The sequence below is a fragment of the Narcine bancroftii genome, chromosome 3, assembly GCF_036971445.1.
Source record: "Narcine bancroftii isolate sNarBan1 chromosome 3, sNarBan1.hap1, whole genome shotgun sequence".
In the NCBI taxonomy this organism is placed as follows: Eukaryota; Metazoa; Chordata; class Chondrichthyes; order Torpediniformes; family Narcinidae; genus Narcine; species Narcine bancroftii.
This window is the reverse complement of record NC_091471.1, coordinates 722,191-841,238: the sequence shown is the minus strand read 5'-3', so window position 1 is coordinate 841,238 and position 119,048 is coordinate 722,191. Positions and strand designations below refer to the sequence as shown.

Here is a 119,048-nt window from a genome sequence, read left to right as displayed (position 1 = left end):
TTTCCCATCTCTCCTTTCCCATTCCCTCCTCCTCACCTCAATAGGTAATAACAAATGCTCGGACCGGAGCCCATTAGAAGGTTTAACAAGAAAATCAGCATTGAGTTTTGTCCTGGTAGTTGTATTTTTTTTATTATTTACTACACGGTAACAGGCCCATTCAGCCTATGTGTCCATATCAACCAATCACACCCAATTAAACTCCACCCGGTACATTTCAAGTGGTGGGAGGAAACCAGTCCCGCTGGGGAAAACCCACACAGACACAGGGAGAATGTTTAAACTCATTCCAGACACTCGTACCTCGGTCCCAAACGCTGGCGCTGTAAAGGCATAGAGTGAACCACGACGCCAACCGCACTGTCCTGTTTTTGTGGTTATAATTACTATAGGAATATTTTTAAAACAATAATATATTTCTGCTGAAACACTGCAGAAATATTTTGTACGCTCATTTTGTGTCACCTGGTGCGGTCCGCACCCCGAGTGTGGGGATCCTGCCGTCTACTGCCTTCCACAGATGCTGCCTGACCTGCTGAGTTCCTCCAGCATTTTGTGTGTTGCTGCTGAGGTGAGTGTGGCGGTGACCTCTGACCTGGTGCATGCGTGGCTGGGCTTTTGTGACAAGAGATCATAAACCAGCCAGGAGACGCCAGTGTCGGTCACTGCTGGACAAGACTTCGCTGTGCAAGTTCCCCTTTGGTGGAAATGGAATGAAGCTTGAAACTCAGGGGGAGGGGGCATGCATCAGGAGGGAAGAAGGAGCTGGGCATGGATTGGGGGAGGGGATCCGGGCATGGATCAGTGGGGGGAGGGGGAACAGATCAGGGGAAGAGCCAGCACGGATTGGGGGAGAGGGTGGCACAGATCTGGGGGGAGGGGGCATAGATCTGGGAGGGGGAGGGGACACGAATCTGGGGGGGAGGGGGCACGGATCAAGGAGGGGGGCATGGATAGGGGAGGTGGGGGCCACAGATTGGGGGGTCGGAGCCGGGCATGGATTGGGGAAGGGGAGCTGGAAACCGATTGGGGGGAGGCAGGCATGGATCGGGGAGGGGGAGGCAGGCATGGATCGGGGAGGGGGAGCCAGGCATAGATCGGGGAGGGAGAGGAGTGGGAGCTGGGAACTGATCAGGGGGAGCCAGGCATGGATCTGGGGGGAGGGGGGAGTTGAGAACCGATCAGGGGGGGGGGGAGCTGGGCACTGATCAGGGGTGGGGGGGGAGCTAAGAACCGATCGGGAGGGGAGGAGGGGGGAGCTGGGAACCGATCGGTAGGACCATGCAAGAGGGACTTGGCGCTGCTGGGCAGAAGGGACCACTTTTGAAAAATATGCTCGGGGGAGTGGTCTTCCTCACACCACCAGCTACGCCACAGGAGGGAAGCCCAGAACGTGGGGGTGGGAAGAAGAGGGGATGTGGGGACAGGTGGGCCAGTGGGCTATGATTTTAAGGGGCTACTCCCCCTGGTAGAGACAGATGGGGGTCGCTTTACAATAAAAATATTCGGGGGGGGTGACCCTTTGCTTTGGTAAAGATTGGTTCTGGGTCAGTAATTCTGTGACCACGTACATTTCTCAATTTTATCACCCAGTGGTCAGTGGGTGGAAGAAGCAGAATTACTGATCCTACATAAATCATACGTACTTAGCACTGATTACAATACTCGAGGAGCAGTTGGTCTGTGTTTTTGTTTCTTTCTCTGTCTGACTGTCAGCAAAATATTGACCCAACATGTGGGTTGGTCACGTCACCAAGAAACCTTAAAAGGAATATAGACTTAAAGGTGTGTAAAATAAAAGGTTTTGCTAGGTCGTAAAATAGTCTGGCACCAGCTCTGCCTGATTAAGCTGATTAACAATTATTTATGGTCTATAGTGTCTCAGGAACAGTTTGTGGATTTAGCTGGTGAAGTTATAGGGAGGTGGCGAAAGCCACAGCCAGGTTTAACTCTCATTTACAACCTTAAGGCTGCAGCTCAAATCTGCAGGAGAAAGACACACCCACCAGGTGAGTGGATTCCACATTGAGTTTCTTCAGTGGCTGCTCTGCCTTCTGTATTCAGCTCGGCCGCGTCACCACCGGGGCGTGGCTTGAGTAGGCCTTACCTCGGATGCCCGGGCCCCAATTGGGCCCCCAGCGATACACCAGCTGTGATTGGCCAGTTTCACCGCTCTGCTGGCAGCCTATGGAAACAGGCATTTCAGCCCGCACAAAGATTTGCCGGTCACCACGTTCAAAGCTATTTCTTGTGTCGGCCACGACACAACTCCCCCACCCCCCTCCCCCCAGAACCGGTGATCGGGGCACTGCTTTTAGGGGGCCAACCCCTGCTCCATGTCAAAGTCCAAGTAAGCCAGTTTCAACTGGTCGAGTGTGAAAGTCTCTTTCCTGCCGCCAATGTCCAAAACACAGCTGGAGCAGTTGTGTCTGACGACACTGTGCAGCCTCTCATAAGGTCTTGGTAAAGGTGGCCGGTGAGCCCCACACCAAACAAACATGTATTTACAGTCAGTAAAATTCTTGGGATGTAAGTCCAGGGTTGACCGTGGGGTCTAGGTTTAGTGGAGGCCAGGGTGTCTTGGCCTTTGTGTAATCCGGTCAATGTGGTCACCAGCGGCTCCCCTAAGTCCTCAAAGCCGTCGCGAATTCACTCGGTATAACTAGGGGTGCGCCGTAAACTAACTCAGCAGAGGATTCCTCGAGGTCCTCCTTGGGTGCGGTGCAGATGCCTAACAGGACCCAAGGGAGTTCATCGGCTCAGTTAGGGCCAGTAAGCTGTGCCATTAAGAGTGTCTTAAGGTGTCTGTGGAACGTCTCCACCAACCTGTTGGCCTGTAGGTGATACGCTGTGATGTGGTGGATTTGGGTCTCCAGGGCATGGGCTAAGGCAGTCCACAGACTGGAAGTGAATTGGGCCCCCCTGTCTGATGTAAGGTGTTCGGGGACCCTGAGACGCACTACCCAAGTGTTGAGTGCTGCTTCTGTGGAAGCATCTGATAGTGGTACCGTCCTTGGCCATCTGGTCATCCAGTCGACCGTTGTGAGAACGTAGCATGTGTCTCTGGATACGGGTAGGGGCCCCACAATGTCAATGTTCACATGGCAGAAATGGCGATGTGCTGGCTTGAATCTGTGGTGGAGCTTTAATATGAGTCTGGAGTTTGGATGAATGGCACTGAGTACAAGTCCTGGCCCATAGGGAAACCTCTTTTTTTAAATTTTTTTTTATTTTTCACACCATAAACCACATCAACCATGATACATATTTTTTCCTTTTCAAATATATACAGTGCCATTTTCTCCGCCCCCCTCCCCCCTCCCATCCCACCCTCCCTACATCCCTCCTCCCGTCCATTTAAAGTACAAAATCTAGGATACATTAAACCAGTCAAACAATGTTGTCATTCAATAAAAATAAACAAGAAATTCCACTGAGTCAATTCTTTTCATTTCCTTCTCCTTTCGTTAATTTAGGTAGTGAATGTCCCCAGTAGGTTTTCGCTATTGTGTTTCATGTAAGGCTCCCATATTTGTTCAAATATTTCAATCTTATTTCTTAAACTATATGTTATTTTTTCTAATGGAATACATTTATTCATTTCTATATACCATTGTTGTATTTTCAAATTATCTTCCGATTTCCAGGTTGACATAATACATTTTTTTGCTATGGCTAGAGCTATCTTAACAAATCTTTTTTGTGCACCATCCAAATCAATTCCAAATTCTTTGTTTTTTATGTTACTTAGGAGGAAGATCTCTGGATTCTTTGGTATATTGTTTTCTGTAATTTTATTTAATATCTGGTTTAGATCTTCCCAAAATTTTTCTACTTTCTCACATGTCCAGATTGCATTAATTGTTGTTCCCATTTCTTTTTTACATCGAAAACATCTGTCAGATACTGTTGGGTCCCATTTATTTAACTTTTGAGGTGTAATGTATAGCCTGTGTATCCAGTTATATTGTATCATACGTAACCTCGTATTTATTGTATTTCTCATCGTTGCAGAACATAACTTCTCCCATGTTTCCTTTTTTATCTTTATATTTAAATCTTGTTCCCATTTTTGTTTAGTTTTACCATTTGTTTCCTCATTCTCCTTTTCTTGCAGTTTAATATACATATTTGTTATAAATCTTTTGATTATCATTGTATCTGTAATCACATATTCAAAGTTACTTCCCTCTGGTAACCTCAGACTGCTTCCCAATTTGTCCTTCAAGTAGGATCTCAATTGGTAATATGCCAGCACTGTATCTTGAGTTATATTGTATTTATCTTTCATTTGTTCAAAGGATAATAATCTATTTCCTGAAAAACAATTTTCTATTCTTTTGATCCCCTTTTTCTCCCATTCTCTAAAGGAAAGGTTATCTATTGTAAAAGGGAGTAACTTGTTTTGCATCAATATTAGTTTTGGTAATTGATAATTTGTTTTATTTCTTTCTACATGAATCTTCTTCCAAATATTGAGTAGATGATGTAATACTGGAGAACTTCTATGTTGTACCAATTTTTCATCCCATTTATATAATATGTGTTCAGGTATCTTTTCCCCTATTTTATTTAATTCTAATCTAGTCCAGTCTGGCTTTTCCCTTGTTTGATAAAAATCTGATAGGTATCTTAATTGTGTGGCTCTATAATAATTTTTAAAGTTTGGCTGTTGTAAGCTTCCTTGTTTATACTATTCTGTTAATTTATCTAGTGCTATCCTTGGTTTCCCCCCTTTCCATAAAAATTTCCTTATTATTTTCTTTAACTCCTTGAAGAATTTCTCTGTCAGGTGTATTGGCAATGCCTGAAATAGGTATAATATCCTTGGAAAAATGTTCATTTTAATACAGTTTATCCTTCCTATTAGTGTTAGTGGTAAATCTTTCCAATGCTCTAAATCGTCCTGTAATTTTTTTTATTAGTGGATAATAATTGAGTTTATATAGTTGGCACAGATTTTTATTTATTTGTATACCTTGGTATCTTATTGCTTGCATTTGCCATCTGAATGGTGATTCCTTCTTAAATTTTGAGAAATCCGCATTATTCATAGGCATTGCTTCACTTTTATTTACGTTAATCTTGTAACCCGACACTTCTCCATGTTCCTTCAATTTCTTATATAATTCTTTTATTGATAGTTCTGGTTCTGTTAAGTATACTATAACATCATCCGCAAATAAACTGATTTTATATTCCTTGTCTTTTATTTTTATCCCTTTCACATTATTTTCTGTTCTTATCAATTCTGCTAGTGGTTCTATCTTTTCTTCTTTGGCTTGGCTTCGCGGATGAAGATTTATGGAGGGGGTAAAAAGTCCACGTCAGCTGCAGGCTCGTTTGTGGCTGACAAGTCCGATGCGGGACAGGCAGACACGATTGCAGCGGTTGCAGGGGAAAATTGGTGGGTTGGGGTTGGGTGTTGGGTTTTTCCTCCTCTGCCTTTTGTCAGTGAGGTAGGCTCTGCGGTCTTCTTCAAAGGAGGTTGCTGCCCGCCAAACTGTGAGGCGCCAAGATGCACGGTTTGAGGCGATATCAGCCCACTGGCGGTGGTCAATGTGGCAGGCACCAAGAGATTTCTTTAGGCAGTCCTTGTACCTTTTCTTTGGTGCACCTCTGTCACGGTGGCCAGTGGAGAGCTCGCCATATAACACGATCTTGGGAAGGCGATGGTCCTCCATTCTGGAGACGTGACCCATCCAGCGCAGCTGGATCTTCAGCAGCGTGGACTCGATGCTGTCGACCTCTGCCATCTCGAGTACTTCGACGTTAGGGATGTGATAGTGGGCATCCCTGCCATGTTGACCTGCTTAAGTTAAATTGCTTTGATACATATCCATTTACTGTCACTTTCGCCAATGGCCCCTTATATAATGCTTTAATCCAATTAATATACTTCTCTGGTAAACTGAATTTTTGCAATACTTTGAATAAATAATTCCATTCTACTCTGTCAAAGGCCTTCTCTGCGTCTAAAGCAACTGCTACTGTTGGCGCTTTACTCCCTTCTACTGCATGAATTAAGTTAATAAATTTACAAATATTATCTGTTGTGCGTCTTTATTTAATAAAACCAGTTTGGTCTAGATTTACCATTTTTGGTACATACTCTGCTAATCTGTTTGCTAATAGTTTAGCTATTATCTTATAATCTGTGTTAAGTAAAGATATTGGTCTATATGATGCTGGTGCGAGTGGATCTTTCCCTTGCTTTAGTATTACTGTAATTATTGCTGTTTTGCATGAATCTGGTAAGCTTTGTGTTTTATCAATCTGGTTGATTACTTCCAGGAGGGGAGGAATTAATAAATCTTTAAATGTTTTATAGAATTCTATTGGGAATCCATCCTCTCCTGGTGTCTTATTATTTGGGAATTTTTTTTATTATCTCTTGTATTTCTACTATTCCAAATGGTTAATATAACATAACATAACAATTACAGCACGGAAAAAGGCCATTAGGCCCTTCTAGTCCGCACCGAACAAAACACCCCTTTCTAGTCACACCTCCCTGCACAATGCCCATAACCCTCCATCTTCTTCTCATCCATATACCTGTCCAACCTTTTCTTAAATAATACAATTGACTCCACCGCCACTATTTCTCCCGGAAAATCATTCCACACGGCTACCACTCTCTGAGTAAAGAAGTTCCCCCTCATGTTACCTCTAAACCTCTGCCCCTTAATTCTTAACACATGTCCTCTTGTTTTAATCTTTCCTCCTCTTAATGGAAATAGTCTATCCACATCCACTCTGTCTATCCCTTTCATAATCTTAAATACTTCTATCAAATCCCCTCTCAACGTTCTACGCTCCAAAGAATAAAGACCTAATCTGTCCAATCTCTCCCTATACTCTAGATGCTTAAACCCAGGTAACATTCTGGTAAACCTTCTCTGCACTCTCTCCACTCTGTTTATATCCTTCCTATAATTAGGCAACCAGAACTGCACACAGAACTCCAAATTAGGCCGCACCAACGTCTTATACAATCTCAACATCACCTCCCAACTCCTATATTCCATGCAATGATTGATAAAGGCCAGCATACTAAAAGCCTTCTTCACCACCCTATTCACGTGAGTTTCTACCTTCAGGGAACGATGTACCATTACTCCTAAATCTTTCTGCTCTTCTGTATTCATCAATGCTCTCCCATTTACCACGTATGTCCTGTTCTGATTCTTCTTACAAAAATGAAGCACCTCACACTTATCAGCATTAAATTCCATCTGCCATTTTTCAGCCCACTTTTCTAAGCAGCCCAAATCCCTCTGCAATCCTTGAAAACCTTCTTCATTATCCACTATTCCACCTAACTTAGTATCGTCTGCATATTTACTAATCCAATTCACCACCCCATCATCTAGATCATTAATGTATATAACGAACAACAATGGGCCCAATACAGATCCTTGAGGCACACCACTGGTCACCGGCCTCCAACCTGACAGACAATCATCCACTATCACTCTCTGGCCTCTCCCTTTCAGCCAATGTTCAATCCATTTGACTATCTCAAAATTTATACCTAAAGACTGCACCTTCCTTACTAACCTTCCATGTGGTACCTTATCGAAGGCCTTACTGAAGTCCATATAGACAACATCCACTGCGCTACACCTCTTCAAAAAATTCAATCAGATTGGTCAAACATGACCTTCCTCCCACAAATCCTTGTTGAGTGCTCTTGATCAGACCCTGTCTATCCAGATCCCTGTAAGTACTATCTCTAAGAATTTTCTCCATTAATTTACCTACCACAGACGTCAAACTTACATGCCGATAGTTGCCAGGCTTCCTCCTTGAACCCTTTTTAAATAACGGAACCACATGCGCAATGCGCCAATCCTCCAGCACTATCCCCATATCTAATGACATTTGGAAAATTTATTTTATTCCTCTATTTGTAGTTTTGGTAGTTCAATTTTAGTTAGAAATTCATCTATTTTCCCTTCTTTCCTTTCGTTTTCAGTTTGGTATAATTGTTCATAGAATTCTCTAAAGTTTTCCTTGATCTCCTTTGGATTATATATGATTCGTTTGTCTTTTTTCCTTGATGCCAATACCATTTTCTTAGCTTGTTCCGTCTTAAGCTGCCATGCTAGGATTTTGTGCGTTTTTTCCCCTAGTTCATAATATTTCTGTTTTGTCTTCATTATATTCTTCTCCACCTTATATGTTTGTAGTGTTTCACATTTTATTTTTTTATCTGCCAATTCTCTTCTTTTAGTTGTATCTTCCTTCATTCCTAATTCTTTTTCTATATTTACTATTTCCCTTTCCAACTGCTCTGTTTCCTGATTATAGTCCTTCTTCATCTTGGTTACATAACTTATTCTTCTTTTCTTTCTTTGGCTTGGCTTCGCGGACGAAGATTTATGGAGGGGGTAAAAAGTCCACGTCAGCTGCAGGCTCGTTTGTGGCTGACCAGTCCGATGCGGGACAGGCAGACACGATTGCAGCGGTTGCAAGGGAAAATTGGTTGGTTGGGGTTGGGTGTTGGGTTTTTCCTCCTTTGCCTTTTGTCAGTGAGGTGGGCTCTGCGGTCTTCTTCAAAGGAGGCTGCTGCCCGCCAAACTGTGAGGCGCCAAGATGCACGGTTTGAGGCGTTATCAGCCCACTGGCGGTGGTCAATGTGGCAGGCACCAAGAGATTTCTTTAGGCAGTCCTTGTACCTTTTCTTTGGTGCACCTCTGTCACGGTGGCCAGTGGAGAGCTCGCCATATAATACGATCTTGGGAAGGCGATGGTCCTCCATTCTGGAGACGTGACCCATCCAGCGCAGCTGGATCTTCAGCAGCGTGGACTCGATGCTGTCGACCTCTGCCATCTCGAGTACCTCGACGTTAGGGGTGTGAGCGCTCCAATGGATGTTGAGGATGGAGCGGAGACAACGCTGGTGGAAGCGTTCTAGGAGCCGTAGGTGGTGCCGGTAGAGGACCCATGATTCGGAGCCGAACAGGAGTGTGGGTATGACAACGGCTCTGTATACGCTTATCTTTGTGAGGTTTTTCAGTTGGTTGTTTTTCCAGACTCTTTTGTGTAGTCTTCCAAAGGCGCTATTTGCCTTGGCGAGTCTGTTGTCTATCTCATTGTCGATCCTTGCATCTGATGAAATGGTGCAGCCGAGATAGGTAAACTGGTTGACCGTTTTGAGTTTTGTGTGCCCGATGGAGATGTGGGGGGGCTGGTAGTCATGGTGGGGAGCTGGCTGATGGAGGACCTCAGTATTCAAATAACTTATTATTTGCCCTCTAATGAACGCTTTCATTGCATCCCATAGTATAAACTTATCTTTCACTGATTCCGTGTTTATTTCAAAATACATTTTAATTTGTCTTTCAATGAATTCTCTAAAATCCTGCCTTTTGAGTAACATGGAGTTTAATCTCCATCTATACATTCTTGGAGGGATGTCCTCTAACTTTATTGTCAATATTAAGGGTGAATGGTCCAATAATATTCTAGCTTTATATTCTGTTTTTCTTACTCTATCTTGCATACGAGCTGATAACAAAAATAGGTCTATTCTTGAGTATGTTTTATGTCTAGCCGAGTAATATGAATATTCCTTTTCCTTTGGGTGTTGTTTCCTCCATATATCCAAAAGTTGCATTTCTTCCATTGATTTAATTATAAATTTGGTTACTTTGTTCTTTCTGTTAATTTTTTTCCCAGTTTTGTCCATATTTGAATCCAAATTCAGGTTGAAATCCCCTCCTATTAATATGTTCCCTTGCGTATCTGCTATCTTCAAAAAAATATCTTGCATAAACTTTTGATCTTTTTCGTTAGGTGAATATACATTGAGTAGATTCCAAAACTCCGAATATATCTGACATTTTATCATTACATATCTCCCTGCTGGATCTATTATTTCCTCTTCTATTTTAATTGGCACATTTTTACTAATTAATATAGCTACTCCTCTTGCTTTTGAATTATACGACGCTGCTGTTACGTGTCCTACCCAATCTCTCTTTAATTTCTTGTGCTCCAATTCAGTTAAATGTGTTTCTTGCACAAATGCTATATCAATTTTTTCTTTTTTCAGTAAATTTAGCAGTTTCTTCCTTTTAATTTGGTTATGTATTCCGTTAATATTTAAAGTCATATAGTTCAGCATAGCCATTTTATACTTTGTTTATCTTCCCTTTCTGTTTCTCCATCATTACCTTTCCTTCTTATCCATTTCTGCTTTCTTGTTTTGAACACTTTATAATCTCTTTCTTTGGCTTGGCTTCGCGGACGAAGATTTATGGAGGGGGTAAAAAGTCCATGTCAGCTGCAGGCTCGTTTGTGGCTGACCAGTCCGATGCGGGACAGGCAGACACGATTGCAGCGGTTGCAAGGGAAAATTGGTTGGTTGGGGTTGGGTGTTGGGTTTTTCCTCCTTTGCCTTTTGTCAGTGAGGTGGGCTCTGCGGTCTTCTTCAAAGGAGGCTGCTGCCCGCCAAACTGTGAGGCGCCAAGATGCACGGTTTGAGGCGTTATCAGCCCACTGGCGGTGGTCAATGTGGCAGGCACCAAGAGATTTCTTTAGGCAGTCCTTGTACCTTTTCTTTGGTGCACCTCTGTCACGGTGGCCAGTGGAGAGCTCGCCATATAATACGATCTTGGGAAGGCGATGGTCCTCCATTCTGGAGACGTGACCCATCCAGCGCAGCTGGATCTTCAGCAGCGTGGACTCGATGCTGTCGACCTCTGCCATCTCGAGTACCTCGACGTTAGGGGTGTGAGCGCTCCAATGGATGTTGAGGATGGAGCGGAGACAACGCTGGTGGAAGCGTTCTGGGAGCCGTAGGTGGTGCCGGTAGAGGACCCATGATTCGGAGCCGAACAGGAGTGTGGGTATGACAACGGCTCTGTATACGCTTATCTTTGTGAGGTTTTTCAGTTGGTTGTTTTTCCAGACTCTTTTGTGTAGTCTTCCAAAGGCGCTATTTGCCTTGGCGAGTCTGTTGTCTATCTCATTGTCGATCCTTGCATCTGATGAAATGGTGCAGCCGAGATAGGTAAACTGGTTGACCGTTTTGAGTTTTGTGTGCCCGATGGAGATGTGGGGGGGCTGGTAGTCATGGTGGGGAGCTGGCTGATGGAGGACCTCAGTTTTCTTCAGGCTGACTTCCAGGCCAAACATTTTGGCAGTTTCCGCAAAGCAGGACGTCAAGCGCTGAAGAGCTGGCTCTGAATGGGCAACTAAAGCGGCATCATCTGCAAAGAGTAGTTCACGGACAAGTTTCTCTTGTGTCTTGGTGTGAGCTTGCAGGCGCCTCAGATTGAAGAGACTGCCATCCGTGCGGTACCGGATGTAAACAGCGTCTTCATTGTTGGGGTCTTTCATGGCTTGGTAATACAACATTTCTAAAATATCAAACATTTTCCCTATTCTCCTATTTAAAACTTCTTTAACCCCAATCTCCCCTCCCCCTCCTGAGTTGTCCTTTATCCCTTGTCGGACAACCACATCTCCCCTCTCCATTTGGATTTGCGAATTCACTCGCAAACGTCAGCTGATTTTGCAGTGACCATAACTCCTCCCCACCCAGCCCCCCCCAGAAAATATTTAAATTTTCATATGTAAGAAAGGTCACTCTTTTAATTCCCTCCTTATTCCCTCCATTCCATTTCCCTCCCTTATTAATTCTTGTCTATACTCTATATATTTTCCTCTAAATACGGATACATTCATGTTTTTTCTTCTTTGGCTTGGCTTCGCGGACGAAGATTTATGGAGGGGGTAAAAGTCCACGTCAGCTGCAGGCTCGTTTGTGGCTGACAAGTCCGATGCGGGACAGGCAGACACGGTCGCAGCGGCTGCAGGGGAAAATTGGTTGGTTGGGGTTGGGTGTTGGGTTTTTCCTCCTTTGCCTTTTGTCAGTGAGGTGGGCTCTGCGGTCTTCTTCAAAGGAGGTTGCTGCCCGCCAAACTGTGAGGCACAAAGATGCACGGTTTGAGGCGATATTAGCCCACTGGCGGTGGTCAATGTGGCAGGCACCAAGAGATTTCTTTAGGCAGTCCTTGTACCTTTTCTTTGGTGCACCTCTGTCACGGTGGCCAGTGGAGAGCTCGCCATATAACACGATCTTGGGAAGGCGATGGTTCTCCATTCTGGAGATGTGACCCACCCAGCGCAGCTGGATCTTTAGCAGCGTGGACTCGATGCTGTTGACCTCTGCCATCTCGAGTACTTTGACGTTAGGGATGAAAGCGCTCCAATGGATGTTGAGGATGGAGCGGAGACAACGCTGGTGGAAGCGTTCTAGGAGCCGTAGGTGATGCCGGTAGAGGACCCATGATTCGGAACCGAACAGGAGTGTGGGTATGACAACGGCTCTGTATACGCTTATCTTTGTGAGGTTTTTCAGTTGGTTGTTTTTCCAGACTCTTTTGTGTAGTCTTCCAAAGGCACTATTTGCCTTGGCGAGTCTGTTATCTATCTCATTGTCGATCCTTGCATCTGATGAAATGGTGCAGCCGAGATAGGTAAACTGGTTGACCGTTTTGAGTTTTGTGTGCCCGATGGAGATGTGGGGGGGCTGGTAGTCATGGTGGGGAGCTGGCTGATGGAGGACCTCAGTTTTCTTCAGGCTGACTTCCAGGCCAAACATGTTGGCAGTTTCCGTAAAGCAGGACGTCAAGCGCTGAAGAGCTGGCTCTGAATGGGCAACTAAAGCGGCATTGTCTGCAAAGAGTAGTTCACGGACAAGTTTCTCTTGTGTCTTGGTGTGAGCTTGCAGGTGCCTCAGATAGTGTGCATATATATGCACACTATATTCTTTGGCTTGGCTTCGCGGACGAAGATTTAAGGAGGGGGTAAAAGTCCACGTCAGCTGCAGGCTCGTTTGTGGCTGACAATTCCGATGCGGGACAGGCAGACACGGTTGCAGCGGCTGCAGGGGAAAATTGGTTGGTTGGGGTTGGGTGTTGGGTTTTACCTCCTTTGCCTTTTGTCAGTGAGGTGGGCTCTGCGGTCTTCTTCAAAGGAGGTTGCTGCCCGCCAAACTGTGAGGCGCCAAGATGCACGGTTTGAGGCGATATCAGCCCACTGGCGGTGGTCAATGTGGCAGGCACCAAGAGATTTCTTTAGGCAGTCCTTGTACCTTTTCTTTGGTGCACCTCTGTCACGGTGGCCAGTGGAGAGCTCGCCATATAACACGATCTTGGGAAGGCAATGGTCCTCCATTCTGGAGACGTGACCCATCCAGCGCAGCTGGATCTTCAGCAGCGTGGACTCGATGCTGTCAACCTCTGCCATCTCGAGTACTTCGACGTTAGGGGTATAAGCGCTCCAATGGATGTTGAGGATGGAGCGGAGACAACGCTGGTGGAAGCGTTCTAGGAGCCCTAACCCTAACCCTAACCCTAACCCTAACCTACGACACTATATATACACTGTATATATACACACATATACCCCTTTACACACATACATATAGATCGTGGTCATTTTTACTCTTATTACATGTCTTCATCTCTCTGCTTGTTTTGTAGTTGTTCTGCAAATTTCCTTGCTTCCTCTGGATCCGATAATAGTCTGTTTTGTTGCCCTGGAATAATTATTTTAAGTACCGCTGGGTACCTTAACATAAATTTATATCCTTTTTTCCATAAGATCGTCTTTGCTGTATTGAACTCCTTCCTCTTCTTCATGAGTTCAAAACTTATGTCTGCATAGAAAAAAATGTTTTGACCTTTATATTCCAATGGCTTTTTGTCCTCTCTTACTTTCTTCATTGCTTTCTCCAATATATTTTCTCTTGTTGTCTATCTTAAGAATTTTACTAAAATGGATCTTGGTTTTTGCTGCGGTTGTGGTTTCGGGGCTAAAGTTCTATGTGCCCTCTCTATTTCCATTTCTTCCTGTAATTCTGGTCTTCCTAGGACCCTGGGGATCCAATCTTTTATAAATTCTCTCATATTCTTGCCTTCTTCATCTTCCTTAAGGCCCACTATCTTTATATTATTTCTTCTATTATAGTTTTCCATTATATCTATCTTCTGAGCTAACAGCTCCTGTGCTTCTTTAGCTTTTTTATTAGATTCCTCTAATTTCTCATTTAAGTCTTTTACTTCCATATCTACAAATGTTGCTCGTTTTTCCATATTTTCCACTCTTTTTGCCAATTCTGATATGGCCACTTCCATTTTATTCATTCTTTCTTCTGCATTCTTAATTCTTCTTTTTATCTCATCAAATTCTTGTAATTGCCATTCTTTCACTGATTCCATATATTCTTTAAAAAAAGCTACATCCATTGTCTTGCTTTTCTCTTCTTCTTCCACTTCTTTCTGTTCTTCTTCTTCTTCCTCTGGATTGACCATCTGTTGTTTCCTTGTTTTCTTTTTACCCTCTTCTTTCTTGTTCTCGTTATTGTCTGTGTTCTGCACCTGCTGCTGTGCTGCAGGTTTCTCTCTCAGCTGTGGAGATCGACTCCGCAGCTGTTCCCCCCTCCCGTCACTGTGTTTTTTTTCATGCGCATCGCTCATGCGCGAGGAGTCGCGCATGCGCGGTTGTGCACTTTTACTCGGCTCTGCAAGCCATTTTTGTAGTCCCGAGACCGGGACCTCCACTGACCTCTGGGAGCGGGCCTCTCTCTCCGCGGCGGGCCTCTTCGGACAGGTAAGGCCTTCACCTTCTTCTTCCGACATCTTTCCTTCTTCTTTTCTTCCCGTTGTTTTTGGTTTTTCTTTCTTCGCTGCCATTTTCTTCACACTTTTACTTTCACTTTGTTTTGGTTTTTAAGTTTGTGCCTTTGTTTTTCTCTATCTTTTTTTAACTTTTCTGGAGAGGGCTGGAGTTCCCCGGCCACTACTCCATCACGTGACTCCCCCCCCCCACCTCCCCGAGACAAAGACTGAGGGGAAATATAGGCTTTATTATGCAAGAGATTGCTGGCCCGGGTCAAGGCCAGGGAAAAGGAGGAGAGGAAGAGGGGACTCGACCTACATGGCCTGGGTTACATGGGGAGGAGTCCAGGAGAGGATGTCATCAGGAGGGAGGGCCAGCCTGTACATCCAACCATATCATTACAGTTGGTATAACATCAAAAACTGGCCAACTGATTCAGAGGGTTGTGGAAAGTGTGAGCCTGGTCGGTGGGCACCAATAGCCCTGAGCGGAAAGATCTGCAAAACATCCCAATAACATCACTGCCATCGAAGAGCAGCAGCGATCATCAAAGACCCACCCCACCCAGCACACGCTCTGTTCTCGCTGCTGCCATCAGGAAAGTGGGGTCGGAGCCACAAGATCTGCAACAGCAAATTCAGACCCGCCTCTGATGGACAGCTCGCCCCGCCCCGCCTCCTCTGATGGACAGCTCACCCGCCCCGCCTCCTCTGATGGACAGCTCGCCCCGCCCCGCCTCCTCTGATGGACAGCTCACCCGCCCCGCCTCCTCTGATGGACAGCTCACCTGCCCCGCCTCCTCTGATGGACAGCTCACCCGCCCCGCCTCCTCTGATGGACAGCTCACCCGCCCCGCCTCCTCTGATGGACAGCTCGCCCCGCCCCGCCTCCTCTGATGGACAGCTCACCCGCCCCGCCTCCTCTGATGGACAGCTCACCCGCCCCGCCTCCTCTGATGGACAGCTCGCCCCGCCCCGCCTCCTCTGATGGACAGCTCACCCGCCCCGCCTCCTCTGATGGACAGCTCACCCGCCCCGCCTCATCTGGTGGACAGCTCACCCGCCCCGCCTCCTCTGATGGACAGCTCGCTTAGCCACTCCTCCCAGGATACAGCCGTCGCAACATGTGCAGTACGTGCTGACGTCACGAAGACGTTTCGCGTCCTGAACGTCTTCTCCTCAGTGACGGGCTGGGCCTGCTGAGGTGCTGGGATCCCGGACGTGGAGGTGAGATTTGTCAGGGGCTCAGCGGCTCCGGAGCGGCCTGGGGGGGGGGTCCTCGTTGTGGGGGGGGTCCCTCGTGGTGGGGGGGAGGGGGTCCCTCGTTGTGGGGGGGGAATGGGGTCCCTCGATGTGGGGGGGGAAGGGAGTCCCTCGATGTGGGGGGGGAAGGGAGAGGGGCTCACTCATTGTGGGGGGGGAGAGGGGGTCCCTCATTGTGGGGGGGGAGAGGGGGTCCCTCATTGTGGGGGGGGAGAGGGGGTCCCTCGTTGTGGGGGGGGGGAGGGAGAGGGGGTCCCTCGTTGTGGAGGGGGAGGAGAGGGGGTACTGCAATGTGGGGGGGGGGGAGATGGGAGTCCCGTGTGCTGGCGAACAGGTCGGACCCGCGTACTCTGGGGGGGAGAGGGGGTCCACTGTGCTGAAGGGGAAGGGCATGTCCGTGTTCTTTGGTGTGAGGAGAGTGACTCCGTGTCCCTGAGGAGAGTGAGTCAGTTTCCCGGGGGGTGGGGGAGCGGCGGCGAGTCAGTGTCCCCAGAGGGGAAAGGTGGGCTAGTCCATGTCCCCGAGGTGGAGGGGTGCGAATCTGTGTCATGGGGGTGGGGGGGGAGAGTGTCTGTGTCCTGGGCGCACTGGTCTTTCCCTTGTTTGAGCTGACTGTTCTGTGGTGGAAGTGCGACCTTTGGCATTCAACGACTTCAGGGAGGAGAATGAGGGGCAGAAAGGTCCAGATGTGCGTGGGTCTGTGACGGAGAAGAACATCAGGGTAAGTGGGCAGCAGAGGCAGTGAGAAGTGAAGCAGCAACCAAGATGTGATGACCCAAAATGCACGGAACTGAACAGCATGTTGACATATCCTGGTCAGGTCACTGGGAGGGACTACGTGGAGTGGCACATCTTTCCCTGAACTGTTGGAGGGTAATGGAGACCTTCACGGGTTAAAATGAACCAAGTGAAGGAGAATGACATTTTCCCCAGTGTTGGGGAGATCATGGACAACCAAGGGGAAACTGTTATCCACAGAGGGTGGTGAGGATCTGGAAGGAGTTGCCAGGGGAAGATGCAAAGTGGGTACAATTATGGCCAATAGGAGATATTTAAACAGGCAAACAGATGGGAAAGGTTCAGAGGCTTTTGGTCCAAACACAGACAACTGGGACAGGCTCAGATTGGCAGTTTAATTGGAATTAATTTTGTCGAGGGGCTGGTTTCTGAGCTGTTTATCTCTGCGACTCCACCACTATGAAGGGAGACACTGGTGGGAAAGAAGGCTGTCAGATCCTCCCCTTCGTTGATGGGGCAGAGAAAACCAGCGAGGTTCTGGTGATTGGATCACAGCTATCCTGGAATGAAGTGTTGGATCTGGTCCTCATCTCAGCCTGAGGATGAAGAAGCATGGGGTTTATATTCCACCCTGGGATCTGATTGCATCGACTGGGAAGGGGAACCATTGACTCGACTCCAGCTGAACTGGAAGGGTTAATTTCGAGAAACTATTCCCTCCAGTTGATGATTCCAAGACCAACTGACATGGACTCAAATGTAGAGATAGAAGCAGAACATTTTGGAAACACTCAGCGCAGGTCACACAGCATTTCCAGTTTCAGATATGTGTCTCAACTCTCCACAGACTGAAGATTTCCAGCAGTTTCTGACTTTATTTCAGACTTCCAGCAACTGCAGGTTTTTTTATATACATATATTGCAGCCTGAGGTCAAGGCCTGAACTGAAGTGGGGTTGGCCTGTACTTGCTGGAGTTGAGAAGGATGAGAGGTGATCTAATTGGCTTCTCTTGTGGTTTGCCCAGCAGACAGGAGGAGCAGACACTGAGCTCCACAGTGGAGGAGACCAAGGACCAGTACATTTAGAACAATCGCCACCGTCTCCATCTCTCCACATCCATGTGAACAGTAAGTATGCCGTCACTCCTCCAGCTCCCTGCCTCAGTATTAGCATTCTCATGCTGGTGTTCAAATCCTGCCTTGGCCCTCACCCCCTCAACCTCCTCTAGTCTTGTGACCCTCTGAAATCTCTCTTGTGACCCCAGTTTGCATCCCAATCATTTCTCCTTTTGGATTGGAGCCCGAGACCAGTTGTGTTCTGCAGGGATCAGTGCTGGGTCCTCTATTGAAACATTATGTCTTCCATGAGAATGTAGGCAGCAGGATCAGCAAGTTTGCAGAGGACAGTGAGTAAGTTTGTCTGAGGTGACAACAGGATAGAAATTTACTGAGAAAGTGGGCAAAGGAATGACAGATGGAATTTAATGGAGACAAGGGTAAAATGGTGCCTGTTGGGAAATTGAACCAGAGCTGGGGTGTTGTGGACAGAGAGACCTTGGGAAGCAAGTCCCCTGCTCCCTGAAAGTGGTGGACACAAGGGACGGGGTGAGTGGGGAAGAAGGTGAATGGCATGATTGCCTTCATTGGCTGAATCATTGCATGCAGAATTTGTGATCTTCCAGTTTTATAAAATACTGATGCCACTTGGTGCTGCTGGAGGAGGGAGAAGCATCTGGAACTATATCAAGGGATGATGGATCGTCAATGTTGCTCCTTGGTGCTCCTGGGTGTGCCCCCAATAGCATAGTACAGTTCAAACTATGGCCAGTCCAATCGCCTCCTGCCACCCCGGCCGCGGTGGTCTTTTACCACTTCTGACACAGACGTTTAAGCTTCCTAATCAGCTGGGATGTGATTAAGCCCCCTCTTTCTAATTTTTAATGCTACCTGATCTACTATTGGTCCGTCCCTCACCTTGCCCATTACATGGTGGTTTATTTCATTCTCTGCACGGATGGTGAAGAGCTCATGGATCTCAGAAACACTCCAGTAGGCAGACATCATGGTCATTAGATGCTGTGAATTGACTGTTGGCTGTCCGATGCTGATAATTGGCTGTTGGTTTTAAATGTTCAAATCTCGCGCTGAAACATCGCACATTTTACGCATCATCAAGAGTCATTGCATCGTCATATTAATTAGCTGAGTTAGTCCTAGAATGCTTGAAATGAAGTTTGCAATGCAGGCGTTCAGGGAATTTTACAAGGCCCCTTTGTGGCAAAAAGACAGGACTGGAATGACATCCCCATTCCATTTCTGTGCTTTTTACACAGCACATATTCTGGAAAAAAGGAGAAAATGTCCCTGAACAAAGTGGCTATGTAAAAAGCATAGTTGTCTAGTGGTGGGATCACATGATAGGTAGTGGGAAGGGGTTCTCTCACTCCTCCACCCTGCGGAGTAGGATGTGTTGCACATGGAGGCTGGTGGTGGGATATGTGGACAAGGGGAATCCTGTTCTTGTTGCATGTGGGGGCGGAGGCACCCAGGGCAGATATGAAGGTAATGGAGGATGTGCGGGTGAGTGCTGAGTGGATGGTGGTAGAGGTGATTGACACTTGAATGGTGACAGGTCTCCAATGTGACTTTTGGTGGTTCAGGTGGTTGCGATGGGTTGGAAGCTGCCAATACTTTGATGTCACATTGGAAACCTCCAAAACAAAAGCTACCAAATAAAAATGTGGACCAATTTCTGCACTCTCCCTCAGATCGTCATGTGTTTACTAAAGTATGATTTGCAGAAATAGTCCCCATGTGTGTTTGTGTGTTTGTTCCCTCTTCTCCTTTCCATTAAAAACAAATTACGCTTGTTTCTCTGTGCTAAATTTCACCCACATGTGTCTACATGTCCGTACTGATCCTCCTCACAGTTCAGGACACTCCACGGTTTGTCACGTTACTGGCCGTGCCTCCAAATTGTCGTCCTGGAACATTGGCTGCAGAGAATGCCTTGCTCCCTCTCACTCCTCCATCTTCTCTCCACAGGGTTAAGAAAGTGGTGCATTTCCAGGCAGGAAGCTTCAGACAATGCCACATGTGGTCTAACTCTCCGACTGGATTCCTCAGGACCGTAGAATTGGCCAGTACGGGGATCACTACGGAGAATCCCTACACCTGTTGAGTGCGTAAAATTGTTTTCAGCTGATTGGCTGAAATGGAGGGTCAGGTGACCAGTGATACGGCAGATAAAACACTCCAAAGTGAAGCGTGTGGTGAGGAGGGGCTTCCTGTGGACTTGCTGGAATCACATCCCTGCGCTCACCCTGGGGACCCACCGTTGCCCTGTTCCGAGTGTGGGGAGGGATTTGCCAGCTCTGACGCACTGCTGCAACACCAGAGCATTCACTCCAGGGAGAGAAGCTTTAAATGCTGCACGTGTGGGAAGGGGTTCTCTCAATCCTTTAACTTACGGGAACACCAGCGGGTTCACACTGGGGAGAAACCGTTCACCTGTCCCCTGTGTGGGAAGGGGTTCTCTCACTCCTCCACCCTGCTGAGGCACCAGAGAATTCACACAGGGGAGAAACCGTTCACTTGCTCTCTGTGTGGGAAGGGGTTCTCTCGATCATCCGGTCTGCATGCACACCAGCGGGTTCACACTGGGGAGAAACCGTTCACGTGCTCTCTGTGTGGTAAGGGGTTCTCTCAGTCGTCCGGTCTGCATGCACACCAGCGGGTTCACTCAGGGGAGAAACCATTCACCTGCTTCCTGTGTGGGAAGGGGTTCTCTCAGTCATCCGGTCTGCATGCACACCAGCGGGTTCACACTGGGGAGAAACCATTCACCTGCTCCCTGTGCGGGAAGGGGTTCTCTCACTCCTATGACCTGCAGGTGCACCAGCGGGTTCACAGTGGAGAGAAACCATTCACCTGCTCCCTGTGTGGGAAGGGGTTCTCTCGGTCATCCGGTTTGCATGCACACCAGCGGGTTCACACTGGGGAGAAACCATTCACCTGCTCCCTGTGCGGGAAGGGGTTTTCTCAGCTCTCCACGCTGCTAAGACACCAGATAATTCATACTGGGAAAAAACCATTCACCTGTTCCCTATGCGGGAAGGGGTTCTCTCAGCCCTCTGGCCTGCAGGTACATCAGCGGGTTCACAGTGGAGAGAAACCATTTGCTTGCTCCCTGTGTGGGAAGGGGTTCTCTCACTCTTCCACCCTGCTGAGGCACCAGAGAATTCACACTGGGGAGAAACCATTCACCTGCTCCTTGTGTGGGAAGGGGTTCGCTCGACCCTCCATCCTGCTGAGGCACCAGAGAGTTCACGCCGGGGAGAAACCTTTCACCTGTTCGCTATGTAGGAAGCAGTTCTCTCGACCCTCCTACCTGCGAGATCACCAGCGGGTTCACACTCGGGAATGACTGTTCACTTGCTGTCTGTGTGCCATTGGATTCATTCAGCACTCTGGCTTGCAGGGACACAAGTGTGTTTACGCCAGGGAGAAACCTGTTCAGTCTGTTGGATTCTCAGCTCCTGCCACCTCTGAGACTCAGGAGAGTCCACACTGGGGAGAAACCATTCACCTGCTCGCTATGTGGGATGGGATTTGTTAAAACAACCAAGCTGCTGAGGCACCATTGAGTTCACACCCTTTTCACTGCTCTCTGTGCAGGTCAGGTTTCTCTCGCTCCTCTAGTCAGCAGGGACAACTGTGGGTTAACACCAGGGAGAGACTGTTTTCTGGCAGAAAATGTGGGAATGGACTGGCTGATTCCTCTTCTCTGTAGAATTCACACCAGGAGAGACCATTCACGGGAAGGAATTCGCTCAGGTGTCTGGTCTGTGGGGATACCAGTGAGTTTACATGGGTAGAGAGTGTTCACCATGGACAGTCAGCAACTTTCCCCTCTAGTAAAAGTGTCACATGCCAAAGGACATGTGTTTCAGGCAGTGGTTTGCAACCTTTTTCCACTCACGTAATCCTTTACTGACCACAGAATACCTATGTCATGTGAGTGGGGAGAAAAGGTTGAGAACCACTGGTTTTAAGTTGAGGGGGGAGGAAGCTGAAAGATGGAGGAAATATGAATTCGAGGAAGAAAATCTGATTTGGAAAAGATTGAAAGAAACAGACAGTTTCAATTACAGAAGTTAAAAATTGAAATGGAGGGAAGTAAGAGAATTGAGACTAACTACTGGGGAGAGGTTGGCTAGTATTGAGGTAAATCTAGTGACTCTTTGATGAAGGAGATATAGATATATATTTTCAGCTTTTTGAAAAGGTTACTGAGAGCTCAAGATGGACTAAAATGGCCTCTTGTGTTCCAAAGTGTATTGAGAGGAAAAATACAAATTGCATCCTCTAGCTTGACTGCAGAACAAGTGGCAAATTATGATACTGTTAAACAAACAGTACTGAAAGCTTGAGTGGTTCCAGAAGCATATAGACAAAAATTTAGGAGTTTGGAGAAAACATGGAATCGATCTTGTATTGATTTTGCTCTGAAGAATCTGTATGGTTTGACCATTGGTGCACCTCAAAAGGAATAAATAATGATTTTGACAGATTGAGAGAATTGATATAAATTGAGGAAATTAAAAGGTGTGTCCCAAATGCGATTAAATTATACCTGCGAGGGATGTGGCGGCAAACAGCTCGATTAGCGAACAAATGTACCCTAATTCACAAAAATACATTTCAGACCTGTAGGCATTTTTCAGAGAGTTCATGTGGAATGGATTATAAGCCTGTTCAGAAGGTTAATATGGAGCAGGATAGTAAATCTGAAATTAAGTCTGGAGAGAATGTGAAGAGAAAAGATGAAGGTAAGGTGGGAAAGGACATAACTTCTGGATTAGTATGTCATTTTTGTAAGAAACCTGGTTATGTCATTGCAAATTGTCTAGTATTGAAAAAGAGATGAGTAAAGGAGGTTTTACCAGAAGCATCACAAGACAAAGGAAAAGAACCAAGCCACTAGGCACATCGAGTCTGTTCTGTTAATCTACACTAAACTACACTAGTTCCAATTTCCAGCCTTTGCCCCATATCCCTTGATGCCCTCACTAATGAGATACTTGTCTATTTCTTGCTTCCACTGCTATTTGTGACAGTGTGTTCCACAGATCCACGACCCTCTGGCTACCGAAATTCTTCCTAATCTCGGTTTTATATGGATAACCTCTAATTTTCAGACTATGATTCCTTGTCCTCTATTCACCCACCAAGGCCAGCATCTTACCCGCATCCACTATATCTAAACCTTTCAAAATACGAAATGCCTCTATGAGATCTCCTCTCATTCTCCTATACTCCAGTGAATACAACCCAAGAGCTGCCAAACGCTCCTCGTACATTAGCCCTTGCATTCTGGGAATCGTCCTAGTAAATCTCCTCTGCACCCTCTCCAACAACAGCACATCCTTACTAAGATGTGGCCTAAAACTGCACAAAGTTCTCCAAATGAGGCTTCACCAGTGCCCCACGGAGCCTCATCAACACCTCTTCACTCTTGTACGCTATTCCTCTTGAAATGATGCCAACATAGCATTCGCTTTTCTTCGCTACCAATCCCACCTGGTCATTAATTTTTAGGTTTCCCTGCACGAGGACACCCAGGTCCCTTTGCATATCCAAGGTCTGAATTTTCACCCCATCCAAAGAGTATTCTGCCTGTTTGTTTCTGTCTTTGGTAAACTTGTACCTCTCACTTTGTTCGTTTTAGATTGGTCACAGTGTTTGAGCTACCGAAAGAAAACAGAGACACACACCGAGAGCAGTTCAGTCTACACAAATGTTTATTACAAATTCAAAGCAGGTTTCAAACTACAATATGCAAGCCCTGCCTAATCATACTTAACAACGCCTGGACTGGTCCCAACTGCCGAAGCGAGGCAATGACGGCACACTTGTAGTAGGTTGCCGGGGCGCCGGTAGCAGCTTCTTCACCTCCCCCGACCGGGACGTTGCTCAGACCCTGGCTATTCTTCCTTCTTGACAAGGGATGTTCCCATCCCTCGGAGAGTCTAAACTTCAGCAGCAGGACCACAGGCTTATATACCCCAAAAACAATTAATCATGCACCCACTCCCTCTAACATTTGTCAGTCAAAATCAAAGCTGAGCATACTATTCTACAGTTTAGAAGATTAATTATTATGGAACCAGGATGCTATGATATCCTGGTTTATCTCATGGATGCAAAGACTTATTGAAACTTCTAAGGCTTTGCAATACCATGCTATCCTACATTTAGGAAAGAACAATTAGTCATGCGCCTACTGCTTCAAACATTTGTCAGTCAAAATCAAAGCTGAGCATACTATCCAACAATTTAGAAGATTGATTATTTAGGAACCAGGATGCTATGATTTCCTGGTTTATTTCGTAGATACTTCTTGAGCAAGACAGGTTGTGACCAATTCGTCAATTTCAGAGTGTCGTATTTGACAACTGCTTTCCCTGGGCCTCACAGTGGAATTCCATTTCAAAGTGTATCTTCAGATAAATCCCCATGGCTGAGTTTAATTACATCTGCTAATTCTGAAAGTAAGGTGACCTGAGTGTGGCCCCAGTGTCGTCAGTTTCACATAAGCAAACAAGCATCTGAGCACATGGTTTTAATCCTCCATTACAGTTTCCACTGCCAAAATATACAAATATACATTTCTCAATGTTAAATCTCCTCAGCTATAATTTTGCCCAGTCTCCAAATCTGTCGATATCCTTCTGCAACTTTATGGTTTCTACTACACTTCCTACTTCACCACCTAACTTGGTGTCATCTGCAAATTTGGCCACAAAACCATTCATTTCACAATCAAAATCATAAATAATTTGTAAACAGCAGTGACCCCAATACCGACCCCTGCAGAACATCACTAGTTACAGGCAGCCATCTAGAAGGGGAACCCTTAAGTTCAACCCTTTGTTTCCTGCCTATCAGCCACTTCTCTATCTAGTTTAATAACTTCCCTGTAATTCCATGGGCCCTCATCTTATTTAGCAGCCTAATATATGGCACCTTATTGAAAGCCTTTTGCAAATCTTAATAGATAACACCCACAGCCTCCCCTTTGTCTATCCTTGAGATTTCTTCCAAAAACTCTTAATAGGCTGGTCAGGCAGTACCTTCAAAAAACCATGCTGACTTGGACCTATCCTGTCATGCATCTTGAGATATTTCATCACCTCATTCTTGTCATCCAACCACCGATGTCAGACCAATCGTCCTATAGTTTCCTTTTTTCTGTCTCCCACCTTTCTTAAACAGCGAAACCACATCTGCGACCTCTGGAATCATCTGGAATCTCTCTAGAGTCTATCGATTTCTGGAAAATCATCGTCAATGGATCTACAATCTCTAAAGTCACCTCTTTCAAAATCCGTGGATGCACCTCATCTGGCCCAGAAGATTTATCAATCTTTAATCCATTTAGTTTGCCTAGCACAATTTCTCTAGTAACCGTAACTGAATCTAACTCTACTCCATGAAGCCTCTGACTGTCCAGAATATTACTAATGTCTTCCATGGTAAAGACAGATGTAAAATATTAAGTTCCTCTGCCATCTCTTTATAACCATTACAATTTCTCCAGTTGAATTTAAGAAGAGTAGGTGTTCCAAACCTGGTAAAGATGTCATGGATATTTTCAAACCTTTATGTGTCAGAGTGTTTTGTTTCAGTAGTGAGAATCACTGGTTCCAATTAAAATTCTTAGAGATACTGGGGCTGCACAGTCACTGTTGTTAGGAAGTCTTTTAACTCTTGATCAAAGGACTGACACAGGGGAGACAACTTTGATTAAAGGTGTTGGAGGTGAGGTGGACTCAATATCTCTTCACAACATAGTGTTCAATTCAGAATTAAAGGACCTGTTGTAGTAGGAGTTATTTCAACTGGCCACCGTGACAGAGGTGCACCAAAGAAAAGGTACAAGGACTGCCTAAAGAAATCTCTTGGTGCCTGCCACATTGACCACCGCCAGTGGGCTGATAACGCCTCAAACCGTGCATCTTGGCGCCTCACAGTTTGGCGGGCAGCAACCTCCTTTGAAGAAGACCGCAGAGCCCACCTCACTGACAAAAGGCAAAGGAGGAAAAACCCAACACCCAACCCCAACCAACCAATTTTCCCTTGCAACCGCTGCAATCGTGTCTGCCTGTCCCGCATCGGACTTGTCAGCCACAAACGAGCCTGCAGCTGACGTGGACTTTTTACCCCCTCCATAAATCTTCGTCCGCGAAGCCAAGCCAAAGAAGAAGAAAGACCCATGGAAGGAGTCTCATTTTTATTAGGGTGTTGTGCACATCCTCATGGTGAACCGGCCCTGCTTGTATCGCCACCTGGCAGGACAGCCATGGGTAAATGGTGTCGTCAGACGTTTCTCTCTGACTCCAGCCTCCCTTCCAGCGCCCACCCTGGGCAGCGATCATGACGTCACAATGTACCAGATAACTGAGCTCCTGCTGCCCTTCAAGGGGGAGGCGCTGAATTTGAATAAAAACCATAGTGTGGTTGCAGTGATTTCCTTCAGCTCCTGCAAGGGCCGCAGGGGTGACCTCGATGAGCCCAGACGTTTATCTGGACCCAGCAAACGATGGATGCAGCCGACGTGAATGCTGTTGCCCAAAAAATTACCCCCCCTTCTGGCCCCATTGCCCATGGACATGGTTTGGGCAGGCGGAGGCACAATCCACCTCCACAAAATCTCAGCTGACGCCATAAATTTTTACCACGTCGTGGGTGCACTGGAGCAGGACACGGTGGCAAGGGTGAACAACATCATTCACCAGCCACCAGCAGTGGGCAAGTATACTGACCTCAAAAATCTACTGGGGAAGTTTGGCCGCACTCCCCAGCAATGTGCTTCCGGGCTCTTACACCTGGGTGGGTTGGAGAATTGCAGCCACTCAGCCCTCATGGACAAAATGCTGGCCCTGGCGGAGGATCATGAACTGTGTTTCCTCTTCTGGGAGATATTCCTTGAACAAATGCCAAAAGAGATCCGGCTTCATCTGTCTGATGAAATAGATATAGATGAAATAGATATAGATATAGATGAAATAGATATAGATTTTTTTTTGTCTTAAGGGATAAAGCAGAAGGTGAACAGGAGATTGAAGAAATGGCTTTTGGATATTGCTTGAAGGGTGAATTGTTAACATATAACATAATAACATAACAATTACAGCACGGAAACAGGCCATTAGGCCCTTCTAGTCCGCACCGAACCAAACACCCCTTTCTAATCCCACCTCCCTGCACAATGCCCATAACCCTCCATCTTCCTCACATCCATATACCTGTCCAACCTTTTCTTAAATAATACAATTGACTCCGCCGCCACTATTTCTCCCGGAAGATCATTCCACACAGCTACCACTCTCTGAGTAAAGAAGTTCCCCCTCATGTTACCTCTAAACCTCTGCCCCTTAATTCTTAACTCATGTCCTCTTGTTTTAATCTTTCCTCCTCTTAACGGAAATAGTCTATCCACATCCACTCTGTCTATCCCTTTCATAATCTTAAATACTTCTATCAAATCCCCTCTCAACCTTCTACGCTCCAAAGAATAAAGACCCAATCTGTCCAATCTCTCCCCATACTCCAGATGCTTAAACCCTGGCAACATTCTGGTAAACCTTCTCTGCACTCTCTCCACTCTGTTTATATCCTTCCTATAATTAGGCGACCAGAACTGCACACAGAACTCCAAATTAGGCCGCACCAACGTCTTATACAATCTCAACATCACCTCCCAACTCCTATATTCCATGCAATGATTGATAAAGGCCAGCATACTAAAAGCCTTCTTCACCACCCTATTCACGTGAGTTTCTACCTTCAGGGAACGATGTACCGTCACTCCTAAATCTTTCTGCTCTTCTGTATTCCTCAATGCTCTCCCATTTACCACATATGTCCTATTCTGATTCTTCTTACCAAAATGAAGCACCTCACACTTATCAGCATTAAATTCCATCTGCCATTTTTCAGCCCACTTTTCTAAGCAGCCCAAATCCCTCTGCAATCCTAGAAAACCTTCTTCATTATCCACTATTCCACCTATCTTAGTATCGTCTGCATATTTACTAATCCAATTCACCACCCCATCATCTAGATCATTAATGTATATAACGAACAACAATGGGCCCAATACAGATCCTTGAGGCACACCACTGGTCACCGGCCTCCAACCTGACAGACAATTATCCACTACCACTTTCTGGCCTCTCCCTTTCAGCCAATGTTCAATCCATTTGACTATCTCAAAATTTATACCTAAAGACTGCACCTTCCTAACTAACCTTCCATGTGGTACCTTATCGAAGGCCTTACTGAAGTCCATATAGACAACATCCACTGCGCTACCCTCATCCACATTCCTAGTCACCTCTTCAAAAAATTCAATCAGATTGGTCAAACATGACCTTCCTCCCACAAATCCATGTTGAGTGCTCCTGATCAGACCCTGTCTATCCAGATGTTTATAAGTACTATCTCTAAGAATTTTCTCCATTAATTTACCTACCACAGACGTCAAACTTACAGGCCGATAGTTGCCAGGCTTCCTCCTTGAACCCTTTTTAAATAACGGAACCACATGCGCAATGCGCCAATCCTCCGGCACTATCCCCATATCTAATGACATTCGAAAAATTACCGCCAGAGCCTCTGCTATTTCCTCCTTCACTTCTCTCAATGTCCTGGGGAAGATCCCGTCTGGTCCCGGAGACTTATCCACCTTTATATTCTTCAAAAGCCTTAAAACTACACCTTTTGTAATCTCTATATTCCCCATATTTACCCAATTTGCTTTTTTTATCCCACATCTCCCAATATCCTTCTCCTTAGTGAATACCGAAGAAAAGAAACTGTTCAATATCTCCCCCATTTCTCTAGGTTCCACACACAGTTTTCCACTCTGATTTTCTAAGGGACCAATTTTGTCTCTAGCTTTCCTCTTACCATTAACATATTTGTAGAACTCTTTTGGATTAGTTTTCACCCTGCTTGCCATAGTTGATGAGAAAATGGAAACCACTTGATATTCCTGAAGAGTTTGGGGGAGGGGTTGATATATCAGGTGATTTTTCCTAAAAATTACTGAAATATAATTTTAAATCACAGTTCACTTTTGGGTGGTCATCTTGGTGTAAAGAAAACCATGAATTTTTCTGGCCTGGTTTGAGGAAGGATGTTGTGAATTGGTTCTGGACATATCACTTTTGCCAGGTTGTGGGGAAACCTAACCAGGCTTCTGCAGTAGCTCCATTACCACCTATTTCTGTTGTTGGGGATCCTTTCACTAGGGTTATTGTGGATTGTGTTGGTCCCTTGCCGAAAACTAAGTCTGGGAATAAGTACATTAACAATTATCTGTACAGCATCAAGATTTCCAGAGGCTATACCATTAAGGAATATTAATGCCAAAACGGTGGTAAAGGCTCTGGAAAAATTTTTCAGATTTTGGATTACCTAAGGAGAACAAGAGTGATCAAGGATCTAATTTTATGTCTGGGCTGTTTCAACAATTAATTTATGATTTGAGAATAAAACAGATCACTTCATCTGCATATCATCCTGAAACTCAGGGAGCTTCAGAAAGATTTCATTCTACTCTTAAAAAAATGAGGATTTATTGTTTGGAGAATGGAAAAGATTGGGATGAAGGGATTCATTTATTGTAATTTGCAGCAAGGGAGGCTGTGCCGGAGTCATTAGGGTTCAGCCCTTTTGAAATTGTGTTTGGACATCAGGTTAGAGGACCTTTGATGTTGATAAAAGAACAGTGGGTTAATGAGGATGTGCAGTTGGACTTGCTGGATTATGTTTCTAAATTTAAGGATCGGCGACAAAAAGTGTGGACTTTGGCTCAAGAGAATTTAGAAACGGCTCAGGGTAAAATGAAGCATTTATTTGACAGGAAAGGTCAAGTGAGGAATTTTAAGACAGGAAGTCAAGTTTTGATTTTGTTTCCAACACATGACAATCCTTTGAAAGCTAGATTTTCTGGACCGTACGTAGTTAAATCAAACCTGAATGATGTTAATTATGTTGTTAACACTCCAGGTCGAAGGAATTAAACTTGGGTTTCTCATAAATATGTTGAAACCTTATCGTGAGAATAAGGGTAGTGGAGAACAATCTGTATCAGAGGTGTTGATTGTTGACAGGGTTGAGGAAGTTATGGATCATAAGATTATGGAAACAATCTTGAGGGTAACCTTAAAGAAACCATGGTTCCTGTGCACCCCTGCTGGTTCATTGACTTGGGCGTCGCTTTAGTGATCTATGTCTGCGTCTGCTGCCTCGCGATGTGCCGGTCTGATCTCTGCAATTGCAGGCCGCCACAAGACCTCTGATTGGAGTTCTCCTTTTATTCTGGTACTGAAACCAGAACTGTTAGGTTCTGTACAGATTAGAGGAAGGTTAATTCAGTAACTAAAACAGATGCTTATCCTATTCCAAGAATAGATGACTGTATTGATAACATTTGAAAGCTAAATTTCTTACTAAGTTGGATTAGTTGAAGGGTTACTGTCTCTTACTGAGAGAGGAAATAATATTTTGGCTTTTGTAACTCCATCTGGTTAATGTGAGTATAATGTTTTACCTTTTGGCATGAAAAATCCCCCTGGAACATTCCAGAAGATGATTAATTCAATTAACCAAGGGTTAACACACACAGATGCTTATATTGATGACTTGGTCACAAAAAGTGACACATGGGAAGAACATCTAAGGGAACTTGGCAAATTTGCAAGATTATCCAAAGCAAACTTAACTGTTAATTTAGCAGAGTCAATTTGCAAATGCACCTGTAACATACTTGGGTCCTGTAGTTGGTCATGGCAAAGTTGCACCTATTCAAGCTAAGGTGAATGCAATTTCTGAGTTTCCTATTCCCAATGGCAAGAAAGCAGCGAGAAGGTTTTTAACGATGGCAGGATATTATCAGAAAAATTTCAGAAATTTTGCTGAGCTTGCTCTTCCTTTAACCAATCTTTTGAAGAAAGGGGAGAAATTTGTGTGGACTAAAGTTTGTCAGACAGCTTTGGAAAATTTAAAGGAGGTTCTATGCCATTATCCTGTGTTAAAATCTCCTGATTTTGACGGACTATTTTCTTTGGCAGTGGATGCCAGTGAAGGAGCAGCAGGTGTAGTTTTATTGCAAAAATATGGTTTACCATCCAGTTGCCTACTTTTCAAAAACATTCAATGTTCATCAAAGGAACTATTCCACTATTGAAGAAGAACTGTTATCTATAATATTTGCTTTGCAGAATTTTGATGTATATCTCGGTACCTCTCATGAACCAATTGTGAGAGATGGGAAAATTGATCTAAAATTATGAACATGGAAGAAACTAAAGTTCATCAGTAAAATGGCTGTAACCAGTTCAAACAGGATAAGCTTGGGGCTTAGGATGCAGGAAAGCAGAGTCAGCACGATTAACATAAGAATCTTCTAGTCTTTGTGACAAGACCATAGGACTAAGATAAGGAATGGTAAGGTACAATAGAATGTAGGAAGTTGAGGTAGTCTGGATCAGATAAGGGTCTCCTAGCCCTGGACAGAAGTACCAAGTCATACATTTCTAATTAGCTAACCATACACAGATTTATACATATGAAATTAGCCAACCCTAGTAGAATGAGTCAACTCTGCATATCAAGAGACTGTAGCCCAGAGAATCAGGAAGGTGTGAATAAGGACAATGACATGATGGGGCACCCACAGGATACCCCCTGGTCCTCCAAGTGTACTGAAACTGCACGTAGGCAGGAAGGATTACCTATGCCAAACCCATCCAGGGGGCAGAAGAATGTAAGGGGGAGGGCATTCTGATACTGAAATTGACTGTATAAAAGTTGGGTGAGCCCCAGTATGTGTGTGTATTCCCAGGGTAAGGGGAAGCACCCAACTTTGCATTGTTGTAGTAATAAATGTTCTTTGTTCTCAATTTTTGTCTCGAGCAATTTCTTTAAAGGTACTTTAATTTCTAACACAATTGTGATATTTACTGACCACAACCCTATGGTGTTTTTTATTAAAATGAAGAATAAAAACAGAAGATTGTTAAACTGGAATTTAATATTACAAGGATATAATCTGCAAATTAATAATATCAAAGGTACAAATAATGCGATAGCAGATTGTCAAGATGTTAATATTGATCGTGTATAGAAAAATATACTCTCAACATTGGGTATTGTAACATGTTATATATTGTGTATTGTTATCTCTAGTGATTTTAAAAACATTAGTTATAATTGAATTTAAACTCGAGGTAAAATTCCTTGAAAGGGGGAAAGTGTGACAGAGTATATAGATATGTTTTTGGGAGATAGATTGGGAAAGGTGTGGGTCACATACTAACACTCTAAAACACATTTTATTTAAAATACTGGAGCTCTGCCCCATGCTGGACATGTTGAGGCCAACAGTCATTGCAAGAGCTTTGGAGTGTGCCCAAGGGACTTCACTAATGGATTGTTGTTTACAAAAAGGCAACAGATGAAAGAGTGTGTCGGAGCTGCTTTCTGTCTGGAGGGGACCTTGCTGTTTTAAGAGGGTCATGTGGTTTTGCAATCAGTGTCAAACAGGCTTTCTGTGTGTGTGTGTCTGTGTGTGTGTGTGTGTGTGTGTGTGTAAGAGAGAGAGAGAGAGACAGAAGTCACTTCTACAGTGTTGCAGCAGCAACAGCAGCTGGGACTGGAACAGGACGAGCTGACAGGCTTGTGGAAAACCCCATTTGAATGAAAGCCCCATGTCAATGATATGTGACTTCTCTATAAAAGAGCTGGTCACCATTGGAGATCGATTTAGGCAAAAGATGGGAGAAACTCTGGCGGCCTGGCTCCTGCATGTCTGGGAACAAGGAGGGGTAATGTATATTTAACCTCTGAGGAATTGTTGGGATTAGGAACATTGACTACTGATATCTGGGTCACTGCTGAGCTACGTGGTAGAAGGAGAGGGGTGGATTACTTACTTGCCACTCTAGGGGATGCCCTGTTACGAGTATACCCATCACCAGTATATCCGTCACCAGTAGATTGGGATTTATATTTGCAGAACAATTAGGGCACCCCAGAGAAGGGTATAGCAGTAATTCAACAGGTCCTGGCCTCTGCCTTGTATGCAGGGTGTTTGAGGCTGTGGGTACATGGGGGGAGCCCTGATGAAGAGATGTCCACGGCCGGAATGCATACCTGATTGGTTCGTTCCGCCCAACCCACTGTACAGGGACTGGTTCTGTCTGTAACTAGTCTGCTAATTGGGCACCCTGTGTCTGAGGCGGTGCACGCCTTATCTGGGTTTCGAGAATTAAAGTTGGGAGGTAAAATCCACTCATGTACGGCCCAAGTTAAATCAGACAAGCAGGATGAAAAGAGAGGGGGTGCTGCTAGTAACGGACCGACAAGAAAGGACCTTTTTCTAACCTTTTTAAAGTTAGGCGTACCTAAAAGTGATATATTTTTTCAATATTTTTTTTATTTTTAACACTATGAACCATTCTGACCAAACTACACATAAACATTTCCCTCTTGAATATACACACTGTCATTTTCTACCTTTTCCCCCCCCTCCTTTCCCTCCCTCCTTCACCCCCCCCTCCCCACCCACTCAACATTCAACATATATGATAGGAACATAGGAAGTAGGAACAGGAGTAGGCCAAAAATGGCCCATTGAGCCTGCTCTGCCATTCAATACGATCATGCTGATCTAATTTATGACCTAACTCCACCTACCTGCCTTCTCCCCATATCCCCTAATTCCTCTATCATGTAAAAATTTATCTAACCAAATTTTAAATATGTTTAATGAGCCAGCCTCAACCACTTCCCTGGTTAGAGAATTCCAAACATTCACTACTCTCTGGGAAAAACTATTTTTCCTCATCTCTGTCCTAAATCTACTCCCCCGAATCTTGAGACTGTGTCCTCTCATTTTAGTTTCCCTGGCCAGCTCAAAAAACCTTCCTACATCTATCCTATCCATACCCTTCATAATCCTATATGTTTCTATAAGATCTCCTCTCATTCTTTTGAACTCGAGCGAATACAATCCTAGACGATTTAATCTTTCAACATAAGTCAACCCCTTCATCCCAGGGATCAACCTAGTAAACCTCCTCTGGACCGTCTCCAAAGTCAGTATATCCTTCCTCAAATATGGAGACCAGAACTGGACACAGTACTCCAGGTGCGGTCTCACCAGTACCTTGTACAGTTGCCATATTACCTCCCTACTCCTGGATTCAATTCTTCTAGTGATGAAGGCCAACATTCCATTTGCCTTCTTAATAACCTGCTGAACCTGCAACCTAACCTTTTGCGATTCATGCACAAGCCCTCCCAAGTCCCGCTGCACAACAGCATGTTGTAGTTTTTCACCCTTTAAATAATATTCAGCTCTTTTATTTTTCTTGCCAAAGTGGATAACCTCACACTTACTAACATTGTACTCCATCTGCCAGACCTTTGCCCACTCATCCAGCTTAACTCTATCCCTCTGCAGACTCTCCACATCCTCATTACAATTTGCTCTTCCACTCAATTTGGTGTCATCCGCAAACTTGGCTACACCACATCTTGTCTCCTCCTCCAAGTCATCAATGTAAATTATGAACAGTTGTGGGCCTAACACTGACCCCTGCGGCACCCCACTTACCACTCTCTGCCAACCTGAAAACTCCCATTAAACCCATTAAACAATGTCATCACACAATGAAAATAAACAAGAAATCCATATTTTCTACTTTTACATATTGGGTCAGTTCATTTCATCTTCTCCTTCTGTCATTTTAGGGGGTGAAGGTCCGTGGTAGGACTTCTCTGTTGTGTTCCATGTATGGTTCCCAAATTTGTTCGAATACTGTGATGTTATTTCTTAAATTATGTTATTTTTTTCCAGTGGAATACATTTATTCATTTCTATGTACCATTGCTGTATTCTCAGGCTCTCTTCTAATTTCCAGGTTGACATAATACATTTTTTTTGCTACAGCTAAGGCTATCATAATAAATCTTTTTTGTGCTCCATCCAAATTGAGTCCAAGTTCTTTACTTATATTACTTAGAAGAAAGATCTCTGGATTTTTTGGTATGTTGCTTTTTGTGATTTTATTTAATGCCTGGTTTAGATCTTCCCAAAACTTTTCCATTTTCTCACATGCTCAAATTGCATGTATTGTTGTTCCCGTTTCCTTCTTACAGTGAAAACATCTGTCTGATACTGTTGGGTCCCATTTATTTAACTTTTAGGGTGTGGTGTATACCCTGTGTAACCAATTATATTGTATCATGTGTAACCTCGTGTTTATTGTATTTCTCATAGTTCTGGAGCATAACTTTTCCCATGTTTCATTCTTTATCTTTATGTTTAGATCTTGTTCCCATTTTTGTTTGGGTTTGGAACTTGAACTTGAACTGGAGGGAGACCAATATCCTGGCAAGCAGATTCGCTAGAGCTGTGGGGGAGGGTTTAAACTAGTTTGGCAGGGAGTGGGGAGCAGAGTTTGCGAGCAGTGTCTAGGCTGCATGGCCACCTAGTTAAGAATGATGAAGTTAACAAAGGAAGGATGGAGGTTAAGGTAAAAGGTAGATTAGGGAATATATGTGAGGGTCATTCTCTGAAATGCATGTACTTTAATGCAAGAAGCATAGTGAACAAGGTAGATGAGCTTAGAGGATGGATTGGCACTTGGAATCATGATGTTGTGGCAATTAGTGAGACCTGGTTACAGGAGGGACAGGACTGGCAACTAAATATTCCAGAATACAAATGTTTTAGATGTGATAGAACAGGGGGTTAAAAAAAGGGGGAGGAGTTGCTCTGCTTGTTAATGAGGACATTACTGCCGTGAGGTGGCAGGATGGTTTGGAGGGATCATCCAGTGAGGCTGTTTGGGTGGAATTGAGGGGTGGAGGAGGCATGAGGGCACTAATGGGAGTGTATTATAGACCACCAAATGGGCCAAGAAAATTGGAAGAACAAATTTGTAAGGAGATAGACAATAGGAGCTGGATTAGGCCCTTCGGCCCGTTGAGCCAGCACCGCCATTTTACAGATCATGGCTGATCACTACCATCAGTACCCCTTTCCAGCCTTATCCCCATAACCCTTAACTCCTTCGCCCACTAGAGTCTTATCTAACTCTCTTTTGAACATAATCAGCGAATCTGCCTCTACCACCCTCTGTGGCAGAGCATTCCACAGATTCACACTTCTCTGGGTAAAAAAATGTTTTCTCATCTCCGTCCTAAAGGGCCTACCCTGTATTCTTAAACTATGCCCTCTAGTCCTCGTCTCCCCCATCATTGGGAACAAGTAATCCGACTTCACCCTGTCTATCCCCCTGATGATTTTGTGTACCTCAATCATGTCCCCCCTCATCCTTCTAAACTCCATCGGATACAAGTCCAGTTTTTCTAGCCTTTCAGCATATGTCAACCCCGCTATCGCTGGAACTAACCTTGTAAATCTGCGCTGCACACCCTCTATAGCTAGTATGTCCTTCCTCAAAATTGGAGACCAGAACTGGACGCAATACTCCAGGTGGGGTCTCACCAGGGCCCTGTACAACTGCAGAAGGGCGTCTCTGTTCCTATACTCCAATCCCCTCTTTATGAAAGCCAACATGCCATTTGCCTCTTCACAGCTTTCTGAACCTGCATGTTAGCCTTCAGTGACCGGTGAACAAGTACACCCAGATCCATTTGCACCTCCCCACTCCCTAGCTTGTCTCCATTTAAATAATACTCAGCTTTCCTATTATTGCCCCCAAAATGGATAACCTCACATTTGCTCACATTGAACGTCATCTTCCATTCAGACCACTCCCCCAACCTGTCCAAGTCCCTCTGCATTTTCCTGACATCCTCCTCACACCCCACACCGCCACCCAGTTTAGTGTCATCTGCAAATTTGCTCATGTTATTAATAATCCCCTCATCCAAATCATTTACATAAATTACAAACAACTGAGGACCCAATACCGATCCCTGCGGCACTCCACTCGTCACATCCTGCCATCCTGAAAAAGATCCGCTTACCCCAACCCTTTGTTTCCTATTTCTTAACCAATTTCCTATCCATGTCAGCACCTTACCTCCAATACCATTCTCCCTGATCTTGCCCACTAATCTCCCGTGCGGTACCTTATCAAAGGCTTTCTGGAAGTCCAAATACACCACATCCACTGGCTCTCCCAAGTCCACCCTCTTTGTCACATCCTCGAAAAATTCCAGAAAGTTAGTCAAGCATGACTTACCCTTAAGGAATCCATGCTGACTAGCCCTTATACTATTATTTCTGCCTAAGTGCTCTGCCATTACTCCTTTTATGATAGATTCCAATATCTTCCCCACCACTGACGTCAGGCTGACCAGTCTATAATTTCCCGTTTTCTCCCTCCCTCCCTTCTTAAAAATTGGCACCACATCAGCCACTCTCCAATCCTCAGGGACCTCCCCCAAATCTATGGAACTTTGGAAAATGTCGACCAGTGCCTCCACAATTTCCATAGCAACTTCTTTAAGCACCCTGGGATGCAGCCCATCAGGCCCTGGGGATTTATCAGCCATCAGTCCCAACAATTTACTCACAACCTCCTGTTTCTGGATCTGGATATCCATTAGATCCCCTACTTCCCCAGGAAAGTTCCCCAAGTCTCTTTATACCGCATGACCACTACCCCCTAACTGACCATAACCTATATCCTCTTTGGTGAAGACAGTTGCAAAGTATTTGTTAAATTCCTCAGCCATCTCCTTGTTTCCGGTAATAATTCCACCCTTTTCCATTCTTAATGGACCAATTTTAGACCGAACCAATTTCTCCCTCTTCACATATTTAAAAAAACTTTTGCTATCCTCCATTATATTATTTGCTAATTTCCTCTCGTACTTCATTTTCCCCTCTCTTATGACTTTCTTAGTTACCCTCTGATGCTCTTTGAAGGTTTCCCAATCCTCTAACTTCCCACTCCGCTTCGCTATCTTATACTTACTCCCTTTGGATTTGATAGTGCACTTGATTTCATTAGTTAGCCACGGCTGCCATTTGCATCTCCTAGAGCCTTTCCTCCACTTTGGAATAAATTTGTCCTGAATCCTGTAAAAAATGTCCAAAAATACCTGCCATTTTTCCCCAGTTGTCCTCCCAGCTAGTGTATCTTTCCATTTTATTTTGGCTAGGTCCTCCCTCATAGCTGCATAATCCCCTTTATTTAACTGCAGTACAGATGCTTCCGACTTCCTTTCTTTTTCCCTTTCTAATTGCAGCTCAAAAGTAACCATACCATGGTCACTATTCCCTAATGGCTCCCCTACATCGAGGTCACTTATTAACTCTGCATCGCTGCACAGCACCAAGTCCAGAATCGACTTCCCCCTGGTAGGTTCCTCCACTAGCTTCTCCAAAAAGTATCTCGAAGACATTCAATAAACTCACTCTCTTGTGTTCCTGCCCCCGTCTGATTATCCCAGTCCACCTTCATATTGAAGTCCCCCATAACTACCGTATTGCTACCACTTTGACATGCCACTCTTAATTCCTCATTTATACTTCTACCGATATCTGAGCTACTTTTCAGAGGCCTGTAAATGATCCCCATTATGGTCCTCATGCCTTAACAATTTCTTAATTCTATCCAAACAGACTCTACCCCACCTGTTTCAATGTCTTTCCTTTCAAACACCTGAATTTCATTTCTTACCAACAGAGCTACCCCACCTCCTCTTCCTAACTTTCTGTCTTTTCTATAGGATGTGTACCCTGGAACATTTATTTCCCAATCCTGCCCTTCCCGCAGCCATGTCTCCGTTACTCCGACAATGTCATAACCTCCCATTGCCATTTGCGCCTCAAGCTCATCCATTTTATTCCTTACACTCTGTGCATTCATACACAATACCTTGTGTATGAATACCATATCTCCTTTCTCCCTCCACCTTTATTCTCGATGTACTTACCCCTACTCTGCTATCACTTTTAGTTCCCTTTTTCCTTATTGTTTCACCGTCTAACGGAACCACCGCTATATTCACTCTCCTATCTGCTTCCCTATGAGTCCTGTTCCCTTCCCCCTGCCAAATTAGTTTAAATCAAATCCGACAGCATTATTAAACCTAACTGCCAGTATATTGGCCCCCGTTGCATTCAGGTGTAAACCATCCCTCTTGTAGAGGTCTTGTCTTCCCCAGAAGAAATCCCAATGGTCAATGAACCTGAATCCCTGCACTCTGCACCATTCCTCCAGCCACACATTTAACCTCCTGATTTTATTATTTTTGCCCCCACCCACACACAGCACAGGTAGCAGCCCCGAGATTACAATCCTGGAGGTCCTGCTTCTTAACCTCCTTCTGAACTCACGGTAGTCCCTCTTCAGGATCTCCTCCTTCATCTTATCCACGTCATTTGTACCCACGTGTATCAGGACTTCTGGCCGTTCACCTCCCCCCCCCCCAGGATACTCTGAACCCTATCCGAGACGTCTCGCACCCTGGCTCCTGGGAGGCAACACACCATACAGGAACACTTGTCAGGTTCACAGAATCTTTTGTCTGTTCCCCTGACGATGGAGTCCCCAATGACCACCTTGTTCCCCTTCCTTCCTTTCCGCACCACCGGTTCCCTTGGTGCAACCTCTGGCAGGCTTTCTTCCCCAACTACATCCAATACACTATATTTGTTGCTAAGAGCAGTAGCCACCAGCGTGCTCACCACAGAGCTGGCAACTTTCCCCTTTTAGGGTGTGGTTTATACCCTGTGTAACCAATTATATTGTATCATGCGTAACCTCATGTTTATTGTATTTCTCATGGTTCCGGAGCATAGCTTTTCCCATGTTTCATTCTTTATCTTTATGTTTAGATCTTGTTCCCATTTTTGTTTGGGTTTACAGTTTGTTTTCTCGTTCTCCTTATCTTGCAGTTTGATGTACATGTTTGTTACAAATTTTTAAATTATCATTGTGTCTGTAATCACATATTCAAAATTTCTTCCTTCTGGTAACCTCAGACTGTTTCCCAATTTGTCCTTCTGTTGATGGTATGCAAACATTGTATCGTGAGTTATATTATATTTGTCCTTCATTTGTTCAAAAGATAATAATTTATTTCCTGAAAAACAATTTTCTATTCTTTTGATCCCTTTTCTCTCGCATTCTCTGAAGGAAAGGTTATTTATTATGAAAGGGATTAGTTGATTTTGTGTCAATATTAATTTTAGTAGTTGATAATTTATTTTATTCCTTTCTACGTGAATCTTCTTCCAAATGTTGAGCAGATGGTGCAATACTGGTGAATTCCTACATTGCACCAATTTTTCATCCTTCATTGGCTTGGCTTCATGGACAAAGATTTATGGAGGGGTAAAATTCCTTGGATTCTTGGCAGGTCTCGGCAGACTGGAAGACAGCAAATGTCACGCCACTTTTTAAGAAGGGATGTAGGCAGAAGACTGGAAATTATCGGCCAATTAGCTTGACGTCTGTGGTTGGAAAAATGCTTGAAGCCGTCATTAAAGATGAAATAGTGAAACTTTTGGAACGTAAGGGTTCAATCAGGCAGACGCAGCATGGTTTTGGAAAGGGAAGATCTTGTTTGACAAACTTGTTAGGATTCTTTGAGGATATAATGGGTGTGGTGGATAGAGGGGAACAGGTTGATGTTGTCTATTTGGATTTCCAGAAAGCATTTCATAAGGTGCCACACAAGAGACTTCTCAGTAAGTTACAGGAAAGTGGAGTCTGGGGAAGTCTATTGGCCTGGATTGAAAATTGGTTGTCTGACAGGAGGCAGAGAGTCGGGATAAATGGGAGTTTTTCAGGTTGGCAGAGAATGGTAAGTGGGGTGCCGCAGGGGTCGGTGTTAGGCCCACAACTGTTCATCATTTACATTGATGACTTGGAGGAGGGGACAAAATGTGGTGTAGCCAAGTTTGCGGATGACACTAAATTGAGTGGAAGAGCAAATTGTAATGAGGATGTGGAGAGTCTGCAGAGGGATAGAGTTAAGCTGGATGAGTGGGCAAAGGTCTGGCAGATAGAGTACAATGTTAGTAAGTGAGGTTATCCACTTTGGCAAGAAAAATAAGAGCTGAATATTATTTAAAGGGTGAAAAACTACAGCATGCTGTTGTGCAGAGGGACTTGGGAGGGCTTGTGCATGAATCGCAAAAAGTTAGGTTGCAGGTGCAGCAGGTTATTAAGAAGGCAAATGAAATGTTGGCCTTCATCGCTAGAGGAATTGAATTCAGGAGTAGGGAGGTCATGTTGCAAATGTACAAGGTACTGGTGAGACCGCACCTGGAGTACTGAGTCCAGTTCTGGTCTCCATATTTGAGGAAGGATATACTGGCTTTGGAGACGGTCCAGAGGAGGTTTACTAGGTTGATCCCTGGGATGAAGGGGTTGACTTACGATGACCCACTACTGCAACACCAGTGTGTCCCCACAAGGGGGAGCCCATCCCACTGCTCTGATTGTGGGAAATGTTTTCAAACCTCCAAGGACCTGGAGGGGCACGGGTGTGTTCCCCCTGAGTATGGTCCATTCACCTGCCGTGTGTGTGTGGAAAGGGGTGTGTTCCCCCTCGAGAGAGTTCATTCACCCAGTCCTCCAGCCTCCTGCAGCACCAGAATATTCACTCTGGGGAGAGAGGCTTTAAATGCTGTGTGTGTGGGAAGGGGTTCTCTCGATCCTGCTACCTGCTGCAACACCAGAGAATTCACACTGGGGAGAAACCATTCACATGCTCACTGTGCGGGAAGGGGTTCTCTCAACCCTCCGGCCTGCAGGACCACCAGTGGATTCACATTGGGGAGAAACCGTTCATCTGCTCACTGTGTGGGAAGGGGTTCTCTCGGTCCTCTGACCTGTTGAGGCACCAGAGAATTCACACAGGGGAGAAACCGTTCTCCTGCTCACTGTGTGGGAAGGGGTTCTCTCGGTCCTCCGGTCTGCATGCACACCAGCGGGTTCACACTGGGGAGAAACCATTCACCTGCTCCCTGTGTGGGAAGGGATTCTCTCACTCCTTCACCCTGCTGAGGCACCAGAGAGTTCACGCTGGGAAGAAACCATTCACCTGTTCGCTCTGCAGGAAGCGGTTCTCTCGACCCTCCTACCTGCGAGATCACCAGCGGGTTCATACTCGGGAATGACTGTTCACTTGCTCTCTGTGGCATTGGATTCATTCAGCATTCTGGCCTGCAGGGACACAAATGAGTTCAGACCAGGGAGAAACTTCTTCGGTCTGTTGGATTCTCAGCTCCTGCCACCTATGAGACACCGGAGAGTCCACACTGGGGAGAAACCATTCACCTGCTCGCTATATGGGATGGGATTTGTTAAAACATCCAAGCTGCTGAGGCACCATTGAGTTCACACCCAGGAGTAGCCTTTTCACTGCTCTCTGTGCAGGTCAGGTTTCTCTCGCTCCTCCAGTCAGCAGGGACAACTGTGGGTTAACACCAGGGAGAGACTGTTTTCTGGCAGAAAATGTGGGAAGGGACTGGCTGATTCCTCTTCTCTTTCAGGAAGGAGTTCACTCAGCTGTCTGGTCTGTGGGCATATCAGTGAGTTTACACGGATAGAGAGTGTTCACCATGGGTAGTCAGCAACTTTTCCCTCTGGTAAAAGCGTCACATGCCAAAGGATGTGTGTTTCAGGCAATGGTTTGCAACCTTTTTCGACTCACGTAATCCTTTACTGATCACAGAACACCTATGCCATGTGAGTGGGGAGAAAAGGTTAAGAACCACTGGTTTAAGTTGAGGGGAAAGGGAGGAAGGTTAAGGAGGCTGTTTGGGGCAAATATTTTACCCAGACAGAGGTAAGCACCTGGAACAGGCTACCGTGTTGTTGATTCTTGACATGAGGTGGATCAATTTAGTTTAACTTGGGCATGGGCCAAAGGGTTAATGTTTCAAAGGCCACAGGTTTGTGTTGATGGGGATTTTCCCTGTTGCCTGAGCTCCTCCCTTCCCCATCTCGTTCGCGCCCCCCTCTTTCCCTTACACACTTAAAATGTGCGCTTTGAATTAGAAGGAGGTTAAGTTAAGTTAGTTAAGTCAATAGTGATAAGTTATTCATAACATTCCTGTAATGTAAGATTCTAACCTTTTTTTTAAACTTGCAGCTCTGGGTTCTGCAAGGCTGAGAACCTGCTTGTGTTTTAGAATCAGCAGACATCAGCTAAATTCCACCAATGCTGTTATCTGAAGAAAGGACATCTGTGTACCAAGAACATTTAATCTTCCTGCTTGTTTTGGTCACAGACTGTCAGAGGCCTAGCCTTCATGCAAAATAAACCATTGCATTCAAAGTGATAAGCTGAAAATTACATTATTCGATAGAAGCCTAGCGTGCTAGCTTGCTTGCTTATCTTTCTTGCTGCGCTGGGAATAGGTGCTTGGGTAAGCAGTTCTTGGGTAATGGTCCCGCTGCTGAAGTTTGAGACTCTACGAGAGGTGGCAACATCTCTCAGCAAGAAGAACTTCTGGAGTCCAGCCAACGTCCTGGTCAGGGGAGATGGAGAAGCTGCTACCGGTGCCCTGACAAGCTACAATAAGTGTGCAGTCATTGCCTCGCTTCAGCAGTTGGGACCAGTCCAAGCGTTGATTAGTATAGTTGGGAAGGGCTTGCATATTGTAGTGTGAAATCAGCTTTTGAATTTGTAATAAACATTTGTATAATCTGACCTGCTCTCGATGTGTGTGTCTATTTTCTTTTGGTAGCTCAAACACTGTGGCCAATCTAAAATGAACAAAATGAGAGGTATAAATTGACCCAAGACAATTGGTGCTGCGAGCAGGGTTGGTCTCAAGATGTTTCGCCGAAAGAAAGAGGTGAGCCCTGAGCAGTTCTTAATTCCAGGATGGACTTCCAAAGACGAAGGGTTTGGCATGTTGGCCAATACCCTGTCTTTGTTGGGACCACTCATTAGTTGAGATGAGAAGTTAGACCCATCAAGTGCACCTCTGGGAGAGCGGGTTGCCACTCTCCTTCGAGAAAGAAAATTTCCTGATAAAAGGGGACGCTGATGGATGGTTTTTGGCTGCTGGCCACAGGCTTACGCCACTCCATTCAGCGTGAAGCAGAATCAGTTCAAAGAGAAGTAGAATCTCAGCGCAAGAGAAAGCAATTAGAGGAGGAGCTAGAAGCCCTGTGACAATGCTGTTCCATGATGAGTGAGATTGTTCGCACCAGTCAGGACTGAGCCAAAGAATGGGAAGATAAGCATGTCCAAACGATCTGCCGTAATATTAAACTCCGGCAGCAGCTTTGTGCAGATAAGGAAAGGCAAGGAGTAGAATCTGATCCACATCGTATTCGTGCCATGATAATGAATGGTGACATAGAAACATAGAAGATAGGAGCAGGAGTAGGTCATTCGACCCTTCAAGTCTGCTCCGCCATTCAACGAGATCATGGCTGATCTTAAAGTTCAGTACCCCGTCCCCACCTTCTCTCCGCAACCTTTAATACCCTTATACTGAAGAAATAGATCTAATTCCGTCTTAAATAGATTTAATGAACCTGCCTCTACTGCCCTCTGTGGCAATGAATTCCACAGATTCACCACCCTCTGGGTAAAGAAATTCTTCCTCATCTCGGTCCTAAATGGTTTGCCTATTATCCTCAAACCATGGCCCCGGGTTCTGGATTTTCCCATCCTTGGAAACATCCCATCTGCATCCATTCTGTCCAGTCCTGGCAGAATTTTATATGTCTCTATGAGATCCCCTCTCAATCTTCTAAACTCCAGGGAGTACAATCCCAATTTGCGCAATCTTTCCTCATAAGTAATTCCTGCCATTCCAGGTATCAGCCTGGTGAATCGCCTCTGCACTCCCTCCATTGCAAGAACATCCTTCCTTAGATAAGGTGACCAAAACTGCACACAATACTCCAGGTGGGGTCTCACCAAGGCCCTGTACAGCTGCAGTAAGGTATCCTTGTTCCTAGACTCAAACCCTCTTGATATGAAGGCCAACATACCATTTGCCTTTTTAACCGCCTGCTGTACCTGCATGCTCGCCTTCAGAGACTGGTGTACAAGTACCCCTAGGTCTCTCTGCACTTTCCCATCTCTTAATCTATTGCCATTCAAATAGTAATCTGCCCTCTGGTTTGTATTACCAAAGTGGATAACCTCACATTTATCCACATTGTAGTGCATTTGCCATGTATCTGCCCAGTCCCTCAATTTATCCAAATCACACTGGAGCTTCCTGACCCCCTCTTCTGTGCACACAACCCCTCCTAGCTTAGTGTCATCTGCAAATTTGGAGATATTACATCCAATCCCCTCATCCAGATCATTAATGTAAATTGTGAACAGCTGGGGTCCCAGTACAGATCCCTGTGGCACCCCACTGGTCACCGCATGCCACTCAGAAAATGAGCCATTTATCCCAACTCTCTGTCTTCTACCTGCCAGCCAGTTCTCAATCCACATCAATACTTTGCCCCCAATCCCATGAGCCTTGATTTTGGAAGCCAGTCGTTTATGCAGGACCTTATCGAAGGCCTTTTGGAAGTCCAGGTACACCACATCCACTGGCTCTCCCCCATTTATTTTACCTGTCACCATCTCAAAGAATTCCAATAGATTTGTCAAGCACGATTTACCTTTTGTAAATCCATGTTGACTCCGTCCGATCCCTTCTCTGCTAGTCATATGCTCCGCTAGTACATCCTTAATAATGGATTCCATCATTTTGCCCACTACTGATGTAAGGCTCACCGGCCGATAATTCCCCGCTTTTTCTCTACCCCCCTTTTTAAATAGTGGGGTAACATTAGCTACCCTCAATCCATGGGTACTGATCCTGAGTCTATCGAGTTCTGGAAAATAATTCTTAAAGCATCTGCTATCTGAATGGCCACTTCCTTGAGTACCCTAGGCTGTAGATTATCAGGCCCTTGGGATTTATCTGCCTTCAATCCCATCAATTTCCCCAAGACCATGTCCTTAGAGATACTGATTTCTTTCAGTTCCTCCCTTGCATTAGTCTCTATGTTTCCCAACATCCTTGGGAGGTTATTTGTATCCTCTCTTGTAAAAACAGAACTAAAGTAAGAATTTAATTGGTCTGCCATTTCTTTATTCCCCATTATATATTCCCCTGATTCCGACTGCAAAGGACCTACTCTGGATTTCACCAATCTTTTCCTCTTGACATATTTATAAAAGCTTTTTCAGTCGGTTTTTATATTTGCCGCAAGCTTACTTTCGTAATTTATTTTTGCTCTCTTGATTAATCCCTTTGTCCTCCTTTGGTGCATCTTGAACTGCTCCCAGTCTTCGGTTGTGGTACTTTTTTTTGGCCAATTGATATGCTCTCTCTTTGGACCTAATGCTGTCTCTAATTTCCCTTGTTATCCACGGTTGAGTCACCTTTTTTGGTTTATTTTTATGCCAAACCGGTATAAACGATTTTTGCAATTTCTCCATTAGATCTGTGAATGCTTTCCATTGTCTATCCACAGTCGACTCCCCCATAAACACCACCCAATCAATCTTACTCAACTCCCGTCTCATACCATCATAATTCCCTTTATTTAAATTCAGACCTTAGTCTTGGTTCACGCCTGCCCATAAGGCAGCAGACTTCCCAAACAGACAGAAGTGGGGATGATGTAAGGGTAGAGATGGAAGGGATAGATACCCCGGTCTCCCAAGTGGACCCAGGGGAAAATACCCAAACCCCTGCTAATGCTCTATGGCCTACTCCCTCTACGGGATGGCCTCGACCTCCTCCCCTAGACTGGGCCAAAGTGGGAACAGGGGTCGGAAGGAGTCAACGATACGTGACTTCTCTGTAAAACAGCTGGCTGCCATTGGAGATCGATTTAGGCAAAAGGAAGGAGAAACTCTGGCAGCCTGGCTCTTGCATGTCTGGGAACAAGGAGGGGTTAATGTATTTTTAATCCCTGAGGAATTGTTGGGATTAGGAACATTATCTACTGATATCCGGGTCACAGCTGAGCTGCGGGGTAGAGGGAGAGAGGTGGATTACTTACTTACTACTCTAGGGGATGCCCTGCTACGAATATACCCATCACCAGTAGATTGGGATTTACATTTGCAGAACAACTGGAGAACCCCAGAGGAGGGCATAGCAGTTATTCATCAACAGGCCCTGGCCTGAGGAGTCACGTGATGGAGTAGTGGCCGGTTAAGGAATTCCAGCCCTCTCCCGAAAAGTTAAAAAAAAACGCACAAAACACAAAGATACAAGATTAAAATTTAAAACAAACTAAAAATAAAGGTGAGAAGAAAATGGCAGCCAAGAGAGAAAAGTCGAAAACAACGGGAAGAAGAGAAGAAGAAAGAACGTCGGAAGAAGGTGAAGGCCTTACCTGTCCGAGGAGGCCCGCTGCAGAGAGAGAAGCCTGCTCCCTCAGGTCAGTGGAAGTCCCGGGCTCGGGACTACAAAAATGGCTCACAGAGCCAAGTAAAAATGCGCAACCGTGTATGCGCAAGGAGTCGCGCATGCGTGATGCGCATGAAAAAAAGCACACTGACGGGAGGGGAGAACAACTGTGGAGTCGATCTCCACAGCTGAGAGAGACACCTGCAACACAGCAGCTGGTGCAGAACACAGAAAATAATGACAACAAGAAAGAAGAGGGTAAAAATAAAACAAGGAAACAACAGATGGTCAACCCACAGGAAGAAGAAGAAGAAGAACAGAAAGAAATGGAAGAAGAAGAGAAAAGCAAGACAATGGATGTAGCTTTTTTTAAAGAATATATGGAATCAGTGAAAGAATGGCAATTACAAGAATTTAATGAGATAAAAAGAAGAATTAAGAATGCAGAAGAAAAAATGAATAAAATAGAAATGGTCAAATAAATAATATTAGAAATGGAAGTAGAGGACTTAAAAGAGAAATTAGAAGAATCTAATAAAAAAGTTAAAGAGACACAAGAGCTGTTAGCTCAGAAGATAGATATAATGGAAAACTATAATAGAAGAAATAATATAAAGATAGTGGGCCTTAAGGAAGATGAAGAAGGCAAGAATATGAGAGAATTTATAAAAGATTGGATCCCCAGGGTCCTAGGAAGACCAGAATTACAGGAAGAAATGGAAATAGAGAGGGCACATAGAACATTAGCTCCAAAACCACAACTGCAGCAAAAACCAAGATCCATTTTAGTAAAATTCTTAAGATATACAACAAGAGAAAATATATTGGAGAAAGCGATGAAGAAAATAAAAGAAGACAAAAAGCCACTGGAATACAAAGGTCAAAAAAATTTTTTCTATCCAGACATAAGTTTTGAACTCCTGAAGAAGAGGAAGGAGTTCAATACAGCAAAAACTATCTTATGGAAAAAAGGATATAAATTTATGTTAAAGTACCCAGCGGTACTTAAAATAGTTATTCCAGGGCAACAAAACAGACTATTCTCGGATCCAGAGGAAGCACGAAAATTTGCAGAACTACAAAACAAGCAGAGAGATGAAGACATGTAATGAGAGTAAAAATGACCACGAATTATATGTATGTGTGTATATGGGTATATGTGTGTGTGTATACAATATATATATATATATATATATATATATATATATGTCTCCGCTCCATCCTCAACATCCATTGGAGCGCTTTCATCCCTAACGTCGAAGTACTCGAGATGGCAGAGGTCGACAGCATCGAGTCCACGCTGCTGAAGATCCAGCTGCGCTGGATGGGTCACGTCTCCAGAATGGAGGACCATCGCCTTCCCAAGATCGTGTTATATGGCGAGCTCTCCACTGGCCACCATGACAGAGGTGCACCAAAGAAAAGGTACAAGGACTGCCTAAAGAAATCTCTTGGTGCCTGCCACATTGACCACCGCCAGTGGGCTGATAACGCCTCAAACCGTGCATCTTGGCGCCTCACAGTTTGGCGGGCAGCAACCTCCTTTGAAGAAGACCGCAGAGCCCACCTCACTGACAAAAGGCAAAGGAGGAAAAACCCAACACCCAACCCCAACCAACCAATTTTCCCCTGCAACCGCTGCAACCGTGTCTGCCTGTCCCGCACAAACGAGCCTGCAGCTGACATGGACGTTTTACCCCCTCCATAAATCTTCGTCCACGAAGCCAAGCCAAAGAAGAAGAAGGAGAAGATATATATATATATATATATATATATATATGTAGATGTGTATGTATGTGTGTGTATACATGAATGTATCCATATTTAGAGGAAAATGTATAGAGTATAGATAAGAATTAATAAGGAAGGGAAAGGGAATAGAGGGAATAAGGAGGGAATTAAAAGAGTGACCTTCGTTACATATGAAAATTGAAATCTTTTCCAGTGAGGGGCTGGGTAGGGAGGAGTTACAGTCACTGCAAAATCAGTTGACGTTTGCGAGTGATTTCGCAAATCCAAATGGAGAGGGGAGATGTGGTTGCCCGACAAGGGATAAAGGGCAACTCAGGAGGGGGAGGGGAGAATGGGGTTAAAGAAGTTTTAATTAGGAGAATAAGGAAAATGTTTGATGTTTTAGAAATGTTGTCTTATAAAGTGTTCAAAACAAGAAAGCAGAAATGGATAAGAAGGAAAGGTGATGATGGAGAAACGGAAAGGGAAGATAAACAAAGTATGAAATGGCTACGTTGAACTATGTGACTTCAAATATTAACGGAATACATAACCAAATCAAAAGGAAGAAACTGCTAAATTTACTGTAAAAAGAAAAAATTGATATAGCATTTGTGCAAGAAACACATTTAACTGAATTGGAGCACAAGAAATTAAAGAGAGATTGGGTAGGACATGTAACAGCAGCGTCGTATAATTCAAAAGCAAGAGGAGTAGTTATATTAATTAGTAAAAATGTGCCAATTAAAATAGAAGAGGAAATTATAGATCCAGCAGGGAGATATGTAATGATAAAATGTAAGATATATTCGGAGTTTTGGAATCTACTCAATGTATATTCACCTAACGAAGAAGATCAAAAGTTTATGCAAGATATTTTTTTGAAGGTAGCAGATACGCAAGGGAACATATTAATAGGAGGGGATTTCAACCTGAATTTGGATTCAAATATGGACAAAACTGGGAAAAAAATTAACAGAAAGAACAAAGTAACCAAATTTATAATTAAATCGATGCAAGAAATGCAACTTTTGGATATGTGGAGGAAACAACACCCAAAGGAAAAGGAATATTCATATTATTCGGGTAGACATAAAACATACTCAAGAATAGACCTATTTTTGTTATCAGCTCGTATGCAAGATAGAGTAAGAAAAACAGAATATAAAGCAAGAATATTATCGGACCATTCACCCTTGATATTGACAATAGAGTTAGAGGACATCCCTCCAAGAATGTATAAATGGAGATTAAACTCCATGCTACTTAAAAGGCAGGATTTTAGAGAATTCATTGAAAGACAAATTAAAATGTATTTTGAAATAAATACGGAATCAGTGAAAGATAAGTTTATACTATGGGATGCGATGAAAGCGTTCATTGGAGGGCAAATAATAAGTTATGTAACCAAGATGGAGAAGGACTATAATCAGGAAACAGAGCAGTTGGAAAGGGAAATAGTAAATATAGAAAAAGAATTAGCAATGAAGGAAGATATAACTAAAAGAAGAGAATTGGCAGATAAAAAAATAAACTATGAAACACTACAAACATATAAGGTGGAGAAGAACATAATGAAGACAAAACAGAAATATTATGAACTCGGGGAAAAAACACACAAAATTCTAGCATGGCAGCTTAAGACAGAACAAACTAAGAGAATGGTATTGGCATCAAGGAAAAAAGACAAACAAATCACATATAATCCAACAGAGATCAATGAAAACTTTAGAGAATTCTATGAACAATTATACCAAACTGAAAACGAAGGGAAAGAAAGCAAAATAGATGAATTTTTAACTAAAATTGAACTACCAAAACTACAAATAGAGGAACAAAATAAATTAACAGAACCATTTGAAATAGTAGAAATACAAGAGATAATAAAAAAATTAGCAAATAATAAAACACCAGGAGAGGATGGATTCCCAATAGAATTCTATAAAACATTTAAAGATTTATTAATTCCTCCCCTCTTGGAAGTAATCAACCAGATTGACAAAACACAAAGCTTACCAGATTCATGTAAAACAGCAATAATTACAGTAATACGAAAGCAAGGGAAAGATCCACTTGCACCAGCTGTAAAAAAGAAATGGGAACAACAATTCATGCAATCTGGACATGTGAGAAAGTAGAAAAATTTTGGGAAGATCTAAACCAGATATTAAATAAAATTACAGAAAACAATATACCAAAAAACCCAGAGATCTTCCTCCTAGGTAACATAAAAAACAAAGAATTTGGAATTGATTTGGATGGTGCTCAAAAAAGATTTGTTAAGATAGCTCTAGCCGTAGCAAAAAAATGTATTATGTCAACCTGGAAATTGGACGATAATTTGAAAATACAACAATGGTATATAGAAATGAATAAATGTATTCCATTAGAAAAAATAACATATAGTTTAAGAAATAATATTGAAATATTTGAACAAATATGGGAGCCATACATGAAACACAATAGAGAAAACCTACCAGGGACATTCACCACCTAAATTAACGAAAGGAGAAGGAAATGAAAAGAATTGACTCAGTGGAATTTCTTGTTTATTTTTATTGAGTGACAACATTGTTTGACGGGTTTAATGTATCCTAGATTTTGTACTTTAAATGAATGGGGGGAGGTAGGGAGGGTGGGATGGGTGGAGGGAGGGGGGGAGAAAATGACACTGTATATATTTGAAAAGGAAAATGCATGTATCATGGTCAATGTGGTTTATGGTGTGAAAAATATTTTAAAAAAAACAGGCCCTGGCCTCTGCCTTGTATGCAGGGCGTTTGAGGCTGTGGGTACACAGGGGGAGCCCTGATGAAGAGATATTCACAGCCGGAATGCATACCAGATTGGTTCGTTACACCCAACCCACTACACGGGGGTTGGTTCTGTCCGTAACTAGTCCGTTAATTGGGCACCCTGTGTCTGAGGCAGTGCACGCCTTATCTGGGCTTCGAGAATTAGAGTTGGGAGGTAAAATCCACTCACGTTCAGCCCAGGTTAAATCAGACAAGCAGGATGAAAAGAGAGGGACTGCTGCTAGTAACGGACCGACAAGAAAGGACCTTTTTCTAACCTTGTTAAAGTTAGGCGTACCTAAAAGTGATATTGATGGGAAACCTACTGCAGTCCTTTATGCCCTTTATAAGAGAAAAGCAGGGGAACATCATCCCCAGCTGCTGAGCCCTCCTGGCCCAGCTGTGCCCTCTGTTCCCCCTGCTGCTTCTATCAAGCAGACTTCTCCTGGTCCAGTTACCCGTGATTAGGTACAACAAATGGTTAACAAGGCTCTTATGGATAATAGTGGCATGTGGGCCTGGAAGCCCTCGAACCCTACTAAAGCATGAAGGTGTGGGCAGGGTTCCCGTGTCTACATAATTGAGATACAGCGGATACACGGGGACCCACGGGCCTACATACTGTTAACAATCCATTGGGGTGGGGGTAATAACCGCCAATATTTGGTCTTGGTCGATACCGGTGCGGAGCACTCGGTGATTCCGGGTAACTCCGACCTCTGGACTGGACCGACCTTTTGAATAGAGGGGTTGGGAGGAGCGGTCACCCTGGCAAAGGAAATAAAAGTCCATGCCACGGTGGGTGATAGCCCTTCCCCTATCTGGTTAAATGCCCTGGTGGCTGCTACTGACGAGTGTATCCTGGGTATTAATATGTTGGCCGGTACGGCCCTTAATATTAGCCAAGGGGGATTGGCATTTGGAATTCGGACTATTACAAAAAAACTAGTAGTGGGTCAGGCTAAGTGGGATCCTGTGATGGTGCCACCCCCCATGAAACCAGTATGCATTCCACAATATCGCCTCCCTGGAGGGCAAGAAGAGATTAGTGCCACCATCGATGCTTTGCAAGAAGAAGGGGTAGTGAGGCCCGCAAAATTGCCCTTTAGTAGCTCTGTTTGGCCGGTCCAGAAGCCGGACGGCTCCTGGAGAATGACAGTTGATTATCGCTTTTTGAACAAACATGCTCCACCACTTGCTTCGGCAGTTCCGGACATTGTTACCCTTATTGAAAATATTGCTACTGGGAACTCAGGAACATGGTATGCTGTCATTGATCTCGCTAACGCCTTCTTCGGTATTCTTATAGCTGAGGTCTCACAGGATCAGTTCGCTTTTACCTGGAAGGGGCGCCAGTATATCTTCACTCGCCTCCCTCAGGGTTATGTACACTCTCCCACTATTTGCCACAGCCTAATTGCCCGTGACCTGGAGACGGAGCCAGTATCGCCTTCCCTCTCAATTCACCATTATATTGATGATGTGATGATCCAAGGGGCCACAGAAGAGATGGTACAGGAAGGTTTGGAGAGTGTCCAAGATACCCTGATGCAAAGAGGGTGGGCCATTAATCCCGCCAAGGTACAGGGCCCGTCCCAGTTATTTGCCTTGGAATTCAGTGGCATGCTGGAGAACAAGTGGTTCCCGATAAAGTTCACAATAAAATCGCAGACTTGGCCACTCCTACTAACAAAAAAGAGACCCAGCGTTTCCTGGGGTTATTGGGATATTGGCGACGCCATATTCCACACTTGGCATTGCTTTTACGTCCTCTGTATAAGGTTACCCGAAAGAAAACAGACTTTGTATGGGGTGACGATCAGGAAAGGGCGCTCCAGTCCGCCAAGCAGGCTATTCTTCAGGCCTTGCCCATTGTTCCCCGCATCCCAGATATCCCCTACAAACTACAGGTCTCCGTTACTGATGATGTGGCCTGCTGGAGCCTCTGGCAGAAACAAGAGGGTCGCCGAGTCCCGCTGGGATTCTGGTCACGTACCATGCCTGAGGCTGCCACTCGTTATTCTGCTTTTGAACAACAGTTACTAGCCTGTTACTGGGCCCTGCTGGAGACTGAAAGAATGACAGATGATGCAGATGTTCAATTGAGACCTGCACTTCCAATAATGAATTGGGTCCTGGCTAATAATGCTAATCTAAAGATCGGGCGGGCGCAGTAGTCTTCTATTGTTAAATGGAAGTGGTATATTCAGAGTCGTGCAACCAGAGGGCCTGAAGGGGTGGGCCGCATACACGAACAGGTGGCTGATCTTCTGTCTCGTCATGAGGACGTTGAACCTGCCTAGCCCCCTCCTTTACTCCCCTTCACCAGTTCAGTGGGGTAAACCATATGATTTGCTCACTCCAGCAGAACAAGAGGATGTCTGGTTTACTGATGGTAGCAGCCGGTGGGTGCAAGGAAAGCAAAAGTGGAAGGTGGTGGCTTACCATCCCAAGTCAGAAACTCACTTATCAGAGGAGGGGGATGGTGGCTCCAGTCAGTGTGCTGAGTTGAAGGCAGTCACTTTAACACTAGATCCCCATGATCACCCTCTTCGCCTGTTTACTGATTCCTGGGCTGTGGCTAATGGACTTGTGGTATGGATGCCTGATTGGCAAAAGAATGACTGGATGATACATGACCACCCAGTGTGGGGAAAAGAGTTGTGGCAGCTGTTGTGGGATGCTTCCCACCACCGTGAGATAACTGTGTATCACATTGATGCCCATACTAATATGGCGACTAACATGGCACAACATAATGCAGTTGCAGATCAGCTTGCCACCATCAGCCGTGCTGATACCGTCCCCCTGGCTCGATGGGCACATGAACAGAGTGGTCATTTGGGGGAGAAGGGATCAGCTATGTGGGCCCGAACACATGCTTTACCCGTCCATCAGGATGATGTCCGCATGGTCGTGCGTACATGCCCAGAATGTCAACTTGTGAAGTCCCATGTCGTTCCTCCTGGTCCTCATGGCCGAATAAAACGGGGTGCTCGCCCAGCTGCGGTTTGGCAAATTAATTACTATGTGGTCAATTACTCGACTGGCTGTCTCTCCCCGCGATGCGGCCGTTACCTCAGGTGGACTCAGGCAGGAACTCGGGGCCCCCCCGGGCGGCAGCAGCAATAGGACCTCAGGGCCCCTGGGCGGCCGCAGGACCTCGAGCCTCTGGCGGCGGCAGCAACAGGACCTCGAGCCCCCCAGGCGGCAACAGGACCTCGGGTTTATGAAAGACATTATTACTACTTACAATTTTTCAAGCCTCCATTGCTTGTAGGTAGTGGGAGTCCAGTCACAAGGGACACCAAACAAAGCGGGTAAGTGAAAGTACACACTATCGCGAAGAATACCCTCCATAACATTCCCCACCCCCGAAGTCAAATTTACTGGCCGATAATTACTTGGCCTTCACCTACAGCTTTTTTTGAACAATGGAACTAAATTTGCAACCCTCCAATCCTGTGGTACCACCCCCTCCTCCACTGATCTTTGAAAAATCACCATCAGTGCCCCCGCTATTTGTTCCCTGACCTCCCTTAAAGTCCTGGGAAAAATCCCATCAGGACCAGGAGACTTATGCACCCTAATTTACCCTAGAAGTTCCAAAACTCGCGCTTTACTAATCCCTATCCTTTCCATGACTAAGCCCTTTGCCTCTCTTATCTCGTATAGCCCAATGTCCCTTTCCCTCGTGAATACAGACGAGAAAAAATTGTTCAATATTTCTCCCATCTCATACGGTTCCTGACGTAGTCCACCGTTCCCATCATCCAGTGGACCTAGTCTATTCTTAACCCACCTTTTACTGTTCACATACCTGTAAAAACCCTTACGATTCCTTCGCCTTATTAGCTATGGACTCCTCATACCTTCTTTTTGCCTTTATAATTTCCCTCTTAAGGTTCTTCCTGCAATCTAAGTAACCAACTCTGCAATCTCCTTATTCCCTTGTTTTTCATATTTGGTATAGGCCTCCCTCTTGTCCCGGACCAACTTCTTAATTTCACCAGAAAACCACAGCTCCCCTTCAGCCTGACTGGAACATAAAGATCCTGTACTCTCAAAATCTCACCCCTAAATGCCCCCCAAATTTTGTCTACATCCTTTCCAGCAAAAAGACCAGCCTACACAACTTTCTGCAAATCCCTTCTCATTTCTCCAAATCTGGCCTTCCCCCACTTGAAGACCTTCAACCTCAGACCCGACCTATCCCTTTCCATCATTAAGCTAAAGCTAATGGACCCATGATCACTGGATCCGAAGTTCTTTCCAATGCTTACCTCTGTCACCTGCCCCATTGCATTCCCAAACAACAGATTTAACACCGCTACCCCTCTAGTTGACATCTCAACATTTTGCTGCAAAATGCAATCCTGAACACAATGCATAAATACTAAGCCATCCTACCCTTTTACTGACTGTGTTTCCCAATCTTTGGGAAACACCACCCTGTTTCTCCTGCACATCTCACCTATTTCCTTGCACACTTGCTCTTCTAGTTCCCTTTCCCCATTTGGAGGCCTATAATAGTAACCTCCATAATAGTAACCTCACCCTTCTTATTTTTCAGTTCTACCCACACTGCCTCCCTTGACGAGCCCTCCAGTCTATCTTGCCTCAGCACTGCTGTAATATCCTCCCTGACATGTAATGCCACACCTCCCCCTCTTACTCCACCAACTCTGTCACATCTAAAGCAGCAAAATCCTGGAACATTCAACTGCCAGTCACAACCTTCCTTCAACCACGTTTCGCTAATGGCCACAACATCATAATGCCACATGTCAATCCACACCTTTAGCTCATCCAGCTTCCTTACTACATTCCTCGCATTAAAATAAATACATCTCAGGGATCTCCTACATCCTACCTTCTGCATATCCTCCTCTCTTCCATTCTCACAATTTTCACTATAACATCTTTTTACTACTTTCTGCTTTTCCTCCCTCAAATTATTCAAACTTGTCTCTTTCCTTAGCCTACAAACCCTCAGCTTGCTGTCCTCCCTAACTTGAAACCCTGTCCCCAATCATACTTGGAGGGATGAGAAGTCTGATTGGACTGAGAATTAAAGAACTTTTCTGAACTTACATACACGTGCACTTGGAATTCGAAGGGGGTTAAGTTAGGTTAGTTAAGTCAATAGTGGTAAGTTAAAGTTTGATTCTGTTTTCATTTTTAAAGATAATTAAAAGCAACTTTTGTTTAAGTAACCATTTGTCTTGGTGAATATCTTATTGCTGCTGGGTTTTGGGGTCCTCTGGGCTCATAACATTTTATGGGGGATCGTCCTTTCAGATTTAAAATTGGAGTTTTTGTGATTTATTAAATTGAAATTGAAATTGAATTGAATTAAATTAAATTGAAATTGAAAAAGTAAGAGTGCTGAGGCTGTAACTCCTGGGGAGAGGTTTTTGGCTAGTAGAGAGGTAAATCTAGTTCCTCCTTTTGATGAGAGCTCAAGATGGACAAAAGAAAAATGGCCTCATGCTCCAAAGTGTATTGAAGGGAAAAGCACAAATTGCATCGCTTGACTACAGACTGGAAAATTATGATACTGTTAAACAAGCAGTATTGAAAGCTTATGAGTTGATTCCAGAAGCATATAGACAAAAATTTAGGAGTTTGGTGAAAACATGGAATCAATCTTGTATGGATTTTGCTCTGAAGAATCTGTATGGTTTGAACATTGGTGCGCCTCAAAAGGAATAAATAATGATTTTGACAGATTGAGAGAATTTATATTAATTGAGCAAATTATATGTTCCAAATGAGATTAAATTTTACCTGGATGAGAGAGATGTGGGGACGTGGCAGCAAACAGCTAGATTAATGGACAAATTTGCTCTAATTCACAAAAATACATTTGAGAATAGTAAGCCTTTTCAGAGAGTGTGGAACAGATTAATAAGCCTGTTCAGAAGGTGAATGTGGAGCAGACTAATAAGCCTAAAATTAAGTCTGGGGAGAATGTTAAGAGAAAAGATGAAGGTAAGGTGGGAAAGGACAGAACTTCTGGATTTGTCTATCACTTTTGTAAGAAACCTGGTCTGTTATTGCAAATTGTCTAATATTCCTAGAACGCTTCCACCAGCGTTGTCTCCGCTCCATCCTCAACATCCATTGGAGCGCTTTCATCCCTAACGTCGAAGTACTCGAGATGGCAGAGGTCGACAGCATCGAGTCCACGCTGCTGAAGATCCAGCTACGCTGGATGGGTCACGTCTCCAGAATGGAGGACCATCGCCTTCCCAAGATCGTGTTATATGGCGAGCTCTCCACTGGCCACCGTGACAGAGGTGCACCAAAGAAAAGGTACAAGGACTGCCTAAAGAAATCTCTTGGTGCCTGCCACATTGACCACCGCCAGTGGGCTGATATCGCCTCAAACCGTGCATCTTGGCGCCTCACAGTTTGGCGGGCAGCAACCTCCTTTGAAGAAGACCGCAGAGCCCACCTCACTGACAAAAGGCAAAGGAGGAAAAACCCAACACCCAACCCCAACCAACCAATTTTCCCCTGCAACCGCTGCAACCGTGTCTGCCTGTCCCGCATCGGATTTGTCAGCCACAAACGAGCCTGCAGCTGACGTTGACTTTTTACCCCCTCCATAAATCTTCGTCCGTGAAGCCAAGCCAAAGAAGAAATATTGAAAAAGAGATGAGAAAAGGAGATTTGACCAGAAGCATGTATTCAAACAGTTGGATTTGAGAAGAGCAGATCTTCCAAACCTGGTGTGAAATATAAAGTGTTCACAATCACTACTCTGGAGACAAAGTCTTGGAGAACAGGTTCAGCTTTATTTCCAGACTGCAGAGTTGGGAGTCCCTGGTCTGGAGACACACCGGAGGTTCAAAATCATCACTCCTTTGTACAGTCCCGCACTCAACATCACCCCACTTTCATTTACCTTCTTCCAATCAGAATCCCAATATATTACAACATTCTCCTTCTCCCTTCCATCAATCCAGGTATCACTCAATTCCTCCCTCTTCATACATCATACGTTATGTTAATTAGTTCATTCCCTCCTTAGGGGCATCTACATTAATATTCATGTCTCTATTAAGCAAGCACAGTACTAGCTATAGACTACCTTAGGTCACTGTACCAGCCTGAACCAGATCTTTGCATCCTTGGTGCTCGAGATAAAAAGGGGCCCACTAGCTAGTACTGTCTACTCTCAAGCTCTAATCTACATACTTTGCATTCCATCACTTTTCACAGAATGTGCAAGTTTAATCACTTACTACCATTTTTCACACTGGTAAGGATGTCATGGATGTTTTCAAATTTTTTGTGTCTGAGGGCTTGGTTTCAGTAAAGAAGGAGAAGCACAGGTTCCAGTTAAAATTCTCAGAGATACTGGGGCTGATCAGTCACTGTTGTTGGAGAATGTTTTAACATTTGATCAGAAGACTGACACAGGGGAGGTAACTTTGATTAAAGGTGTTGGAGGTGAGGTAGAGTCACTATCTCTTCACAACATAATGCCGAATTCAGAATGAGTTAAAAGACCTGCTGTAGTAGGAGTAATTTCAAAGTTACCCATGGAGGGAGTCTCATTTTTATTAGGGAATGATTTGGCAGAGGATAAAGTTGGGTCAGTTTTGAGATTAACAAATCAGCCTAGTAAGGATGAGGTTGAAGAGGATTGTGAGATATATCCTGCATGTGCTGTAGCAAGGTCTTTGGCTAAGAAAATGATGAGAGCTGAAGATCCAGTTGATAGAGACTTGCCCAGCACTTCTGAAATAGTTTTGAAAGAGCAGGGTAATTGTGAGAATAAGGATTTCTCTTTGTCAAGGAAAGAGTTAATTCAACAACAGAAAACAGGTACAGATTTTGTTGACTTAAGGGACAAACCAGTAAGTGAACAGGAGATTAAAGAAATGGCTAGTGGATATTGCTTGAAGTGTAAATTGTTGATGAGAAAATGGAGACCTCTTGATATTCCTGCTAATGAAGAGTGGGGGGAGGGTGGGGGGTGGGGTGATTCATTAGGTAGTTGTTCCTAGAAATTAATGGAATTAAATTTTAAATCAAGCCCACAGTACACCTTTGGGTGGTCACCTTGGTGTAAAGAAAACCATGAATAAGATTTTGAGACAATTTTTATGGCCTGGTCTGAGAAAGGATGTTATAAATTGGTGCTGGACATGTCATTTTTGCCAGGTTGTGGGGAAACCTAACCAGAGTCCTCCAGTGGCTCCATTACAACCTATTCCTGTTGCTGGGGAACCTTTCACTGGGGTTATTGCAGATTTTGTAGGTCTCTTGCCTAAAACTAAGTCTGGAAATCAGTACACTAAGAATTATGTGTATAGCGGCTATACCATTAAGGCAGGGGTCTCAAGCTTGCGGCCCGTGGGCCAACTGCGGCCCTCGGGACGATAGTTTGTGGCCCCGCCTTAATATGAAAGTTTAATGTTAGTGTGGCCCGCGAGTTTGATATGATTGGCACTTTTCAGTGTTGTGTGCGGAGCTGAACGAACCTACCAATCACGGTGGGGTATATTGCTCTTGGGGGCGGGACATCGGCTGGGCTTATTGCGAATATAAGCGTATTTGTGTGCATTTTCTATTTGTCATTATATGCATGCGGCACATGCGCAATTTCCGCAGCCGCTCCCGCTTCACGCGCTTCGGCGTCCAGTCTGAACCCGGAAGTTGTTGCTCAGCGGGACAGAAAAAGAAGCGGAAAAGACGCATCGGCTAAACACTGAAACTTCAACGCAACAGTGACACCAAGTGGAATTATATATGTTATACAGCCCCAAACATGTCTTTTTCAAAGCCTGCAGTGAAGAGAAAGGTTGGTGATGAGCACAGACAATTTCAGGAAAAGTGGGAAGTGCAATATTTCTTTGTTGAGCACAGGGGTAACCCGACGTGTCTTAATTGCACAGAGAAAGTTGCAGTGCAAAAGAATACAATTTGTAACGTCATTACACAGCTAGACATGCTGAGGAGTATTCAAAATACCAAGGAGATGAGAGAGCCAACCGGGTTGCTAATCTTAAAACATGTCTAGTGAGGCAACAAGATTTCTTTAAGAAAGCAACCAAAGAGAATGATCCAGCAGTCGAAGCTAGCTACGTGGTTAGTGAGATGATTGTTAAAGCAGGAAAGCCATTCACAGAAGGTGAATTTGTCAAAAAATGCATATTACAGGCTGCAAGTATTGTCTGTCCAGAAAAGAAAGGTCAGTTTAGCAACATCAGTCTTTCTGCCAACACCGTGGCAGAGCACGTTTCTGACCTGTCAAGTGACGTTTATGATCAACTGTGTGAGAAAGCAAAATGTTTCAGTGAATACTCAGTCACTCTTGATGAGACCACAGACATCATCAACATTGCCCAGCTCACAATCTATGTTCGTGGTGTTGATGACAATTTTGAAGTCACAGAGGAGTTGCTCACAGTAATTCCAATGCATGGCCAGACCACCGCTCAGGAGATATTTTACCAGCTGTGTGATGCCATTGAGAATGCCGGTTTGCCATGGAAGAGGTTTGTTGGAATAACAACCGATGGAGCGCCATCAATGACAGGGAGGAAAAATGGACTGGTGGCATTTGTTAAAAAAAAAACTGGAAGAGGAGAGTGTGGAGGAGGCCATTGCTCTGCACTGCATTATCCATCAGGAGGCTCTTTGCAGCAAATGCCTTAAGTTTGACATTGTGATGTCTGTCGTTGTGAAATCCATCAACCAAATCAGATCCAGGAGCTTAAAGCACAGAAGTTTCCGTGCGTTTTTAGAGGAAATGGAGTCAGATTATGGGGATATGCTCTACTTCACCGAGGTACATTGGCTCAGCAGGGGAAACATATTGAAGAGGTTTTTTGAGTTGAGAGCGGAAGTGAAAGCCTTCATGGAGAAAGATGGGGTTGCTGTTCCCATGCTAAGTGATCCCAAATGGTTCATGGACTTAGCTTTTCTTGTTGATATTACACATGAGCTTAATGTACTGAACAAGAAGTTACAAGGCCAGGGGCAACTTGTCAGTGCTGCCTATGACAACGTGAGAGCATTCTCTGCGAAACTTATGCTATGGAAAGCCCAGCTTTCTCAGACAAACCTTTGCCATTTCCCAGCATGCAAGGAACTCATGGATTCAGGCACACCATTCAGTGGTGAGAAGTATGTGGATGTCATTTTGAAGCTACAGGAGGAATTTGATCACAGATTTGCAGCCTTCAAGATGCACAGAGCCACATTTCAAATTTTTGCGGACCCCTTCTCCTTTGATGTGCAAGATGCCCCTCCTGTGCTTCAAATGGAGCTCATTGACCTGCAGTGCAACTCTGAACTCAAAACCAAGTTCAGGGAAGTGAGTGGAAAAGCAGACAAGCTTGGGCAATTTTTGAGAGAATTGCCCCCCAGCTTCCCTGAGCTTTCCCGAATGTTCAAGCGGACCCTGTGTCTCTTTGGGAGCACATACTTGTGCGAAAAACTCTTCTCTCCCATGAACTTCAATAAGTCCAAGTACAGGTCCAGACTTACTGACGAGCATCTTCAAGCCCTACTGAGGGTCTCAACTGCCTCCTCCCTTAAGCCAAATGTGGCTCGGCTATGCGAGAGGAAGTGCTGCCAGATCTCTAGCAGTAAGAAGTTGGCAGAAGACATGTTCATAACAGTTTATGTTCAATGTTCCATTCATGTTCAGAAAGTTAAAGGTTAAAGAACTGTTAATACAGACATTTGAATCTGAATAATATTTCTCCAGTCAGCAACTAGATGTGGTTTCTTCAGTCTTCTCTATCTGTTGTATTATTATTATTTTCATTTTATTTATTTATTACTGATTGATTTTATTTTCTTTCTTATGAATTGTTAATTTATTTATTTTTTCATCTTATTTTGTGTTAAAAAATAAAGACATTTGATAACATTGGAATGTTTTTGTAAGAGCTTTTCTTGTGGAAAACCTGATGCGGCCCAGACTCACCCAGGCTCTACCTCCAGCGGCCCCTGGGTAAATTGAGTTTGAGACCCCTGCATCAAGGTATATTAAAGCAAAAATAGTGGTAAAGGCTCTGAAAAGATTTTTCAGTTTTTGGATTATCTGAAGAGATCAAGAGTGATCAGGGATCTAATTTTATGTCTGGGTTGTTTCAACAGTTGATTTATGAGTTGGGAATAAAACAAATCACTTCATCTTTGTACCATCCTGAAACTCAGGGAACTTTGGAAAGATTTCATTCTACTCTCAAAAATATGATGAGGATTTATTGTCTGGAAAATGGAAAATATTGGGATGAAGGTATTCATTTATTGTTATTTGCAGCAAGAGGCTGTGCCGGAGTCATTAGGGTTGAGCCCTTTTGAAATTGTGTTTGGACATCAGGTTAGAGGACCTTTAATGTTGATAAAAGAACAGTGGGTTAATGAGGATGTGCAGTTGGACTTGCTGGATTATGTTTCTAAATTTAAGGATAGGCGACAAAAAAGTGTGGACTTTGGCTCAAGAGAATTAAGAAATGTCTCAGCGTAAAATTAAGCATTTATTTGATAGGAAAGCTCAAGTGAGGAATTTTAAGGTAGGGAATAAAGTTTTGAAACCTTATTATGAGGATAAGAATAGTGGAGAACAATTTGTATCAGAGGGGTTGGTTGCTGACATGGTTGGGGAAGTTATGGATCATAAGATTATGGAAATAGAATCTTGTGAAGGTAACCTTAGAGAAACCATGGTTCATGTGTGCCTGTCCAACTCCGTAATTTTGGAAAATTTGGAGGAAAAGTTAGGCAATCTTAAGTCACAAGGGCAGATGCAGTTGAAGGAATTAACTTTGAAATATACAAACACACAGACACACACACACACACATACACACATCCACCCTTTACCGACATACACCATACATCCACCCTTTATCGACATTCACCATACATCTCTCACGGCCCACAACCTGGAGTGGAACATCCACCCTTTACCGATATACACCATGCATCACCCATGGCCCACATCCTGGAGTGGAACATCCACCCTTTACCAACATACACCATACATCACCCACGGCCCACATCCTGGAGTGGAACATCCACCCTTTACTGACATACACCCTGCATCGCCCACGGCCCACAACCTGGAGAGGAACATCCACCCTTTACCGACATACACCATGCATCTCCCACGCCCACATCCTGGAGTGGACCCCTCACAAATGGATTTCCAGTGGAAACCACAGCTCACAACCTGGAGCAAAGCTCAGGGATCGTCTCAAGGGGGAAAAAGGATCAGGTTCCTCCACGTGGTGGGCTTCAGACAGGAAGGGGTTGGGGAGATGGAAGGGAGCCATAGGGATGGGGAGAGAGTCCAGGAGAAGGCATTAAAGGAAATTGGAGAAATTGATACACATGCCGTCCAGTTGGAGACATAATATAAGTTGTTACTCCTCCCATTTGTGGGTCGCCCCAGTCTGGCAGTTAATGAGGCCACGGACTGACATGTCAGTGTGGAAATGGTGCATGGAATTGACATGGTTTACAACTGGTAGATCCTTGTTGTTGCAGTGGACACCAGAAGTTTATCAACAAAGTGATCTTGTAGCCTGTGTCCAGTCTCTCTGATGTAGAGGCCCAGTGTAAAGCACCAGATACAGTGGATGACAAGTTGCAGAGTCACCAGTGAAGTGTTGCTTCACTTGCAAGGACTGTTTGGGCGGAGAGCCAGATGTGGGTGTTGCATTTGGTAGTCACAGGGGTGGCTCTCAGGTGGGGGGGGGGGGATTAGGAAGGGACGAGTGGGTGAGGGAGTTGCAGAGGGAGCAGTCCCTGCAGAGAAAGGAGGGGAAAGGTGTGTCGGGTGGTGGGATCCTGTTGGAGGTTGTGGATCTTGCAGAGAAATTCCTATTTGATGCAAGGCAGAAGAACCAAAGGAGTTGGTCGCAAAATGATTGGGGCTGGAATGACGAGAATTCCTTCCTGCAACGAGTGGCATCAGTCTGGGAGAATCTGCAGCAAAGGGTGGTGGACACAGACTCTACTCATGCTTTCCAAAGGAAATGCTCTAGAAAATTGCAGGACTGCGGAGAAATTGCTTCAAACAAGGCTGAATTAGCCAAAAAAAGGATTCAAAATTCTTATGAATTGTCAGGAGAGGCTGGAGCAGAGAGAGGCAGGACCTTATGTAATTTATAAAATCACCAAGAGCACGGAGAAGGGCATCAGACATCATTTTTTCCCTAGGACAGAGGGGATCTAATACTAGAGGGCAGAGAGTTAAGGTGAGAAGGGCAAGGTTTAGAATAGTCTCAAGGGGAACATCATGACTCAGAGGTATATTGTTCCCAATGTGGCCTCCTCCATGTCAGAGACTGGATGCAAGACAGGGAGATCATTTCGTCAAGATACCTTCCCTCTGTCTGCTGTAAATAACGGATCTCCTAATGAGCAACCATTTCAATTCTAGGTCCCATTCCCACACCCACGCCTGTCCATGGCCTCGTGAATGGCCAAACCAAGGCTGCCTGCAAATTGAAGGAACCTCTAATATTCCATCCATACACTTTCCAACCAAGTGGGATTAACATCGACCTCCTGTTTCCATTAAACCCCTGCCCCGAGTCCCTCTCTTTCCCTATTCCTGTCTCCTTTCCTCACTTGTCTGAGTGGATTCAGTCGCGTTACATGGATATCTTCATAATCTCATTCTGGCAGGGAGTGGTACCCACATTTCTTTCTCCACCCCCTCCCCAGAGAACTACCCCCATCATGCCTCTGCTCCCCTTGTTCCTCCCTCCTCTCCTCCTTTTTATATAGGTGTCTACCTGCTTTTTGCTCAGACCCAATCAAGGGCCAGGCCCGAAACATGGGTCACCTTATAGATGCTGAGTTTCTCCAGTATCGCTCTGCAGTCCCAGCGTCTGCAGTCTCCCCTATTTAACTTTACACAGAGGATGGAGGATGAGCTGCCAGAGGAAGCAGTGGAGGCAGATGAACTTAGAAAACTCCGAATGCCCACCCGCGCCCCATACCCTTTAGTTCAGAAAACATTCACCTTGAGTTTCCAAATGACAGTTTACGAGACACCCATTCCCATTTGTAGCAAAGGGCTACAGATTCTTACCCCCTCGGTACTGCTCCCCAAATGCCCAGGCTCACCATCCCAACTCCCCCCCAACCCCCTCCATCACCAGAATAGGGAGAGGAGGGAGAACCTCTCAGTTGCCTTGCAGACAATGGGCAGAATAATAGTTCAGCACAGAATAGACAGGCCAAATGAAATTTACCAAGACAATGGTTACTTAAACAAAAGTTGCTTTTAATTTTCTTTAAACATACTAACAGGATCAATCTTTAACTTATTACTATTAACTTAACCCCGTTCTAATTCTAAGAGCACATATATGCAATGCGTTCAGGAAAGTTCTCTGTTTCACTGACCAATCATTCATTTTTCACTTCTCCAAGTTCACTGGTATCAAGCAATTCTTATACTATGCACAGAATTTAACACTTATGAATTTCACCAGGCTTTGGTGCTTAAAGATAAATGGTTACCGCTCAGGAACATTCTTGTTGGTTTCAGAGGGAGATTCATTGCTCGTTAGACACACACAAACTGATTTCCTTCAGTGTCTTGCCGAAGAAACTTGCTCCATCATGGGTTTTCCAAATGATAACAACTTCTTCCAGGTCACTTTATTTCAGGTGAAATACTCTAGCCAGTCATTTCCTGTTGTAAGAACTACAAGGGTTTTCAACAGGCTGAACTCAGAACTCACAACCAGTCTTCAAAATGGGATTTTCAACAAGCTGTCAGGTTGGCATGTTGCAGCCTCAATCCCAAAGAGAAAAAAAACCTGTTTGTTTATTCTCTCTCTGCTTGTAAAAACCATATGATCTCTTTCAGGGTTCCAAACCCATAGACGAAAGATCTTTTCAGTATATGAGCCTGGTCATGATCAACATTCTGTTCCATTTGCACCTTCTTTTGAAGTCCTTTCCAAAGAAGTTCCATTGCCTCAGGCAATTCTTATATTGTGCACAGAATTTAAAATTTTTGAATTTCACCAGGCTTTGGTGCTTAAAGGTAAATGGTTACCACTCAGGAAGGTTCTTGTTGATTTCAGAGAGAGATTTGTTACTCATTGGACACACACAAACTAAATGAAGCCCTTCCTGCACTGGGAGCTGGTGAAAAGACTCTCCCCAGAGTGAACTGTAGGTGTACCACTAGTGTAGTGAACTGGCTCCTCCCGACTCTGCCCCCCCGCATATCCCAATATAAACCCTGGACCCCCGCCAAAACCCCAGTTCAGTCCACAGACCGTGTGTGCCATTCGTATTGAATAAAAATGTGTTGTACTCTCTCTGGTCTCATGTGCTCCCTATCACTCTACTTTTATTCATTAAAGAATGGGAAGCCCGCGATGCATCTCATCGACCCTCTGTCCCCGGAAGTTTGCAAACTGGCTGGAGGGCTTCCAAATGTTCCTGTCGACCATACAAGAGGTCTACTCAATGGATGAGCTCAAGAGGTCGGTGCTCCTCTCTTGCGTCAAACCTAAAGGATTCCCAATCATCAGGGACTGTATGACATGCAGTGGCTGTTGAGAAGCTGAAGGCCCACTACATGAGGCCCCAAAATATCAACCTAGCAAGGCATCAACTCTCGCAATGGAAGCAGCGGCCTGGTGAATCCATTGTGGTCTTTGTCCCCATCCTTCAAGCATTTGTGAGGAACTGCAGGTATGAGGAAGGCTCAGCCCGAGAACAGGTGGATGAGCAGATCCGGGACACTCTGGTTGCTGGGGTGCGGTCCAAATACATTCAGCAGCAGTTGCTGGAGCAATCCAGCATGGTGCTGCCTGACAATGTTCTACTGGCCAAGTCGCTGGAGATGGTCCTACTGGGGGCTGACAATTTGGAGGGAGGCAACACCCTTCTTGAGGACCTGGTTCCCAGAGCGATGCCACACACTGCATCGGCTGACGGCAGTGGCCTCGGACATTAAGAGATGCTTCTTCTGCAGTCAGCAACGGCACCCAAGAAGTTGAAGTCCAGCTAAAGACTCCATCTGCTCTGGTTGTGATAAGAAGGGGCACTGGGTAAAAGTCTGCAGTGCGAGGGGGAGCGTTGAGAGGTCAAACCCATGCATGACCCCTCGACAGGCTGACTGAGGTGAGTCCAAAGCCCAATCCCATGGTCTCCCAATGCCAGTGTTGTATGCCATGGTCTTCCTGTGGGGCCACACAACGAGAGCAGCGACACAGGAAAACTCAGCGACCATCCTGCCGTGTTTTGAAACTGGCACCATCTTTATCTGACAAGGAGGGAACATGGCCATCTTGCTGCACCATGTGGCCCCCACCATCTTACCTGCACGAGGATCCAAACAGGGGGAGCGATTCCAGTGAGGGGAACAACAGCATCTCCGGAGTCTTGACAGTGATGGTGTTGGACCAGGAGATACCACACCAACTGAACAATTCCATGATAAAGGTGTGGGTTAATGGGCATAAACTGAAATGCTTAATTGGCTCTGGCTAGACTGAGAGCTTCATAGATGCAGACAGTCTAAAATCTCAATCTCAAAGTGTATCCAGCTAATTATCATTTTTATTTAGCTTCCCAGACACACTGTGTAAATATTCAAGAACATTGTATGGTTCATTTATCTTTACAGGAGGGGAAATTCTGTAAGTTCAAACTGTATGTACTTAAAAAATTTATAGGCTCTGGATTTGCTGGGTCTTGACTTGTATCACTTTAAAAATGTGACCCTGGAGTATTCTGGTCCTCTCCTTCCCATTACGTTTCGGAACGGAAGGTCCCAAAATTCTGATGCTATTTTCTGTCTCTCCACACTGAAGATTGATCCACCTCCTCCATTCCCCAATCTGAGTGCCGACTGCAGACTAATTGCTACAAAAAGCAGGCACTACGGCACAACCGGGCATTCATCGAGGCTGACAGAATGACTGCTCGATGAGATTATCGAGCACAGGACCAGCCCATGGAGAACACAAGTGGTTATCATAAAAGCGGAAGAAGTCCAATTGTCTATAGCCAAACTATTAATCGCTTCACACTCCTGGACACACTCCTGGACGCATACCCCTTTCCTTGCATTTCGGACATGGTGAATTAAATTGCGCAGTACAAGGTCTATTTGACCATTGACCTTAAAGTTGCTTACCACCAGTTGCCAATCCATTCTGAGGACCAACCCTACACCACTTTTGAGGCCAACGGGAAACTCTTATCAGTTCCAGAGGGTTCCTTTTGGTATCATAAATGGGGTCTCAATCTTCCAGAGATAGATGGACTGAATGGTAGACGAATTTAAGTTGAAGTCCACCTTTCTCTACCTCGTCAACGTTACCATTTGTGGCCACTCTCTGGAGGACCATGACGCTAATCTCCAGAACTTTCTCCATGCAGCTGAAGCCTGGAACCTCACTTACAACACCAGTAAGTGCATGTTCAAGGCTAGACACCTAGCCATCTTGGGCTATGTGGTGGAGAATGGCATCATTGGCCCCGACCCTGACAGGATGCGCCCCCTGTTGGAACTCCCAATCCCGAGGACCATGAAGGCTTTGAGGAGGAGCCTGGGCTTCTTCTCATATTACACCCAATGGGTTTGTCAATATGCCAAAAAGGTCTGTCCCCTCCTAAAAACAACTTCTTTTCCACTTACAGCTAAAGCTCAATCAGCTTTCAATTATGTCAGAAGCCACATTGTAAAGGCCACTATGGGCACGGTGGACGAAAATGTATCTTTCAAGGTGGAAAGCAACGCTTCAGACATACTCTGGCTGCAACGTTTAATCAGACGGGTAGGCCAACAAGGAGCCACAAGCCATTGTAGAGGCCATTAAGCATTGGAGGCACTACCTGGTGGGTAGGATATTCACCCTCCTCATGGACCAGCGATCGGTGGCTTTCATGTTCAACAACACAAAGCAAGGCAAACTGAAAAATGACAAAATCGCTTGGTGGAGAATCAAACTCTCAACCTACAACTATGACAGTCAACTGAGCTGGTTCCCTCAATGAGCCTCCAGATGCCATCCAGGGGAAACTATGCCTCTGCACACACTGCCCAGTTGTAGTCACTGCACAATGAGCTCTGCCATTCAGGTATCACACGAATGGCTCTTTGTCAAGGCACACAATTTACCCTACTCGATTGAGGATGTCAGGGAAATGATCAGGTCATGCCAGGTCTGCGCGGAGTGCAAGCTGCATTGCTTTTGTCCTAGAGAGGTGCACCTGATAAAGGCATCCAGGAACTTTGAACGGCTCAATGTCGATTTCAAGGGACCCTTCCACTCAATGAACAGGAACGAGTACTTTCTCACTCTCATTGATGAGTACTCTTGTTTCCCATTCATCATTCCCTGCCCAGACACATGCACACCATCTGTCACTCTATTTTCACCCTGTTCGGGTATCCCAGCTATATCCATAGCAACTGGAGCTCATCGTTTATGAATGAGGAGCTACGTCAGTTCCTGCTGGTAAGGAGCATCACATCCAGCAGGATGACCAGCTATGACCACGGGGAAGGACAGGTTGAGAAGGAGAATGCTAGTTTGGAAGGCCATAAAATTGGCTCTCCGGTCCAGACCCACACTGGCAGGATGTCCTACCCATGGTGCTCCATTCCATTAGGTTGCTACTTTGCAATGCGACCAACATCACTCCTCATGAGCTGATGTTTTCTTTCGAAAGTCAACGTCAGGGACCACCCTCCGGCTTGGCTTACAGCACCAGGTCCAGTGTTGCTTCAAAAGCACGTGAGGAGGAGCAAATCCAACACCCTGGGCGAGAGAGTGCACCTATTCCATGCCAACCCCACTTTCACCTATGTGGCATACCCAGATGACAGGGAGGACACTGTCTTGATCAGAGTCCTGGCACCAGCCGGAACTGAGAGTCCACCACCTCAAGGGGGCAAGGCCTCTGACCCTCTCAGGGTTTCCGGAGAAATACCAAGGGCTCATGAACTGTCACAGGAAATGGCTCCAGCCACCCCTCAACCAGAGCCAGACCACCCACGGCCTGAGGCCCTGGGTCAGGAAGCCCAGGGCCAGCCAACACTGCCTGCATTTCCAGACCTCCTGATGGGCTGAACTTGTAAAGATAGTAAATATTTTCTTTTGACTGTCCAGTGTTCTGTTTTCACCCACAGGTTTCATTCAAAAGGGGTGAATTTAGTGAACTGGGAATTCACTACTGGTGTGATGCTCTAAGAACTGGGTCCTCCCCCAACTCCACCCCCTGCATATCCTGATATAAATCCTGGACCCCCGTCAAAATCCCAATTCAGTCCACAGACCACGTGTGCCATTCTTATTGAATAAAATCATGTTGTACTCTTTCTGGTCTTGAGTGCTCTCAGTTGTGCTACAACCAGGCTGTCTCATGGGCTGAATGCCTTCCTGCACTCAGAGCAGGTGAATGGCCTCTCCCCGGAGTGAGTTCTCTGGTGGATCATAAGGCTATATGACTGGGTGAAGCCTTTGCCATACTCGGGGCAGAACTCAGAAGGGTCTGTCACCGGTGTGGACCCGCTGGTGCTCCTGCAGGTGGGATGACCTGGCGAAGCCCTTGCCACATTTGGGGCAGGAAAAAGGCTTCTCACCTGTGTGGAGCCGCCGGTGCCTCCGCAGGTTGGAAGGATGGTTGAATGTCTTCATGCACACGGAGCAGGCAAAGGGCCGCTCCCTGGTGTGGATCCGCTCGTGCTCCAGCAAGTGGGAGGACTGGGTAAAGCCTTTGCCGCATTCAGGGCAGTGGAAGGGCCTCTCCCCGCTGTGGACCCGCTGGTGCTCCTGCAGATGGGATGACCTGGCGAAGCCTTTGCTGCACTCAGAACAAGTGAATGGCCTCTCCCCGGTGTGGAGCCGATGGTGCTCCTGCAGGTGGGACGACTGGGCGAATCCCTTGCCACACTCAGGGCAGGTGAAGGGTCTCTCCCCAGTGTGGACCCGGCGGTGTATTGTTAACTGACTCAACCATTTAAAATTCTTCCCGCAATCGGAGCACTGAAAAGGGTTCATTGCTGTGGGATCAAGAGGGTGTGACAAGGGGATAAATCAATTCAGTCCTGCCAGGGGCGCAGAGCATTTTCTCAGTCGATGGAGACTGCTAGATAGCTGGGCAGCGGGTTAAAACAACACAGAGGCTGGGACTGGGGCCAGGACCCAGGGAAAAGTGTTCTCAGACCAGGTGCTGCAAGACCTGGAACCACGGGAGCCCTCTGGTCTGGGACCCGGTGCTGAATCGCCTTTGGTCCCTGACAAGCACTGGGAGCTTTGTCACAGCTCACATGCAGTCACTTCCCATGTGCCTGCACACTCCCTTCTTTCACAAGTTGATAGGGTGCTTTATTGGCCAAAGAGATTTCTGGGTAACAGTCATCGCCATTAAAGACATTGAGCGATTGTCTTTAAACAAAGCTGGTTTCATGCCTCCCAAATGAATCTCCCATGCTGTGACTGGTAAGATGGATGAAACAGGCCGCCAATCAATGCACAGAAAGTTCCCATCACCGATAACAACGGTCATTGTTTTTCTGCTGATTGAGGAATAAATATTCCAGGATTATTTCCCAGCGCCTCCTCGGAACATACCAGAACATTTTCTATCAATGTGAGGAGGGGGATGTCGGGAGGCGCTGCCCACAACGTTAGAGATTCTTTTCCTCTTCCTCTTTCCTCGACCCGCTAAGTTCCTCCAGCAGAGAAGAGTGACTAGAGCAACGTTACTACGGCGCCAGGAGCCTGGGTTCGAATCCGGCGTTGTCTGTAAGGAGTTTGTATGTTCTCCCCTTCACCAGGGTGGGTTCCTCCCAGCCTCCACAAAAAAACCTCACGGGGTTTGTCAGTTAATTGGTGTATTTGGGTGGTATGGGCTCGTGGGCCAGGAGGGTCTATTACCGTGCTGGGTCTCTAAAATTAAAAATAAATAAAATGTTTTGTTTCGGGTTAGATTGTTGTGTCCAAGTTCTCCGAGTAAAATTCAAAACATTAACAATGTAACGCACTGAATATACAGAAAAAGTCTGAAGTTCTGTCATTTAGGACAATACATCTCAAAGGCCAAGTTCTGCTCCAGACATTCGAAACCCCCTTTTATTTAATTCTACAACCCAGCTGCATCAGGCCCTCCCCTCTCTGAGTCCCCTCTCCATTTCTGATCTAAACTCTGCCCCTGACCGATCATATTTGCAGACACAAGGCCAGGTTTCACTTGTCCACTGATCGCTTTCACCTCGACATTTCCACCACCTCTGCACCATTTCACTGTCATGTGGATGAGCATAAATTTTCCACGTGTGAATCTGGGGAAGATGCTGCCATTCAACCCAGCACAACCTCAACTTCCATTGCCTGGAACACAGCAGAGTTTTTTTTAACCTATATCGACAATTCATCACTACACTGTCACGTCTCGTCTCATTTCTGTATTGTCACCTTGCTGAGTTCATCAGATGATGGGAACCTTGTCTGTCTCGTCACCCGACTGAGTTCATCGGCTGATGAGAACCTCATCTTTGTATCGTCTCCCAGCTGAGTTCATCAGCTGATGGAAACCTTGTCTCTGTCCCGTCACCTGACTGAGTTCATCAGCTGATGGGAACCTCGTCTCTGTATCGTCACCTGACTAAGTTCATTGGCTGGTGGGAACCTCATCTCTGTATTGTCACCTGGCTGAGTTCATTGGCTCATGGGAACCTCGTGTCTGTATCTTCACCCAGCTGAGTTATAGTTATAGTTGATGCATTGGTGGTCATAGACCAAAATTCCTTGGATTCTGGGTAAGTCTCGGCAGACTGGAAGACAGCAAATGTCACGCCACTTTTTAAGAAGGGATGTAGGCAGAAGACTGGAAATATCGGCTGTAGTTGGAAAAATGCTCGAAGCCGTCATTAAAGATGAAATAGTGAAACTTTTGGAACGCAGATGCAGCATGGTTTTAGAAAGGGAAGATCTTGTTTGACAAATTTGTTAAGATTCTTTGAGGATATCATGGGTGCGGTGGATAGAGGGGAACAGGTTGATGTTGTATATTTGGATTTCCAGAAAGCGTTTGATAAGGTGCCGCACAAGAGACTTATCAGTAAGTTACAAGAAAGTGGAGTCCAAGGAAGTATATTGGCATGGATCGAAAATTGGTTGCTTGACAGGAGGCAGAGAGTCGGGATAAGTGGGAGTTTTTCAGGTTGGCAGAGAGTGGTAAGTGGGGTGCCGCAGGGGTCGGTGTTAGGCCCACAACTGTTCATCATTTACATTGATGACTTGGAGGGGACAAAATGTGGTGTAGCCAGGTTTGCGGATGACACCAAATTGAGTGGAAGAGCAAATTGTAATGAGGATGTGGAGAGTCTGCAGAGGGATATAGTTAAGTTGGATGAGTGGGCAAAGGTCTGGCAGATGGAGTACAATGTTAGTAAGTATGAGGTTATCCACTTTGGCAAGAAAAATAAAAGAGCTGAATATTATTTAAAGGGTGAAAAACTACACCATGCTGTTGTGCAGAGGGACTTGGGAGTGCTTGTGCATGAATCACAAAAAGTTAGGTTGCAGGTGCAGCAGGTTATTAAGAAGGCAAATGAAATGTTGGCCTTCATCACTCGAGGAATTGATTTCAGGAGTAGGGAGGTCATGTTGCAACTGTATAAGGTACTGGTGAGACCGCACCTGGAGTACTGTGTCCAGGTCTGGTCTCCATATTTGAGGAAGGATATACTGGCTTTGGAGACGGTCCAGAGGAGGTTTACTAGGTTAATCCCTGGGATGAAGGTGTTGACTTATGATGAAAGATTAAATAATCTTGGATTGTATTCGCTCGAGTTCAGAAGAATGAGAGATCTTATAGAAACATATAGAATTATGAAGGGTATGAATAGGATAGATGTAGGAAGGTTTTTTGAGCTGGCCGGGGAAACTAAAACGAGAGGACACAGTTTCAAGATTCGGGGGAGTAGATTTAGGACAGAGATGAGGAAAAATAGTTTTTCCCAGAGAGTAGTGAATGTTTGGAATTCTCTAACCAGGGAAGTGGTTGAGGCTGCCTCATTAAACATATTTAAAATTCAGTGAGATAAATTTTTACATGATAGATGAATTAGGTGATATGGGGAGAAGGCAGGTAGGTGGAGTTAGTTCATAAATTAGATCAGCCATGATCTTATTGAATGGCGGAGCAGGCTCGATGGGCCATTTTTGGTCTACTCCTGTTCCTACTTCCTATGTTCCTATGAGTTCATCGGCTGATATGTTTTATTATTGTTTTTCCCTTCATGTCCAACTATTTTTAATCATGTTACAGAAAACTTTCTTAGTATTGAATTTTATTGTACTAAGTCATCCCAGCTTCTAATTTCAATTATTAGATTAGGGGTCAGGCTACTTCATTTAGTTTTGGATTAGTTTGTTAGGTTAGATCATATCTATTTTCTGTTTTTATTATTTGAAAGATAGAGCAGTAGAGAGTCAATGACTGTTTGTTTATGATGTTTAAATATTTGATTTATAATCTGTAACCCCACATTCTACATGTTTCTCTTTTGTATGCTTATAAATGTAAAATTAATAACAAGATTGGAAAAGAAAGAATGAATGTTGAAAAGTGTAAACTGGTAGATCAAGAATGAGTACATGTTAAAGAAGGATATTATTAGAAATTCTATCTCAGATTGGAGTTCACCTGGTATCCTGGTACCTAAAACAGATGGGACAGTTAGATTTTGCACTGATTATATAAAAGTTAATAGGGTAACAAAGACAGACACTTATCCTATCCCTAGGGTGGATGATCGTGTGGACAAGAATGCAGCAGATCTGTGAGACCTCTGTGCAGGGCAAGCCCACAGCAGATGATATCATAAAGGACCCAGGATTCACAAGCATCATCAGGTTCCGAGGGATTTAAATGCATGCGAGAGTTCTATTGAAGTCAGTCGGTTCAACTCCTTTTCGACTCTGTGTGGTTCTTTCATTCACTGCCTGCTTAATGCAACTACAATATAATGTTTTGCCATTTGGAATGAAGAATACTCCAAAAACATTTCAAAGCATGTTAAATGCTGTGATTCAAGATTTACTTATAATGATGGTTAGGTCAAGGGGAATGATACTTGGGAAGCACATATGTTTGCATGAGAGAAATTGTTCAATAAACTTTCAGAAGCAAACCGTACTGTTAATTTTGCTAAAAGTGAATTTCTTTCTTTTTCCATTTTTTAATTAAGCTTCAGGTTAATAAATATAAGAATGATACAAAGAGATCAGGATTGCATTAACAATGGTTAACATATACCAACAAAGAAATTACTTTATTTACTTTTTTGATACCACATCAGCCTGAAGTTACTGATAACATTTTATGTTTAAACCCCTTTCAGAAGAGTTTAATAGCAACAATTTATGATTTGATCCTAAAAATACATCCAGTGATATTTGACAAAATTAAAAATGAATGGGAAAGAGAACTTCAGATCTCATCACCAAAAGGAGAAAATTCTCTAGTTAGCTAACACTTCTTCAACATGTGCTCGACATTCTCCGATACAGTTTGAGGTGATTCATAGGGGCCCATATGTCCAATGACAAGTGTAAGGTAAAAACATCATGAGATGGGACCGGAGAAGGAGTCACCCAGTACTAAGGAGTAACAGAATGCAGATGTGACCTTGTACACTCAAGATAAGCTTTGCACTAACAAGAATGATGTGCAGCAGACTAACAGATAAGGATAGCAACAGTTTATTCATTGGACAATGTAATGGTATGATAATTTACTAAGTAATTATCCTGAGGTATAAAAAAAACCACCTTCACTATCCATGACTCCCCCTATTTTTGTATCATCCGCATATTTACTCTAATTTCGACATTACAGCTATACATTTATTTGCTATTGCTACACTTAAAAACTTCAGGTAAGTATCCAATTTCAAATAAAAAATATCTCCCAATAAAAATATTTTGGGATCTTTCAAAAATTTTCCTCTTCATAACTCGCCTCAATAAAATGCTTATATCCCCCCCCAAATTTTTCTACCTTTTCACAACTGCATGCAAAAAAGATCCTACTTCTTCACTACATCTAAAACATTGATCAAAACAATTTTAATAATGTCTGTGTAATTTCTGTGGAGTATAACTGATGTAAAAAAAATTAAATTGTACCATTTGGTATCTAACATTAATTGTATTAGTTTCTCTTTCATAACATAATTTTGACCCTACTTCCCATCCCAATTTAGATTTAAATAGATCCTTTTTCTGGATAGTCTCTTGCAATTTTATATACATATTAGTAATAAATCTTTCAATAAATGTATTAGCTATTAAATATTCAAATTGACTTTGTTCAGGTAATCTAAAACTGCTTCCTACATTTCTTTTTAAATACGATTTATGTTGATTATAGGAGAAAATAGTATTCATTTGGTCAAAAGTAAAAAAAAACATCCCAAAAAACACTCCTTTATCCTTTTTATTCCAAATATCAAAGTCGGCATATTAACTGTAGAACGAATCAAAGGACTTTGGTTTAATAACATTCTAGCCAACTGATAACTCTTCATTTCTCTTTCTACATGTATTTCATTCCATACTTCAGAATTGATGCATCTATTTGCTCTCTCAACCATGCCATTTATACAAAAGATGTTCAGGAATTATTTTCTTCTATTTTACTCATTTCAATTTGTACCCATGCTGTCTTTTCATCAGTCTGATAACAGGAAATCAAACATTTAAGTTGAGCTGCTTTATAATAATTTTTAAAGTTAGGCATTCGCAGACCACCACCCCCAATCAAATTTCCATATTAATTTTTCCAATACTATCCTAGGCATTCTGTCTCACCAAATAAATCTTCTTCATTTTTATTTAGATCCTGAGAAAACATTGTTGATACTGTAGTGGCGGCTACACTGCTCCTGCAATAACACACGCAATCAGACGGGTTGAGCTCAGTGAGCAGACTAGTTTATTACAGGCTGCTGGGTTGCACTTATACTCCCAGCCCGGTCCTGGCTGAGAACCGCGCTAGAGGGCGCTGATGTCATCTGGGCATCACGTGGTCCTCAAGTGTGGGTTTCTGAGCCCCAAGCTGGAAGGAAAGGAAACCCCCGACGACGCCATTTTGGTCGGCTGCTCCTCCGTGTGGCTTACAAGTGGGGCCGGTTTGCCTGCCTTGTGGTGAGCCGCCACACAGCCCCCGCCCCCCAGAACCGGCACCAATGTCCTTTTTTGACGGGCGGCCTTGCTTCTTGCGCTGAGCAACAACCACAGGCTCAGTGGGATCGAGATGCGCTGGCTTCAGCCTGTCCTTGGTAAACAGCTCATGCCTGTCGCCCAAGTCCAGTGTGAACTTCAAGCCGGAATGCTGTACGGCCCCTCCAAACGAAAACTAACTCTGCAGAAAGCAGCTCGCCAGGAACGCGAGTCGGGCGGGTGGCATGCCTGGGTGCCGGTGGGGGTTCGAAGGAGTCCAAGCGTGCCCGGAGATGAGGAAGTAGTTCACGCGACGACCGCTGGGGATTGTATGGTGCGCTGACGAACTCACCAGGTAGTGACAGCGGCGCTCCATAGACCAGCTCAACTGATGATGCCTGCAGATCTTCCTTGGGAGTGTCTCCTCATCAGCTTCCTGGTCCCGGGCAAGCTGGTCGAAATCAATGCCAGGTGCCAGCACGCAGATGGCTGGTTGCGAGAATGCACCGGCAACCACATTGTCCTTCCCCGCCTTGTGCCGAATGTTGGTGGTAAACTCTGACATGAAGGAGAGGTGATGCTGCTGGTGGGCCGACCAGGGATCCTTTGCCATCGCAAGCGCCTGGGTGAGGGGTTTGTGGTCAGTGAAGATGGTAAAAGTCCTCCCCTCCAAAAAACAGCAGAAACGCCGCACCGCCAGGTACATGCCCAGTAACTCGCGGTCGAAGGCACTATACTTGTGTCCCGGCAGGCGGAGCAGTTGGCTGAAGAATGCCAGCGGCTTCCAAAGCCCATTCACCTGCTGCTCCAGGTTGGCACTGACGACTGTGGCAGAGGCATCGACAGAGAGTGCCCCTATGCAGGACGGTGCGCAGGTGAGCGAGCATGGCGGCCTTCGCAAGGGCATCCTTGGTGGCCTTGAATGCGGTTCAGGCTTCTGTGTTCCAAGCGAGCATCTTGTGCTTGGCTGCGATGAGGGCGAACAGCAGCTGCATGATGCGCGCAGCTCCCGGGATGAAGCGGTTGTAAAAGTTGACCGTACCTGCAAACTACTGCAGCCCCTTGAGGCTGTTTGAGCATGGGAACTCCCTGATGGCGGCAACCTTCGCAGTGGCAGGCGTGGCTCCTTCAGCCGTGATGTTATGGCCCAGGAACTCTTTCCCGAACTGGCTCTTGGCCGGGTTGATGGCAAGGCCGAAGTCGGCCAGCCGGGAGAAAAGGGCACGTAGGTAGGCCTTGTGTTACGCCCGGTCCTTGCTGGCGACAAGGATGTCGTCCAAATAAATAATGATGAAATCCAAGTCCCTGCTCACAGAGTCCATAAGGCACTGGAAGGTCTGAGCAGCATTCTTGAGCCGGGACGGCATGCGCAGGAATTTGAACAGGCCAAAGGGGGGTGATGATGGCCATCTTGGGTATGTCCTCAGGGTCCACCGGGATCTGGTGATCCGCGCACCAGGTCAACCTTGGAGAAGACCCTCGCACCGTGCAGATTTGCCGTAAAGTCCTGGATATGAGGGATGGGGTGACGGTAAGGAATGGTTGCCTTATTGAGCTGTCGATAGTCTCCGCAGGGATGCCAGCCGCTGGAGGCTTTTGGGACTAGGTGGAGCGGCGAGACCCACGGGCTGTTGGACCGCCGAATTATCCCCAGCTCCAATAGGTGCAAAAACTCCTCATTCCCTACCTGGAGCTTGTCAGGCGGGAGCCAGCATGCCTTGGCGTGAACCAGTGGGCCCTGGGTGGGGATGTGGTGGAACACCCTGTGGTGCAACAAGGCAGCGGAGAACTGTGGCTTGAGGAGTGTCGGGAACTCGTCCAGGATCTGCTGGAACTCGTCTCTGGGCGTGCTGATCGTGGCCATCTGTGGTTGGTCCGAGTGGGAGGCATCGAGGCAAACGGCCTGGAAGGTACAGACGTCCACCAGGCGCCTACCTCGAATCTCCACCAGAAGCCAGTTTGCGAGGAGGAAATCTGCACCCAGGATAGCAGTCGGGAAGGACGAGACGGTGAACCTCCATGCGAAATTCTGTTGTCCGATCTGGAAGAAGACTGTTTTGTCTCCATACGTCCGGTTTGCCATTGCGTTGGCCGCACGGAGGGGAGGTCCACGAGGTAGGTTCCTGGATTCGATGGCTATGGCCGGTATGACGGTAATCTGGGCTTCAGTTTCAACGAGGAACCGCCAGCTGCAGACTGAGTCCCACAGGTAGAGAAGGCTGCGTGTTTGGCCAGCCACCGCAGCCATTAACAGCGGCCAGCCTAGTCGTTTCCCTGGAACGAGCCTCGGCTGACCACGCTGCCGAGCCTCGGCTGACCACGCTGCCGAGCCTCGGCTGACCACGCTGCCGAGCCTCGGCTGACCACGCTGCCGAGCCTCGGCTGACCACGCTGCCGAGCCTCGGCTGACCACGCTGCCGAGCCTCGGCTGACCACGCTGCCGAGCCTCGGCTGACCACGCTGCCGAGCCTCGGCTGACCACGCTGCCGAGCCTCGGCTGACCACGCTGCCGAGCCTCGGCTGACCACGCTGCCGAGCCTCGGCTGACCACGCTGCCGAGCCTCGGCTGACCACGCTGCCGAGCCTCGGCTGACCACGCTGCCGAGCCTCGGCTGACCACGCTGCCGAGCCTCGGCTGACCACGCTGCCGAGCCTCGGCTGACCACGCTGCCGAGCCTCGGCTGACCACGCTGCCGAGCCTCGGCTGACCACGCTGCCGAGCCTCGGCTGACCACGCTGCCGAGCCTCGGCTGACCACGCTGCCGAGCCTCGGCTGACCACGCTGCCGAGCCTCGGCTGACCACGCTGCCGAGCCTCGGCTGACCACGCTGCCGAGCCTCGGCTGACCACGCTGCCGAGCCTCGGCTGACCACGCTGCCGAGCCTCGGCTGACCACGCTGCCGAGCCTCGGCTGACCACGCTGCCGAGCCTCGGCTGACCACGCTGCCGAGCCTCGGCTGACCACGCTGCCGAGCCTCGGCTGACCACGCTGCCGAGCCTCGGCTGACCACGCTGCCGAGCCTCGGCTGACCACGCTGCCGAGCCTCGGCTGACCACGCTGCCGAGCCTCGGCTGACCACGCTGCCGAGCCTCGGCTGACCACGCTGCCGAGCCTCGGCTGACCACGCTGCCGAGCCTCGGCTGACCACGCTGCCGAGCCTCGGCTGACCACGCTGCCGAGCCTCGGCTGACCACGCTGCCGAGCCTCGGCTGACCACGCTGCCGAGCCTCGGCTGACCACGCTGCCGAGCCTCGGCTGACCACGCTGCCGAGCCTCGGCTGACCACGCTGCCGAGCCTCGGCTGACCACGCTGCCGAGCCTCGGCTGACCACGCTGCCGAGCCTCGGCTGACCACGCTGCCGAGCCTCGGCTGACCACGCTGCCGAGCCTCGGCTGACCACGCTGCCGAGCCTCGGCTGACCACGCTGCCGAGCCTCGGCTGACCACGCTGCCGAGCCTTGGCTCTCCAGCGCTGGTGGTAGAAACAGAGGCGTGAAACAGATGCTGTGGCCTTGGTTATGCTCTTGGGGGGCCCTGCAGGGGCCGGGTGTTGTACCGCAGCACTAGGGGGAGGCTTGGCATGCCTGTGCCCCATGACCTGCTGGACCACTGAGCCTTCTGAGAATTGTGCGAGCCATAGCTCTTGGGCCTTCTGAGCGATATTCCTCAGGTCAGTGAAGCTCTCCTGAACCAGCAGCGGCCAGATGTCCCCGGGCATATGCTCGAGGAAGATACACTCGAAGAGTGGGTAGTTGGTGTGATCACCCATGAGCGTGAGCATCTCGTCCATCAGTTCCAATGGGGGACCTGTCTCCCAGGGAGTTGAGGAGCAGCATCTGAGCGGCACGCTGGCGTCTGGATAGTCCGAGGGACCTGGTAAGCACTCACTCGATGGTCTTGTACTTGTCCACGGCGGGTGAATGCTGAACAAGGTGCAGCATGCGTCTGGCGGTGGCCTGGTCCAGGACAGCGACCACATGGTAGAATTTGGCGGAGGTGAAACTGCGCCTCCGCGTGGACGAACCAGGTCTCCGGCTCCTGAACCCAGAATTCAGGCAGTTTTACGGCTTTAGCGCTGATCCCAGGCTCGCTCATAATGGGTTCAAATATGTTTGAACCAGTTCGGGTCACTAATTGTAGCAGCGGCTACACTGCTCCTACAATAACACACGCAACCAGACGGGTTGAGCTCAGTGAGCAGACTAGTTTATTGCAGGCTGCTGGGATGCACTTATACTCCCAGCCCAGACCTGGCTGAGAAACACGCTGGAGGACGCTGACATCATCCAGGCATCACGTGGTCCCCATACGCAGGTTTCTGAGCCCCGAGCTGGAAGGAAGGGAAACCCCCGAAGGCGCCATTTTGGCTGGCTGCCCCGCCGCGTGGCTTACAAGAGGAGCCTGTTCGCCTGCCTTGTGGTGAGCTACCACAGTACAGAAATTGGTAAAGACTGAAAAAGATTTTCTTGGAAAAATATTTATCTGCACACAATTTACCCTTCCTATCAAAGAAATTGGCAAATCCTTCCATCTTATTAAATCTTCTTTAATTTTCTTCAACAAAGGTGAATAAATTGTTTAAATTATTATCAACATTTCTTTCTTTTCTTTGGCTTGACGGACGAAAATTTATGGAGGGGTATGTCCACGTCTGCTGCAGGTTCGTTGGTGACTGACAAGTCTGATGCGGGACAGGCAGGCACGGTTGCAGCAGTTGCAAGGGAAATTGGTTGGTTGGGGTTGGGTGTTTCCTCCTTTGTCTTTTGTCAGTGAGGTGGGCTCTGCGGTCTTCTTCAAAGGAGGTTGCTGCCCGCTGAACTGTGAGACGCCAAGATGCACAGTTGGAGGCGATATCGGCCCACTGGCAGTGGTCAATGTGGCAGGCACCAAGAGATTTCTTTAAGCAGTCCTTGTACCTCTTCTTTGGTGCACCTCTGTCTCAGTGGCCAGTGGAGAGCTCGCCATATAACACGATCTTGGGAAGGCGATGGTCCTCCATTCTGGAGACGTGACCCACCCAGCACAGTTGGGTCTTCAGCAGCGTGGATTCGATGCTTGCGGACTCTGCCAGCTCGAGTACTTCGATGTTGGTGATGAAGTCACTCCAATGAATGTTGAGGATGGAGTGGAGACAGCGCTGATGGAAGGGTTCTAGGAGCCGTAGGTGATGCCGGTAGAGGACCCATGATTTGGAGCCGAATAGGAGCATGGGTATGACAACGGCTCTGTACACGCTGATCTTTGTGTGTTTCTTCAGGTGGTTGTTTTTCCAGACTCTTATGTAGTCTTCCAAAGGCGGTATTTGCCTTGGCGAGTCTGTTGTCTATCTCGTTGTCGATCCTTGCATCAGATGAAATTCATAGATATTTAACGACCTTGTTCTGCCATTTGAATTTTGTAATTTTCTTAACTTGAGAACATAATCTGTCAGTTATTGGCATCACTTCACTTTTATCAATATTTACTTTATAACCTGATAATAACCCATAATTCTGCCAATCGAACACTTACTTCAACGAAGAGAGGCCCACTTTCAAAAAGGATCCTGGAGCTCTCCGTAAGGTAATATCGAAAGGAGAGAGGCCAGACGCTGGGGAGACCTTGGACACTACTGCACCGGGTCTCACCTAATATTGAGTGAAGAAGTGACTCTGCGCATGCGTGAGGAGTCGCACATGTGCAGATCACAAAAAAATGGAGGAAATTTTAAAAGAGATTCAGACGCTCACAGCTCCAGAGATCAAGGACCTGGAAAAGCAAAGGAAAGATCAAGAACGAACTACAATCAAGACAAGCAGAAAAAGGTGCAGAAGCTTGGTTTCTTGTATTGCAGTGGGCCTTTATCCTCCTTGTTAATGGCATTGTTAATGTCTTCACGCAGTTCTTCCTTATACTTTCTGTAACTTTTATATTCCTTTTATCACTTTTTCTCAACTTTATCAAGGAGAGCAGGTATTATCAGTCTAACCCCTCGTCATGACGTGGCATGCTACCCGCAGTCTTCGACTTTGATTCCATGAGTGCTTCCTTCCACACTTGTTGTACCACGTACGGTACATTGGTGAACCCGACAGATCCAATCAGCAGTTGGACCCAAAGATGACGGATCAAGTGGAGCCAGCGACCATCCACGCAGTCTCCCTCAGGCTCCCAACATTCTGGATATCACAACCCCACGTATAGTTCAAGGCTCAGTTCCAGCTTCGTCACTTCACTGCCGCTAACACCCACTACTTCTACATTATGAGTGCCCTCGATCAGGACACAGTAGCAAGGGCGGTAGATTTCCTACGGCAGCCCCCAGAGCAAGGCAAATATGTGGCCCTCAAAGAGCTACTCACCCGCAATTTCGGGCTTTCCTGGCGCCAGCGCACCACATGATGGCTGCATGTGGATGGACTGGGGGACAGGGTCGCGTCTGCCCTAATGAGCGAGATGCTTGATTAACCAAGGACCACAGCCTTGCCTGCTCTTCAAGCAGATCTTCCCAGAGTAGCTGCCCGAGAATATAGGGCTCTTGCTCACAGCAAGGACTTCAGTGACCCTCGGAAGAGGACATGGACATGCTCTGGAGAGCAAGGAAGGATGCTAGCACCATTAGAGACCACATCTGCAAGCCCCACGAACAACCCCTGGTGAGATCAAGGCCAGCAAAGAGGCAAGTGAACATCCCAGGACAGCTACACTACTATCACCAGTGACAGGGTGCGGAGGCCTTTCGATGCTGCCCATCCTGTGAGTTTTCAGCAAACGCCTTGGCCAACTGTTGTTGATGGCTGCAGCAGTTGGCCCATGTGATAGCCTCATCCATGCCTGAGACTCACTGTCAGGCAGGCATTTCCTGGTCGACACAGACGCCAAGATAAGCATTCTACCCCTTGCAGGCTTGACACTCACTAAGGCAAACAGGTCCAAACACAAGAGGGCAGCCAACAGCTCCTGTATTCGGTCTTTTGGAACCTGCACCATTCCCCTTCAGTTTGGCAACAGCCATTTTACATAGGCCTTTATCCTTGAGGCAGTGGCACAACCAGACCTGGGGGCCGACTTCCTTTGGGCCGACTTCTTGCTGGTCAACCTTAAGGGACAGTGTTTGGAGCACACCAGAATCCTCTGGACTCTGCCTCTGGGAGAACCCAAGTTATCCACCCCCCCCTTGGACTCTACAACACTCTCGGAGTTCCCCCGCATCCTGCTGGAGTTCCCCTCTATCATGGCATTACAGTTCTCCACGGCCAAATCAAAGGGTAAGGCAACCACATAATGACCGAGGACCTCCTGCTCCATGCCAGGGCACGCCAACTCCTGCCTGAAAAACTCAGCCTGGCAAAGGAGTTCAAAAAGATAGAGGAGCTTGGGATTGTGTGGCACTCTGACAGTCCCTGGGCCTCTCCCCTCCACATGGTGCCCAAATCAGCAGGGCTATGGAAATCATGTGGGGACTACCACCACCTCAACGAGGCTACCATGCCTGACAGATATTCCATGCCCCAAATCCAAGACATTGCTGCCAACCTGCACGTAGCACAGGTGTTCTCCAAGGTGGATCTCATCCGGGGGTACCACCAAATACCAGTTCACCCCCACCCAGAACCCCAAGACAGTAATCATAACCCTCTTTGGTTTGTTCGATTTCCTCTGCATGCCCTTCCATCTAAAGAATCTATTTGGACGATATCCTCATCGCCAGCCACAGCCACAAAGACCATGCCGCCCACCTGAGACAGATGTGCACCCAGCTGGGTGAGTTCAAGCTGATCATCAACCCCACTAATTGTCAGTTCGGTATGAACACCATCAATTTCGTGGGGCACAGAATTAACAAGCACACAACCATTCCCAAGAAAGTTGAGGCGGTCTGGGACTTCGCTTAGCCATGCACAGTGAAAAGACTGCAGGAATAGTCTGGTATGATAAACCACAAGTTCATACTGGCAGCGGCCCGCACATGCTCTCCACTCTTCGTGCTGATGATCAGTAAAGCAAAAGACATTGCTTGGGATGAGGAATCCTCCAAGATGTTCCAGAGGGCCAAGGATGTGCTAGCCAACACCACCCCCCTGGGCCACCCCAGTCTGGAGGCACCTACCCCTCTAAATGTTGACACCTCCAGCACAGCGGTAGGGGGCCTGCTAGAATAACTCACCGAAGGCCACTGGCAACCCCAACCTTTTTCATCAGGCACTTCCACTCCCCAGAACTCAAATACAGCACTTTTGACCAGGAGTTGTTGGCACTGTACCTGGCAGTAAGTCATTTCCGTTACTTTTTGAAAGGCCGGCAATTCAGAGTGTTCACTGACCACAACCCACTGATTTTTGCTTTACATAAGGTCTCGGACCCATGGTCAGCCTGACAGTAGAGGCACTTGTCCTACATATCCGAATTTACTACGGACATTCAACATATTACGGAGAAAAAAAAACAACATGGTAGCTGACGCTCTGTCATGCCCCTGGATTGAGTCAATACACTCCCTGTCCCAAACGGCAGCAGCAGGACCATGAGATCTCAGCTTATAGGACAGCCGTCTCTGGACTCATGGTGGAAAATGTCCAACAGCCCCCACCACATTGTCCTGGCCACATGGAAACGCCAGGTTTTCAAGGCTATCCACAACCTGGTACACCCTGCAATCTGTGCCACGGTCAAAATGGTGTGCAACAGGTTTGTCTGGCATGGCCTCCATAAACACGTCAGCCATGGGGCCAAGACCTGCATGAACTGTCAATCCTCAAAAGTGCAAGATCACACCAGATGGCCCACACAGACTTTCGAGCCAGCATGGCGCAGGTTCAGCCATGTACACATTAAAATAGTGAGACAGTTACTGGTTCCCATGGGGCGAGATACCTCCTGACCATGGTAGACCACTCCATGAGGTGGCTGGAGGCTGTCCCGCTGGCTGATACCACCACAGAAACCTGTGCCAGGGCACTCGTTGACAAATGGGTGTCCTGATTCGGGATCTTGGAGCACTTCACCTCAGAGAGCAGAGCACAATTCACCTCTGGGTGACGCTGGCTAACTTTCTAGAGAGGCAGCTCCACTATACCATGGCTTATCACCCGCAGGGTTGGTGGAGCACTTCTACAGACACCACAAGGCAGTCTTGACAGACCAGTTCAAGGGTCCCAGCTGGGTGGATGTTCTGCCTTGGGTCCTGCTAGGAATCCACACTGTCCTGAAGGAGGACTTTAATGCCTCGGTGGCAGAGATGGTCTACAGCGCACCTTTAATCATTCCTGGGGAATTCTTCACCCCCAATAAACACCCAGAAGTCCTGGAGGCAAACTTCAAGAGCCTGTGGTGGAAGTTGGAGGCTTTGATCTTGTGGGAACCCTCACTGTACAGCCAGCCCAAGCATATAATGAATGACCCAATGACTTACCAGTACATGTTTTTGAGGAGGGGTGCACACAGACCACCATTACAATGACCCTACGAGGGGCCCTACAAGGTCATTAGAGAAAAGGGTCCTACCTTCGTGCTCGACATCAGTGGTAAGGAGGAAATCTTTACTGTCGATTGCCTGAAACTGGCATATCTGGACTGGAACCAGCCATTCTCTACTCCATCCCCACTACCCAGGGGCAGGCCACCTGAGGCTATGGACAATGGCCCGGTCACCAGTACTGGGGAGGGATGCGAACCAGCCTGCAAAATAGCCGACAACCGTGGCGACCTCACAGACCTGGGGGATGACATCGGCTGTCAGCAGGAAGACGAGGGGGGCATTAATGGATTAATTATTAGGCTAATCAGCTGAAGCCTAGGGGCTCAGAAGGCTGCTGAAGCAAGCACACATTGGGTAGAATGTCTGAGGCTCCCTCTAAACGATCTGTGACGAGGAAGTGAATAGGGCAAGAGGTGTTGTGGCATGGAACTGCCGTCTGGGTGAATCCAAAATCCGAGGTTCCCCTCAAACCTCCTCACCTGGCATCGACGGACTTCAATTTAATGTGGCTGTTATTGAGGAAACTTCTACACTGCCCAACCAGACCGAGCCCCTCACAATCAAGTCAACCTCAGCTTCCTCTATCCCAAGGAAGACAAAGCTCGCCTTTCCACTCTCTAACCATCAATCAAAGGCTCCATTCCAGGCAACCTCCTGGTGGATCTACCCTGCAGTCATGTCCTTCCTACAGGATGGTGACCAGAACTTTCACCCTCTTCCCTCCAGTTGTGTCAAAACCAACAATGGACAAGGATGATGCTAAGTCCCTCTTCCTCAATCTGTCTCTCCTTATTGTTCATTCGCTGAGCCCAGACCCCAGCCATCCTCCCTTTGCCAAGCCCCACCTGAGACTCATTGAGTGCAGCTTCACTGCTACATTTTGCCATTCTTTTCACAGGTCCCTCTGCACATCCCACCCCCGCTAACTTAAATTCCTGTAATTGGGTGGCATGGTTCAAAATGTGATTAAAGCACCAACAACCCAGGTTTAAAACTAATCCTGCCTGAAAGGAGTCTATGATTGGCAGGTTAATTTGGCAGCACAGGTTTCAGGGGCTGGAGAGCCTTAAAAATACATAATCGGAGCCACTAACATTGACGAGAGAATCCAATCACTCTGCCCCATATCAAGATTCCCCTTCCCCAGACTCCCCCCCTTTACCCTCCCCTCCCCCCACCATGGAGAAGGATTCATCAGTGAGATCACACACCACCACATTCAAAGATAGTTTCTTTCCCCTTTTATCCTCCCCCTCCCCTCCCTCCCCCCTCCTCCCCCCTCCCTCCCCTCCCCCCTCCCTCCCCTCCCCCCCACTCTCCCCCTCCCCCCCACTCTCCCCCCCTCCCCCTCTCTCCCCCTCCCCCTCCCCCCTCTTCCTCAATCCGTTTCCACTACCCCCTCACCCCATCTTTGCAGCTGGGGGGGGGGGGGAGGGCTTGCAGCAGGGAGGGCTGGGGCTGGGAAGGGAATGTGGGGGCTGCGGCCCAAGCCGTGATCAGGGACCCTTCTCCCTGATTCCCCCCCCTCCCCCACCTCCTCCCCTTATGTCAGGAGGGGGGGTCCCTTCCCTACCCGGCCCGACTGTGGGGGACGAGGCCCCGGCCGGATCCCGGTGCCGCTCACCCCGGCTCCAACAAGGAGCAGACCCGCGGCCTGTAGACTCACTCGGAAACCCCCGCCCGGGACGAGTCTCACCTCCACCCACGAGGACAGGCCGCAGCCTCCTCCGTGAACCCGCCCGTTGCTGAGGGAACGACGCTCAAGTGCGCTCGCGGGGCCAATTGCCGGAAGCGCGCCCACGCCATCACGTGACGGGGCGGGTGGCAGCCCGGCAGGCGGGACAAAGAGCTGTCAATCAGAAGAGCTGTCCCTCCGAGGAGGAGCAGCCGCCAGGCCGTCATTGCGCATGCGCACAGAGGCATCCCTGAATCCTTTCGGAGTGGAATCTGCTTCGTGGAGAATTGAAGGGGAACAAAGGGGCAAAGGGGAGGGGAACGAGAACAAGAGGGAATAAAAGGGCGAAGGCGGAGGGGAACAAGGGGCAAAGGGGAGAGGAATGAGGGGGGGGAGGGGAACAAGGGGCAAAGGGGAGGGGAATGAGGGGGGTGGGGAACAAGGGGCGGGGAATAAGGGGGAGGGGAACAAGGGGCAAAGGGGAGGGGAATGAAGGGGAGGGGAATGAGGGGGAGGGGAACAAGGGGCAAAGGGGAGGGGAATGAGGGGAGGGGAACAAGGGGCAAAGGGGAGGGGACAAGGGGCAAAGGGTGAGGGGAATGAGGGGAATAAAGGGGGCAAAGGGGAGGGGAATGAGGGGAATAAAGGGGCGAAGGAGGAGGGGAACGAGGGAGAGGGGAACAAGGAGGGAAGAGAATGGGGAGCAGGAGGAAAGGAGTCGGAGGGGCAGGGAAAGAGAGAGCGGGAGAGGGTTAATTGGAGGTCTGGTTGGAGGGTGCCGAGGCGAACTCGAAGGTGGGACAGTGCATGAAGCCAGAGACAGACGTGTCCGTGTCGGGTGTGGAAATGGTCTCTGTCATTGACATCGTGCACCACCAGATTCAAGGAGAGTTTATTAAAAAATGTGGCCTGGGGTCCAGGTGAAGACCACTTCTACAACTTTCTCTCTGCCAGCTGCTTCCGGTTACGGACCAGCTCTGGGTGAAAATGTTACCCTTTGGTTCCTCTTCAACCTCCCCCTTCGCCCCGCCCCGCCTCCTCTGATTGACCAGCTATTCCCGCCCCGCCTCCTCTGATTGACAGCTATTCCCGCACCCGCCGCCCTCTGATGACAGCTCTCCCGTTTCCTCTGATTGACAGCTACCCCGCCCCACCTCCTCTGATTGACAGCTTACTGTCTCCTCTTATTGGCAGCTCGCTCCGCCACGCCTATTCTAACAGTCCGTCCTCCCCTACTCTGATTGACAGCACTCTCACTCACTCCTCCCACAATACTGCCACACGTTGGGAACACGTGGCGGAAGAGTGCGTGTTTACGTCACGGAGACGTGCCGCGTCATAACGTCTTCCCCTCAATGACGGGCTGATATTGGTGAGGTGTTGGGATCCCGGGCGTGGAGGTGAGACTTTTCCGGGCTCAACGGCTCCGGAGTGGGCACGGCGGGGGCGGGGGAGGGGGCGGGGGAGGGGGCGGGGGGCGGGGGAGGGGGGCGGGGGCGGGGGCGGGGGCGGGGGCGGGGCGGGGGCCGGGGGCGGGTGGCGGCCCGGGGGGGGAGGGGGGAGGGGAGGGGCGGCCCGGGGGGAGGGGGAGGGGGCGGCCCGGGGGGGGAGGGGGAGGGGGGGCCGGCCCGGGGGGGAGGGGGGAGGGGGCGGCCCGGGGGGGGGAGGGGGAGGGGGGAGGGGGTGGGGGGCGGCCCGGGGGGGAGGGGGAGGGGGAGGGGGCGGCCCGGGGGGGGAGGGGGAGGGGGGCGGCCCGGGGGTGGGGAGGGGGAGAGGGGAGGGGCGGCCAGGGGGGGGGGGAGGGGGCGGCCCGGGTGGGGAGGGGCGGGCGGGCGTGGGGGCGGGGGAGGTGGGGGCGGCCGGGTGGAGGGGAGGGGGAGGGGCGGCCGGGGGGGAGGGGGAGGGGCGGCCGGGGGGGGGGAGGGGAGGGGCCGCCGGCGTGGGGAGGGGGAGGGTCCCTCACCTTGCCCGTTACATGGCGTTTATTTCATTCTCTGTATGAATGGTGAAGAGCTCATGGATCTCAGAACAGTCCAGTAGGCAGACATCATGGTCATTAGATGCTGATAATTGACTGTTGGTTTTAAATGTTCAAATCTCGCGCTGAAACATCGCACACTTTACGCATCATCAAGAGTCATTGCAACGTCATATTAATTAGCTGAGTTAGTCCTGGAATGCTTCAAATGCAGTTTGCACTGCAGGCGTTAAGAGAATTTTACAATGACACCCCCATTCCATTTCCGTGCTTTTTACACTGCACCACATTCTGGAAAAAAGGAGAAAATGTCCCGGAACAAAGTGGCTGTGTAAAAGCATAGATGTCTAGTGGTGGGATCACGTGGTAGGTAGTGGAGGGGGTGGAGTAGGATATGTTGAACATGGAGGCTTGTGGTGGGAAGTGAGGACAAGGAGAATCCCATCCTTGTTGAACGTGGGGGCGGAGGAGGCGAGGGCAGATATGCAGGTAATGGAAGATGTGCGGGTGAGTGCTGAGTGGATGGTGGTAGAGGTGATTGACACTTTGGTGACAGGTCTCCGATGTGACTTTTGGTGGTTCAGGTGGTTGCGATGGTTTGGAAGCTGCCAATACTTTGATGTCACATTGGAAACCTCCAAAACAAAAGCTGCCAAATAAAAATGTGGACCAATTTCTGCACTCTCCCTCAGATCATCACGTGTTTACTAAAATGTGATTTGCAAAACTAGTCCCTATGTGTGTTTGTTCCCTCTTCTCCGTTTGTTTCTCTGTGCTAAATTTCACCCACATGTGGTTACGTGTACATACTGATCCTCCTCACAGTTCAGGACACTCCATGGTTTGTCATGTTACTGGCTATGCCTCCAGGGTGTTGTCATGGAACATTGGCTGCAGAGAATATCTTGCTCCCTCTCACTCCACCATCTTCTCTCCACAGGGTTAAGAAAGCAGCGCGTTTCCAGACAGGAAGCTTCAGACAACGTCACGTTGTGGTCTGACCCTCCGACTGGATTCCTCGGGACCATAGTATCGGCCAGCACTGGGATCACTGTACGGAGAATCCCTACATCTGTTGAGTGCCTAAAATGGTCTTCAGCCGATTGGCCAATGTGGAGGATCAGGTGACCAGTGATACGGCAGATAAAGCACTCCAAAGTGAAGCGTGTGGTGAGGAGGGGCTTCCTGTGGACTTGCTGGAATCACATCCCTGCGTTCACCCTGAGGACCCATCGTTCCCCTGTTCCGAGTGTGGGGAGAGATTTGCCAGCTCTGACCCACTACTGCAACACCAGTGTGTCCCCATTAGTGGGAGCCCATCCCCCTCCTCTGACTGTGGGAAAAGCTTTCAAACCTCCAAGGACCTGGAGGGGCACAGGTGTGTTCCCCCTGGGGAGAGTCCGTTTACCTGTCACGTGTGTGGGAAGGGGTTTTCTCACTCCTCCACTCTGCTGAGGCACCAGCGAATTCACACAGAGGAGAAACTGTTCACCTGCTTACTGTGTGAGAAGGGGTTCTCTCGGTCGTCTGGTCTGCATGCACACCAGCGGGTTCACACAGGGGAGAAACCGTTCACCTGCTCACTGTGTGGGAAGGGGTTCTCTCAATCATCCGGTCTGCATGCACACCAGCGGGTTCACACAGGGGAGAAACCATTCATCTGCTTCCTGTGTGGGAAGGGGTTCTCTCGACCATCTAGCCTGCAGGACCACCAGCGGGTGCATACTAGGGAGAAACCGTTCACCTGCTCCCTGTGTGGGAAGGGGTTCTCTCACTCCTCCACTCTGCTGAGGCACCAGAAAATTCACACAGGGGAGAAACTGTTCACCTGCTCACTGTGTGAGAAGGAGTTCTCTCAGTTGTCTGGTCTGCATGCACATCAACGGGTTCACACAGGGGAGAAACCATTCACCTGCTCCCTGTGTGGGAAGGGGTTCTCTCACTCCTTCACCCTGCTGAGGCACCAAACAGTTCACACAGGGGAGAAACTGTTCACCTGCTCACTGTGTGGGAAGGGGTTCTCTCACTCCTCCACCTTGCTGAGGCACCAGAGAATTCACACAGGGGAGAAACCGTTCAACTGCTCACTGTGCGGGAAGGGGTTCTCTCACTCCTCCACCCTGCTGAGGCACCAGAGAATTCACACAGGGGAGAAACCGTTCTCCTGCTCCCTGTGTGGGAAGGGGTTCTCTCAATCTTCCGGTCTGCATGCACACCAGCAGGTTCACACTGGGGAGAAACCATTCACCTGCTTCCTGTGTGGGAAGAGGTTCTCTCTCTCCTTCACCCTGCTGAGGCACCAGCAGGTTCACAGTAGAGACAAACCATTCACCTGCTCCCTGTGTGGGAAGGGGTTCTCTCACTCCTCCACCCTGCTGAGGCACCAGAGAAGTCACACTGGGGAGAAACCGTTCACCTGCTCACTGTGTGGTAAGGGGTTCTCTCGGTCATCTGGTCTCCATGCACACCAGTGGGTTCACACTGGGGAGAAACTGTTCACCTGCTCCTTGTGTGGAAAAGGGTTCTCTCGACCCTTCACCCTGCTGAGGCACCAGAGAGTTCATGCTGGGAAGAAACCGTTCACCTGTTCGCTATGCTCAAAGCAGTTCTCTCGACCCTCCTACCTGCGAGAACACCAGCGGGTTCACACTCGGGAATGACTGTTCACTTGTTCTCTGTGTGGCATTAGGTTCATTCAGCACTCTGGCCTGCAGGGACACAAGTGATTTCACACCAGGGAGAAACCTGTTCAGTTTGTTGGTTTGGATTCTCAGCTCCTGCCACCTCTGAGACACTGGAGAGTCCTCACTGGTGAGAAACCATTCACCTTCTCGCTGTGTTAGGTGGGATTTGTTAAATCCACCAAGCTGCTGAGGCACCATTGAGGTCACACCCAGGAGTAACCTTTCACTGCTCTCTGTGCAGGTCAGGTTTCTCTTGCTCCTCCAGTTAGCAGGGACAACAGTGGAGAGACTGCTTTCTGGCAGAAAATGTGGGAAGGGATTGGCTGATTCCTCTTTTCTCTAGAATTCACACCAGGAGAGACCATTCACGGGAAGGAGTTCACTCAGGTGTCTGGTCTGTGGGGATACCAGTGAGTTTACATGGGTAGAGTGTTCACCATGGACAGTCAGCAATTTTCCCCTCTGGTAAAAGCGTCACATGTCAAAGGACGTGTGTTTCAGGCAGTGGTTTGCAATATTTTCCCACTCACATAATCCTTTACTGACTACAGTATACCTATGACGTGAGTGGGGGAGAAAAGGTTGAGAACCACTGGTTTATGTTAAGGGGGAAGGGAGGAAGATTAAGGAGGCTGTTTGGGGCAAATATTTTACCCAGACAGCAGTGAGCCCCTGAAACAGGCTACAGTGTAGTTGATTCTTGACATGAGGTAGATCAAGTGCAGGCAGCTGTTTAACTTGGGCATCCTGTTCAGTCCAGACACATGGGTCAATGTTTCAGAGGCTTCAGGTTTGTGGTGATGGGGATTTTCCCTGGACATGAGCTCAGCCCACTCCATCTTGTTCTTACCTCACCCACTCAATACATACACATGTGCTTAGAATTAGAAGGGGTTAATTTAGGTTAGTTAAGTCAATAATGATAAGTTAAAGTTTGATTCTGTTTTCATGTTCAAAGATAATTAAAAGCAATTTTTGTTTAACCATTTGTCTTGGTGAATATCTTATTGCTGCTGGGATTTGGGGTCCTCTGGGCTCAACATTTTATGGGGATTGTCCTTTCGGATTGAAAATTGGAGGTTTTGTGATTTATTAGTTAATTGGGTTTTTTTCAAGCAAATTTAAAGCGTGTGTAGAAAAACAGCAGAATGGATGTTGATACATTTTTGTCACCACCATCACTGGAGAGCAAGAAAAAAGAGGAACTGATGGTTATTTTTAAGGCATTAAAACTGACTGAAGTTAAACATTGGATGAAGAAATTACAAATACAGAGAGTTGCAATTAAATATATAGGTGAAGGAACATTTCTTCAGAAAGACTGAGAAATTTATCTGGAGGACAGATGGTGGTGAATGTCTGCCAAGCTGCCTGTCTCCCCTCTGGCGAGCCTTGCTGTACTAACATTGGCTGTGCTTTATCTCTACTGTTAAGGACACTCCCCTTGGATATAACTGTATCTGCATCTATTGTCTTTCATTATAGTACAATGAGATTCTGCTAATAAAAGCCATGATTATTGTTTGACCACATCATCTTTGTCGACTTCATCAACTGGCACTTCACAGATCTTTTGAGTTGCAGTTGGAAATGGAAAATTGAGGGAAGTAGAAGAAAGAGAACAGCAGAGCGTGTTGGAGGCTGATAAACAGACAATATATGAGTTAGAGGGATGAAAACAGAGGAAATATGAATTCAAGAAGCTAAAAAGGGAGGAAATATGAGAGGAAGCTATTTCCTCCCTTTTTCAGCTTCCTCTAACATATTTCCTCCCTTTTTCAGCTTCCTCTAACATATTTCCTCCCTTTTTCAGCTTCCTCTAACATATTCCTCCCTTTTTCAGCTTCCTCTAACATATTTCCTCCCTTTTTCAGCTTCCTCTAACATATTTCCTCCCTTTTTCAGCTTCCTCTAACATATTTCCTCCCTTTTCAAGGTTCTCATATTTCCTCCATTCTACAGCGTCATCTAACTCATATTTCCTACTTTATTCATCTATCTCTAAGTCATATTTCTTCCAATTTTCAGCTTTCTCTAAATCATATTTCCTCCTTTTTCAGCTTCCTCTAACATATTTCCTCCTTGTTTCAGCTTCCTCTCATATTTCATTTTCAGCGACCACTAACTCAAATATACTCCCTTTTTCTCATATTACCTCTGTTTTTCAGTTTTGTCTAATTCATATTTCCACGGGAGCACGCAGGAAGACGACTCCATTGTGGGAAATGCATCAGGAAGCATTTCAACGTGAAGCTATCGCTTTCCTCCGTGATTTTGTGCAAAAACAACAGGCTGCAGGGGGAGACCAGCGTCGACCCCCTGAGGAAGTCGGGGTGCCGTCGCTGGGAGTCCAGACCCGCAGTAAAACCTCGAAAATGCCTTTTGTTGAGTTGCAGCAGGAGCTGCAGCTACCTGGTTCTGGCACTACGTTCGAGAAATCAGGGCTGAGCTTTTCTGAGTTACAATGAATGCAGTTAAATGCTGTCATTCAACCTTTAATGAATGAGATGGTTCAAATGAATGCGAGTACAAGTTCAGAACTGAATACAGTTAAAGCACGTGTGGATGCATCTTAGGAAGAATTTAAAAAATTTCAGACTGCTTTTTTGGACTGTAAATAACAAGTGGTTTCTAACACAGAAAAAGTGTTGAAGGTTGAAAAATCAGTCATAAAATTGGGAGAATGCGAGAAGGAGTTAGAAAGGAAAATAGACTACTTGGAGAATCAAAGTAGAAGGAATAATGTGAAAATTGTTGGTTTGCCAGAAGGTATAGAAGGACAAGATCCTCTATTTGGACAGAGAAGCAATACTTTGACTAGCAGTGCAAAATGCGAGACAACAACAAACTCCGTTATTGATTCAGAATAGCAGAGTTTTTTAAAATCCTGACTTGAGTCAAGAGGTCATTCAATGTCGACGTCGATTTAATCCAGTTAAAGAAGTTTTGTGGCGTAAAGGTTATAAGTCCATTTTTTGCTACCTGGCAGTGTTGAAGGTGTTTTATGGAGACCATCAATTTCAGTTTTTTGAGAATGATCGTGAAGCAATGATTTTTGCTGATTCATTGCCAGATATAAGAGAACAAAGATGTAGCCCACCATTGTCTCCTAAAGAAAAATTTGGTTGTTCTGGAAATGGAAGAAATGGGAATGGAAAGAGTCCAACTTCTTCTGAAATGGGATCTCCAAGTTTGGAATCTCTTGGATGAATAGAAGAATTTTCTTATTCTTATTTTACTTTTTATGTTATTATGATATTTTGATGTTATTCATTGTTTGGCTGGGGAGGGAGAGATTTGCTCTAAGCTCTTTACTAGTAATCAGCCACTGGTGGGTGATCCACACCCAATTTTTGTTTAGGGATTACTACCTTTTGGTAGTTTTAGTGGTGGGGGGGGGGGGATGTTTTAAATTATTTTTTTTTAATTTTCATTTTAGTTAGCTTTTAATTTGTGATTATTTCTCCTACTGGAGGGCCTTTATACGTTGATTTGAGTTTTCATATAAAGATATTGGTATTTAGTAATATTAATAGATATGTTAAAGTTGAGGTTTGCTACTTTTAATGTTCGAGGTTTAAATAGTCCGATTAAGCATAAGCGAATATTGGTGTATATTAAGAAAATGAAACTTGATGTTGCTTTTTTACAAGAAACACATTTGAATGTGAAGGAAAGTATCAAATTAAAGAGGGACTGGGTTGGGCATGTATATTCTTCATTTAATTCTAGGGCTAAAGGTGTAGAAATTTTGATACATAAAAATTTATCTTTTGAATTACAATCAATGGAGGAAAAGGCAGGATGTATTCTTAAATTGAATTGTAAGAATTTTAGTGAATTTTGGACTTAATATTTATGCCCCAAATGTGCATGATGAAACATTTATTTCAGATGCATTTTTATATTTGGGTCAGGCTAATGATAATGTTTTAGTTGGTGGTGATTTTAATTGTGTTTTGGAACCTTTATTAGATAAATCTCTGAAGAAAGTTAAGAAATCTAAGATAGCAGTTCAGGTTCAAGCGTTGATGAAAGATCTTAATTTAGTAGATATTTGGAGACGTCTTAATCCGACAGAGAAAGATTTCTCCTTATTCATCTAGACATGAATTGTTTTCAAGGATTGACTTATTTTGGTATCGGCACATTTACAAGGGAAAATACAAGAAGCAGAATATAAAAGTAGGGTGATTTCAGATCATTCTTTGTTATATTTTACATATGCAACTTCTGAGAAAATTCAAGTGGCGTATCGTTGGAGGTTTAATACAATGTTGTTAAAAATACGGTATTTATTGATTTTTTTGAAAAAAAACAAATTAATTTTTTTGGAAAGAAAATTCTAATTCTGTTCAAAGTAAGTTTGTATTATGGGATGATATGAAAGCTTATTTGAGAGGACAAATAATTAGTTATCCTTCTAAAATAAAAAAAAGAATCGATTAAATCAGAGTCTTGAATTAGAGAAACAGATTGATAAGTTAGAAAAGGAATTTCAGAAAGATGCTACAGAAGATCAGAAAATAGAATTAACTAGGTTGAAATTGGAATATAATACTTTGCAATCTTATCAATTTGAATGTGTGATTAATAGGACTAAACAACAGTATTATGAATGGGGAGAGAAAGCACATAAGGCAATTAAAGAAAGAACAGGTTTCGAGGACTATTAATGCTGTTAGACGGAATTCTCTTATTCCTTATAAACCTCATGAGATTGATGAATTTTGTTCATTTTATAAAAAGTTATATACATCTGAAGAAAAACAAGAAACTGGATCGATTGATCTTTTTTTTTATCACAGTTGAATTTACCGATATTAGAGGATGCAGATATACAGGAGTTAGAAGAACCATTTACTGATTCAGAAATTAAAATGGCTATGATGGAAATGTCAAATGGTAAATCGTCTGGTGATGGTGGATTTTTGGTTGAATTTTATAACATTTTTTATGATGATTTATCTACAGTGTTTGGAGATTTATTATGTCAAGTTGGAGAACATTATGAATTACCTGAGTTTTGTTCTAGTGCTTTAATTACAGTAATCCCAAAAAAAGATAGAGTTCCTTTGAAAGTATCTTCATATAGTCCAATTTCGTTGTTAAATGAGGATTATAAAATAATAGCTAAAATATTAGCGAATAGATTGGCTAAATTTTTACCTAAATTGATTCATATGGATCAAACAGGTTTTATAAAGAATAGATATGCTTCAGATAATATTCTGCGCGTGATTAGTTTGATTAATAGATATCGACAATCTTCAGATTACCCGATGGTGATATATTTAGATGCAGAAAAAGCATTTGATAGAGTTGAGTGGAATTTTTTGTTTAAGGTTTTGGAGAAATTTAAGTTTGGTCCTTTCTTTATTGGTTGGATTAAAGCTTTATATAGTAAACTTATAGCTAGAGTATTGACGAATGGCTTGATTTTGGAACCTTTTAAATTGACTCGATCAACTCATCAAGGTTGTCCTTTATCATCAGCTTTGTTTGCGTTAGTGATTGAACCTTTAGAACAGTTGATAAAACAAAATACACAGATACAAGGTATGAAAGTTTTAGATGAGGAGTATAAAATTAATTTGCTGATGATGTATTGGTGTATTTAACAAACCCAGCTCAGTCACTTTTGCACTTGAAGGAGTGTCTGATACAATATGGATGTCTTTCTGGATATAAAGTTAATTGGGAAAAAAGTGAAATATTACCGGTAAGTGAAGGAGATTATTCAGTTTATAAGAATAGTATTAATTTGAAATGGACTGATCGAATTAAGTATTTAGGTATAATTTTGAATGTTAATTATCAATCTTTCTATAAATTAAATTATGCTCCATTAATTAAAAAATTAAAGCTGATTTGATTAAGTGGAAAGATTTACCTATTAATTTATTGGGTAGGATAAATACAATTAAGATGAATATTTTTCCATGTATGCAATATTTGTTTCAATCTATTCTGTATTTACTTGATAATATTTTTTTTCAAGATTTGAATAAAATAGTTAGGGAGTTTTTATGGAGAGATAAATTTTGAAGGGTAGCCTTGAATTAATTAACTTGGAAATATGAGTTAGGGGGATTACGTTTACCACATTTTTGAAATTATTATGAAGCAGCCCAACTTAAATTTATTAGTTCATTGATGGATTTGGAACGGCCCCCTAGTTGGGCCAAAATTGAGATGGCAAATATTTATGAATTTGAAATACATCAATTTTTGTTTAGATGGAATATAAATTTGTTACAGCAAATTAATGTGCCTATATTAAAACATTTAATGAAGTTATGGACAAAGGAAAAGAAAATGATAGGTTTTAGGGGTGAATTATCGGCTTTGACTCCATTGTATAATAATCAACCAAAGCCCTTTCCTGCTCACGGTGTCGAAGGCTTTGGTGAGGTCAACAAAGGTGATGTAGAGTCCTTTGTTTTGTTCTCTGCACTTTTCTTGGAGCTGTCTGAGGGCAAAGACCATGTCAGTGGTTCCTCTGTTTGCGCGAAAGCCGCACTGTGATTCTGGGAGAATATTCTCAGCGACACTAGGTATTATTCTATTTAGTAGAATCCTAGCGAAGATTTTGCCTGCAATGGAGAGCAACGTGATTCCCCTGTAGTTTGAGCAGTCTGATTTCTCGCCTTTGTTTTTGTACAGGGTGATGATGGTGGCATCACGAAGATCCTGCGGCAGTTTACCTTGGTCCCAACAAAGCTTGAAAAACTCATGCAGTTTGGCATGCAGAGTTTTGCCGCCAGCCTTCCAGACTTCTGGGGGGATTCCATCCATACCTGCTGCTTTGCCACTTTTCAGTTGTTCGATTGCCTTATATGTCTCATCCAGGGTGGGAACCTCATCCAGCTCTAGCCTTAGGGGCTGTTGAGGGAGCTGGAGCAGGGCGGAATCTTGGACTGAGCGGTTGGTACTGAAAAGAGATTGGAAGTGTTCTGACCATCGGTTGAGGATGGAGATCTTGTCGCTGAGGAGGACTTTGGCAAATACTAGAGGGCATCGGATGTCCCCCAAAGTTCCTCAACATGATTATCCAACTGCACGAAAACCAACAAGGTCGGGTCAGATACAGCAATGAACTCTCTGAACCCTTCTCCATTAACAATGGCGTGAAGCAAGGCTGTGTTCTCGCACCAACCCTCTTTTCAATCTTCTTCAGCATGATGCTGAACCAAGCCATGAAAGACCCCAACAATGAAGACGCTGTTTACATCCGGTACCGCACGGATGGCAGTCTCTTCAATCTGAGGCGCCTGCAAGCTCACACCAAGACACAAGAGAAACTTGTCCGTGAACTACTCTTTGCAGATGATGCCGCTTTAGTTGCCCATTCAGAGCCAGCTCTTCAGCGCTTGACGTCCTGCTTTGCGGAAACTGCCAAAATATTTGGCCTGGAAGTCAGCCTGAAGAAAACTGAGGTCCTCCATCAGCCAGCTCCACACCATGACTACCAGCCCCCCCACATCTCCATCGGGCACACAAAACTCAAAACGGTCAACCAGTTTACCTATCTCGGCTGCACCATTTCATCAGATGCAAGGATCGACAATGAGATAGACAACAGACTCGCCAAGGCAAATAGCGCCTTTGGAAGACTACACAAAAGAGTCTGGAAAAACAACCATCTGAAAAACCTCACAAAGATAAGCGTATACAGAGCCGTTGTCATACCCACACTCCTGTTCGGCTCCGAATCATGGGTCCTCTACCGGCACCACCTACGGCTCCTAGAACGCTTCCACCAGCGTTGTCTCCGCTCCATCCTCAACATCCATTGGAGCGCTCACACCCCAAACGTCGAGGTACTCGAGATGGCAGAGGTCGACAGCATCGAGTCCACGCTGCTGAAGATCCAGCTGCGTTGGATGGGTCACGTCTCCAGAATGGAGGACCATCGCCTTCCCAAGATCGTATTATATGGCGAGCTCTCCACTGGCCACCGTGACAGAGGTGCACCAAAGAAAAGGTACAAGGACTGCCTAAAGAAATCTCTTGGTGCCTGCCACATTGACCACTGCCAGTGGGCTGATAACGCCTCAAACCGTGCATCTTGGCGCCTCACAGTTTGGCGGGCAGCAGCCTCCTTTGAAGAAGACCGCAGAGCCCACCTCACTGACAAAAGGCAAAGGAGGAAAAACCCAACACCCAACCCCAACCAACCAATTTTCCCTTGCAACCGCTGCAATCGTGTCTGCCTGTCCCGCATCGGACTGGTCAGCCACAAACGAGCCTGCAGCTGACGTGGACTTTTTTACCCCCTCCATAAATCTTCGTCCGCGAAGCCAAGCCAAAGAAAAAGAAAAAAGAATAATAATCAACATTTCTTTTTCAATACACAATCGAAGTTTATTACATTGGAGATTTAAAGGTGTGGAAAATTTGGGAGATTGTTTTAAAGAAGGTAAATTTTTATCTTTTAATCAGATGAGGGACAGTTATGGTATTGATCAGAACTCTCTGTTTCTTTATTATCAAATTCGATTCTTGGTAAAGCATGTGTTTGGTAGAGATATGATTTTACCTGAAATGACTAAATTTGAGACTTTTCTTATGAAGGTACCAGAGAAGGGTTATATATCATATATGTATCAAATATTACTGCCATCCGCACGGATGGCAGTCTCTTCAATCTGAGGCGCCTGCAAGCTCACACCAAGACACAAGAGAAACTTGTCCGTGAACTACTCTTTGCAGATGATGCCGCTTTAGTTGCCCATTCAGAGCCAGCTCTTCAGCGCTTGACGTCCTGCTTTGCGGAAACTGCCAAAATGTTTGGCCTGGAAGTCAGCCTGAAGAAAACTGAGGTCCTCCATCAGCCAGCTCCCCACCATGACTACCAGCCCCCCCACATCTCCATCGGGCACACAAAACTCAAAACGGTCAACCAGTTTACCTATCTCGGCTGCACCATTTCATCAGATGCAAGGATCGACAATGAGATAGACAACAGACTCGCCAAGGCAAATAGCGCCTTTGGAAGACTACACAAAACAGTCTGGAAAAACAACCAACTGAAAAACCTCACAAAGATAAGCGTATACAGAGCCGTTGTCATACCCACACTCCTGTTCGGCTCCGAATCATGGGTCCTCTACCGGCACCACCTACGGCTCCTAGAACGCTTCCACCAGCGTTGTCTCCGCTCCATCCTCAACATCCATTGGAGCGCTCACACCCCTAACGTCGAGGTACTCGAGATGGCAGAGGTCGACAGCATCGAGTCCACGCTGCTGAAGATCCAGCTGCGCTGGATGGGTCACGTCTCCAGAATGGAGGACCATCGCCTTCCCAAGATCGTATTATATGGCGAGCTCTCCACTGGCCACCGTGACAGAGGTGCACCAAAGAAAAGGTACAAGGACTGCCTAAAGAAATCTCTTGGTGCCTGCCACATTGACCACCGCCAGTGGGCTGATAACGCCTCAAACCGTGCATCTTGGCGCCTCACAGTTTGGCGGGCAGCAGCCTCCTTTGAAGAAGACCGCAGAGCCCACCTCACTTTCAAAAGGCAAAGGAGGAAAAACCCAACACCCAACCCCAACCAACCAATTTTCCCTTGCAACCGCTGCAATCGTGTCTGCCTGTCCCGCATCGGACTGGTCAGCCACAAACGAGCCTGCAGCTGACGTGGACTTTTTACCCCCTCCATAAATCTTCGTCCGCGAAGCCAAGCCAAAGGAAAATCAAATATTACAGGATGTTATGGATAAAAATGGTTGGGATAGATCTAAAATGGGAAGTGGATATTGGTTTTATTTTTTCTGAGGATGATTGGTCAGATATTTGTTATGATAATGTAACTAGATAATTTTTTACATCAATTATACTTAACACCTGAAAAACTAAGAAAGTATGGTTTTTATGAATCAGATTTGTGTTTTAGATGTGGTAATTCTGTTGGAACTTTTTTTCATGTTGTTTGGTCATATACAATCTTTTTGGAAGAAAATTCAATTGTTTTAGAATACCTGTATAAGATTAAAATACCTTTAGATCCGACAATATTTTTATTGGGTAGTTTGCAACCTCTGAAAGGTTTGGGGTTAGATACATTTCAACTTGATTTTGTATATTTAGCTTTATCTGTAGTGAAAAAATGGAGAAGGGTTCAGAGAGCTCATTGCTGTATCTGACCCGACCTTGTTGGTTTTCGTGCAGTTGGATAATCATGTTGAGGAACTTTGGGGGACATCCGATGCGCTCTAGTATTTGCCAAAGCCCTTTCCTGCTCACGGTGTCGAAGGCTTTGGTGAGGTCAACAAAGGTGATGTAGAGTCCTTTGTTTTGTTCTCTGCACTTTTCTTGGAGCTGTCTGAGGGCAAAGACCATGTCAGTGGTTCCTCTGTTTGCGCGAAAGCCGCACTGTGATTCTGGGAGAATATTCTCAGCGACACTAGGTATTATTCTATTTAGTAGAATCCTAGCGAAGATTTTGCCTGCAATGGAGAGCAACGTGATTCCCCTGTAGTTTGAGCAGTCTGATTTCTCGCCTTTGTTTTTGTACAGGGTGATGATGGTGGCATCACGAAGATCCTGAGGCAGTTTACCTTGGTCCCAACAAAGCTTGAAAAACTCATGCAGTTTGGCATGCAGAGTTTTGCCGCCAGCCTTCCAGACTTCTGGGGGGATTCCATCCATACCTGCTGCTTTGCCACTTTTCAGTTGTTCGATTGCCTTATATGTCTCATCCAGGGTGGGAACCTCATCCAGCTCTAGCCTTAGGGGCTGTTGAGGGAGCTGGAGCAGGGCGGAATCTTGGACTGAGCGGTTGGTACTGAAAAGAGATTGGAAGTGTTCTGACCATCGGTTGAGGATGGAGATCTTGTCGCTGAGGAGGACTTTGCCGTCTGAGCTGCGCAGCGGGCTTTGGACTTGGGGTGAGGGGCCGTACACAGCCTTTAGAGCCTCGTAGAAACCCCTGAAGTCGCCAATGTCCGCGCTGAGCTGTGTTCGTTTGGCGAGGCTAGTCCACCACTCATTTTGGATCTCCCGGAGTTTGCGCTGAAGATGGCTGCATGCGCGACGGAAGGCTTGTTTCTTCTCTGGACAGGACGGCTTTGTAAGGTGAGCCTGGTGGGCAGCTCGCTTCTTTGCCAGCAGCTCCTGGATTTCCTGGCTGTTTTCGTCAAAGCAGTCCTTGTTTTTCCTGGAGGAGAAGCCCAGTACCTCTTCAGTGGATTGCAGTATGGTAGCCTTCAACTGATCCCAGAGGGTTTCAGGGGACGGGTCCGTGAGGCGGGTTGCAACGTCGAGCTTTGCTTTGAGGTTTGCCTGGAAGTTTCCTCTCGCTTCGTCTGACTGCAGTTTTCCAACATTGAACCTCTTTCTGGGGGCTTTATTGTTCCTGGGCTTTGGCTTGAAGTGAAGGTTGAGCTTGCAGCGAACCAGCCGGTGGTCAGTGTGGCATTCCGCGCTAGGCATGACCCTGGTGTGGAGCACATCTTGTTTGTCACTTTCTCGCACCAGGATGTAGTCCAGGAGGTGCCAGTGTTTGGATCGGGGATGCATCCAGGTGGTCTTAAGGCTGTCCCTCTGCTGAAAAAGGGTGTTTGTAATGACAAGCCGCTGTTCTGCGCAGAGCTCCAACAGGAGGCGCCCATTGTCGTTGCACTTGCCGACGCCATGCTTGCCCAGGATTCCTGGCCAGGTTTCTGAGTCTTTGCCGACACGAGCGTTGAAGTCGCCCAGGATGACAACCTTGTTGGCTGTAGGGGTACGTTGGATGAGGTTGCGCAGGTCGGTGTAGAACTTGTTCTTTTCTGCTGGTTCCGCCTGGAGGGTTGGAGCATAGACACTGATGAGGGTGATGTGACGCTTGTTTTGAAGTGGGAGTCGCATGGACATGATTCGGTCCGAGAGGCCTGTCGGAAGGTTTTCGAGTTTGGAGGCAATGAAGCTCTTGACCATGAAGCCTACACCAGATAGGCGTCGTTCATCCGAAGGCTTGCCAGACCAGTAGAGTGTGTAGCCCGCGCCGCGTTCTTGGAGGCTGCCTACATCTGCCAGGCGGACTTCACTGAGATCGACTATGGCGTGAAGCAAGGCTGTGTTCTCGCACCAACCCTCTTTTCAATCTTCTTCAGCATGATGCTGAACCAAGCCATGAAAGACCCCAACAATGAAGACGCTGTTTACATCCGGTACCGCACGGATGGCAGTCTCTTCAATCTGAGGCGCCTGCAAGCTCACACCAAGACACAAGAGAAACTTGTCCGTGAACTACTCTTTGCAGATGATGCCGCTTTAGTTGCCCATTCAGAGCCAGCTCTTCAGCGCTTGACGTCCTGCTTTGCGGAAACTGCCAAAATGTTTGGCCTGGAAGTCAGCCTGAAGAAAACTGAGGTCCTCCATCAGCCAGCTCCCCACCATGACTACCAGCCCCCCCACATCTCCATCGGGCACACAAAACTCAAAACGGTCAACCAGTTTACCTATCTCGGCTGCACCATTTCATCAGATGCAAGGATCGACAATGAGATAGACAACAGACTCGCCAAGGCAAATAGCGCCTTTGGAAGACTACACAAAACAGTCTGGAAAAACAACCAACTGAAAAACCTCACAAAGATAAGCGTATACAGAGCCGTTGTCATACCCACACTCCTGTTCGGCTCCGAATCATGGGTCCTCTACCGGCACCACCTACGGCTCCTAGAACGCTTCCACCAGCGTTGTCTCCGCTCCATCCTCAACATCCATTGGAGCGCTCACACCCCTAACGTCGAGGTACTCGAGATGGCAGAGGTCGACAGCATCGAGTCCACGCTGCTGAAGATCCAGCTGCGCTGGATGGGTCACGTCTCCAGAATGGAGGACCATCGCCTTCCCAAGATCGTATTATATGGCGAGCTCTCCACTGGCCACCGTGACAGAGGTGCACCAAAGAAAAGGTACAAGGACTGCCTAAAGAAATCTCTTGGTGCCTGCCACATTGACCACCGCCAGTGGGCTGATAACGCCTCAAACCGTGCATCTTGGCGCCTCACAGTTTGGCGGGCAGCAGCCTCCTTTGAAGAAGACCGCAGAGCCCACCTCACTGACAAAAGGCAAAGGAGGAAAAACCCAACACCCAACCCCAACCAACCAATTTTCCCTTGCAACCGCTGCAATCGTGTCTGCCTGTCCCGCATCGGACTGGTCAGCCACAAACGAGCCTGCAGCTGACGTGGACTTTTTTACCCCCTCCATAAATCTTCGTCCGCGAAGCCAAGCCAAAGAAGAAAAGAAGGGAAGTGAAAAAATGTATTGCTAGTATGTGGAAAGATACAAATATGATTGATATTAATAGATGGGATAATGAGATGAAATATTGTTTAATAATGGAAAAAAATAACATGTTTCACGTGATAATTATAGTTTTTTTATTCATAAGTGGTTGTTATATTCAGAATATGTACATTTCAATTTAAATTGATTAGATTTTAATATGTATGCTTAATTTTTTCAATTTTTTTTCCTTTTTTTCTTTATGGCTCTCCTTAGGAGAGTTGGCTGAGGGGGGGGGGGATAAAAAATATCGTTCATGTTTTGAGTTACTTGTTGCATATGTCATCTACTAATTGTTTTCTGAACGACATAAATAAAGTTTTTAAAAAAATCACAGGTGGTGGGCGTGACGTCATTCCGTAAACCGGAAGTGATGTCGTTGTAGTCTTTGGGAGGTGGCGCTTGCGAGAGTGAGGGCTGGTCTGGGCACCTGACGCACACATGGAGATAGTTGCCGGCAAGGCCAGAAGTTGGGCTTTCATGGTTGGGAGGCTGGAAGTGGCTAAGGGGGCAATGGCATCGCCCAACAATTGCACGTGATGGGGGTCATGGGGGGGGGGGAGGTCGTAGAGGGCCGCTGAGCTGCTGGCTGGCTTTGAGATGCATACTTTGGTGAAGTGACCTTTCTTGCCACATCTCGAGCAGTACTGGTGTTTGGCTGGGCAGTTTTCGCGTGATTGATGACCAGACTCACATCGGGACCCACAGTACTTACAGGGGTGCTGGGTGCCCACAGCAGCGATGTTTTCATCCCCAGTCTGGTCTAGGACCACAGCAGCCAATTGTCCTGACCACGTGGAGGCCTGAGGAAGCCTGGAACCAAAGGCTTCGGTGTGCAGGGCTGCTGCCTCCAAGGTTCGAACTACCTCCACTGTTTTGGCCAGGGAGTAGATATTGTCCTCTAGCAGCTTCTGCCTGGTGGCCCTCGTGTGTAGCACTCAGACTAGGCATCTCTGATTAGTCCCTTTCATTTACCCCGGTTTCAGCCAGACAAGGTTGGGACAACTCACACAGGGCTCCCAGGTAGGACTAGGCTGTCTACCTGGGCAGCTGGGCACGGATACTTGCAAAGACCATATTTGTGGAAGGTAAATACATGGTCTTGAAGGTGTTCATCGCTTCCGAGTACCCGTTGCAGTCTTTGAGTGCCTGGAAGGCTAGGGGTCCCAGCTTTGATCGGAGTAAGACAGCCTCTTTCGATCGGAGTCCAGGATGTCATCGGCGTGAGCCTCAATGATCGCTTCGACCGTGTGCTTCCAGATCTCGAAATGTGTTTGTGCTTCTGAGTGGCGTGGGTCGATTTCGAGGCTCCTGGTGCTCAGGAGCTTTTCCATAGCAGCTTTTAAAATTGTATGTTGAATAAATTGTGGAGTGCTATCGAACAGAAGCAAACACACAAAACACAAAGTCTGTTCAACAGGCTTTATTCAACATAAACTACCAGAGCTCGTTGTGAGGAATACTGTTGCAAGCTCTGAGACTGTTTTTGAAGGGCCGGCTCTGGCTTATATACCGGAGGGTGATTAACAGCCGACTGGGTGGGGCTTGATCCATTCAGGTCGGCTGATTGACAACCAGCCAGGTGTTGTCTTGTCCCGTGCTCTTCTGCAGGTCCAGAGGTTGTCCTCTGCAGTAGGCCAGTGGTGGACCACCACCGATACCCTGGTAGTGAGTTGCATTAAAGCAGTGATAAAGTTAGCAGTTCTCGAGAACGTTGACAGGATGTCAGGGTTTGAGTTACAGAGAAAGGTTGAGCAGCCTAGGGCTTTTTTCTCTGGAGCGTAAAGATTGAGGGGGGATTTGATGGAGGTGTTCAAGATTTTAAAAGGGACAGAGAGAGTCAACGTGGATAGGCTTTTTCAATTAAGAGTGGGGGGATATTCAAACCAGAGGCCATGGTTTGAGATTGAAGGGGGAAAATTATAAGGGGAACATGAGGGGAAATTTCTTCACGCAAAGGGTGGTGGGGATGTGGAATGAGCTTCCGGCAGAGGTGGTTGAAGCAGGAACGTTATTTACATTTCAGGAAAGACTGGATAATTACATGGAGGGGAGAGGATTAGAGGGGATGGACCAGGTGCTGGTCAATGGGACTAGGAGGGTGGAGATTTGTTCTGGCATGGACTAGTAGGGCCAAACTGGGCTGTTCTGTGTATGGTTATATGGTAAGTGCCTCGATAACATTTGAAATTATAGAAATTTTAGTTATTGGACAACTATTTAAAATAGCTTCGATCTCACACAAAACTGTCTGAAGATTGTCTTCTTCAGTATTTGATTATTCAAAATTGAATTAAGAATTTTCTTGATTGACCTATTCATTCTTTCCTACACACCTCCATGATGTGATCCCATGGGTGGGTTAAATATCCAACTAATTTCCTTTTGAAATAATGCATCATTGATGTTGATTCTAATTTGATTTGTTTTTTGTAACTTGAGTTGAGCTCCTGTAAAGTTCGATCCATTATCAGAATGTAATTCCTTTACTTGACCATGTCTGGCGATAAAACATCGAAGAAAATTGATAAAAGAGTCTGTATCAAGCAATGACCGTACTTCAATATGAATTGCTCTCGTAGTCAAAAAGGTGAAAATAGCTCCGTATCGTTTTTCAACACGTTTTCCTCGTTTCACTTGTAAAGGACCAAAATAATCAACTCCCATGTATGTAAATGGGGGTTCATCAGGCGAAACTCTGCCTTGTGGCAAATCCGCCACTTGTGGTTGTCCAGGTTTAGCATTCACACATCGACAATTAACACATTTTGATATAATTCTTTTGATCAATGACAAAGCAGCAAGATTCCAACATTTCTGGTGCTGTTCTGATAATACACGATTACAAGCACCATGACCTGTTTTTTCATGTATCTGTCAAACAATCAATTCAGAAAATGAAATGCCTTAGCTAATATTATTGGATGTTTTACTTCTGGCATTATTGCTTTCTCCAATGTTCCTCCTACTCTCAATACACCATTTACTACTAGAATAGAATTTAGCTTGTAAACACGACTTATTTTTGTAACATTCAGATTCTTCTTCAATTTTGATATCTCATTATCAGACACCTTTCTCTGACAAAAACAAATTATCTCCAATTCAGCATTTTCCAACTCATCAACTGCCGGAAAACAGCTCCTTTGGGACTTGTAAGGTAAAACATCATGAGATGGGAATGTGTAAGGAGTTACCCTGTGCAGGGCTGTAACAAGATGTGAATGCATCCTTGTACTTACAAGATAAGAGAGACATTGATGGATTGAGAGGCAGGAAGCTAGCAGGGAAAGGATAGCAACAGTTTTAGTCATTGGACAAGTAATGATATGATGATGTTCTAAGCACGTATCCAAGGGTATAAGAAAATCATCATTTTGCTGATAACGGCAGAATGCATTCTCCAACTAACATTGTTAGTTGCAAGTGTTACAATCCGGTAATAAAGAACAAAGAACCCTGATTTCGACTCAGTCTGGTGTTTGTCTCACTCATTCATGAACAAAGCAGACCTAACAGACTTCAGATTTTCTTTCTTGATTCAATGTAAATACATAGCCTTTCATCTGACAATCCATGCTACAGCATTTATCAAATGAAACCATGAAGAATGATAGCAAATTAATCGAATAATCGGATCTTCCTCATTGGATATTTGAAAAGTATTTGCATTAGTGTTTTCGATTTCTGGATCCTCCACAGAAATTTCCTTTAACTCTTCTGGATTTTGAGGCCACGCTACCGAACACCCAGGTAGGTGTTGGCTCTGTTCAGGAATGATTGAGCTTTTGATCCTCATGAAGCCACGTCAGCTGGATTATCCACCGTTTTAACATATCTCCATCGATTAACATGCGAAACCTTCTCAATTTCATTAATTCTGTTAGTCACAAAGGTACGAAAGCTCATGGTTTTGTTATTAATGTATTTAGGCACTGATGTACTATCAGTCCAAAACCTAGAATCTCCTAACTCCATCTGTAATTCTCTTTTTAACACAGTGTCCATTTTGCTCGCCATAGTAGTGCAGTCAATTCCATATGAGGTGTGGTGACTGGCTTTCATGGAGCCACTCTGGCTTTTCCCATTACAAATCCACAATGTACTCACTCTTATATAACCATATAACCACTTACAGCACAAAACAGGCCAGTTCGGCCCTACTAGTCCATGCCGTAGCAAATCCCCACCCTCCTAGTCCCACTGACCAGCACCCGGTCCATACCCCTCTAGTCCCCTCCTATCCATGTAACGATCCAGTCTTTCCTTAAATGTAACCAATGATCCCGCCTCGACCACGTCTGCCGGAAGCTCATTCCACATCCCCACCACCCTCTGCATAAAGAAATTTCCCCTCATGTTCCCCTTATAATTTTCCCCCTTCAATCTTAAACCATGTCCTCTAGTTTGAATCTCCCCTTTCTTAATTGAAAAAGCCTATCCACATTTACTCTGTCCGTCCCTTTTAAAATCTTAAACACCTCTATCAAGTCCCCTCTCAATCTTCTACGCTCCAGAGAAAAAAAGCCCCAGTCTGCACAACCTTTCCCTGTAACTCAGACCCTGAAATCCTGTCAACATTCTCGTGAACCTTCTCTGCACTCTCTCTTTTTTGTTTATATCTTTCCTATAATTTGGTGACCAAAACTGTACACAGTACTCCAAATTTGGCCTCACCAATGCCTTGTACAATTTCATCATAACCTCCCTACTCTTGAATTCAATACTCCGATTTATGAAGGCCAACATTCCAAATGCCTTCTTCACCACACCATCTACCTGAGTATCAGCCTTGAGGGTACTATTTACCATAACTCCTAAATCCCTTTGTTGCTCTGCACTCCTGAATTGTCTACCATTCAATGTATATGACCTATTTAAATTTGCCTTTCCAAAATGCAGCACCTCACATTTATCTGTATTAAATTCCATCAGCCATTTCTCAGCCCACACCTCCAGCCTTCCTAAATCACCTTTTAATCTACGGTAATCTACCTCACTGTCCACAACACCACCAATCTTTGTGTCATCCGCAAACTTGCTTATCCAATTTTCTACCCCTACATCCAGATCGTTAATATATATAACAAATAATAGTGGACCCAGGACCGAACCCTGAGGAACTCCACTAGTCACCGGGCTCCAATTGGACAAACAATTTTCTACCATTACTCTCTGACACCTTCCATCCAACCACTGCTGAATCCATTTCACTACCTCCTTATATATACCTAATGCCTCCACCTTTTTTCCTAACCTCCTGTGGGGAACTTTGTCAAAAGCTTTACTAAAGTCCAAATAGACAACATCCACAGCTTTCCCTTCATCAACCTTTTTTGTAACCACCTCGAAGAACTCAATCAGGTTTGTCAAGCATGATCTACCCCTGACAAAACCATGCTGATTACTCCCTATCAATCCTTGTACCTCCAAAAATTTGTAAATAGCATCCCTCAGAACACTTTCCATCAACTTGCTCACCACAGACGTCAGACTTACAGGCCTATAATTCCCAGGTTTGCATTTGGACCCTTTCTTAAACAGAGGAACCACATGCGCCACCCTCCAATCCTTTGGTACCACCCCCGTGGCCAGTGACATCCTAAATATCTGTTAATGGCCCCACTAACTGTCCACTAGCCTCCCTGAGTGTCCGGGAATATTTTGTCCGGTCCGGGAGATTTATCCACCTTTATCTTTTTTAACACAGCCATCACTACCTCCTCGGTTATCCTAATATGCTTCATGACCTCCCCACTATTTTTCTTTACTTCAACTGGTTCAACATTTTTTCCCTAGTGAATACCGAGGCAAAGAAATCATTCAAAATTTCCCCTATCTCCTCTGACTTCTCACTCAGCCTACCCTCGCTACCTACAAGGGGTCCAATTTTATCTCTCACTAATCTTTTACTTTTAATGTACTTATAGAAACCCTTTGGATTTATTTCTACTCTGTCAGCCAAAGCCTCTTCATGCCTTTATTTGGCCTTTCTAATTTCTTTCTTAAGATTCCTTCTACACTCCTTGTAGTCCTCCTTGAACTTCTCAGCTCCCTGCTCTTTATACCTTTTGTACACCTCCCTTTTTCTCCTAACCAAATTTCCAATATTCCTCGAAAAACAAGCCTCCCTATGACTTCCAGCCTTTCCTTTGATCCAGACTGGGACATAACTACTTTGTACCCTCAAAATTTCTTTTTTGAATAACCTCCATTTTTCATTAACATCCTTACCTGAAAATATCCTGTCCCACTCAATACTCCCCAAATCCCTTCTTATTCCTACGAAATTTGCTCTTTTCCAATCCAGAACCTCAACTTTAGGCCTCTCCTTGCTCTTCCTTAAAACTACCCCAAATCTATCAGAATTATGGTCACTAGACCCAATTTGTTCTCCAACATTAATGTCCGATACCTGACCTAACTCGTTCCCTAACAGGAGATCCAGTATTACACCGTCCCGAGTCGGTTCTTCTACTAACTGATTTAGAAAACAATCCTGAACACATTTAACGAACTCCAGCCCATCCAGCCCTCTAACCATATGGGTATCCCAATCAATGTGTGGGAAGTTAAAATCTCCCATGATCACTACCCTATGATTTTTACACATATACGTTATCTCCCTACAAATTTGTTCCTCTAATTCCATTGGCCCATTTGGTGGTCTGTAATACACCCCTATTAACACCCTCTTGCCTCCTCCATCCCTCAATTCCACCCAAACAGCCTCACTGGTCGATCCCTCCATACCATCCTGCCACCTCATGGCAGTAATGTCCTCCCTAACAAGCAGAGCAACTCCTCCTCCTTTTTTACCCCCTCTTGGTTATTTCACAGTAGTAAATAACTGACAGGCCCAAAACCACCTTCGCTTGTGTCAGCAAAGTGCTGTAACTGAGTAAATGAGGTCATTCCAAATTCTGTTGGTTTAAATCATTTGTCAACTTCAAAATTTTCTAACATTTCAAGACTCACAATTCAATTCATCCAATCTTGTGAAATGGAATCTGGTAGTTTCATCCCATCCAAATTTTCTTCTGCACAATTCTTGCAGAATTTTCATGGCCATTAATACTATTGGTGTCAATATTCCCAAAGGATCGTATTTTGAGCTTACGATCGAAAGAATACCTCTTCTTGTCCAAGGCCATTCTTTCAAAACAATTTTGAATTTGAAAACATCAGATTGAACACACCCTTGTGCCCCTAGAATTTCTTCAGCAGGTAGAACATCACAATCCAAATCAAAATGTATTATCTTCTTTGCTCTTTTTGCCTCAGGAATAACGGCCAACACATCTCGACTGTTGTAATCTATTTCGTAAGGAAGAAACCTCCTTTATAATAGATGTCCTCTAACCTGTGATAAAGATTTATTGCTTCTTTTTCTGAAGCCACTGAAGTGAGACAATCAACATGGAAATGATTCCTGATGCTGGTCATGGCTGGAGAACGAAATTGCTCTTCTTCATCTTCAGCACATTTCCTGAGGGCAAAATTTGCACAAATCGGTGACAAAGTTGCTCCAAATAAATGAACTGTCATTCTGTATTCAATCATATCTTTACTGTAATCACCATTAGGTCACCATAACAATCGCGGAAAATCACGATCTTCTGACGATACTTTCACTTGTTCAAACATCACGTCAATATCTGCAGTAATTACAATGGGCTCTTTACAAAATCTTATCAGAACACCTATTAAAGTACTGGTTAAATCTGGACCTCGTCGAAGTTGAGAATCCAATGAAACTCCTTGGATTGATGCTCCACAATCAAATACTACATGTAGTATCTCCTTTTATGGATGTGTATCTCCATGATGAGGTAAAAACTATTTTCTACCTTAAGTCCACAATATCTTCAGATACTTTTTCCACATAACCCTTGGTTATCACGTCCAACAAGAATTTATTTTGAATTTTTTGTCAAATTGAGCAAACGCTGTTCTATAATTATGTTATTATCTGATGTACAAATTTCCCTTTTCTTCAAAGATAATATTACACAGTAATGATCATCAGCATGTTTCACAGAATTTGAAATTAAATCCAGAAACTGTTTATCCTCCTTTGAAGGTTCTTGAATAGCTTTACAACATTCAGGGAAATCAGTTTTAAACTGTTGTTGCCACAGATCATTAAGTTTGACAACTGAAATTCTGTGACATTTACATTCAATGACTCCTGATCATTATTCATTTTTCCTCCTAATGGTCTGTTAATCATCCATCCAAGCAACGTTCTCACAGCATAAGGTCCGTCACTTTGAGAGCCTTTGGTACATCTAATCCAATTAACATCTTGATTTTAGCATCAATTTTGGGTAAGCAAATGTCTTTTAGATGATCCCACGGTTTGAGATCATCCTGATAGGGAATATTCTCAGTATTCACAGGCATAGACTTCTGAGTATATACACTTGAAAGATTGCAACATTCATTGCCATTCAATCCAGCAATCTGTAAACCTGAAACTACATTACTTTCAATGTTCCTTTCATCATTCATTGTCTTCAACAAGATCTGTGATTTTTTACCATGAAGGTTAAGTTTATTCATTAACTCAACAGTACAAAATGATGCGATACTTCCTGGATCAAGGAATGTGTAGTTCTTCAGTCGGAAGCTTCCTTTTGTAGCTTTAACCTATACAGGAACTATTGAGAGAGCTTTGTCACCGGCCCCAGTCAGACTGTTTGAATCGAAGCTGGAGCATCCTCTCTGACTGTCATGCTAGACTTGGATTCAGATTGTTTGACATCCTTCTCTACTCTAGTTTGTTGTATATGCAGTAACTTGCGATACTTTAAACTGTATGTATCACAACTGAGTTGCTTATGACATTTTGCTGATGTGTCCTTTACACAAGCAACTGAAACATATTCCATTCTTCTTTAAAAAGGTTAATTTCTTGTCATAAGATTTTTTTTCTCCCATCATGAACATCTTTCTAAAGCATCTTTATCTTTGCAGTACAGTTTTCCTGAATGGTCTGATCTTCCTTCTCCTTTGTTTCCCTGTTCTTTCTTGTGATTGTATCTGATACAGAAGTAGTGAAGGTCCTTCCCTTTGGTTTTGTTGAGGTGATGATTTGGACTCTTTACATTCTTAGGAATGATTGAAGTATCCTTAATATATCCAAATGCTAGTACAGTGTTAACATGCATGTGCCATTCCAAAAACTGTACATCCTCAGAGGTAGTGTCCCTTCTGGGAATCATCTTAAGCTCTGCAACTTTTGTTCTCCATATGTCTTTCAGCTTGTAAGGTAATTTGTTGACAATAATTGTCAAATTAGCAAGCAAATTCAGCTCTTGCAAACATACACCACTTCCTATTGCCAACATCCTCTCAGAAAGAGAGCATGTGCTTATAACGCCTTTGCATTGTCTGATTTTATTGCTGACCAAGAAAGAATCTTGTCTGTGTGGCCCTTGCGATTTTATGCTCATCCCCATAACGATGTTGCAATAACTCTTTTCCCATTTTGAAACTTTGTTCTGGATCCATATATTGGCAACTTTTGACTTTTTCCTTCACATGTCCTCCAATTTACTCTTCCAGGTAATACAGATGATCTTTGGTGTTTTTAATATTACTTTAAATGTGGTGTTCAAAGGATTTCATGAACGTCAGATATTGTAATGGATCTCCATTTAAAACTGGAATTTCCTTCTTAGGTAAACTGAATGAACCTTGTTGCTGTGCTAACATAGCAGAGATTTCATTTTGTTTTGCTACGACTATATTGTCTTGTCCACCATGGCATGTGACTGGTTGTCTTGTTGTGAATGGAGTTGGCTCAACTTGAAGTTGGACCCTGATATGTCCAGGCACCCACTACACTCTGTGTAAATAAATATTCCCGCGATACCTCCCCTGAATTTTCCTCCCCTCACATTGAACAGATCTGGTTTTGGCTACTGGCACCCCAGGAAAAAGGTGCTGGCTGCCCACCCTATCTGTGCCTCTCATAAGGCCTCTATTAAGACACCTTCCATCTTCCCTCCAGAGAGTAAAGCCCCCGGTTCTGTTAACCCTGCTTCATAAGACACATTCTCCAATCCAGGCAACATTCTGTAGGCATATCAGCTCATGTCTAATTGGCGGCATGGTTCTTTTCCAATTTGCTGACTCCGGCAACACCCGTACAGCAAATGCCATCTCACGGGCTCTGCACAAAGCCCTGGAACAACTGGACGGCAAAGACGCGTGTACCAGGATGCTCTTTACCAACTGCAGTTTGGTATTTAACACCAATATTCCCTGAAAACTGATCAGCACACTCCAAGACCTGGACCTCAATACCCCACCGTGTAAATGGATCCTGGATTTCCTCACCTCCAGACCACAATCAGTGAAGGTCGGGAAGAACATTTCCTCCACAATCTCCATCAGTACCAGAGCACCACAGGGCTGTGTTCTTAGCTCCCTGCTCTGCTTACTTTACACTTCTGAATGTGTCGCTCCGCGTGACAATAACCATTGACAATTTGCTGACGATATCCAGAATTAAAGGGGTGATAATGTCAGCGGGCAGGAGAGACTCAATGTCACCAAATCCAAGAGAATGATTGTGGATCTCACGAGGGGAAAACCAGAGATGAACGATCCAGTGATCATTGGGGAATCAGAGGGTGAGCACATTTAAATTCCTGGGAGCCACTATTTCTGAGGACCTTTCCTGGACCCAACACACGAATGTCATGGTGACAAAAGCACGTCAGCACCTGCACCTTCTTCAGAGTTTGCGGAGGGTTGGGACGACATCAAAAACTGGCCAACTGATTGAGAGGGTTGTGGAAAGTGTGAGCCTGGTCGGTGGGCACCAATAGCCCTGAGCGGAAAGATCTGCAAAACATCATGGACACAGCCCAATACATCACTGGCAAAAGCCTCCCCACCATCGAGGACACGGATGGAGAGCAGCAGCGACCATCAAAGACCCACCCCACCCAGCAGACGCTCTGTTCTCGCTGCTGCCATCAGGAAAGAGGGGTCGGGGCCACAGGACTCCCAGCAGCAGGTTCGGGAACAGCTGCTCCCCCTCCACCATCAGACCCGTCAACGACTCGTTGAAGGACTCTCACTTTGAACTTGATTTGTTCTTGGAGATTTCTTTCCTGCTTTGCATCGTTCGTTTGTTTGCACCAAGTGAAACCCGGAAGTGCAGACCCCGGGGTTGAAGTGGAAACACACAAGGCGGGAGAAACTCGGCAGCTCCAACCGTGTCCTGATGTAGCAAAGGGAACGATCCAGGACGGAGGTTCCGGGCTGGTTCCCATCATCCAGGGCCCTTCCTCCCCCTCCTGACAGTCGCTCAGACTCTGTCCCCCCTTCCTCGCTGCTTTCTTCCACCTTCTTCCCGGTCACGATTCACACTGCGTTTCCCCGGGGGCAGATTTCACCTGGGAACGTCTCGCTGACCCGGGCCGGCCGCTCCTCTGATGGACAGCTCACACGCCCCGCCTCCTCTGATGGACAGCTCACTCCGCCCCCTCCTCTGATAGACAGCTCGCCCGCCCCGCCTCCTCTGATGGACAGCTCACACGCCCCGCCTCCTCTGATGGACAGCTCACACGCCCCGCCTCCTCTGATGGACAGCTCACCCCGCCCCCTCCTCTGATGGACAGCTCACACGCCCCGCCTCCTCTGATGGACAGCTCACCCGCCCCGCCTCCTCTGATGGACAGCTCGCTCCGCCCCGCCTCCTCTGATGGACAGCTTACGCGCCCCGCCTACTCGGATGAACATCTCACCCCGCCCCGCCTCCTCTGATGGACAGCTCGCCCCGCCTCGCCTCCTCTGATGGACAGCTCACCCTGCCCAGCTTCCTCTGATGGACAGCTCACCCTGCCCAGCCTCCTCTGATGGACAGCTCACCCCGCCCCGCCTCCTCTGATGGACAGCTCGCTTCGCCCCGCCTCCTAGAACAAAATGGTCGCTCTGCCCCGCCTCCTCTGATTGCCCCTCGCTCAGCGACGTCTTCACTGATTGACAGCTTTACTTCCAGGATGCCTACGTTCCAACACCTGTTTACGTCACGGTGACGTTACGCGTCATGAACGTCTTTCCCTCTGTCTTGGCCGGGCCGGGCTTGGTGAGGCGTTGGAATCGCGGGTCTGGAGGTGAGACTTGTCCCGGGCTCTGCGGGTCTAAGGGGGAGGGGGAGGGGGAAGAGGAATGA

General features: G+C 45.8%; 5 protein-coding genes across 9 annotated transcripts in view; 4 read left to right on the top strand and 1 right to left on the bottom strand.

Moving 5' to 3' along the window:
• Positions 1 to 15,678: 15,678 nt before the first annotated feature.
• LOC138756920 (zinc finger protein 227-like) lies at positions 15,679 to 21,114 on the top strand. The gene is made up of 3 exons (XM_069923333.1): positions 15,679 to 15,866; positions 17,669 to 17,768; positions 19,686 to 21,114. Exon 3 carries the CDS (start codon positions 19,855 to 19,857, stop codon positions 21,064 to 21,066), a length of 1,212 nt encoding a protein of 403 aa, XP_069779434.1. The 5' UTR covers positions 15,679 to 15,866; positions 17,669 to 17,768; positions 19,686 to 19,854; the 3' UTR covers positions 21,067 to 21,114.
• Positions 21,115 to 28,673: 7,559 nt separating this feature from the next.
• On the top strand, positions 28,674 to 41,832 carry LOC138756025 (zinc finger protein 239-like). The gene is made up of 4 exons (XM_069922707.1): positions 28,674 to 28,734; positions 29,346 to 29,407; positions 40,065 to 40,116; positions 41,213 to 41,832. The coding sequence occupies exons 1-4, from the start codon at positions 28,674 to 28,676 to the stop codon at positions 41,830 to 41,832; spliced, it is 795 nt and encodes a 264-aa protein (XP_069778808.1).
• On the bottom strand, positions 29,545 to 89,078 carry LOC138756922 (zinc finger protein 239-like). Of its 4 annotated transcripts, none has more exons than XR_011353237.1 (2): positions 87,258 to 88,274; positions 29,545 to 30,060 (listed from the first exon to the last, which is right to left on the bottom strand). XR_011353237.1 is itself a non-coding variant. In XM_069923336.1 (2 exons), exon 2 carries the CDS (start codon positions 71,600 to 71,602, stop codon positions 71,084 to 71,086), a length of 519 nt encoding a protein of 172 aa, XP_069779437.1. In that variant the 5' UTR covers positions 71,603 to 72,493; positions 88,928 to 89,078; the 3' UTR covers positions 65,900 to 71,083. The 4 variants fall into 4 exon arrangements, 3 of the variants coding, with proteins under 3 accessions (XP_069779437.1, XP_069779439.1, XP_069779440.1); XM_069923336.1 differs by lacking the exons at positions 29,545 to 30,060; positions 87,258 to 88,274 and adding exons at positions 65,900 to 72,493; positions 88,928 to 89,078; XM_069923338.1 differs by lacking the exon at positions 29,545 to 30,060 and adding an exon at positions 65,900 to 72,493.
• A 1,155-nt stretch (positions 89,079 to 90,233) lies between these two features.
• Positions 90,234 to 94,551, top strand: LOC138756915 (zinc finger protein 229-like). Its single transcript, XM_069923322.1, has 2 exons — positions 90,234 to 90,306; positions 91,825 to 94,551. The coding sequence occupies exon 2, from the start codon at positions 91,973 to 91,975 to the stop codon at positions 93,542 to 93,544; it is 1,572 nt and encodes a 523-aa protein (XP_069779423.1). The 5' UTR covers positions 90,234 to 90,306; positions 91,825 to 91,972; the 3' UTR covers positions 93,545 to 94,551.
• A 23,967-nt stretch (positions 94,552 to 118,518) lies between these two features.
• The window catches only part of LOC138756918 (zinc finger protein 229-like), a 10,545-nt gene continuing 10,015 nt past the window's right edge, over positions 118,519 to 119,048 (top strand). For both annotated transcript variants that reach the window (XR_011353236.1, XM_069923325.1), the window contains exon 1: positions 118,519 to 118,989. The gene's annotated coding sequence lies outside the window, so the exon portion shown is untranslated. The remainder of the gene's footprint in view (positions 118,990 to 119,048) is intronic.

What these genes read in the sequence shown, in the direction of transcription:
- LOC138756915 (XM_069923322.1), top strand. Translation starts at nt 91,973, where the DNA reads ATGGTCTTCAGCCGATTGGCCAATGTGGAGGATCAGGTGACCAGTGAT.
- LOC138756920 (XM_069923333.1), top strand. Translation starts at nt 19,855, where the DNA reads ATGGAGGGTCAGGTGACCAGTGATACGGCAGATAAAACACTCCAAAGT.
- LOC138756922 (XM_069923336.1), bottom strand. Translation starts at nt 71,602, where the DNA reads ATGAACCCTTTTCAGTGCTCCGATTGCGGGAAGAATTTTAAATGGTTG.
- LOC138756025 (XM_069922707.1), top strand. Translation starts at nt 28,674, where the DNA reads ATGAGAAAATGGAAACCACTTGATATTCCTGAAGAGTTTGGGGGAGGG. An exon ending in GGGAGGGGTTGATATATCAG is followed by an intron (nt 28,735 to 29,345) that starts GTGATTTTTCCT and finishes TGTAATTTGCAG; the next exon opens with CAAGGGAGGCTGTGCCGGAG. An exon ending in GCCACTTTTTAAGAAGGGAT is followed by an intron (nt 40,117 to 41,212) that starts GTAGGCAGAAGA and finishes GTTCCCCCTGAG; the next exon opens with TATGGTCCATTCACCTGCCG.